This window comes from Planococcus citri, chromosome 5, assembly GCF_950023065.1.
Source record: "Planococcus citri chromosome 5, ihPlaCitr1.1, whole genome shotgun sequence".
Classification (NCBI taxonomy): domain Eukaryota; kingdom Metazoa; phylum Arthropoda; class Insecta; order Hemiptera; family Pseudococcidae; genus Planococcus; species Planococcus citri.
Window position 1 is genome coordinate 55,906,933 of NC_088681.1, and position 130,749 is coordinate 56,037,681.

At 33.5% G+C, this 130,749-nt stretch overlaps 3 protein-coding genes across 4 annotated transcripts; 1 reads left to right on the forward strand and 2 right to left on the reverse strand.

The window, feature by feature from the left end:
* Positions 1 to 7,319: 7,319 nt before the first annotated feature.
* LOC135849515 (extracellular sulfatase SULF-1 homolog) lies at positions 7,320 to 91,408 on the forward strand. 2 transcript variants are annotated; one of them, XM_065369991.1, is made up of 18 exons: positions 7,320 to 7,904; positions 56,942 to 57,459; positions 64,554 to 64,793; positions 69,912 to 70,063; positions 80,992 to 81,161; positions 81,249 to 81,399; positions 81,495 to 81,670; positions 85,355 to 85,525; positions 85,602 to 85,672; positions 85,774 to 85,902; positions 86,086 to 86,257; positions 86,413 to 86,547; positions 86,635 to 87,007; positions 89,710 to 90,035; positions 90,137 to 90,321; positions 90,426 to 90,557; positions 90,680 to 90,862; positions 90,973 to 91,408. In XM_065369991.1, exons 2-18 carry the CDS (start codon positions 56,997 to 56,999, stop codon positions 91,035 to 91,037), a joined length of 3,294 nt encoding a protein of 1,097 aa, XP_065226063.1. In that variant the 5' UTR covers positions 7,320 to 7,904; positions 56,942 to 56,996; the 3' UTR covers positions 91,038 to 91,408. The 2 variants fall into 2 exon arrangements, with proteins under 2 accessions (XP_065226063.1, XP_065226064.1); XM_065369992.1 differs by lacking the exon at positions 7,320 to 7,904 and adding an exon at positions 30,510 to 30,861.
* LOC135848395 (uncharacterized) lies at positions 42,726 to 45,877 on the reverse strand. Its single transcript, XM_065368296.1, has 4 exons — positions 45,770 to 45,877; positions 44,306 to 44,491; positions 43,746 to 43,979; positions 42,726 to 43,632 (listed from the first exon to the last, which is right to left on the reverse strand). Exons 1-4 carry the CDS (start codon positions 45,875 to 45,877, stop codon positions 42,964 to 42,966), a joined length of 1,197 nt encoding a protein of 398 aa, XP_065224368.1. The 3' UTR covers positions 42,726 to 42,963.
* Positions 91,409 to 91,513: 105 nt separating the features above from the next.
* On the reverse strand, positions 91,514 to 92,552 carry LOC135849516 (cysteine synthase A-like). The gene has a single exon (XM_065369993.1). It carries the CDS (start codon positions 92,542 to 92,544, stop codon positions 91,576 to 91,578), a length of 969 nt encoding a protein of 322 aa, XP_065226065.1. The 5' UTR covers positions 92,545 to 92,552; the 3' UTR covers positions 91,514 to 91,575.
* Positions 92,553 to 130,749: the final 38,197 nt, after the last annotated feature.

Below are 130,749 nucleotides of genomic sequence, written 5' to 3' on the forward strand. Positions count from 1 at the left end.
GACATAATTTTGAATAGTTTAGGTGTCCAGAACGACACGTATGGCGAGCTATTAAAATACATCGGAATGAAACCGAATAAAGCAGGGAAATATTTGTAATCTGTGGGCTTTGTAGTCTGTTCTCAATGACGGGTTTCTTCGCGTTTATCCCCTCTTTTATCTAGATAAACAATGAGAAAGAATAATGAATGAGTTGACTCCGCTGTAAGAAGCGTGTCCGTTTCATTTCCTCTCACTTCTCTGTGTTGGATGCTGCACGGTGAAGCTTTCGGTTTAGTCTCATTCAGTATTTTATTCGTTTTACTAGTCGAGTGGATATGTAATAAATAGGCAGGGTACATTTTTCATAAAGAGATCAACTCAATCGGCTTAAGGTTCCATAATAAAATTTCTAGGTACCTTTGTCGAAAAACATGATTTAACACAGGCGAAAAATCAAGAAAAATTTCAAAAAGCATTTTTTCAAACGAAAACAGGTTCCAAATTTTACAATTTTAAAATTGTAAAACTTAATCATCTGAATGTAATTAGTTATTTAGTTCATAGGATTGCACTCGCCTACAATTAGTAAATGTACCTACATGAATTGGTGCATAAAAAATGAATTAAAATATGAAATTCGGCCTTCTTGGCCCGCTGGATTTAAATTTAATTAGAATACCTATTCGCTTTATTCAAATTCACAATTGAATTCTAAGAACCTCGTAATTGTTTCTAATTATCTAGGTACTTATTCATTTAATTATCAGAAATATTACGACACACGAGATGTTCAGTATAGTGTAATTTAATAAAATTTGTTGTATTTTTCATAATTTACCTATTTAGACATCCGCCAACTCTTTTTCGACGCCGATCTCAAGGATTTTCGTACAGTATGAGTGTGAGCGAACTAAAAACTAGGTACTTGACTGTAGGGAATCTTTTGAACTGTCACTCTCCGATTTTAATGAAAGTGAAACCAAGCTAGATCAAAACAATAGTGAATTTTCAATGTTTTCAAACAATTTTAAATTGGGGTGATAGGGGTAAAAATGAATTTTGAATTCTCAACTGTCTTATGCAATTATTTTCTAATTACGTAATCTACTCAGCGATTTCTAATTATTAGAAATCGCTGAGTAGAATTTTATTTTATTTATTGAACTCGTTCCTGTGACCTTGACCGTTGTCATCTCAGGTTTTCATTTGAAAATAAAGTGAACAGTTGGGAAAACAATGAGTCGAATCCTAAAAATAAATATATTGAAACCCAGTGACTTCAAATTAATAAAATTCGACCCGTCACACTGTATTTTCAAAATTTTTCAATTTTTTATGCAAAGTTAAAATTCAATGGGAACTGAAGGGGGGGGGGGGGTACGTCGTATTTAGAGATGTGCACTTTTCAGAAAAGTAATTTTGGTGAAATAAAAAGTGAAAAGTTCATTGAAAAGTGTGAAAAGTTGTGAAAAGTGTGAAAAATAAATCGTATGAGTCTCATTTTAAGCTCTCTGTAAGAACTTCAGATTGATGTAAGTATTTTTTGCCTATCTAAAACACCCAAAAAAAAACAAAATCATATTTTTTTACCTACTTAATCAAATAGTGGTAGATTTTTAGCCTTTTTAGAGCCTCTACAATTTTTAGGGTTTTCAGTTTTGGAAAAAATGTTGTGAAAAATATCAAAATGCAATTCAGCGCCCACGTATGGATGCTAGGAGTCGAGAGAGCGAAACTTGATAGGTATTTGAGTTCATCAGTGAGGTCAGTGTTCTCTGATGAGTAAATTGATTGGTCACTCGCTTTTTTTTTAGTGAAAATTGAAAAGTAGGAACTTTTCTTTTCAACTTTTCATTGAAAGAAAAGTACTTTTCACTTTTCACTTTTCAAACTACACATCTCTAGTCGAATTCAAAAAATGAGAGCATATTCTAACCGAATGCTCCCAAAAATCTCGTCAAAGACCTTTAATATTTTGTTATTTTGATCATGTTTGAGGGTAGTGATTGTAGTGGGTGAGTTGGGATGAAACAGGGGATCTGATAGGAAAAAATAAGTCTAATAGTGATTTGAACTTAGCACTTTCAAATTGGCAACACAACTAATCTTACGTTACTTTTCAATGTTTTTTTTTTTTTAATTTTTACATTTTGAGCTTTTCAAAGTTGGATTTTTGTTTTCAAAAGTCTCAATTTTTCAGCAAAAATTGCCAGAAACTCTCATTTTTTCGGTAAAAATTGCGAAAAAATATAACTTTTTGTCAATTGCCAACAAGCAATGCTCTTTGTTAAAATTATCAGATAAAAATTTTGCTTTTTGTCAAAAATTTACAAAAATTTTCGCTTTTTATCAACTATTCCATTTTTTTATTTTTGTATAAAATTGACAAAATTTTTCTCTTTTTCACCAAAAACATAAATTGTTGTTTTTTTTGGCAAAAACTGCTAAAAAATTTCTCTTTTTTGCCCAAAATTTCGAAAAGTCCAGTCTTTTGCTAAAATTGTCAATTTTTTGCTTTTTGCCAAAAATTGACCAAAATTCTCGCTTTTATTTCAAAATTTCCAAACAGCTCCTTTTTATTCTTCAAAAATTGTCAACTTTTTTCACCTTTTTACTGAAAACAAAAACGTACAACTATGTATTTTTTTTCCCTAGAAACTCCTAAAAATTGTCGCTTTTTGTAAAAGTTGCTAAAAAGCTCTGTCTTCTGCTAAAATTGTCAATGTTTCACTTTCTGCCAAGTACGGCAAAGAATCTCGCTTTTTATCTAAAATGGACAAAAAGTCTTGTTTTATGGCAAAAATTGTTTAAAAATGTCGCTTTTTGCAAAAAGTTCCGAAAAAGTCGTATGTTTTTTGATAATTGTTCAAGTCTTTTTTTTTTTTACAGAAATCGCAAAAAAAAAGTAAAAACCGCTCTTTTTGCTCAAATAGTAAACATTCGAAGTCTCGTTTTTTTTTTTTTTTTTTTTTTTTGATAAAAACTGCTAAGTAGCATTTGCCTTTTGCTTGAAATTGTCGATTTGCACTTTCTTTCGATTTTTATCCAAATTGCCAAAAAGTCTCGTTGTACCAAAAATTGCAAAGCAAAAAGTTCCAATTCACAGTCTTACTTTTTTTCAAAAACTGCTATAATTATAGAGTTTAGCTTTTTCGTTAGAAATTGCTCAAAAGCCCTGCCTTTTGCATTTGCTAAAATTGTTAAAGTCTTGCTTTTTAGCTCTCGCCTTTCGTTTAAATGACCAGAAAGTTTCGTTCCAAAAATTGCTAAAAAAAAATCCAAAAAGGTTCATTTTTTTCAAAATTAGCCAAAAAACCCATTTTTTGCTAAAATTGTCCCAGTCTTGCTTCTTTTTTTTCAGAAATTGTCAAAAGGACCTGCTTTTTGGTTAAAATTGGTCAAGTTTCTGCCAAATTTCGTTATTATGGGATTTTCTGCGTTTTTTTTTCACATTGAAACTTTTTGCTCCGATTTTGTTAGTTTTTGGTTACAGAAGTTACTCTTCTTGTTTTGAAAAAAATGGAGTATGAGGTACGAGTTTTCGCTTAGTATTATTTCTTTGATTCATTTTTTCAAGTCTTAAAAACTTTAGGTTATTTTTCTTCAATCTTTTCATTTTTTTTAAAAGAATGGAAGAATGTTTCGATATTTTATAAAAACGAATATTTTGAAAATCTTGTGAAAAGTTCAGCTCTTTATTTCTTTGATTCTTTTCAACTTTTTTACGTCTTTATGTTGTTTTTTTTCCCAATATTTTCAGCCCTTTTGAAAACAGTGATAAAATGTTTCAAAATTTAAAAAAAAATAATCTTATAACTTAACAACTTGGTGAAAATTTGAGCTATTCGGATTCCTATTCAACCTCCTCTGGGGCCCACTGGAGTTCTGTACCGGGATAGAATCACCCCCCCCCCGGATTTTGCAGTATTTTATGCTTTCAGGACAACTTTTTTCAAAAAAGTAAATCTTTGCTCGACTTGAACAGTAATTTTTCTTTCATTTTAATAAAAATAATCGTATAAAGTGGAATATTTTTAAAAACTATCTCAAATTTTGACTTTTTTATGCCTAATAAAGAAAAAGATTTGATTTACAAATTCATAACTCATTCTCCACTCTGTTCCCTCCAAAAGGAAATCCTAGACCCTCTCTAAATCTATTTCATTGTTTCAGAATTTACAATTTTTTTTTAAATTAAAAAAAAAGGTTTTAACAAGTTTATTTAACATCAAAGTTTATTAATTTTTACTCATCTTTATGAAAAGTTGAGTGTTCATCTTGAAGGCTCGATGTTGATTTTCAACTTCTTCCTCGTTATGTTTTAAAATGTCGCCAATGGAATTGCTCTCATTGTCAGTTGGGAAGCCAAAAATACGTAAAAACTGCAAGGCCTACCTCCTTCCTCACAATTCCTGGAACTCTGAAACACTGGGATGCAAATTATGATGGGAATTTAATCAAACTACCCTCATAGAAAATCACTACTAGTGACTTCAAAAAATTACTAGCGTTTCTGAAAAAGTTACTAGTGATACCGAAAACGTTACTAGCGCTTGTACTGACGCTACTAGCGACCAACTTGACACTACTAGCGACCAACTCGTCACTACTAGCGACCAACTCGTCACTACTAGCGACCAGCTCGACGCTACTAGCGACTGACTTGACGCTACTAGCGATCAGCTCAACGCTACTAGCGATCAGTTTGGCGATACTAGCGACTGTCTCAACGTTACTAGTGAATGATTTAACGCTACTAATGACCGAGCCGACACTAGTAACGAGTGAAAATTAAAGAATTACCAAAAACCATAATTTTGAAAATTTTCCGCTTGGGCCAGATCATTTTCCTTTTTCTTTCTCCGACCAAAATTAGATAGTAGCAAAATTGACTTCTCACATTACAAATAATGCGATGTTTTTACTTGGATTTTTTCAAAAAAAAGATCCTCCGCTGCATTTCAGTCAAACTACCAGAAATCCTCAATCTAAAACTCCCTTTTTTTCGCCGAATATCTGGAAATAATCATTTAACATTTCAATTTTTTGCCAAATTGGTTATTTGTGAAAATATAGAAATTATATCCTGAAAAAAAATGAAGAATTGTCAATTGTCAAGAACTTTTGTTGTGGCTTGCTCAGTTGCTCTGGCCCCATTTATATTTTTAATATTCGGAGGGGGAGGGGAGGGGAGAGGAACGGAAAAAAGTTCATGATTTTTGCGAATAAAGCCTGAATTCCAGTCGAAAAATGAAAAAAAAAATTTTGAGGTACCAGCCCCCTCGGAGGGGGATTGAGGGTAAGGGGATAAGGAAGGGTCCATTTTCGCAAAGAAATATCGAATACGAGTGTATGATACCCATTTAATTTTTATCTAGAAACAAAAACTCAGTTTTAATTTTGTAAAAAATCATCTAACTTGAAATTTTTTAAAGTCCAGAGTGCTAAAAAGTGCATATAAATGTTTCAAACACCTCAACTTTCAACTTCCTCAGTGGCCTAGTTGGTTAGGCAGGTGACCAGAGAGTGAAGAGTTGCAGGTTCGAACCCCACCCCCGGCATGAATTTTTTTTTGATTTTCAAAATTTTTTTGGGGAGAATTCGTTGTTCTTGGAGGGTCTACGAGTAAATAGCTGCCATTAACATGTTTTTTTCATGATTTTCAGTGCAAAATGCGCAAATTTGCGCGTGTCACTACTATTGACAAACGTTACTAGTCATTAGTAACGTCTGTCAGTAGTAGTGACGCTACTTGCCGAAAAAGTTACTAGTGTTTTTTTTTAGTAATGACGCTAGTAGTGATTTTCTATGAGGGTAGTGAAAGAAACCCCCCTATTTCAACAAATTTCCCTTATGTCAATCTCAATTTTTGGACTTTCTTTTTAGGAAAGAATGACTCTCACATCGTAAAATGGAATACGTTTTAGGCAGCTGGGAAGATGATAATTTAACTTCGCTCAATTTCAACAAAAGAGTCACTCTATCTACTACCAGGGATGAGGTCCCGAACGATTTTTTTTCGGTTTCCGAGTTCCGGGGCTTGGGCTTTCAATCAAAAAATAATTAGGTCTTGGGCTTAGATTGGGGCCCAGGAAACTTTGGGTTTGGGTTTCAGGGCTCAGTGTCCAGGGCTTGAATGAAGCGTTCAGGGTCAGGGCTTTCCGGGGCTTTTTGGGGCTTGAAATTGCAATTTTAATGAAGAATGAAGTAAAATCTTAAGCTTATTTGATTTTCTGTTGAAAAAAAAAAACATTTTCAGGGCAGATTCCGATTGATTTTTTTTCAAAATTATTTGAATGGAACTGGTTTTTTTTCAATCAAAATTAAGTAGGTAATTTTTTTTGGAATTTCTAATTACTTATTGTCCAAATTTTTCATATTTTGAAGTATCATTTTTCAAAGAACAATGAATTACCTATAGAGTATAAATACTGTACCAAAAATCCCTTGAAATAAGTATTAAACTTATTGCTGAAGTTCTGAATTTTTTTTTTTTTTTTGAAAATCATCTTTTTTGACTATTGAGATGCACTGAATGGTAATCACTAATTACAATAGAAATTTACAAAATTCACACAAGCCCTGAAAAGTCCTGATCACAGTTTGGGTTTCGGGGCTCACGTTCTGGGCTAGGGAATATAAATAATGTACCAAAAACCCCTTGAAATATTAAACTTTTTGCTTAAGTTGTAAATTTTTTTTTTGAAAATCATCTTTTTTGACTTTTGAGATGCCCAGAAACGGTAATTTCAATAGAAATTTTCAAAATTTACAAGCCCCGAAAAGCCCTGATCACAGTTTAGGTTTCGGGGCTTACGTTCCGAGCTTGGTTTTCAGAGGAAAAGGTTTCGGGCTTTGTAGGTTACAGTTTTTAAGGTTTTGGGGCTTGGCCATTCTGGCTTCAAGGAAATAATCGAGGCTTTTTCGGGTTTCGGATCCTGGTCCTGGACCGGGCCTCATCCCTGTCTACTACTCTTACCAGACCCTTGCCCTATGTCCAAAATTCAAAATATAAAACTTCATTTAGCTACTGTGCTCGAAATCCGGAAACTCCTGAAGTCCTCCTGATAGATAATTTCAACTACGAGATAGTTTTTCCAAACCTAAATTCTAACCTTAGAAGTTAGAATTCCTTTCGAAACACATCATTCATCTCATCATCTCCAATCTTCATTCTCCAGATCAAAAACGCCCAAAGAGACGAGACCAAGAGCCAAGAATGCCAAGATTCGAGCTCACCCAAACCACACGAGTCATCTTGCGCACCCTAATCCGTCGGCTCGTTCGCAACTCGTACGTTCACTCGTATTCATCACACACTGAAATCTTGACATAAGGTATTCGACCAACGACGTTAGTTTATTGTACCTCTCGCATTCGCTTTCTTGTTAGTTGAACTACCGCCTGCTATTGTTATCGGCGGTATTTTCGTGTCGAAAAAAAAAACACCGAGTGTGAATTTCGAATACTTTTCGAACCTTTTTCTTCAGTCTTCACCAAAGAAAGATTGATTTACAATCCGCGAAAAAAGCCTCGTTGTAAATAGTTACTTTTATTTTAACGGCTCTTACCGTTCCTTTTTTCTCTCTTTTTTTCGTACCATTGTTGTTTTATCACCGTGTTCTTCTCGACTTGTCCGAAGAAGGAAAAAAAAATCATTCTCTTATTATGGTATATTTTATTATTACGTAAACAATACGAGGACTGGACTCGTTCAAAGTGTTTTGTGTGTTTGAAATTCCATTGGAAACTTTTCAAAGTGGTAAGGGTTGCTACGAGTCGAGTGTTTTTTTCGTGTGTTTTACGATGCCCATTTCCATGTCCAGTTGAAGAGAAGAAAATAGTATTCAGCTGCTTCACACGAGTCAATGCCTTTGGATTGGATTTTGGACACCTTTTCAAACTCAATCTGTGATCGTAAAGTAAGTTAAAAATGTATATATAATTTCGTATTATTCGTACTTATACTTTGAGCGTCCGGTCTCGAAAAATAATACTTTATTCGATATTATCTGCGGTATAATTCGGTGCTGTGCTGCTCGAAGCCCATCTGAATCGTAATTCCGGAGACGAGACGAAAGAGACAGACGTAATTTATCAACAGTGATAAAAAATATATTACGTAGTAAGTCTCGTCGTCGTCGTCGTCGTAATCGTCGTTGACAGTTTGTCGAGAATTCGAGATGGGTTTTTTGTTTGTTTTTTCAATTTTTACCGCCAGCCTGTGTGCGATTTCGAATTGATAATTCGATTGCTCACATGTGTCAACGAATCACTTATAAATTCGCTTATCAGTTATCAAATTGTCTATGGTTTTCAGCTCCAAGCTCTCCCCCTTCGTCGAAAGTCAAATTTCCACCGGATTTCGGATCCAAAAAAAAAATCCCACGAGTAAACCGGGTGGAAATTATTCTTCACCGTTGGGGTATTTTGATTCTAGGAAGTGGATCGTCGTCCCTACGTTGGTATTTTTCGATATCGGTGATTCTCTATTCATAGTCAGAGCTCTGAAACCTTATACCGGAGACCGAAGTTTATAGGTACCCTTACCTATCCTACAGGGTGCCCAGAAATATCGAGCACCCCTAAAAAAGTTTTCTACTAAAATACTTTGGTTGGTCACAGTGAATGATAATATTGATAGCACATGATTGGTTGTTGGACTGAAGAGATAACATTCCACCAATCATAATGCATCTATTTCACGTTGCCAACCTATATTTTTAATGAAAAACTTTCTCTGGGGTGCTCGATATTTCTGGGCACCCTGTATACTTCTGAAAATGATTTTTAACCACCGAATAGTATTCGTATTTACGCGCCTAATCACGTTAGGTATTGAAAAGAACGTGCTCTTTAGTACCTTACCTGTTGAATTTTTACGTCTGTACACTTCCTAACACCTGTGTCTGCTCTGCTCTGCTATGTGTAGTTAAATTCCAGCTAGAAAAATTGGTCTTCTTCTACGAACCACCTCATTGCTCTGTGCATTCTCAAGTTGTTGTATTCGGTATTCGGCGATCTCGATGGATGCAGGCGGCGTGTGTATGTGTATTGTTGAAGAATAGAAAACCTCTCCAAACTGATCGAATGGTTTCTCTAGTAAACCGACGACGAGCTAATTTATGAGTTGAAAATATTCGTGTGTGTGTGAGCGAGCCCGAGCCCGAGCCGATTCTTTGAGCTACAATATAATTCCGGCCAAAAGCGTAGAATTGTTGACAATAGATTATAATATGTATTATTGTAAGCAAATGTTTGTTCGTTTGGGTGCACCTCCCTGGAGTATTATTGTTATTGGAATATTGTGTATGTGGTGTGTGTTTATAGTATATAGGAGATAGGGTGATAGGTGAGGTGGACAGGAGTGAAGACTTGAGGTCGTTTAGGGGCTTAATCGTCATTTTTTTCATCGAAGGGTCGGTGTTATGGATATGAATGTGGACCATATAGTTGGAAATAAATGGATTTTGGAACGGATTGTGTGTTTTCTTTACTGAAAATGGGGTGATCGTATAGGAGAGCGAGAGAGAGACGATTTGTGAGAGAAAAGTGGTTCGAAAATGATCATTGATGGTTGTGTTTTTTGTTGGAAAAAAAAATTGGAACATTATGATCATTTTAGGGTGGATCCTGAAAAAAAAAATTGGTCGGATTTTGGTTAAATTCAGCGCAGACTTTCATTTTGAGTTGGAAATAACACACAAAAATTTTTTAGGTGCCTGGAGGGGCAATATGAGGTTTTAAAGTGGAGGTATTTCCGAAAAAAATCGTCATTTTTTCGCTCCTGTCGCTACTCAACCTGTTTTCTCAAATACTATCGTTTGAAATTGGGCCATATTCCCCCAAAACAGGTTAAGTAGCTGCTAAAGCGAAAAAAACACGATTTTTTCACAAATTCTCTGTCTTTGAGGGCTCATATCTCTCCTCCAGGAGCACCTCCGGAGCTAAAATTTTATTTTGGTAATTATGAGTTCTCAAAGAGGAGGCATTTTTGAAAAAATCGTCATTTTTTCGCTCTTGTCGCTACTCAACCTGTTTTCTCAAATACTATCGTTTGAAATTAGGCCATATTCCTATTCCTCAAAAAACAGGTTAAGTAGCTGCTAAAGCGAAAAAAAACACGATTTTTTCACAAAATTCTCTCTCTTTGAGGGCTCATATCTCCCCTCCAGGAGCACCTTCGGAGCTACAATTTTATTTAGGTAATTTTCAACTCAAAAGAAAGGTTTCTGTTAAATTTTTGTAGGATCCAGTCTGGAAATTATGCTGTGATCCTCTAAAAAAAACTTTTAAGTCTCGCTTTTCTGCAGGGATTATTTGCTTGGGAATTTTTCAACGAAAAAAAAAGTTAAAAAGTGAGCTAATATTGTGCTTGAAAAATAATTTTGTTCAAACTTTTTGCTTCAATAAAATTTTAGCTCCGAAGGTGCTCCTGGAGGGGAGATATCAGCCCTCAAAGAGAGAGAATTTGTGAAAAAAGCGTGTTTTTTTCTCGCTTTAGCAGCTACTTAACCTGTATTTGGGGAATATGGCCCAATTGCCCAATTTCAAACGATAGTATTTGAGAAAACAGGTTGATTGCCCGAGCGAATCAGATAAACTGAATTCTTACATTAAAAATGCTACCTACCTATTGTTCTAAGTACTTTTCGAACTACAAATTTTTACAAATCGTTTGCCCTCGCTTCGCTTGGGCTAATTTGTTTTTTTTTTCTGCAGAGTTCTAATTTCAAAAAACCTACAATTAAATTTGAAAAATGTTGAAATCAGAAAAACAGAATATAATTATATTTTTCGACAAACTCTGTCTGGTTGGTGGGGGGGGGGGGGGGTGTGTAAGAACATTACGGAGAGTTGGAAAAAATAAGGGGGGATCTTGATACTGAAAATTATCTTGGTTGTGTAGCTCCAAAAATCAAAATAATCGCTGCAGTTTTCTGTCAGAAATTTCCAAAAGTTTGTTTGATAAAATCATCCATCTCACTTTTTGCTTTAAATTGCGAACAAGTCACACTTTTTTCCCAATAATTGCCAAAACGACCTGCTTTTTGTCCAAAAATAGCCAATCATTTTTACTTTTTATCAACAATTTTCAGTAAGCCTTACTTTTTGCTGAAAAATGGTAAAAAGGCCTGCCTTCTGCTGAAATAGACGGAAGGGTACACCCTGCCAAAAATAGCAAAACATCTAGCCTTTGATCAAAGTTGCCTTAAAATCTCGTTTTTTACCAACAAAGTGTGAAAAGGTCTCATTCTTCGACAAAATTTTTGAAAAAGTCTCACTTTTTGCTTGCTACAGTTTTTAAAATCCGAGATTTTTTCCTAAAGTAGCTAAAAAATCTTTTTTACCAAAAATTTCCAATAATGTGTCACTTTTTTGATATAAATTTTGAAAGTCTCATTTTTTGATATCTAGTTAAATTTTTCAAAATATAGCTTTTCTCCTAAAATGGCCAAAAATCTTTTATATAAAAATAACCATGGCACTTTTTGCTGTAAATTTTGAAAAAGTTTCACTTTTTGATTGCTAAATTTTTTGAAATCTGGCTTTGTACGTAAAATAGCCAAAAAGAACCTCTTTTTTACCAAAAATTTCGAATAATGCCTCACTTTTTTGCTAATAATTGTCAAAAGGTCTCACGTCTCACCTTTTCTCAAAAATCAGCAAGAAGACTTTCATTTGTTGGAAGTTGCCAAAAAGCCCTGCCTTTTGCTATAAAATTGTCAAACCCTTGCATTTTTTCAAAAACTTCTGAAAATCCTCACCCTTTTTTTCGATAAGTTTTGTTTTTTGCTAAATTGTCGAAGTCTTGCTTATTACCAAAATTACTTCAAGTTCTCACTTTTTTACCAAAAATTGCAAATGATCTCAATTTTTACTGGGAATTTTGAAAAAATGTCACATTTTTGGCAAAAATTGGTAAAATTCATGCCTTTTGCTAGAATTGTCAACTTCTTGCTTTCTGCCAAAAATAAAGAGATCTCGATCTAACAATAAGTTTTTAAAAATCAAAGAACTTGTAAATAACCTTTTTAGGTTAGGAACAGAAATAAATGTTTTAAAAAAATTTTTATAAATAAAAAAAAAAGTTTTTTCCAAAAGTTGCCAAAATTGTTTTAGGAATATGTACGTATATTTGAGCCATTAAAAATTTGTTGGAGGCTCCAGAACTTCTCAAAACGGTTCGAAAGCGTTTCCAATCGATTCAGGAGGGAGAGGGGGGTAAAAAATGGCGTATTTATCAACTTTCAGCTTTATAGGTCAATTTTGTTGAAATTTCGTTATTTATTGTTCAAGTAGCCACTTTTGTATTTCTATAACTTTAAAACGACCATTTTTGGGCAAAAATAGCAATTTAAGAAAATTAATTTTGTCCATAAATTTGATTTATTTTTCGAAAATCAGGTGTTCAAAAGATTAAAAATTTTTTGCTTTTCATTGATATGATTTTGAAGCCAAGTGTATCCTATTTGGCTTGCCATAGGTTGCATTTATCTATATAAAAAAACCTACGTTGACCACATTTGAACAATTACTATCTCGAGTGGTCATTTCATATATTTTTTTTCTTCAAACGTAAAAATGAAAAAGCAAACAAGATTCGAGTTATACAAAATCTTATGTAGGTATTGACTAATAAAGTGAAAAAATATCCGTAAATAGAATAAAATTACTTTTTCCTGTGACTCATGCTCACATTATGACATTATTTTTTTCCATAAAACGTACGTACGCGAGTACGTCGTTTACTCGTACTCGTATACGAGATATTAAACTAGCATGGCAGATTGATATACGAGCGTCTTCCCAGCTTCCTTTCCTTTCTGTCTTTTTTTTGTGTGTTTTAAAATTCATCGCTCATCGTCTCGTTGTTTGAAAAATTCTTTCTTTGATGTTGAATTCGATTTTTTTCCTGAAAAGAGTTCCGGTGTGAAGAATATAGATACTCGTAGGTTAGGTAGCGAATACAGAATCCAATATCGAATAATTGCCAAAGAAATTCTTAGAATTTTTTCGAACGTGGAAGAATGTATAGGTTTTGGTATTTCGAGATGAAAATAGGGTTGGAAAAAGGTAAAAAGGGTGTTTGGGAGTATCTACTTATAGGAATTTGGTGTTTTAAAAAATGTTTTGTTTACAGGGTGTCCTGAAAATCGTAGTTGAAAATCAAATTTTCAAAAGAGTCAAATTTTCGTTTAAAGGGGTTCGAAAATTTATCTCTCAAGACATCATGATCAGCTGAAAAACATGAAATTGGGGTTCGATAGGTCAGTAATTAGTTGAAGAACAATTTTTCATTAATTTTGGAAGAATACTGAATATTGATGTACTTACTTCGTTTCTTGAAATTACGAACTAGCTAACTTTTACAGGATGTCCATAAGTCTACCAGTCGAGAAATCAGAAGGCTAAATTGAGAATTAGTTGGTAAAGAAGTTGAGGAATTTGATCAAAAATCATAAGATGTTGAAAAATGTCCCAAAATGAGATTCAATAAAATGAAATGATTATTCTCATCATTGGATTTTAAAATGGAGATGTATTTTGGGGGGGGGGGGGAATAGAGAAAAAAGGGTTGATTTTCATGACTGGAATTTTGTTTGATCAGAGGGGGGGGGGGGGTTGAAAAATGCTTTTCCCAAAAATCCAATTCCAAATTCATATCGAAGCCTTATCAGAATTTTCAATTTTAAAAAACCGTCAAGGCCTATCTTCGATGCTTGAAAATTTCATTTTTTATAGGAAATGATTATTTTGAGAAGTTTCCATTTAATAAAACTTGAGAAAGTCACTTTTTGATCCTCGAAATTTTATTTTTGATGATTTAGGTTTTTAATGATACGACTTTCAATTTTGAAAAATGTCGAAAAGGTCAGTCTTTGATCCTCAAAATTGAATTTGTCATAATATTGTAAAAGTTTATTCTTTGTGATGCTTTTCAAATTTGGAAAACGTTTAGAAGAGCATTCTTTATTTGTCATGATTTGGATTCTTTGAGATGATTCCAATTTTGGAAAGTATTGGGAAGGTCACTTTTTTCAAATTAAAATTTTTATAAACGTTAGAAAGGTCCATTTTTGATCCTCATGATTGAATTTTTCATACTTGAGGTTCTTTGTGGTAATTTTCAATTTTAAAATCCATTGGGAAGATCAATTTTTGATTCTGAAAAGTTTACTTTCGGCAATTGAGGTTCTTTGTGAAAATTCTCCATTTCAAAAAATGTTAGAAGGGTCAATTTTTGGTTCTCAAACATTTTAGTTCCTCTGATTTGAGTTTTTTGTGATAATTTTCAATTTTTTCGATTTTGGAGGTCACTTTTTGATTTTGAATTTTTTTTTTCACAATTGTTTTTTTTTGGTCACAATTTTCCATTTCAAAATCATGATAGGGCCACTTTTTGATCCTCAAAACTTTCATTTGACTTGATTCCAGTTTTTTGTGAGAATTTTTCTATCATACAAAATGCTGGGAAAGTCAGTTTTTGGTCCTTAATGAAATAAAATTTTTCATAATTGAGATTCTTTGTGAAAATTTTAGATTTTTGAAAATGTTCAAGTCACTTTTTGATCCTCAAAAATTATATTTCTTCATGATTTGAGTTTTTTGTGTCAATTTTCAATTTTGGAAAACGTTGCTGATTGGAATTTTTTGGGTCAATTTTCAATTTTTAAAAACGTTGAAGTCACTTTTTGATCCTCAAAAATTATATTTTTTCTGATTTGAGTTGTTTGTGTCAATTTTCAATTTTGGAAAGCATCTGAGAAGGCACCTTTTTATTTTTGAAATGTTATTTTTCACGATTGGAGTACTGTGCGAAAATTTTCCCTTTTTGAAAAACGTCTGAAAGGTTACGTACTTTTTGATCCTGAAAATTTTCTTTTTTTATGATTTAGGTTCATTGTGATAATCTTCAATTTCGAGAAGTGTTGGGAAGATCATTTTCTGAATTTTAAAATATTATTTTTCGAAAATAGGGTTCTTTGTGAGAATTTTTGATTTTGAAAAACGACAGTGAGGTTGCTTTTTGATCCTCAATAATTTTACCGTTTCTCATTTGAGTTCTTTGTGGTGATTTTAAATTTTGGAAAACTTCAAAAATATGGTGATTATTTTACTAGACCATTAAGAAGAATCTATTTGAAAAATTTGAATGAAATCGGTAGATCTAACTTTATTATGAGCTTGAGTTAGTTGGGAAAGAGCCTTTTAAAAATATATCGAATATTTCAATCGATATATCGAATCAGTTTTCTGTTTTTAGCTGCAGTAATTTCTAAATCAGGTTCTTTTCAATTTCAACCAATAATAATAATTTCCATTTGACCATTTTATTCTTAATTTTTTAAAGATACATTCATACATTTTATAACCAAAGTAAATAAAACCCCCATTAACGTTCAAAATCGCTCACACCCAGTTGACCAAGTGCTAGCGTATTGCTAGCATTTTACTCACGTTTTGGGAAAGTGCTAGCATTTTTCTAGCTTTTTGTAGCTAGCATTAAATCTTTCGCAAAAAGCTAGCAATTTGCTAGTACTTTTTTTCTGGCAAATTATGTTCTAGCAATTCTTTAGCAATTCTCTCGCTTTTTTCAGCTAGCATTTGTATCACACTAATTGTGCTTGCTTAATGCTAGCGTTTTACTAACGGATAATTGCTTGCTTTTCTACACTAGCAATACGCTTGCATTTATCTGCTTACGTTTATCTAGCAATCTAATGCTAGCAAAATGCGAGCAGATCTCTAGTCTCTCTCGTCTAGCTTTTACTTTGCAATCTAGCAATAGAAAAACGCTAGCTGATTGCCCTCACTTTTCAGCTAGCTTTCTATATGGAATTAGATTCTAGCAAAATGCGAGCAAGTATGTGGCATTTTTTTTCTAGCATGTTTTTCACTGGCATTTCCTTCATAGCCTACTCATGCAAGTACAGAAAAACTTCAGTGAATCTCTTTCACCCATTTTTCAGAAAAATACTTCCATATCTTCATTTTTTAAATGGAATTTTTAAATATTTTTAACAGATACCTAAACACGTAATTTTTCGTTTCTCAATGATTTTTTTATTTTCATTTTTAAAAAAATTTCAAATTTGTTAATGCTTTTCATTTTAACAGGTAGGTATTTTTCCTTTCCATTTTGGCTACTTTTCAACTTTGAACAATAATTTTGAAGAATATTTAGTGATGTTATGAGCATATGCTCGCTGAGCAAATGCGCGCAATTGCGGGCATATGCGCGAATTTGCGCCCAAAAATTTTGAGCAAATGCGCGAAATATGCGCGATGAAAAAATCATGCGACATATCAAAATACAGGCCAGAGGTCGCTATTGATGAATAAACTAATAAAAACGCTATAAACTCAACTCACCTCCCCCAAAGTCAGAAAATGAAATTATTTGAGCCATTTTTTCTGTATTTCATAACAATTTCTCGGTAAAGAGTGATGAATTTTAGTTTTATTTGATTCCCAACTTTTAAAATATTTGAAAAAGGTGTCCTTCATAAAGTTCTGCTGTTTTCCCCTTTTTTTTCATGATGTCCTGCTTGTTTGACACTTTGTAGCCTACTAGATCACTTTCACTTCTATTTTTGAATCATGAAACAAAATTTGAGACTCTCCCTTCTGAAAAATATTCAAGTATTTTTGGAAGAAAATGGTAAACCTCAAATGAGGATTCCAGGTGATTTTAGTAGGGTTCCCCTATCAGTGGAGAAACCCTACAAATCTTTATACTTCCCATATTTTATTCTTTCTTATTAGTTATTTTATTATTATCTATTATTTTTTTTTTTGAAAATATGAATTTCTAAAAATTTTCTGCCAAGTGATGATAAATTTGAGGGAAGGAGGAGAACATCTAAACATCTGAAAACTTTGAATTGAAAAAAAATCAAAATGCTTTCTGAAGTAGTGAAAAAATAATATCGAACCCCTCCTCTCCCCCTTTCATTCAAAATATAAAATTTGAGAAATTGTCTTGCTATTGTCTTTTTTACCATTTCTTAACTATGGAACAAAAATTTGAGGGCTCCCCTTTCTGAAAATATTGAGGTAGGTACGAGTATTTTTGGAAAAATTGCTTGTTTTTTCATATTTTGAATCAAAAATTTTTCAATTTCCATTTTACTCTTCCCTTATTTTGAATATATTTTTAATTTCTAAAAATTTTCACTCAAATGTTAATAAATTTGGAAGAAAAGGTCCAAACATTTGAAAATTTCAAATTCAAAAAGAAATCAAAATATTTCCTAAAGCAGTGAAAAAAATCGATTGCAATATTATTGAACCCCTCTCCCTTCCTTTTAAATAAAATATGAGAAATTGTCCTGCTTTTGCCCTCTTGTTGAAAATCACAAATAGAAGCAAATGACATCCATTTGTGGAATTTGCGCGCAAATGCGCGCATATGCGCGCAAATGCTCACCTTGCGCGCAGGCAAATGAATATGCGCGCATTTTAACATCACTAGAATATTCCATTATTGAAAAATCATTCTTGTAATTATTTCATTTTTTATAATGTATAATTTGTTCATTAAAAATGTTGTTCAAATGTTTTTGAAATTTCTCATTTTTAGTTTGTTTGATATTTCAATTTTAAATTTTGGCAATTTTTTAATTTAAAAAAAAACTTTATTTTTTAACAAAGAGACTTCTAACTCAAGCGCTAGCTTAATGCTAGCAAATTGCTAGCGTTGTTCTCTCTCATGGTATACTTTGCTACTCTTAGATAAAGTATGTAGTCAATCTGAATATAAGCTCAAGGTAGTATTTTGTATGATAGTAAGAAGAGTGCTACCACTCTACTTACTCTGGCACACCTCACTAGCGCTATGCTAGCGGTGAGCTAGCGTAGGAGGTCAGTTGCCTATTTTTGGATATTGGAGAACTACCAGCTACATTGACCTGATTGAAAACACCTCCTAGTATTTTTAAAAGATAATTAGTAAAAATAATTTTCCTGATAATCAAACTTTTCCTGCGCTAGCAAAATGCTAGCCTCATGCTAGCAAATTTTACGCTAGCACGAATGGTGCCGGAATTTGAGACACTTTTTTAAAAATGCTAGCAAATCAGTCGCAATTTAGTCGCATTTACGTAGTAGAATTGCAAGCAAAGTGCTAACAAAATGCTAGCTTTTCGCTAGCTTTATGCTAGCTATACACTAGCTGTTTGTGCTCAATACTGCTACGCTAATGCGACCTAATCACTACTGATTTGCTAGCATTTTTAAAAAAAGTGTCTCAAATTCCGGCACCATTCGTGCTAGCGTAAAATTTGCTAGCATTTGGTCAACTGGGCAAATACATTATAAAGTCCTGGTAATTGTACATGAAAAAACAGCCAAAAGGTGTCAACTGACAAATTCATTCAACACTTCATTTCTTTCATGCCACTTTTACAATGGTCTTTGTTTCGTTAATCTTTTCTTCAAAAGCGACATTGTAAAACGACAGTAACAAAACGTTACATTTTTATTGTTTTCCTTTTTTGTATTTTTTTCTTTTCTTTCTTTTATTGTATCATTTTACTCACTCTCGAATCATTCAAAGAGCACCTTCCAAGATTTTTTTCCTTTCTCCGGAATTCTCTTTTTTTTCCCTCGGTGAAATGGAATTTTTTCGGTGTTTTAAACATCAAAGGGAAGAAGTAAGGGAGGAAGCAAAACATCGTAGATCTTGTGATAAGATATTCCGATTCGAAAACCAGTTTTTTATTCGATGTTCGTAAATCGTATATACGTGATACGCCGGCGTCGTAGTCGTCGACTCGATAACAAATTTTCAATTAAAAAATTCACTCGAACGATTTTTTCAAAACCGATTTTTTTCTCAACTTGAGAAAAAAAAATTCATTAAATTAATCCGCACCAGTAGCTAACCAAACTTCTTTATTTTAGTAATTGTTTCCTCTTTTCGAATTGAAAAATAAAACACCGATCGATCGTACAGATAAGAAGGAAAAAGTAATCGATAAATTCCAAATTACTTTTTCAAATTGCTTATTATAGACCCCATTAAGGTTATTTTTACTGTATTAATGAACAAAAAGAAACGAAAAAAAAATGGTATTGAATTGAAAATTTATTAGATTTTCCCTCGTAGAATTTTCAATCGAAAGATCAAATAACCTCAGATAAAAAAAAATTGCTTCGAAAAGCCCTATCAAAACCGAACCAAATCGATACAATGGAACATCGAGTCTGGGCAAATGAGGAATGACGAGGACGACGTACAAATTGAAATTCCCTTCGCTGTATTCGATTGGTTGGTATTGTGTTTAATTTTTCAAAATTCGATATCGCGTGAGTATAAATTGCACCCAAAGTTAGGCCCATACATACAAATAGATTCGGTCGTAGATACGTATCTGTATGACGAAAACCTCGAAAACTGTATTAATTTCCTGTTTCGAACCCTTTGACAAGGCGGCGAAGTGAAGAGAAAAAGGGGATGAGAATAAAAGGAGCCAGACAGTACGACGCGGAAAGTCTGGTGAAATAATGAAAGGTCGACTTTTCAAAGTCCTTCTCATCGGTCTCACGTATACTACTACGTACCTTGGTAAACTAACTCTATAATGCTATTTGAGTTCGACACAAGGCACAAGGCACCTAGCCTTATTTCTGCGGGCTCGATTTAATTAATAATTATCGGAATGATCGAATGAGCTTACACACAGGGTAATAATTTCACCGTGAAATATCCCTGGCGGTATTAAACACGAATCACAGACGACCGCCGGATAGCGGATGGTCCGCGCCGCAGCATCTGTTCCTATCATAAATGGAACTTCTGTCTCGCTCGCTCTTTCGTTCGCGAGACCTTCCCAATATCTACTCTGGTATGATGGTATCTTTTGAGAAAATCGTACCAGGTTGAAGTTTTAATTACCGTCTATCGAAGTCTCGAACCAACAACCGAGCCTGATTTAACCATCTTTTAAAATGCGCGCGTATATACTCTCGGTGCCTTTCAAATCGAAACACCCCGACCCCGAGCACCAAGACGAACACGTGTCTCGATACCGTCTACGGTGTATCTCCAAGCGTGTGTGTGGAATTAGATGTACATATTTTATTATAAGCTATAGTAAGAACAGTAAGTCAATCTGTGAACACTGAACCTATGTAATCGTATAATGAAATCGATCCGCGATTCCAATTCGAAGAATGGTAATAGTGCACTTTTCGTAGAATTTTGTCTTGTGGGAAGAAGGCGCCGCCGACGATGGTAGGCCATCGTATGGGAAGCGATTTTTCTATTCATTGTGGACAGAGCTGAACTGTTGATTTAATTGAATTCTAAAGGGAAAAAATCTCCATAAGGACATTATTTTAGACCCAGACTGTAACAAATGATTCGAAAATAATGAATTTGATGTGACGATAGCGACGATTTCTCTGATTTTGAAGCCCATTGGTCACATTTGTGAGAAAAACTGCTTACGAAAGACGAAAATCGGTTTCTTTTTTACGTTTTACTGAGAAATTCAGATGATACGGACGAATGATGAAAAGTGTCTCTGTATATGGAAGTTGATGCTCGATCGATTAATATTCTTTTTCATCGTTATCATTCTTTTTTTTTTTTTTTTTTTGATCGAGGTGGAAAATTATTTTAAATTTTAGCCTCTGATACGTAATCTGTTGCACAATAATCTTGATATTTGGATATGTTTTTTTGCGAAAGAGGGAGGAGGATCTGTCCAAAATCTTCAAGATTTAAATTTTATTCATTCATCTTGAGTAAAAAAAAAGTTAATTATCATGAAAGTATGCGTTACGATTATAAAGCCCTGCCTTTTGCTGAAATTGTCAAAATCTCACTATCTGCCAAAAATTGCAAAAATTTTGCCCTTTGTCAAAATTTCTAAAAAATTTGTTTTTTTTTTTTTTTTTTTTTTTTTTACATTTTTTTATACTGGGCGTGTATAATTGCCAGGATTTTTACGCCCAGTTTCGAGGGGTTAGTCTAGATTTGGTTTGAAAGATTGATTTCTTTGATGTATTTAAGAATGTTTTCCATCTGTTTGATGTTGTCAGGAATTGTAGGGTTGAGGTCTGAAATGTTTAAGGATTGGCGTTTTGTTTTGAGGGAGGGACAGTAGAATAGAAGGTGTTGAGTGGAGATTATTTCAGAATTACAGAATTGACAGGTGGGTTTAGGAGCTTTGGTGTACAAATGGCTGTGGGTTAATTTGGTATGACCAATTCGGAGGCGGGTGATTATAATTTCTTCTGATCTGTTTAGGTGACTAAGGTGCTTCCAAGGGAGGATTGATTTTTTGTGGGTAAATAGTTTGTGATTTGTTTTTGAGTTCCATAGGTTTTGCCAATTGGAGTTTTGGATGATTTTTAGAATGTTAATAACATCATCATGGGTCATAGAGAAAATTTTAGAGGGGGTAACAGCTGATTTAGCTGATTCATCTACTGCTTGATTTCCTTCAATGCCTACATGACTTGGGACAAACATAAATTTGATAATTTTGTCAGTAGTCTGAAGTTTATAGATGATTTGATGGATCTTATGGACTAGTTGATGTTCAGAAAATTTGTTTTGAATTGATAAAAGAGCAGAGAGTGAGTCTGACTGAATCAGGAATTTTTTGTTAAGGCTTTTTGAAGTAGAGATCTTTTGTAGGCAATGGAGTATAGCAGAAACTTCTAAATTGAAAATTGAAGAATATTTATGAGCTGTGAAGTTGGTAATCTTACCATCAATAGAAAAAGCATAGCCTGCATATTCAAACTCATTTTTAGAACCATCTGTGAAGCATAAAATAAATTCATGATATTCTGCTATGATCTCAGTATATTTTTCTTTGATGAAACCAGATGGGTACTCATTTTTTTTGTATTGGGATAAGGATAGATTGAATTCTGGTAAAATTAATTCCCAGGGAGGAAATTTATTGTACTCGGAAGTGAGGTCTAATAGGTTTACATGGTAATTTCCTAAAGAATTTTGGAGAATACAGGAGTGATTTTCAGAATGGTTTGAAATATTTTGAATTTGTTTTTTGATTAAAGTTCTAACTGGGTTTGTTGGATTTGTTGTTGCTGATACAATGAATTTATTAGTAATATAGAAATTCCTGAAGTTTGGAGGGGGTTCACTAGCTTCACAGTAGATGCTGTCTATAGGAGAGGATGGTAATGCTCCAATACATAGGCGTAAGGCAGCATTTTGTATTACTTTAAGGATTGATAGGTTTTTATCTGATGCACTGATATAGGCTGGACAGCCATATTCTATTTTGCTTCTAATCAGAGATCTATATAACTGAAGTAAAAGGGATCTTGAAGGGTTATATTTAGGATTTTTAATCACTTTCAATAGATTTAGGGTTTTCATTAAGTTCTGTTTAATGGATAAAAAGTGAGGTGTCCATTTGAGCTTGCAATCGAAAATCAATCCAAGGAATTTTGTATTTGATTTGAATTCAAGTTTTTTACCTTTGAGGGTTAGGGAAGGAAGTTCAATTTTGTTTTATCTAGAAAAAAGAATGCAATGGGTTTTAGACTGTGAGAATGAGAGACCATTTGAATCTGCCCATTCTTGAATTTTATCAAGGGTTTCTTGGATAAAGAGCTGTGCTATTTGTAAGTCTTTGAAACATAGGGAGATGTTCATATCATCTGCAAATAATCTTAGTGACATTGGGGGAGGGATAATGCTATGAATACTATCAATAAGGAGAATAAAAAGAGTTGTACTCAATACAGAGCCTTGTGGAACACCATTTTGAATTTCATATACTTGTGATAAGGTATTATTTATTCTAACTTGAAATTTACGATCAGAAAGAAAATTTGCAATAAAGAGAGCAAGATGTCCTCGAATTCCAATTGAGTGGATTTTTTCAAGAATTTTGTACCTCCATGCTCTATCATAAGCCTTCTCTAAGTCAAAGAAAATTGAAATAACACTTTCCTTATTTTCAAAGGCAGTGGAAACCTCTTGTTGAAGAGAAAAAAGATGATCAGTGGTGGATCTTTTCTTACGAAAACCACTCTGGCTATTATTGAGAGAGTTTGTAGATTCAATGAACCATACAAGTCGTTTACTCACCATTTTTTCTAAAATTTTGCAAGGTACAGAAGTAAGAGAAATTGGTCTATAACTAGAAGGGGACGAATTTTCTTTATTTGGTTTTAGGATTGGAATTATTACAGCATTTTTCCATGAGTTAGGGAAGGAGTCTGAAAGCCAGATTCTATTAAAGAGATTTAAAAGCTGTAACTTTGCCTGCTCTGGAAGGTATTTTAGCATAAAAGGATGAATATTGTCAGGACCAGGGGAGGAATTTTTAATGTTGTGATTCAGAACATAATCAAGTTCATCCATATTAAAAGGTAGGTTGTAGGTTTCAAAGTTATCTGAGTTGAAATTTAAAGTTGATTTTTCAGTTTCTACTTTAAAGTTTTGGAAATTAAGGTCATATGATTCATCTGCTGAAACATTGGCAAAGCATGTAGCAAAAATATTAGCAATATCTTCATCTGAGGTGATCACTGTGTCATTGTGTAGAAGGAATGGGATATGAGAAGGAGTATAAGAACCTTTCAAAATTTTAATACTCTGCCACATTTTTTGAATGGATGTATTTTGGGTAATAGATAGCATAAATTTATTCCAGCTTTCTCTCTGTTTTGACAGATTGATCTGGCGTGCAATAGCTCTCTTCTTTTTGAAGTTTATCAGGTTTTCTAAAGTAGAATTATTCTTATATTTTCTGAGTGCTTTTTTCCTATCTTGAATGGCAACTTTTAGATCATCACACCACCATGGTACTACTTTTTTAAATGGTTTTTTGGATGTTTTAGGAATGCTTAAAGTAGCTGCTTGAATTATAGATTCAGTGAAAAGTTGGACAAAGGAATCCAAGTCATGATTTTCATCATCAACTAATGAAATTAAATGATTAAATAGAGACCAGTTAGCTTTCCCTACTATCCATTTTGGGAACCTTTCTGGGGGTGATTTAGATAGTGGTGTGGAGATTTCAATATCTATGGGGAAGTGATCACTAAAATAAAGGTCATTTTGGGGTTTCCATGAAATAAGATGAGCAATGTTTGGAGAGCAAAATGAGAGATCAATTGATGAAAAGGTTCCACTTGAGAGGTTGAAATGAGTATGAGAACCATTATTTAAAAGAAAAATGTCACTTTTTGAAAGGAATTTATCTATAACATTTCCACGATTATTTGATTTTAGGGATCCCCAAGTAGGGGAATGGGCATTGAAATCTCCTAGTATAATGTAGGGGGTAGGTAGTTGGCTGATTAAGTCATAAATTTCATCAACAGATATATTCTGATGGGGAGGAATGTACATATTACAGATAGTTAGTTTTTTAGAGGGCAGTAGTGGGTTAGAAATTGAAACAGCAATGGCTTGAAGATTGCCTACTGATAAATTAAATAGGGAAGAAGCTATTTGTTTATTCACCAGAGTAATGACACCACCACATGCTTTGTCTCCACCAAGGTAATCAAATCGATAAGATAGGTAGTTTCTTAGATTAAATGAGTTTTTTGGACGAAGATGAGATTCTTGAATGGAAATTACAGATGGGCTACATTTTGTAATCAAAGATTTCAATTCTGCATAATGGCTATTAACACCATTTATGTTCCATTGGATAATTTTCATACTATTTTAGATAGGTATCAAATTTTATAAATTTGATTGGGCAGATGAAAGTTTCAATTTTTTTTTTTTTTTTTTTTTAACTGATTGTTTAGTGGAATTTTGAATTTCTGTATGATTTGTAACTAAGTAGGGAGGGCATATTACAATATACAAGATAATATATGGCATATGTACAACATACATTAGGTACCTACTAAATAATAATCTAAATATAACAACACAGACTATGAAGAATAAAAATGAAGATAAGGTCACTACAAAATGAAACTACATGGGAAGCATATTTGGGTATAGATAACAGGCCTATTTACACATGAAAAATAGATACATGCATGATTACAACAATAAGGTGAGCTATCAGTACAAAAATACTATGTGGTAAATATAAACTACTCTGAATGATGACCATCGGAAACTGATTCACTGCTGTCTGTTTCACCATCTGTTTTTTCATCTTGTTGATCATCCATATCCATTTGATCATCATTGGGTGGGTTGAGATAGTTTTCAATTTTTTTCTTCAATTTTGTAAATCTAGTCTTCATTGTTCTTGAGAGAAATGGGTAGTTTTCATTTAAAATTTTTACAATTCCTTCAAGATTATCAGTCACTTCATTTATTTTGTCAATTGGGTCTGGATTTCCCTTTATCATATCAATAAGAAGGCGGAAGTTTGTGAAGGAGATTGGATAATTTTTTGCATTTGCCTTGAAATTTTCTTCCATTGGCTTAAGTTGCTCAATAATAGACAGAGGTTCATTCTCAATTTTAAGTTTTTTCCGAGGTTTTGACTTTTTCTTCTTAATTGGAGATTCCTCTTCTTCAATTTCTGGTTGTTGAATTTCATCTGATTGGATTTCTGTTACTGACTCAGTTTCTACAATTTTTTCTGAGCTGGATGTTGTGTCAGATAATGGTCTCTTATTAGACTGATTTACAATATTTTCAGAAACGTTTTGGTCAACAGGATTTTCATGATGCAAGTTGGGAGCAGATTCTTCCTTATTTTTTTCTTGTTTGGAAAATTCACATGATTGAGATGTGTGTCCTGTTCTATGACAGATGAAACATTTCAGTAGAGCATCATTATAAAAGGCCCTAAAGTCCTCTTCGTCAAATTTGATAATTTCAGAGGGTGGTAATTTCTCAACTTGATCTTCAGGAATGTATACAAACCTTCTCTCGGATAATATTTCTGTGAGGCCCTCTTCTTGGGAAAATCTAAGAAACTTCATCGGAGATGATGGTATGACTCCATAGGTTGCCATAGCTTTAGTTATTTCACTGTGAGGAACATGAGGAGGGACATTTGAAATTATGATCTTCTTATCATTTCGTTCCTGTTTATACCATCTGGCTTTAACAGGCTGTTGATTAATAATAATTTCACCACCAGATTCAAGAAAACTTTCAGCTACTTGCCTAGTCTTGATATACATTCTGATTCTATTGTTTGAGATTTTGGCACAGTGAAGTACATTATTTCCAATTACCTGAATCATTTTTTTGGCATAATAAGGTGCGTTATTAAAAATGCCATAAATTGTCACTTTTTCGTGAAAAATTCCAATATTTTTCCAAAAAGTACTCAAAAGTATCTGTTTTACCAAAAATTTCCAAAAAGACTCGTTTTTTTACCAAAAAGTTGAAAAAATTATTGCTTTTTCGCGAATAATTGTAAAAAAGAATCCATTTGCTATGCAAAAAATTGCCAAAAACTCCTTTTTTTTTGTTGCTAAAATTGCCAAAGCCTTACTTTTTGCCAAAAATTGTAAAATTCTCGTATTTTGTCAAAATTTTCGAATAGGTTCGTTTCTTGATAGAAAAATTTAAAAATTGTAGTTTTTTCGCAAAAAATTCCTATATATTTCAAAAGGTACCCAAAAGTATCTGTTTTCCAGAAATCTCCAAAAAGACTCTTTTTTTTTTTACCAAAAAATCGCTTTTTCGCGAATATTTAACTGTGAAAAACAATCTCTTGTTCTGTCAACAAGTGCCAAACATTCATTTTTATTTTGCTAAAATCGTCAAATTCTCTACTTTCTACCAAAAATTGAAAAAGGATCGTCTTTCGTCAAAATTTCCAAAAAGTTTCGTTTCATGATAAAAATGCTAAAAATTGTAACTTTTTCGTTGAAAATTCCAAGAAATCTCAACAAATAAAATACGGAAAAAGGTCTCGCTTTTTCGGCTATAACTACGAAAAAGAATCATTTTTTGGCAACAATTTCCAAAAATTCCTGCTTTTAATTTTGTCAAAATTGTCATCATGCTTTTTTCCAAATAAATTAACAAAAATTCTACATTTATTTTTTTTCTAAAAAAATTACTCAAAAATCTCGTTTTTTCTTACCAAAACAAAAAGTTGCTACAATCTTGCCTTTTCAACAAGCTTACGAAAAAATATAATTTTTTGCCATTATAATAATATGTAAGTAAGTATGTGTAATTTATTAGGTACCTACAAAGAAATCGTACATTTTTGCTGAAATCGTAAACATCTTGTTGTTTAGATAAAAATTTTCGATTTTTAGCAAAATCACTAAAAAGTCTCACTTTTTTAAAGAAATACCTAAAAGTTTCCCATTTTCTTTGGCAGAAAGTATCCAAAACTATCGCTTTCTTGTCAAAAATTCCCAAAAAGTCGACCTTTTCGTTAAAATTGTCAAGGACTTGCTTTTTGCCAAAAATTGTTGAAATTTCTCGATTTTTCAAAAATTGACAATAGTGTTCCCTTTTTTTAGGAAACTGGCTACATTTTTTTTTTCAAAAAATCTTACTTTTTTAAAAAAAAAACTGCCCAAAATTTGTTTTTTTGCTAATAGTTGTCAAAACTGTTAAAAATGTTAAAGTCTTACGTTTTTTCCAAAGATTGCCAAAATTCTCATTAGGTATAGGTATGCTCAAAAATCTCCAAAAAATTCGCCTTTTTGCCAGAAATTGTTGAATTTTCTCGATTTTTCAAAAATTGACAATAATGTTCTCGTTTTTTAAAAAACTGGCTACAATTTTTTTTTTGCAAAAAATCTTATTAAAAAAAATTTGCCCAAAATTTGTTTTTTTGCCAATAGTTGCCAAAACCCCTTCCTTTTGTTAAAAATGTCAAAGTCTCACGTTTTTTCCAAAGATTGCCAAAATTCTCATTGTATGCCCAAAAATCTCCAAAAATCTCGCTTTTTGCCAGAAATTGCCAAAAAATCCCTCTTGTTGCTGAAATTGATTGAAAAATTTGAGAGAATCTTTGCAAAAATACATATCTAAAATAGCAAAAATTATTGAAAATTATGACAAACCAATCAAACGTTACCAAAATTAAACGTAATTTTACTAGAATTAAATCAGTATAAAAAAAAACAATGAAATTGGTCTTAAATTAAAATTCATCATAAAATTGATAAAAATGGCAAAAATGAACAAAACTTTGTAAATTTGCTTCACAATTATTCATCTAAATGTTATGAAAACAGTCACAAATTAATGAAAATTGATGAAATATCACATGAAATCCAGGAAAATTCCCCTTAAAATGCTTCAAAATGTCAGAAGAACTGTTGGGAAATTATTACGAATAATAATAAGTAATCAGATATTATCAACACTGTTTGAAAATTCAGAAAATTTTGAAAAACAACGTTAGCTAGACATAGAATAATCATCCATAAAGCGCTTTTTCTAATGCATGTTTTCATTTGCAATTATTTTTGAAAAACAACGTTAAACAGAGGGAGCGACATTATTCGTATGCTGGTTTTTCAAATGTAAATAATAGATAATGTTTATTCGGAGTATTTTTTGGAAAACAACGTTAGCTAGATGTAGAATAATCATTCATAAGGTTGTTTTTAAAATTTTTTGTTTTTATTACCAAAATTTTTTCTGAAAACAACGTTATGCAGACGTAGAATAATAACTCATAAGGTGGGTTTTCAAACTGTATACCTAAGTGTGTGTTCATTTTTTACTATAATTCTTCGAAAACAACGTTGTTTAGATGAAAAATTACTACTCATAAGGTGGTTTTTTCAAATTTTCGGCCATTTTATGAAAAACAACGCTACTTTAAACGGAGAATTTCAACTAGTAAAGTGGTCTGTGTTTTCGTTATTTTTCTTCCAGATTACTTGATACATATTTGATCGATTTTCAACAGTTTTTAATCAATATTGTTTTCCTCACATTTATAATAAGTTTTTGATTTAAGCAATGTTTTTTTTCAAATTTTTTGAACTTTTTGCTCAATTTTCCTGAAATTTCATCACGTTTTTGGTGGTTTTCGGTGATTTTTCAATCGATTTTTAGGTGTTATAAATGCTCTTATGCAACTTGTGCCAGATTACATTCAATGTTGAATTGTTGTTGATGACAATAATTTGATGAATTTTTCATTTTCAATTGCTTTTCCGCGTCATTTGAGGTGTTTTTCTTGATTTTTGCAATGTTTTAATAATTTATATTCGTGTTCAACTGTTTTTGTTGCTCATTTAACGGATTTATGAGCAATTTTCGCAAATCATTACGAAATTTTAGTACTTACTTCCCATCAATTTTTATGATTTTCAGGGATTTTTACTACATATCAAATTTTGATGGGTTGTTTCAATTTGAACACCATTTCAACGGGAAGAGGGGGGGGGTGAGTAGATTAAATCGAAATTTGGTTAGTTTTTAGGTTTTTTTTTGATTTTTTGTTTGCTACGATGATCGAAAAATTGGCACCAAAACGTATTTCAAAATATTTCCCCAGTTTCTTTACTTAATGATATCTTTCGATATTTTTGCAGATTAATGTGAAATATTTCGGGAAAAAATTTTCAAACAGGTTGATAAGGTGCTAAAGCGAAAAACTCAGGTTTTTTCTTCGAAAATGCTCCTCTTTGAGGGCCCATATTTCCTCTCCAGGAGCACCTTCGTAGCCAAAAAAATTTCCAAGTGATTTCCATTCAAAATGAAGGTCTTCACTGAATTTGGTCAACATCTTCATCATTTTTTTTTCACGGTCCAGCCTATTCTATGTACATATTTTATTTGAAGTAGACCCTCGGTTTGTGAATGAAGTGAATAGGGTAGAATATGTGAGGCGGATTATACAGTTAGGAATTCTATTGATTACCTATTCCCATGAATGGTGTTCGGTTTTGAAAATATGTTCGCTGATCCTTTATTATTTGAATTCGATTTAAGAAAAAGAATGACAAGAGGTTCAAAAAGGAAGTACCTTTTTATCATCACCGATGTTTTTACTGAGGAAAATATCAAACTTTGCTATCCACCAAAGGTGTGTCTGTTAATTCGTAAAAAATTACATTATTTTTAAAAAATGCATAAATTGTATCGATAGAGGCGCCACTACTTCAATCATGCATTAAACATGATCCGATCGATTTCGTAGCCCGGGGAGGGACATTCGCTATTCAGTACCTATCGATGATTAATTAGGTATTTTTTTGCATTCTTTTTGAATAATGTCAGCAAAAATAACTAAGACTTGTAATTAATACCTATCTTGGATCATATTATTAATATAAGTCGGTTCGTACGATAAAATACTTGCATAAAATATTAATATGGAGGTTCCTACGAAGAGTACTTACTATGTAAGTATAAAAATGTACCAAGACCTACATATTATACTTAAGTAGGTATACTCATCTACATATTTTCGCGAGCTGTCACAAGACACTGGTGAGCTAATTCACATTCGAGTACATAATTTATCGCTTAATCAAAAACAACGAAAATAATAATACCTAAATTACGTTCGTTTTGATTCTCTTTCTCTGCTACATACGAGTACATAATCGAACGACGAATGAGCAAAGCGGAGGTATGTACTCGATGTATGTACGAGTCGGCGTGTTAGTAGAGGTTTCGCTGTGACCGGTTTCGGTTTATCGACCATAGCGTTAATTTTATTGGAAAATTTAACTCGTAAGTCGTAAATTTTGCGCAGTTGATTAAAATAATTGGTTATATCGAATTCGAATTTAAACTAAATTGTGACCGTCGCGCGTTCATCGCACTGCGACTGCATCATCGTCTCGATAAAGATCTTTACCGAAAGTTGATTTTCCTCCTTTAATTGGATACGGATTCTGCGGAGGTTGTGCTTGAGCAGACCGCCGAGCCGAGACCAAGAGTGGACAAAAACCATGGTGACCATGTCAAAATTATTGTGGAGTAATTGATGACGATGAGAATGTAATAAGGTATCGTATCAGAAACTTGCTGTATAGGGTGCCAATCCCCCCCCCCCTCCCTCATCTCACCCTTCAATGTTTTTCATTGAGAAAAACCGAATCCAACTGGTCATTTTTTTCAGCCACACAGAGATTTTTATGATTCTGAGAGAAGGAGGTAAATCATTGCTATAAATAAGTCGAGTGCACATTTGCGGAAGATTGATCAATGATCATCATTCGCATCAGTATAATCGTGAGTACTATAGTAGCAATCATTGTGTATAAGTATATTGTGAACCAACCAACTGAACCAACAGACGTTTTACATGTAATAATTACACGAAGATGAATTTCAATACTGCGGTTTTGTAAACACGATAATTGATTCGAGTTGGTTTATTAGCTTAATTGCATAATTAGCAGCGTACATTTTAGAGACGGTTGATTGGTTTGATGGTGATGTGTGTGCTTGGCCGCAATGCACTCCACCGGCCGGCCGGCCTGACCGCATTCGTGTCGTTCCGAAAAGGCCAAAGATCGGATGCGCGAATTGTTTAATCACCAGAATGAATTAAAGCTTGATGGATAATTAAAATTCATCGATTAATTCGTTATAAAAGCTAGCTGGGCGGTGTTTTTACTCGTATTTTCGCATCTTTTAAATTAGCAGCGGCGTTCTAGTTTTGTGTGTTTATGGTGTGGGTCGAGTTTCTATATTACTTATCAGGACTGGTGGAGGGTTACCTAGTTTTTCGATGGGTTGTTTGTTTATTTATATTGTTTTTTGTTTCGTTGTTGTTTTTTTTGCGAAGAAAGGAGAGACAGGGGAATGATGAATGGAGTGGTGAAAATCGAAATGTTATGAAAACAAACGGTTTATTATAGAGGAATTAGGTTGGCAATTCAATATCCTGGTGGATCCGAACGAAAGATTTATATTTTTTTGATCAGTCGGTGTTTTTATGGGGGAAATTATTTTAAATAGGTCACTAAATGGAGTAAATTTCGAATTTTATAATGTTTGAATTTTAAATATGATCAATTGCAAACATTCTCTGATCTGGATTAATCAATTTTTTGACTAATTTTGAGCTGAGAGTGAATTCGAATGAACGTGATTTTGGTTTGGTAATCTTAAAATTGTGTGCAAGATCTCTTCGAAAAATTCCAAAATTTGACCTAACAAGTGAGGTACTTATTTTAACCAATTCAAAATTTTATTGAGCCGGGCAGAAAATGAAAACTAGGAAAATCTCCCAAAAATACACTATCAGACGTAATTTTAGACGCTGAATTTCATTTTAAAGATTTTGTGCCAATTTTTTTTGTTTTGTATGAGATGATGAAAGTCTGATAAAGTTGAAATAAAATGCTAAAATTAGTGGAATTTGATTTTTACTCCATTTCTAACCTCCTGTATCTATTAATGGTGATTTCTTATCATTCTGGAGTCTTTCAACAGATTTTCAGACGAGAAATCTCAAAAATTAACGTTAAAATATTTCGAATCGTCAAGTTTTTTTTTTCAATGCAGAAACAATCACTTATTATGAAAATTTTATTGAAATGAAGTCTCAGTTTTTACAGCTGATTTATTGTTTCTCGGAAATCAATCAAAAATATTATTTTTATCGATGAATTGAAACAGCAGGGTGTCCATAAATTGAGAGGATTCATGAAAAAAGGGCCTTGGTCAATTTTTTTCACTGACTTTTATAAATTCAAATGGACTTAGAAAACGTTTCTATAAGCAAACATTTTCCAATTCGTTTTTTTTTATGGAAGAAAATTTTTAATATCACTGAATATGGTGGAATTAATGAAAAAAAAATTAATACGTTCAGAATTGTAAAAGTTAAAAAAGAATTTCACCCTTCTGTAAAATTCATGGAAATGTTTAGAGAAATTTAAAATTTTCAATCCAAAATCAGGGAATCTTATGAAATTATCTACATGCATTTAATTAATAATCATGTAAAGCCTCGGATTTTACTACATTTTTTGCAACAAAATTTCCCTTTGTTACGAGATTTTTGTTGGAGTTTTTTTAATAACGAATATTTTAATGCAAAATTTATTGAAATGACATGCGCCTGGTTAAAAAGATGAAGCAATTTTTAATACGAAAATTGCTGCATATAATAGAACTTACATTATTTGTTTTCAAATTGTTACTTTTTGTTTCTTTCATCTTTATCTTGCTTTTATCGACGCGTTTATTGTTTTTTTGACTCTCGTCGATAACAGTTAAAAATATTTATAGAGTTCAACGAACTCAAGTTAATCAAAAGTTATACGATTTTTCGTTTTTTTTTTTTTTTTTTTTTTTTTTGGGGTGTTTATAATTACAAGATTATTACACCCGTAAGAGGGGGGGGGCTAGATTTGGTTTGTGAGGCCGATGTTTTCTACTAGGGAGATGAATTTTTGTATTTCTGAGGGTTCGTCAGGGATAGTAGGTGGGTTTTCTTTTATCTGTAGTGTAAGTTTGTTTTGTTTTAGTTGAGGACAGTTGAAAAGTATGTGTTGGATGGATATGGGTTCGTTTCTGCAAAATTGGCATGAGGGTTTTGGTTCTTTTTGGTATAAGTGGTTATGAGTAATTTTTGTGTGACCTATTCTTAGTCTAGTAATCAGGATTTCTTCTTTTCTGTTCAGGTGGCCTAGATTTTTCCAGGGGAGAGTAGTTTTTTTATGTTGGAAGAGTTTGTTTGAAGTTTGTTGTGACCAAAAGTTCTGCCAGTTAGTAAATGTGTTGTGAGTGATTAGAGATTTAATGTCATCAGGAGTGAGAGTCGTAAGAGGGGAGGGGGTAGCGGCTGTTTTTGCTAATCTATCAACAGTTTCGTTTCCAGTGATACCTATGTGGCTGGGAACATACATGAAGCTAATTGAGTAATCATAATATTGGAGGTTAAAAAGGGACTTATGTATGTCTTGGACTATGGGATGGTCAGAAAAAATGTTTTGAATGGATAGCAGTGAACTTAGTGAGTCGCTTTGGATTAAGAATTTTTTATTTTCTGATTGAATGGAAATTATATCTATTAGGCAATGTTTTATGGCAGTGAGTTCAGCAGTAAAAATTGAGGCACAGTTGTGAATTTTGAAACTGAGAACTTTGTCATTAATTGAGTAAGCATAACCAGTATGAATATTAGAAATTTTTGAACCATCTGTGAAGCATAAGTTATATTCAGTATAGTTTGATGACAGTTCTAAGTAATGACTCTTGATTAATAATGGGGAGTGATCATGTTTTGGGTAGTTTCTTAAGTAAAATTCCATCTGTATAGGTTTGAGAGACCAAGGGGGATAAGATATTGGTTGATGTATTAGGTTTTTTAGGTCAATTTGTAGGTTGTTCATATTTTTGATAAATTCTGGGATTGGACTTGAAGTATGGAGGAAATGCTGAGAGCTGTAGACATTGAGTGACCTTTGAAGAGGGTGAGATGGATTATTTGCAACAGTTGTTAAGAATTTGTTTGTCATGAGAATTTTCCTAAAATCAGGAGGAAGCTCTGCAGCTTCACAATAAATACTATCAATTGGAGACGAATAGAGAGCACCTATGCAGATGCGCAAGGAGGAATTTTGAACAGTTTTGAGAATGTTAGTAGTTTTATTTGACAGGTTTGTAAAGCATGGACTTCCATATTCAATTTTACTACGTATCAGATCTTTGTACAAGTGAAGTAATAGTTGGCGTGATGGGTTATACTTTGTATTTTTAACAATTTTTAGTAAATTTAGACGTTTGTTAAGTTGAGCTTTTATGTTGAGAAAATGAGGCATCCAAGTAAGTTTTTTATCAAAAGTAAGTCCAAGGAATTTAGTGGTTGGTTTAAAAACTAAAGAATGTCCTTTGAATTCAAGGATAGGTTCTGGGTAGGTTTTATTTCTCTTGGTAAAAAGTATACAGTGAGTTTTAGATTCAGAAAATGTTAGTCCATTTGTTTCAGCCCATTTTTCAATACAATTTAGAGTTTTTTGGATCATTTCTGAGGCTAGTTTGATGTTATTTGAACGTATTGAAATGTTTATATCATCTGCAAAAATTCTTAAGGAAAGAGGTTGAGGAATAATACTACAGATATCATCAATTAGGAGTATAAATAGTATGGTGCTAAGCACAGAACCTTGAGGGACTCCATTTTCAATATCAAAAAGTTCAGAGTATGTATTTTCAATTCTGACTCTAAAGGTACGATTTGATAAAAAGTTTTGAATAAAGTAAGCTAAATGCCCTCGAATCCCTATAGAATGTATTTTTTGAAGTATTTTGTATCTCCATGCTTTGTCAAAAGCTTTTTCAAGATCAAAGAAGACTGAGAGTACAAATTCTTTATTTTGAAAGGCAGTATTGATTTCCTGTGTAAGACTAAAAAGATGGTCCAGAGTAGATCTTTTTTTCCGAACGCCACTTTGAAAAGAACTGAGGGAATTTGTAGAGTCAATATACCAAGTAAGACGTTTCATAACCATTTTCTCTAGAATTTTACATGGGACAGAAGTTAAAGAAATAGGCCTGTAACTGGAGGTTAAATTGTAAATAAATTCAACTTTTATTTTCTAATTTAATGCTCTGGACCGATCTATGTACGATATCCACGATTTTCCTAACACGCTTTCTGATTTTTTTCTCAATTGAGATAAAAAAATCTCGTTTTTTTGTTTAAAAATGGCCAAGAAATTCCTGTTTTTTGTTGAAATTGTCAGAAAGTGCCAATTTTGCCAATGATCAAATCAAATCGAATAATTGTTGAAAATTCCTAATTTTTGTCGAAATTGCTGAGAAAATTCTGATTGTTTTTTGGGTTTAACATCCAAAAAGAACAAATTTTTAGCTTGGAGCAAATTTGTTTAGAAACATTTATTAAAATAATTTATATTCAATCAAGATAGAATAATTAATATTTAATGAATTATAATACCTAAATAAAATTGAAGTAAATTTATGTAATTAAATAAATTGAATACATTTTTTATTGCGTACAAATTGCCAGTCACTTTTGATTATATAAAAAATAAGTCGTACTTGGAGCTGTCTATAAAGTCCTGTTTTTTTTCAAAAAATTTTTTTGCTGAATAAAATTTTTGTTTTTTGGCAAAAATACCAAAAATCCTTTTTTTTTTTGCTTGTCTGTACATTAAATAAATCAAATATTTAAAAAAGTCTCGGTTTCTTGCCAAAGTCGTTAGAAAGTCTCACTTTTGGTAGAGATCGTGAAAAAAATCTTAATTTCTGTCAAAATTGTCGAAAGTTCTGTTTTTTCCCAAAATTGCCTCACGGAAGTTTTGGTTTTTTCCAAAATTGTAAAAGAAGTCCTATTTTTGTCTGAAAAGTTCTGTTTTAAAAAATATTTCTAATCCTGTTTTTTCTTTCAAGTAATTTTTTCAAGAATTGCCAAATTAAAGTCCTGTTTTATATCCCCTTGAAAAAGTCTTGTCTTTTGCCAAAAATTACCTATTTTGATTTTTTTAATTTTTTGAATCAGTCCCTGTAATTTACATTTTTGCTTTTTTGCTTTTTTTTTTCTAGCTGTCTTTTAAAATGGAAACATTTCGAATCCGAAAAATTTTTGCTTGAATATATTTCAAGCCTCCTCTCCACCAACTTGAACCCCCTCCCCTTCCTTTACTTAATTTTAATCGAGCTACTGAAAATTTGAAAAAATAGGTCTGGAAAATCCGGAAAAGTATAGAAACAAGATTTCTTCAAAAGAACAAACACCCTGCACAGTTTAATTTTAAGGGAACATAATATTCAACTTAAATTTTAATTTTACTTATAATAAAATGTAATCTCTATTGCCTTAAATACCTATGTATTTAAAAAAATTATATCGAGAGAAGAATATTAATTGGTTCATTATTCTACCTTCTGCGATTTCTTTTCTGTATCCTGAGAATTGATATTATACTTGTCAAAATATAAGGCTGGCCGCTCTATAATCTCACTATCACTTAATTTTAATTTCTCCCCAGATTCAGATAATCTATCCAACTCTAGGGAAATTTCTTTTTTTAGATCTTTCCAGGAAGATCGATTCTGCTCATCAAAATACGGAAAATGCGATAGGGATAAATCTTGAACGGGTACATCGGTTTTAAAACTGAGTCCTATTTTCAAAAATGTCTCCTTCGAAATCGAGCAAACGGAAATGAATTTCGATTCAACTCCATCAATAGACTTGATATCGTCCCAGCCCAGCTCTTTACTTTTATCTTGTTCGCAAATTGGATTTTTTTTCCACGGCATAAGGCCCGTTTTGGATTACTATCACGATGCCATGCCAACAGGACTTTAAACCTCCTTCGCATTGGTTTGATTGGTATCTGACCATTTTATAGATGATATTTGACACTCGTAGTTGGTTTTTCGTGTTCAAATATACGTAGCTATATTCCCATGGTCGTAACCAGGATTTCTTCATACTTTTCAACTGAAGTGCTCCTGTTGTTCCGGCTGTTACACGTAATGGTTTATTTGACACCTGTGTGAAATGCATCAGCAGTTTTACTGTTGATTTAATTTTTTGAGGGTCTGGTTATTATTTGATCAAGAGTTTTGACGAATATGAATTTTAGATCTCGTTTGCAGGTGTTTTTATTTACCACGTTATCATAAAAAAAATTCGTGAAATTTTAGTAATTTATGAGACAATTCTAGGGCTCGTTTAATTGGAATTTTTCAACAGGCTGTCTATCAGGTCGCATAAAAAAATCACCAAAAAGTCGCTAAAAATTGTCCCGACTTTAAATTGAAAGTTGGCCGAAAATTCTCTAAACAAAAGTGTGAATTTTATTGGAAACTCAGGTTTTTTTCGTTAAAGAGTGGTATTGAAAAGATCGCGAAAAGTCTGAGATTTTTGAATATCAAATTTTGGGAGACACCTTGTTGAAAATTGTCACATCTGACCAGAAACTCCCTAAAAAAGTTTGAATTTTATTGGAAACCCAGTTTTTTTTACAGTGAAAGGGGGCCGGGGGGTATTTGAAGAAATGTCGCGAAGAAAGGTCGGGAAAAGTCGAGATTTTTGAATATCAAATTTTGATAGATTTCCTATTCAAAATGGTTACATTTCATTTGAAATTTATGTACGTATGTATCCCCAGGCACTTATATTAAATTATGAAATATGAATTATGAGCCTTACCCGAGAGAAGGTGTACAAATAGAGATCCAATTTCTTCATTATACCTTCGATTGTGCTCTTCCATATCGGTATAGTTGTCAAATTAGAACACGAAAGATGTTTCGAGTATCCAAATTGAAATTGATCCGTTGGAATCAGTTGCCATTTCATTAGACATTCGTATTCTGGTTCACATGCGCCTTCAGTTTTTTCTGGTGGCAGTTCCACTCCTCCAAATGCTATCATTTGATTTTCCTGCATTTAAAATTGAAAGACTGGATGAGTTGTGTTGAAAGATGTGCGTTTCAAAAGTTACGAATATTTAGGGGTAGAGTAAAATCAAAATTTTGTATTTACTTTCATGTAGCCGTGGGGGGGGGGGGCTTCCCTAATAATAATGGTAGAGCGGGGGGTGGTCGAAATTATAATCATTCACACGCAACTTCATTATTTTGAAGAAATATGCGTTCCTTATTCACGCTAAGTACTAAAAAAAAAATTGTGATTTTTTTCTTTCCCCGAATAGTCCGGCACATGACAATAGGAGTAATTGCACCCCCCCACCCCCCGCCGATCTTCCGGGACAACATTTTTCTTAAAGGGGACATCCTAAGGAATATTTTAATGCAAAGTTGCCAAAAAAAAAGTTGGCCTTACTTACAAAATGGCGGCCATTTTGATTTTCAGGTCAGCCGAAATCGCAGATTTTGCGTTTTAACATAGGACTTGCACAAACTTTTTCAAACTTTACAAAAGTAGATCGAAAGATCATGCAAAAATTTATCACCTGTCCAAATTTCAAGTGCTAAAGTGCGTTTTTCGATTTTTGGTGAATTTTTGAAAATCGAATTTAGGCCAAAAATGAGGGAAAAATCAAAACTTTACCAAATTGACCAAGAAAGCTGAAATTTGGGATATACCCTATTTTCGACATGCCAAATCGATTGGAAACGGTTTCAATCCGTTTTGAGCAGTTCTGGAGCCTCCAGCAGATTTTTGAAACTCGAAATTCCCACAAAATTCCATCAAATTGGAGTTGTAAAGCTAAAATTCATTCTAAAAACTAATTTCAATACGCTACGAAGTACTGCAGGTGACTTTCAAGTCGTTTTGGAGGCTCCAGCGACTTTTTGAAAATTCCTGAAACCTCCATCAGATTTTTGAATCTTTTAAATTTTCACAAAATTTCATCAAATGGAGATGGAAAGCTGAAATTTACTCTACACTCCAATTTTAACACCCTGAGAAGACGACTTTAGGTGGGTTCAAGTAATTTTAGGGCCTCCAGCGATTTTTTTTGAAAATTACTCGAGCCTCTAGCTGATTTTTGGAGCTTTAAATTTTCACAAAATTTCATCAAATGGAGATGGAAAGCTGAAATTTACTCCACACTCCAATTTTAACACCCTCTGAAGACGACTTCAGGTGGGTTCAAGTCATTTTAGGGCCTCCAGCGACTTTTTTGAAAATTACTGGAGCCTCCAGTAGATTTTTGAAAGTTGAAATTTCCGCAACATTAATTTATCAAATGGAGTTGGAAAGCGGAAATTTACTTCGCAGACTACATGGTGGTTTCAAATGGTTTTGAAGCTTTCAGCAACTTTTAGGAAATTTCAATTTTCCAAAAAAACGTCATACAACCTTTCAAAAAGTTGCTGGAGGCTCCAAAAAGACTTGAAATTCACCAGCAGTCAACTTCGTACCGTATTGAAATTAGTGTGCAGAACGAATTTCGACTATCCATCTTGGTTTGATAACATTTTAGGGAAATTTCAAGTTTCAAAAATCTACTGGAGGCTCCAGTAATTTTCAAAAAAGGTCGTTGAAGGCTCTAAAATGACTTGAAATCCACCAGAAGTCGTTTTCAGAGGGTGTTAAAATTGGAGTGTAGAGTAAATGTCAGCTTTCCATCTCTATTTGATGTTTCAAAAATCTGCTGGAGGCTTTAGGAATTTTCAAAAAGTCGCTGGAGGCTCCAAAACGACTTGAAAGTCACCTGCAGTACTTCGTAGCGTATTGAAATTAGTTTTTAGAATGAATTTTAGCTTTACAACTACAATTTGATGGAATTTTGTGGGAATTTCGAGTTTCAAAAATCTGCTGGAGGCTCCAGAACTGCTCAAAACGGGTTGAAACCGTTTCCAATCGATTAGGCATGTCGAAAACAGGGTATATCCCAAATTTCAGCTTTCTTGGTCAATTTGGTAACATTTTGATTTTTCCCCTCATTTTTGGCCTAAATTCGATTTTCAAAAATTCACCAAAAATCGAAAAACGCACTTTAGCACTTGAAATTTGGACATGTGATAAATTTTTGCATGATCTTTCGATCTACCTTTGTAAAGTTTGAAAAAGTTCGTGCAAGTCCTATGATAAAACGCAAAATCTGCGATTTTGGCTGACCTGTCAATCAAAATGGCCGCCATTTTGTAAGTAAGGCCAACTTTTTTTTTTGGCAACTTTGCATTAAAATGTTCCTTAGGATGTCCCCTTTAAGAAAAATGTTGTCCCGGAGGATCGGCGGGGGGGTGCAATTACTCCTATTGTCATATGCCGGACTAGAAATTTTAGCCCTCCAATTGAAAATTAAGTCACGCAGGAGCTCGTCGCGTCCCCTTCTCATCCTCAAGTGGGGAAAAACCAGAAGAATGTGTCATTAAAAAAATGTCTACTAAAATTTCTGAATTTGCACTTACCTTTGAGTACATTGAATGCCCTGTACTTGTCTCCTCAAAAAAATCATACAGTTCTTGTCCTACATTGTAATCATCGCATGGTAACCACGGATCTATATTATTTCTATGAATTTCATAAACTATTTTTCGAAACTGATGATCACTATTCATCGGGTACGATACTTTGAACAAGGGTATCCACAAGAATTTCTGAAACAAGTTGATCGCAAAGAATAAACTCAAAACTTTTTTCCCGAGTTGAAGAAACCCGCAATTTTTGTAGGTAGGCTATTTTAATTCAATAAGGTATCCAATGGCTTGTGCTCGAGTGCCAAATTTTCTACTACATATTTACCTTACTTTTGATTTGCCTATCTACAGTATTTAGGTAGTATTCTACTTACCATTTGCTCTTCGTTATCCAGCATTAGTTTACCAACATTATTAACGGCGAAACAACTCGTCACTATTGCACACAGGTCTTTATTCCTCCATGCAGCTTTATTTTTCAACAAGGGTTTCAAAGGCATATAGAAATTGTAAACTGTGTCTTGGATAGTAGAGTCTGTAGAACTTTTATAATAGATCTGTAAAAAAAAAAGTAAGAAGAAACCCAGTTGTAGGTTTTTCTGAAAAACCCGTCTAAATGACTGTACTTCTGACATAATTCTACTGTTCTTAGTACTGACTGATCGAAAATGTTTCACTATTATACATACTAATATTATACTCGAAATAACTTGATGAAAAAAACTCACCTCATAACCAAACTCCAACGATAATCCAAAGTCGGCAATTAATATCGAGAGTTTGAAAGCTTCATCACATACAGTAGTATCATCGTAAGAACTACCCAGATTCTCGTAAAATGTTTTTTCGTAATAATTTTTTTTCATAAATAAAGCTCTTTCATTGTAAAAAGAATATTTTTCGGCGAATTTGCGTTCTCGGTCGTTACTAGCTGGACAAGCCAAGTCCCAATCTGACCAATTTGCGTTCGAGTTTTTCGATTTATAAATAAGGGAGTGCTTCTGTCCATTGAAAATCAAACCTGTAAAAATACAATAGGTAAATTTATAAAATTATGCGCAGAAATTGCCTTTTGATGTTGATGAAAGTTTCGAAAGTATTCGTTTGTTTTTACCTTCGTACTTTTCAGCGTCCACGTTATAACTGATGAAACACCAAATTATAAAACCCATGTACCAGGTAGTCATTTTTTCAAATGCAGAAGTAAGCTTATAGTTTTAAAGCGACCGTGAAGAATGGTAAAATAATTCTAATGAAAAATGAAAACGGTGTCTTGCGATGTGGACGCAGATTTCTTGTGAAATTTCATTTGTTTAAATCAGGGTGTGGAAAAACGTATGATCTAGATATTTGCCACCTTCGAAAACTGAAGAATTATTTACCTTGTTACCCATGATTTTGATAACTCGTGCGATGAAAAAATGATAAATATGATTAGGATTTCAGCTGCTTCGAATCAAGCTTTTCTTATACAAGTACAGATGTGCAAGTGCAGAACATCGCATAATTTTTTTTCCGAAACTAAAAAACAGAAATTTCAATTTCGAATTCGTAGAAGACTTCTTTGGTATCTGTCTATTGAAAAAATTTTAGAGAAAATCACCCGGATTTGGGTGTAATTTTTTCAACCAAGTATTTTATCGTAGCCCAGTCGAAAGCGATTTTCGATAATTAAAAAAATGAAGATTCTGAATTTGGAATTTGATGCTGAAAAGATAAGATTTCTTGAATAAAAGTTGTTGTTCTGATTTTTCAAAATAATTTCAGATGATGATGAAATCTTAGCATCAAATGCTTTTTGATTCTTGATTTAAAACGTCTTTATTTTTTTGGAAAATTCTTTTTGGGTACCATAATCTGATGTTTCACTCGACTCTTCTTCCTTCATGAAATTTTTTCAAATTCACTCGACAAAATAATCGACGATGTTGAAATTTTAGAAAAAAATTTGCGGTACATACTTATTTAGTTTTCTCATCAAAAAAATATTTTTTCATTTAAATTGTTTTATTGGTTTGCTTATTTTTCAAATGTTTAAATTATGCTACATTAAAATACATAGGTGGATGGGTTTTTTGATTCATTGATTTTAGATTTGTTTGGTCACCTCATAAATGATCATATCTGATCAGATTCGGACATTCTTCGGATGAATTTAATCTAATCAGATCAGAGTTTTAATCGGATGACATCTGTTCAGTCCTGACCAGATCAAAACTTTTCCCCCGAGAATTTAGTTACCTACTTAAATAAAAATATACCTTTAAAAAAATATTTAAAAATTATTCCGTCTTTTGCCTGTCATTTTCTATATCTCCTCCATTATCGTTGCTAATGCTATTCGTATTTGTGGATTTTTCCTGCGACTTGACATACTTATCAGAATCAATGGACGGTCTTTCAATAATTTCATTATCATCTAATCGTAATTTTTCATCAGTTTTAGATAAACGATCCAATTCTCGAAACACTTCTTTTTTCATATTTTTCCACGAAGGCTGGTTATTCTCATCCAAATACGGAAATCGTAACAGTGATAAATCTTGAACAGGTACATCTTTTTTAAACGTGAGTCCTAGCTTTGAAAATATCCCCGCTGAAATCGAGCAAACGTAAATGAATTTCGATTGAGGTCCTTCGTAAGACCACGTTTCGTATCTGATCTCCTCCCAGCCCAGTTCTCCACTCTTATCTTGTTCACAAATTCGACTTTTCTCGACAAAATATGGTCCATTGTGAATGACGATCACGATACCGTACCAACAAGATTTTGCATCTCCTTTGCATTGGTTTGATTCAAATTTCACCACTTTATAGATTATTTTTGGCACTCGAAGTTTGGTGTCTTCGTTTAAATATATGTCACGATTACTTCCCCATATCCACGAATCATTTTGTAACTGAAGTACTCCTGCCATTCCAGCGGTTATACGTAATGGTTTACCTGACACCTGTGCGAAATGAATCATTAGATTAATTTTTTGAAGCCATATGTAGGTCATAGGTGATTGATTTTTTTTTGTGAATTATTTTCAATTGAAAAATTCCAATAGGCAGATCTTACTCGAGAGAGCGTGTATAAATAGTGATCCAATTTTTTCATTATTCCTTCAAGCGTGCTTCTCCATAAAGGTACAGTCGTCAAATTAGAACACGAAAGGGATTCGGAGTATCCAAATTGGAATTGGTCTGCCGGAATGAGTTGCCATTTCATTAGACATTCGTATTCCGGTTCACATGCACCTTCTGCCTCTGGTGGAGGTAATTTTACTCCTCCTAGTACCACCATTTGATGATCCTATATGTTTAAAATTCAGTATAGTTTAGTTGAATTTTGTTTTTGTTGGATTTTCATCAAAAAAGGGGTGTGGGGGTAAGTCGATGAAAATTTCAAATTGTTATTGCTCTGAACAAAAAAAAAGTTTTTAATAATTTTTTCATCGAGCTTGTATGTTTCTTGCGGAAAATGATGGCAGATGTAAAAATACATGCTGAAGAACTCAAAATAAAAACACCCCCCCCCCCCAAATAAATGATAATTCATTTTCTTATCTACTCGTGTACTTGAAAAAGTACTTCAATGCTGAACCAAAATTGATTGTTGTGTTCGTTCTTACCACTTACTTTTGAATAAAGCGGATGTCCTGTTTTTGTGTGTTGGTGAAATTCAAACAACTCTTGTCCTAAGCTGTAATCTTCACATTGCAGCGTCGCATCTATATTATTTCTATGAATTTCGTAAACTATTTTTCGAAACTCGTAATGCCCTACCGGGTACCATACTTTGAACAAAGGAATCCATAGAAATTTCTGGAATTACAAGGTCAATATTAGCAACGCAGATCAAATTAAATTTGGAACTTCATACATCGCGTCGTTGGTGGCGAACAAAAAAAATCAGGACTTTGCTTCTCAAAAAATTTTGTTTTGGTTTTAAAATTTTTAAAGTCATTCCACCTCAATTCGATCAACGTTTTTGAAACATGTCCTTCGATTTCGCTCAATTTTTTTCACAATGTCTACCCACCCAATAAGTAAGAAATCCACAATATTCTCAGGGGGCTGGGTCTCGAGGTACTCAACTTCAGCAGCGCATTCCTAACTGATTTCACTGTTCGAAAGGGCATTGAATTTTGAACTTTTTAAGTACTTTGAAATTTTCAAAAGTTGAAAGTTGAACTTTAAAATTGAAAGTTAAAATTTCGAAATGACGCTATAAGTGGGAGCTACTATTTAAAATTCTGAAAAAATTGTCGTAGGTGTTCCTGTTGATGCTTTTTTGAAATATTTAATTTTCGAGATGGGATCTTTCAATGGAGGGGAGCACCCCCTCCCCCAAATTTGGGCAACATTTTCAAAAAAAAATCCGGGGCATGTGATATATCGAATTGTATGTTTTTGGTGACGATGAACACGAATCTGACGCCAGATTTTTCATTGGACCCCATGCACGGCCCCCAGCACCTCCCCAAAGGGGGTAAAAGTCAAAAAAATGGTTTCATTCGTGTGACACATGAAATAGTATGTTTTCGATATTGCTGAACACGAATATAGTCCTAGTTTTTCAAATTGACCTCACCCATGGCCCCCAGAACCTCCTCCAATGGGTAAAAGTCCAAAAAATTTGTTTCATACCCTATTTGGGGAGGTGCTGGGGGGCGTGCGTGGGGTCCAATCAAAAATCTGACGTCATATTCGTGTTCAGCGTCACAAAAACATACAATTCGATATATCACATGCCCTAGATTTTTTTAAAAAGTTGTGCCCAAATTTGGGGGGAGGGTGCACCGCTCCATTAAAAGATCCTATCTCGAAAATTGAATATTTCGAAAAAGCATCAAAAGAAACATCTATGGAAATTTTTTCAGAATTTTGAGTGGTAGCTCCCACTTACAGCGAGCACCATTTTGAAATTTGAACTTTCAATTTGAAAGTTGAGCGAAATCGAAAAACATGAATTTCAAAATTGTATTTTTTTTTTGGTCGAATTAACAAGGAATGTGACCCTTTAATCATAGATAGTATGAAGAGTCCTGATTTTTTTTTTTTTTTTTTTTACCTTTCGTGTATAATTCTGCATTTACGTACCATATGTTCGGTGTTATCCAGCAGTAAATCGACATCTTTAACTGTGAAACAATTTGTTAATACTGAACACAAGTCTTTATTTTTCCACGCGGTTAATGATCCCGTCATAAAGCTCAATGGCAGATATTCGTTGTAAAGATTTTCTCGAATTGCAGAGTGTCCAAAACTTTTATAATAGATCTGTATAGTGTATAATCAGGTGGATATGGCGGTATTAGATTAAAAAGCGAACTCGTTGCAGTATTCGGTCTGAATTTTAATGAGATACGCTGCACAGTCTCGAATTACCTAAAGTTTTAGAGAAAAACTCACCTCGTAACCAAACTCCAACGTCATTCCATTTTCACCAATTAGCATCGAAAGTTTGAAAGCTTCATGATCACATATATCCGTTTTCGTGTCATCAACATTATCCGTATGAATTGTTTTTTCGATATAACTTTTTTGCATAAATAAAGCTCTTTCGCGATAAAAGGAATATTCTCCGGCGAATTTTCGTTCCGGATCGTTATTAGTTCTAGCTGGACAGGCCATGCCCCAAGTTGACCATTTTACCGTCGGGTTTGTCTTTGGTTTATAAATAAGGGAGTGTTTCTGCCCATCGAAAATTAAAGCTGTGAAATACGAGTTTATAGATTTAAATATAAGGTGTGAAAAAATTACCTTCTGATGAAAGAATTTTCATTATTATTACTCACCTTCGTACTTTGCAGCTTGCACATGGTAATTAAAACACCAAATTGTAAACCCCAAGTACCAGATAGGGGTCATTTTTTAAAATATGAAAATGAATCTATATCTTTGAAATAATTTGGATGTACCTAGCTCTACGTTAACTTGAAATGAATGAGATTTTTGCGATGTAGACGTCGCGTTGATTTCATTTGTTTACATCGAACTGCAAAAAAACAAAGCGAGCACCTACGTAGTACGTACCTTGCCACCTTCGAAATTCTGATGAATTATACGTTTTCAATTTTTCATAAATTATGATTTCGATATCTTGCTATGACGACAATGAATGGTGGATAAATATAAATGATTTCAACTGCATAGAATCGTGTTTTTTACGTGTCTACCAGACATTAGATGTATGGCGTGCAAAAATCGTGTGAATTTTAAAGAAATTGAAAAACAAAAATTACATATAATTTTGAAATTAGGCACGAAGGTATTTTTTAGTGAGAAAATTTTGATAAAAAAAATCATCTGTGTTTTATTCATTTTTTCCTCTGAAAGTAATTCAATCAAATTTTCATAAAAATTCTAATAAAAATTTGCATCTAATTCAAGTTTATTATTTTTTTTTTAATTCCAAAAAGGTATAATTATTGGATATTTTTGGTTTACCTTCAATCAACTCATGAAAACCCGGTTTTAAAGATGAAGAATGGTTTCAAATGTCCCAGAAGTGGCGAAAATGTCGTTTTAATTGTGAAAAATGATTCAAAAACTGCTTCCAGTATTACGAAAGCTGTCAATACGAGTAAAGTGAAATTATACAAGTTGAAATTTAATGATAATTTGTAAAATGAAAGAGAAAAAATGAATTGAAATAATTACAGCAAGCTGCTTGAGATATTTTTAACAAGTTTTTTAAAAATATTTTTAAGGATTTTTGAATTAATTTTATGTAATTTCCAAGATTTTCGATTTTTTTTAGACAATGTTGGCCAGGTTTGCTGCTAGATTTTATGTCCAAACAGACAGCAGCGTAGTCTAGAAGAACTAACATATTTTTCTCCTCACCCTCCTCCCCTCATCCATCTCGTCTCCAAGAATCCAACTCATCATTGCAAAATTATTTAATGATCAATTTTTCCAACAAAAAAAACCACACAAACAAAACTAAAACAATAAAAATAAAACCTAGATTAGTTATCATGGAAATTAAAATTTATCTCTCGTACAATCGATACAATTGCTGCACCAAAGTGAATCAATGAAATGATCATACGAGTAAAATTGCTTGATTTACGAGTATCTTGAAAAAACATCCAGTCTGCAGGATTATCATGAAGATTGCAAGGAAAAAATGTTAAAATCTATGTAAATACACACATAATTTTTAAAAAATCAACAGTGATAAAAACACTTAGGTATTGCAAAAATATGGTACATACGAGAAATAATTGACGAATAAAGCTCGAAATTTGTTGAAATTTGTGTTGTGAAAATTGAAAAAAGCGTCATCCCTTCTATTTCATTAAGATTTTATCGGATTTTTGGAGAAATTAAGTAACAAATCCGTGAGTTTTTTTCAAACTGGGAAAATTTTAAATAATTTTTACGTCATTTTTCAACTGATTGAAATTTGTTAAATGTTCCTTTTCGTGAGTAAGTTTTTTTTTTCATCGCTTAAAAATTGCTTATCGAATAATTTTTTTGTTTGACAATTTTTTCCATTTTTTGATATGTATTTTTGGCAGTAAAAATGTCGATTCTTACCGTGAAAAAGAATGAATGATTTGAGACCTATGAGCCCATATGGGGTGATATGTTAGTAAAATTCCAGGGTGTCCAATAGATCCTTCGGTGCAAGAGAAGACTTTTTTTTTGCCTGGTGGTTTTTTTTTCAACGAGGTTACTAAAAGGTCATTCTTTTTATCCAACGAGCCTTATCTTTTTTTCGAATTCTCAAATCATCTTTTTAAATCAAAATCGAGCAATGAAAAATCTCATATTTTTTCAACGTTATAGGTAAAAATATCAAAACTCGAAAATAAAAAATACCTACTTACTACTTTGAAAAATCGCTCTTGATGTGCTTTTAAAATATTTTTTGAATAATTTCTTTAAAATTATACATTTTTGAAATATTTATGTGGGGCGGGGGCTATTGGCCCATTTTAACAACTTTTCTGAGTACTGTATTTTGTTGCAATGGTGATGAGAGTTGGGCCGAGGAGTGAATTTTCTTTACGTTTGAAAAAAAAAAATCCTACGCTATATCAACTGAAAAATTGTGAGAGGAGGGAAGTCTAGTAAATTCTGGTGTTGAAATGTATAAGTTGTACCATATTCGTTTAGATCAAAAGACCATAACTGTACCAATTGTTCATAATTACCTAAGGACCAGGCAGTAATAATTCACCAAGTTATATTATTCCCAAACTCACGATAGTAGTAAATCACGACACGACGCGTAACGTGCATAAGATTTTAATTAGAAGAAAATAATCGCATTAACCGGGGATTAACAATTTATCCAAAGATCACTTGTCGCGAATCATGAGTATTCGCATCACGTAGCGAAAAAGTAATGATAGTAAAACATATGGACTCTGTACCAGTGCATCGTCCATTACCCAAGGGGGGAAAAGAGATATAACAGCTAGTTACACTAGCAGTGTGGCCATATTCCTGACTATAACATATGCCCCTTCTGCTCCTGTCACCAGCATCCCGAAGAGCACTGGAGACAAGAACAGAACAAAGACATAGCCATAAGCCGGAAATTGCCACACTACCCTATCACATCTGCCCCTTCTGTTTTTGGGTCTTTTGATCATAGGTATTAAAATTCTAGCAATTTTGCCCAAATGACATAAACGTTTTTCCCAAAGGCTGGCTTTTTGAATTCCCAATAATTCGAAATATTATCTTGAGAAGTTCGCGACATTTTTAGATCGTAGGATGATATGTCATCTCCGGCTAATTTGCACATGGTATGAATACAAATTATAACAAATAGAAAACTCACATGAAAAATAGGAACATGAATCATATATAACAAATTACATATCTTGCATAATTTTATCCAAATTCTTTTCATTAATTAGGGTTGCAATTTACATTATAAATCATGAATAATCGCCATAAATGCGTAGAAAAAGAAAAGAAAGATATATAATACATTAAATACAAGTCAAAATTGGTGTTTTTATGTTTTATCGTCGTGAAAACAAAAGGATATATTCGGCTACGTCGTTTTATCGTCGTCATATTTATCATCACACCAACCATTTAATCCATTTGTCGCTGGACCATTTTTATCATATCGCCGCATTAGTCGTTTACCATTGGACGATGTCAAACTATCGTTGCTGGATTCGATTTCATTTTTCTTGATGATAGAAAATATTACAATAGCCTTATGGGCACATATCATGTTGAATTTTGAGCAAAAGTTGGCAAAATTGTACACAATATACTTGTATATAACAAAATAAACGAATGAAAATGGATATTTTTTACAGAAATTTTCGAGATATGTAATTATGTGTGATATTCGAGGTTTGTAGACTAATTTTTATCAATTTGCCAAATTGAAGAGATTGATCAAATTTCTCTTCGATTTTATCGCATACTTTTGATAAATGTCCCTCAATGGATCAAGCTTTTGAGTAGGCAGCGATTTTTATAGTGAACATTCTTGTCCTATCTGTTTTTATTTTCATGGTTGTTTGTCATGAAGTTTGCTGATGAATTATGATGTAACTAAGACGATCTTTTATAATTGATTAAATGGTAATGACGATGAATTGTTGATGAAAAAAGAAAAACGAATATATAGGGAAATATAAGAAAATCGATTCTTTTTGCTTTTTGAAATTCGACATGAATAAATAAATAAATACGTAATAAATAGAGTATAACGCTGCATATCAATAAATAATAATAATCGCTTTGCAAAATAATAGAAAAAGAAATTGGTAAATTTGTTCATCTTGTCTAATTAGTCTCGGGTGATTAATCTATAAACGCATAGTTGGATGTTGTAAAGCAGAATTGTCCCTACGTCAGCTTATTCGATTTTTTTCAAATTTTGAGTTCACTATTATTTTTACCTGTTTTTCCCTATTTCATTGAGTTTTTTGGCAAAGTTTTTAGTTCTTGAATACTTTGCTGTAAAATTTTTCAGGTCATGAAGTTGAAAAATTAGACCTAGTTGTTTTCCACTGTTGTGCTTGTACTCATTTTTTGGCGATTAAAAGAATTTTATGTGATCGATATTTTTGATCGTCAATCTTTTTGGCTATTTTTGAAACACTCATGCAGAGAGTATGCCTTTTTACGATTTTTTTATTATTTTTGTATAGATGAGAGAAATTTTGAATTCGAATCATCTTATGTAATTACAATAATTTTTTCTTATTATTTTTTTAAATTTTTTTTATGATTCGTGATTTTTATTTTTTATTTTTTTCTATGGTACAAGCAAGAAGTACCGCTTTGGTAATGACTGAAATAGAAATGAGTTTTTCTTTTTTAATCGTTGAAAGTTCCGGATCCAGATTTTGCAAATTTGAGTCGAGAATTAAATTTTTACGATTCAAAAACGCGATTATTTTTGTGAAAGCGTCTCTCGTCAAATAAGTCGAAATTTAGACGACTATTTTGGTTAATAACCCGAGCATTATACAGGTGCGGGTTATAAACCAACTTGCGCAAGTAAATGAAAAATGATACGTATACCTAGAAAAAATTAACGATGTTGAAAGTGATCTAAAATTTCCTGAATTTCTTCCGAACGCAGTCGTGGTAACAGAATCCTCCCACTGGGCAATGCATCACATTCACAAAAACAGCTTTCACAGTTTCATCTTGGTATTCTCGATCAAATATAATATCCAATTTTTGATTTTTTTGCGAGCAGTAGAAACGATTTCCATTTTTCAACGAACTATAGGTGAGGAACAATTGACACGAAACTCGAAAATTTCAAAATGAACGTATCGCCCGAAAAGCCTCGAAAGTACTGCGAAGTTTTTATACATTTTGAGATGATTAGGCTTTCCACTGTTTTATGTAGCGTAGCTGATGGGAGTAAACATTTACAAATATTTTCAGAATGTTGATGAGAGTACAAATTACTAGTAGGTTTGAATTTTTAAATTATTTTACTTACCAGGATAATCAAAATTACTTTTTTAAAGCTATCTTTCAAAAGCTGTATTGATCCTCTGCTGAAATTATTCATGCACATAATACCTGGCTATCTACTTGTCAAATTATTCTTGATCGTTTTCAAAGGAAGTTGGTAGATATAATTTTTCGTTGATTATAAGTCCTCTACGATAGCAGCTGGAATATACGTACCTACCTATATATAATCATTAATTCTCTTCATTTTCAACATTGCGTGACTCCTTCAATTTCGGTTTTATGCAAATACTCATCGTTACAAAATTTATTTATGTAGGTATTCGGTTTTCAAAGTCTTACTTTATATCAGTAATTGTTTCTCCATTGTTCAATTTTCAGCCTCTTTGTATAATTTGATGTTGAACAGTAATCAATGAGTCGACAATTGTCAAGTACTTAATTTTTCCAATGCCATTTGGTTAGTTTGATCCTACAATTTGGTGGAATGATGCTGTACCTACAGGTCGAAAATGGTGTCCAACCCCTTCCCCAAATTTACCAAGTCAATCCTAGTTAATTTGCTGATGTGGTCGATTTTCCAATTTTTTTAAAATTTTCAAACTCACAAAATATTTGCTTTGTAAAAACAAATTTTCAGTTATTGATATCTTGTCAATCGTATCGAAACTTCAATGAAACTTGAATGACAAAATGCTTCTCATACATTTTTTCCTAAAATGCATTTTCATTTTGAAAAAGCAAAAGCTACAGGAATTGTGTGTTGAAAATTAAAATACATTTTAAGCTGATATCTTGTCAAACTGTTGATTGCATCAAAAATTCTATTTATCTACATGGACATAGGTACTCAACTACTCATCCTTGATTATATCCATGTTTCACTTCCATACAGGAGCATTGGTCTTGCCAGAGTATTGTAAAATTCTCATTCGAGTCTCGGCTCTGACTTTTCTCAGGGGAATGGCTTGGTTTATCGCCCTGCTTACTTTCAAGAATTTGTTGATCTTAAGTTGTGCGTCAACCCAGGGCCAGACCCAAGAACTAGCAGCCCACCGAGATATCCCATTTCAGCAGCCCTGATTTTAGGATCCTCAATTAATCGGCTAAATTTTTTTCTCCCATTTTTTAAAGTGCAGGATGCTGAGCATAAAAATTCATTCAGAAATTTTTTAAGAGTGGCCCAGTATTTACCTCATTGGCCCAAATATGTCCCAGTCCACCGAGATTTTCTCGGCAACTCGGTGGGTGGGTCTGGTCTCCTTCATAAGATAGGGTAGTAAGCTTCTGACTTGTTCAACTGGTAGTCCATTTACAACAATTTTACTGTGTATTGGCTCTTTCCCCTCAAAGGCCATCACCTTTGTTTTTGAAGATGAGATTTTCATTATGTATTTATCTGCTACTTTCTGAAGATTGTACATCGCTTTCTGCAAGTCATCTTTGTTGTCAGCAAAGACCACCTGATCATCAGCGGATAGCAGGGTACTGATGTGGGTGTCATTGATGTCCAGCCCTTTTGGCTTGCTTTTCAGCCATTCTCTAATCATGTCGTTGAAGTAGATGTTGAACAGGCTACATGACATTGGACATCCATATCTTACTCCTCTTCCTATCTTTGCTTCCAACATGATTCCGAATGTTATTCTTATTACGTTATTTGTGTAGATATATTTCTTCAATTAAGCGTACTATTTGTTCATTCACTTCGATTTTCCTCAGGATTTCAAACAACTTCTTCATTCAGACTTGATCATACACCTATACTCCAGATCAACAAAGCACATGTGGGTTTCTAGGTTATACTCTTGTCTCTTCTCCATCAGCAGCTTTATTGCATATACTCCATCTATGCACAATCTTCCCTTTCAAAATCCATTTTGGCATTCCAATATTATTGGCTCTGTATGGCTCTCAATTCTTCTCACTAGCATCTTTGCAAGTATTTTGTAGGCAGCATTTAGTAGACTTATTCCGAGTAGTTTCCTGGGTCGTTTTGGTCTTCTTTTTTGAAAATGGGGTTTATGATTGCTGTATGGAAGTCTTCAGGTATGATAGCACCTGTTAGTACGAGGGATGTTCATTAAGTCAGGTACAAAAAATTCTGTAAAATCAAGTGGTATGAGGGTCGGTAGAAAAGTAAAGATCTCTATTTTTTTTTCAATGAAGAAATCAGATAAAGTAAAAAACTAATATATTTTCAGAAACTACATTCTTTCAGCTATTTTTTGACAGGATTAACACATTTTGTCACATCTTGATGAGAGTTTTAAAATATCTCCTCCACCAAATTTGTGTCCAACCCCATAAGGCACACAATTTTTAATATTGCTATTTTTCCAGCTATGTGGCGAATAAGTGCGAATAACGCGTCTAATTCACCAGTAAATCACTCTCCAAATCAGATACAGTGATTTTGAAGTTCCTTCTGACCATTTTAGCACCAGTGCATCTGCCAGCCCAAACAGACAACCTGGGCACCTTTTTATCTTTCAACTTTATGGCCCTTTCATGGACCAAAGACCACCACTTACGTATATGTTGAACACTTGTACTCTTACATCCATACCTCTGGGCCAACTGTGGATGAATTCAGTTGGGGGTTTGCCGTCAAATTTCAAAAATTGGAGGGGTCCATAACTACCCATTCTCATTTTGTCTAACCAAACCTTTGTTTTTCTCACCATGTGAAAAGTCGCATCATCACAAAAAAAGACAAATTGATCGAGGTGGAAGGCATCTACAATGATTTTTACCAAATCAATTATTGTCCCTCGGCGTCTTTGACTTCTCAAAGGTACTCGTATTAATATTGTTTCTCTACATGGGAGAAATTTATTGAAAATGACACCCTGAATGTCCAAAAACACTCTGGTCATCCACCTTGCGGCATATCATCCACACACACCTTACAAATACCAAATTTTGAGCACTAAACCGACCTCTTGTCTTCTAAAAACCACACTCGAACCATATATCCTTCTAATCTTGTGATTAATCTCCAAAGGTGTCTTCTGTTTTGCGTGAAAAAAAAACTTATCATAGAGGGCACCTCTGCAGGCGTGTACACTGAAATCTGCGGCGACATAACCGAATGATAAATGGTTTGCGGCATCTGGAAGTAAAATCTCCACTCCAACACCACACCAAGTTTCAAGTCTCTAGCATTATTCCTTCCCTGTTAAAAAAATCGCGTACCTGACTTAACGGACATCCCTTGATTCTATTGTAGACAGCTAGCAGTCTCTTCTTAACAGTTATTGTGACGTTCTTGAATAAGTCTTTTGGTAACTTATCGCTGCCTGGGGCTATTCCATTTCTGGAGCTTTTATCTATTAAAAAAAAAAAATCGAGAGGGGAGGAAGTCTTTTAGTGGCCATATTCAAAAAATGTTTGGATAATTATTCGAACCTACAATAAATTATAGCTTCCTCAAAAAATTGACAAAACTATAATTTCATTTATTTGGGGTCTTAATCATGTTTAGTGAGGGGGGGGGCTAAGTGGTTGGATCGAATCCATGAGTTAATATTTGAACTCAGGACCTTCAAATTACATAGTAACAATCAATAATATGTCACTTGACTTTTGAAGTGTTTTTTTAGAAATATTAAAATTGTGGACCCTTGTACAACCCCCCTCCCCTCGCTTTTAATTTTTAAAAACTAGCCCTCTAATATGTACTTTTGTCGTCGTCGTCGTAGTCGCGCTCCTTTACAGGAGATAGCGTATATGTCCATCTATATTAGCCGGTATCTAGCGTATCTAATTGTTTCTTACGAAAAGTTGAGTTCAACATTGAGTTTTTCCAATTGCGATTATCAATTTGGAATCTTCAAATATCATCATCTTTAAAACCACGTAGATTCGCTGCAAATTCAAGGAGCCTTGAGATGTGAGCAGTCAATGTTTGGAACTTTTACAAAAAATTGCCAGCGTTAGCGTTCAAAAATACGGGGCTTGGCCCTCATTCCTTAAAGGGTTAGAGTGGAAATCACCATCGTTGCTTTGTATAGACCATAGAGGGAATCCTTTGAAAGAAAAACTTGAGTGAAATCGAAGGATTTGACTTCATTTTTGGCTCAATTTTGATGTTTGCATTTTAGCCTTAAAAAAGTGTTCATCTTGGGGATCCGGAGAAGTATCTTACGCGTACCGCCGTACCCCCTCGTCTTCTTCCTACATCCAATTTAGTAAACATGGATATCGTTTTAAAATTTATTTTAAAATTTTGAAGGTGTACTTGAGTTATTTTGAATCTCTTTCACACCCAATTTGAATGCAGAGTAATGGGTTATTATATCAATCGATCATATGAAAAAATGTTCACAAAAAATTACCAACGTGTGTCTGTAATAAAGATGTTATCACGTTTATTTTGAAACGAAAATTCAAAACAAAAAAAAAAAAAAAACTCTTTCACGATTAATTACGCCAAAGTATGAGAAATTTTAATCACGTAATTAATTTTTTTTGCTGTAACCAAACACAAAACACGTGTCTTATTCAAACAAGCATGCAGGTAAACCCTATACCAGCAAAATATGTTTCTTTCATATTTTAACATTTTTTTTCTCAAAAAAGTCAATTCATTTTCGTCAAAGTGGTAAAAAGAAACTTTGAAAAAAATATCTTAAAAATACAAAGACCTATGAAAAGATTTTAATCTCGATTTACATGAACGTACTCGTAACTATATAGCCTTGCCCTCATCACAGCTCGCTTTTCGTTCACCTTGACTTTGTCAAGAATGGGGAAAAGTCATCAAACCTACGCGTAATTGATTTTCAAAGCGCTCAGGCGCCGAAAATAATCGTCGAATTGTTGCTGTTCACTGAACAAGAACGATACGATCGATTGCCGGTGGATTGGTCCATCCACATCCAGCTAGTATAGCGCAGATGGCTCATGGAGCCGAGCCGGCTTCATCGAGAGTACCAGCACCATAAATACTTTGTATTGTACACACGTCGAGTCGTCGGCTCGATAGAGATGATTTAACCGCAAAAAAATTCCACCGAGGGAAAATAAAAACCTCATTACTGGAAAATACCAACGTAGGTACCTATAACTCTTGCACACGAGTGAGAGTTATGTACAGACCTTGGGCCAGCGACACTGCTAGCATCTTAAAAAAAAAAACCTCGGTAGTTTGGGCGATGAAGAAAGACTCGATTTATCAAAGTCTTGTTTTAACATGGCCCCAGCCAGACCCATGAGCCACTCAATTGAACCATTATAAATGTATTGGTAGATGAGGGGGGAAGAGAAGGGTGTGTTAATTTAAAACAGATTAAAAAATCATTAAATATAATAATGGCGATATTCGTTTATGTATTTGCGCAGATGTTGTCGGCGATGGTAATGGTGGAAGAAGGGCCATCATCCTTTAATATGATCGATGTGGACGATTCAGCGAGCCCAGCAGTATAGAGCTTTTTGCGAGCCGGAGAAATCGAAGAGTAAAAAAGATCTGCAAACGAAGCCGCAATTGTCGTCACACGTAGCGACGAGTACGCGCACAATGATGACAAGTACCAGTACCGTATTGAAAATGTGTCTGTTGTATGCGATGGCCATTGACCTGGTTACTTGTTCGAATCGAGATTCCTCCGATCGGTCTGCAGCCGCAGATCGTATCGCATCTGTAAGTCGACTTCAATGGAAATCTTCCCAGCAGCGTCATTCGACTCGCTCTCAGCAGCATTCGCATACGAAGAATACGAGATCGGATCATGCTCGTTATACGCAAAATGCATCTGAAATGCCTTCTGCATCTGCACCTTCATCGTCATCGACGTCGTCCAAAAATCGAAGACCTAATATCGTATTGATACTGACCGACGATCAAGACGTGGAACTTGGTATGTTTACTTTACTTACGTATTCGTAACTTGTTGTATGTATGTACTTGTTGTGCCGATGAAGCCTCACTCTCAGTCTCAGAGATGAAGCTGAAGCTGTCGTCAGCATCGTCAACGCCCCCGCACACCTCAGCTCTGCTTATGTATGAGTTGTCTCTATACGAGTATACCGATGCGTGGGTTTTTTCTTCTTTCTTTCATTCTTTTTCATTAATGATGACCGTATCAATGGATATACTAGTAGAAGTGTCCGCTTTTTTTTTTTTTTTTTGTCAGTAGAGATAGCTAGTTGAAAGACCATGTGGTTGTTACTATATAAGTACGTTTACGTACTCGACTCGTCGAATACGTTGGTATGCGTTTCGTTGTGTTTCTTAATGGTTTGTCGAACTGGAGTACGGGGAATTTTAAACAGGCGTAGGTTGCCGCAGATTCTGGAGAAGTTTTCTCAATGGAGTCTATACGATGGCTTTATTCTGATTGAATAATGTGCCAGGAAAGATACTCGTTTATCAGGTGTGTAGAGTGTGGATAAATGGCGCGTTGTAACGAGTCGAGTTCTCTCAGATGGTACCGTAAGAAATTTCTCCTAGTCTCTCTGGTTGCAGATTGAAAATTTTGAAATTTTTTAGAAATGGAATCATTTTTATCAATTTTTTTCTTTAGTCAAGATGTTCAGATTTTTATGGAAATTTTCATGATGGGAGACCATTTTTGAATGTTAGTGAAAAAATTATCCTTTACACGTTTGTACTGATTGTTTTGGGATAAGTATGAAACCAGAAAAAAAGACTGCGTTGATAAAAATCTACCCCTCACAATTTCCCAGTATTCAAATTTTCTCAATCATAAACAGACAGCTAACATTGAAACGTTGGTGTTCGATGTGAACGAAACCAAGCCAGATCGAAATATCGTGTCCTAAAACTCCCATAATCAAAATTTCAATAGCTGAAATTAATTTTTAGATATTTGACGAATTTTTGAAAATTTAAAAAAACTCTTTTGAATGATTTTTGAACGTTTTCATAAAACATGATTTGTTTTCAGCAAAGTGAACCAAAATGTGAATTATTTCTTCAGCTCAATAAGCTATTCTGGAGCCTCCAGCGATTTTCAAAATTTTCTTCAAAAATTTCAAATTGCTCTTGAGGGCTTGAAGGGCCAAAAATGAACTTTTGACAACTGTAACTTTGGGTGGTGCGTATTGGGCTTCCTCTCGACCATTTTTGGTGGTTTTTGCAAAATTCCATTTGTACCGGTTCAAATTTGAGTTTTTGAACAATTTTTGAAATTTTAGAAAAAGTGAAAAAAATCAAATTGTCAAAGGTAGTTTATAACGAGCGGCAAGATGTCGTATTATGTGTTTTCACGACCATCTGATTCGAAAAAATTTCAATTCAAATTTTTTTGGAGCCTCCAGCGAGTTTTCGAATTCCTCCAAAAATTTCAAATCGTCCTGGAAATGCCAAAAAAAAATTTCTCAAGTTTCATCTAAGAATAAACATTGATCAAAGTGAGATTTGAAGTTTCTGTATAAAATTGAAAAATTGCTGGAAGTTCCACAATGGCCGATTTAGTACCTTACTTAATTTTTTCACACTGGTTACTTGGCTAAAAAAATTTATATTTCACAAAAAATTTGGGAAAACTGCTCTTTTGAATTTTTATATGTATTTTCAGAAATTAGCCAACAACAGGGTATCTAACAGGTAGTGCAAGTATTGAAAGTAGTGAAAGTAGTGAAAAAGTAGTGATTTTTAAAATGGGTAGTGAAAGTAGTGAAAAAGTAGTGAATTTTGTTAAAAAGGTAGTGAAAAATGAAAAAAATTCAAATTCGTTCCTTTTTCTCGATCTTTATTCCGTAGAAAAGAGCTCATTTTTCGACTTTTTTAGAACTTGAATTACACATTTTTAAGAGCTTTTGCCCTCGCTGCGCTCGGGCTGTTTACTATTTTTACCCGTAAAAAACTATATTGTTCAAATTCAAGAAATGTTCAAAGTTTGAATCAAAAAAATAAACTCCTCCCTGCATGAAGAAATTTTTTTTCCCTTCTCGAAACATGAATTTTTGAAAGCTTCTGCCCTCGCTTCGCTCGGGCTCGTTTGCTTTTTTTTCAATTGTAAATTTTTCAACAAAAAAATCATTTGAATTTCAAAATTTGGAAGCAAAGTAATAAGCTTTTTATAATTAACCAATTCATCACACTAAAAATCATCGTTTTTTTACATACATGTGCGTCTCTCTCGAAATTGAAAATTTGGTTTGTTAAAAAAAAGTTTTTTATTCGCCCAATTTCATTACATGAGCAAGAACCTTCAACGTGAAAAAAAATCAAAAATTGAAATGATAAATTGATAAAATTATATTTTCGACATCCGCTTGCTTGAAAAAAATCTTGGGATGTATGAAGACATTGGAACACTAAAAGCGAAAAATTCTAATGTTAAATTTTGCCTCCCCCCGGCTCCTTTTTTTTATAAAATCTTCAGTGTTTGAAAAATGTCCTGCTAAAGTCCTGATTTTTTATTTTGAAATTTTGTATTGACACCTTGTCTTATAACGAATGTAATAAGCTCATTTATTTGTATTGTTTTTTTTCAATAATTTTGATTGAAATTACAAATTTTTTTCCAGTTTCAATTTTAAAAAAATTTTCATGTGAAGAAATTTGACTTTATTTTTTTGTGTGTAGGGAGGGGGGGTGGTCGAGTGGGTGACTTTCGGAAAATTTGGTTGAAAAAGGGTAGTGAAAAAGTAGTGATTTTTTCAAAAAAAAATCCGTTAGATACCCTGAACAATCAAATAATTTACTTTAGCTGTTGAAATTTTTGTTATGGAGGTTTTAGGACATGTGCTTTCGAGTTTCGAAAAGTTTGGATTTGTTCAAATCAGAGAGTGCCAGTTCAAAAGGTTCTCTTGTAAGGACCAAAGGATTGAATCTGTAAAACTCACGAAACCTCAAAAATTGTTGGAAACCGACATGTCACATTATATTTTCTCGAAAGAATTTACATTTGAAACACACTAGCAAGTGTTCGATAATTTTTCATTTGATTTTTCCTGTAACTTTCAAAATTGAGCTTTTTTGGGTCAATTTCTGAGACTCAACTCTTCGAAAAGACATTAAAATTCCGTTTTCACGATTTATTTTCAACGACGTGTAAATCTCCAAATTTGACCCAAAAAAGCTCAATTTTGAAAGTTACAGGAAAAATCAAATGAAAAATTATCGAACACTTGCTAGTGTGTTCCAAATGTAAATTCTTCAATTTTTTTGAAAAAAAATGCATAAACGCTTTTTTTGTGGTGCCTAAAGTTGGGGGCTCTAAAAAAGGGGTTCAAAATTACGAAAAGACAGGGAGCTTAATTCAAGTTTTTCACCTAAATTTTTGAACATATCCCTCAAAACGTTACGTTTGGCGCAAATCGCAGGTTTCTAGTTTTCTAGGGGTTCCCAAAATATCGAAATTACGAAAAATTGGAAAATAGGATTTTTGAATACCAGCGCAAAATTTTATTGAGCACAAAATTTGGTAAGATGAAGGTCTTTCGGATACAAATAAACTATAAAAAGTTTTTTAGCGGGGTTCAAAGGGGTAAGGTCGATATGGCGATTCCAAAATTTTCCAAAAATTGAACCCCCCTCCCCAATTTCTGCCACTGACGGTCGGAAATAGAAAAATCACCTCGCATAACGTTTATTGGGTTCAACAGATATTTTACGCTTAGAAAGTTTTTGAAAATAATACTCAGTGGTTCCTAAAATTATTTTTTTATTCAAAACTTTGGGAACCCCTGGAGCCCAAAAAATGGTCATTTTGGGTTAACTAACCATGGATTCGTATTTGGGATATTTATTACAACATTTTAAGAGTAGTCGAGTCGATAACTGTGCGGGGCCCAAAAAATGGCCTTATCGGGACTCCTCCTTTCACGTTTTTTTTAAAAATTATCCAAAAGTCCTGCTTTTTTTAGCCAAAAATTGTCAATAGGGAACACTTTTTGCCAATAATTTTCAAAAAGTCTTTCTTTTTCGCAGAAATATTCAAACTACTGCTTTTGCTAATTTATTGTCAAAAACTGTCATTTTTAGCAAAATTTCCAAGTTTTATTTTTTACCAAAAATTATGGTAGAAGTCTCGTTCTTTGCCAAACATTACAAAAATTTTGCCTTTTATCTGAATTGCCAAAAAGTTCTGGTCTTTAATTGTGGTTTTTTTGGGCGAAAAAGTCCAAAAAATTTCACTTTTTTCAAAGATTAACCAAATGCGTCACTTTTTTGACAGAAATTGCTGAAAAATTATCTTCTTTCTCGCTTTTTAAAGAAAAATTACATGTTTTTTAAATTTTTTTTTTCAAAAATTACCCAAAAGACTCATTTTTTTTAAGCTAAAAATTGCCAAAAGTATCACTTTTTGATAATAATTTTCAAAAAATTTTGTTTTTTTGCAGAAATTTGATAATTTCTGCATTTTATCTATTTATTGCCAAAAATTGCCGCTTGTCGCCAAGTTTTCCTTTTTTGCCACAAATCATGATCGAAGTTTCGTTTTATGCCAAATACATAGCTAAAAGTTTTGCCTTTTGAGTATCTAAATTGCCAAAAAGAATTTTTTTGAACAAAAATTACTAAAAATTGTGGTTTTTTGCAAGGAATTCCAAAAAATATCACCATTTTCCAAAGATTGACCTGATGTGTCACTTTTGTGCCAGAAATTGCTAGAAAACCATATCTCTTTCTGAAATTTGTCAAAAGACTCACTTTTTGCCAGAAATTGCAATCATTCTCTCTCCTTTGCTCAAAATTGCAAAAATTCTCGCTTTTGAAAAAATTACAATATAATAATTATATATTTTTTAAAAATTACCCAAAAGTCTGTTTTTTTTTTATTAGCCAAAACTCGCCAAAAAGGTATCATTTTTTGACAATAATTTTCAAAAAATATTTGTTTTTTGCATAGATTGTCAAATTATCGCTTATTGCCAAGTTTTGCCAAAAATCACGATTAAAGTCTCGTTCCCTGCCAAAAATATCAAAAAACTGCCTTTTATCCGAATTGCTAAAAAGTATTTTTTTTTTCAACAATAATCACTAAAAATTGTGATTTCTTGCAAAGAATTCCAAAAAATGTCACCATTTTCCAAAGATTGATCTGATGTGTCATTTTTCTGCCAGAAATTGCTTAAAAAAAGAAAAAAACATATCTTTGTCGAAAGACTCACTTTTTGCCAGAAATTACAAAAATTCTCTCTTCTTTGCCCAAAATTGCCAAAAAAAGCTCGCTTTTTTTTAATCAGAAAGATGCAAAATATGCCATGTTCAACTCTTTTGGCAATATTTGGCAAAAAAATTTGCTTCTTGCTAAAATTGTGTAAGTTTCTATCGAGTTCCACTTTTAAGATTTTAATCAAAAACAAAAGGTTCTGTTTTTTTCAGTGATTTCTTTTTCTGCATTTGAATCAGTCATTTCGAAAACCCCATTCTGAACCTTTTTAAAATTTTTCAGGAAATGAAAAAAACTGTTTGTGCGCTTTATTTTCATGGTATAACAGTAAACTTGTGCAGTAATCGATAGGTCTTATGATTACAAATATTACTGTACCTTTACCAGAACTTGAAGTTTTGTAGGCTGCGAGCAATTCCATTGTGAAATATGTGGAGTTATGGGGTTTTCGAAATGACTTTTTTTTTAAACCTGAAAAGTGACTCGTAATCCTAGAAAATCCAGTAACTACAATACCCAAAATGATTGAGTATGGATTTTCATTCATTTATTGAAGTTTTACCTGCAATCTACGACTCAATTAATATAATGTAATAAAGAAGCAACAAAAATGTTATCCATTTCACGGCATAAATTAAAAAATTGAATTACGTTGATGTTCATGAAATTATCTAATGTTCTTTGTTTGTCTTATAAAAAAATGATTTCAAAAACCCTGTAAATGCAGGAGTTATGGGGTTTTCGAAATGACAAACGCTGAAATATGCACTTTTGAGCTACCTTCCAACTTTATCCGATAGAGCTCGCAAAGCACCATCAGAATCAGTGAAAAACATAAAAACCCCTTAAATGGTGATTTATGGGGTTTTCGAAATGACTGATTCATTTTTTTTACGACTTCGGTTACATTTTGGTGACCTTTTCGAGCTTTTTTGCTTTTTTTTTTTGATAAAAGTACGAGCCCTGTCAATAAAAAGTGGCGTGTCAGTTTTGACTGATTTGACGCTGACTCCATAAAAATCAAAAATGACGTTTAGCCCGTCGTTTTTTGAGATTTTTAGAGTATAATGAGTTCGAATTTTCGTTTTATTCTTTGGATTCGATCGTTCAATATCCCTTTAGTCTTCCCCCTGCTATTTTTTAAAAAGTTTGAAATGATTTGAAAATTTGTCAAAATATAAGTAACAAAATGAAATTCATACTCTGAAATTTTGCTTTAATGGTATATTTTTGAATGCTCGTTCGATTCGATTGCCAAAAATCCTCCATAAAACCCTCATCGAGAGAAAAAATTCCGAAAATGACACTTTAATTTAGAATTCCCAACGTCTCTTCTTACCCTAATCCATTTCTGGTACCCCTTAATCCTCATCTGTATACCGTTATATCACCTACAAGTCTGAAAACCCACCTTTTTCGTAGAACTATCGTCGGAAAAATGCCTCGCTCGACGACGACAAACGGTGTGAAAATTAGTACTCCGTTGACATACCCTTAATAATATTGAAAAAGCGTCTCGATAATTTATTTCCGATTGGCATCACGTAGTTGTACGTGATCTCCTGTGAAGAGAGCCGACAAAAGGGAACGTATCTTGGACGTTTTTCCGAGTCTAAGTCTATATAATCCGAGTGCGGATTCGTTGATTCGGGACACGTTTCGCGTCCTGCTCCATTCGCAGAACTATGCAAATTATTCGAGTAGGTACCTATAACTATGGTATTCCTTTGCTTAATAATATTTGTTGTAGGAGTATGTGAGTGACTGAGTGACTGAGAAGAGTACCTACGTTAGACTTATACTAGAAAGCTATTTGAAAAGTTCATATCTTCGATAAAGCTTCTAATTTCCTTTTATGTTAATAGGTTCGTTGAATTTCATGGCGGAAACTACACGTTTATTGCGAAACGGAGGGGCTGAGCTGAAACACGCGTATACAACGACTCCGATGTGTTGCCCTTCGAGGAGCTCCATGCTTACTGGTTTATATGTTCATAATCACAACGTGTACACGAATAACGATAATTGTTCCAATATTCAATGGCAAATCGAACACGAAACTAGGTCATTCGGGGCATATTTACATAACTCCGGATATTATACCGGTGAGTTTCATTCATAAAATACTACATAAATATAAATTTCCTCTTTATACGAGTGTACACTGTACTGTACTAAAGCTGCACTCTAGGTTCTGATACATACATACCTATATACTTTTACTTTATACAGCTAAGTTACTCGAAGATTTACTTAAGGTAGGTATATGTATTATTGTGTAAGAAAGGAGTCATTTTGCATTTATTATGGGAGCTTGTCCATCGTCCATCGTCGTCTTTATGCACGCGCTCCTCACACCCTCTACTCCATAACCGGACGTGTAGAATTGCAGATCCTCAGGGGTACACCTTATAAGCTGTCCGTTTTATTGGACATCGCCAAAGCTGCGCGAATGTACCTTGGACTTCTCGAGATCTCGTGTAGTTGTATGTAGTTGTTCGAGAGAGAAACGTGCCAACGTTTTGCGTGAACTGGTTGGACTCGAGCTCGGGCTTAAAAGTAGTCGTGTTGAACCTCCTGTGGTGTACCTATTGTGCGGAGTATGGAAGCCTGCAAGGTGTCGTCCGCCAATGTACCCACTACATATATCACACCCGGTTTCGCCACAATATCAAAAGAAACTCGCCTTTATCACGCGTTGATGAATGAACCAATGTCCAAGTAGCGTGAGATCTCCAGCAGCAGCTCGTGGAGGTGTGAGCGGTACACACAGCGATGCATAGTTTGTATATTACTCGACTCGTTCGTTTACTTTCTTTCAAATTTACTGAATGGTAATGCGAGATTAGGTATGGTTAATTTTTGCAGATAATAGATCATTATAGCGTTATGAATGGAATGAATTGGTCAAGCAGGATGAAGGATTTGGGGGTTTTTCTTTCGCACACGTTTTGTTTGTTTTTATTTTGTTGCCAAAAAAAAAAAAAAGGCTGAAGGGTCGTCCGCATAGCTCAGCAGCACTAATCATGATTAATGGATGTTTTGACTTAGATAATTTGTATGTGGTCTTTAAATAATGTGGTGTTGGGTCTAAATGTTTTAATGTCAGATGTTCGTCTTTTAGTCTTTTCATTGTTTTTTCGAATTTTTGACTCATCGAATTGCTGGTTGGCTAACGACAGGACATCGAAAAGGTCCAGCAGGTTTCTACAAGCATTACAAAAACGTCCTGTAATTAGCAAATGGGTAGGTACTGAAAAAAGAAAAAAACTTCTTAAAAATCTTGCATTTGGTTCATGAAGTCTGGAATTTGTTTCAATGAAAATCGTAATTCAAGTAAAAATTTATTTTTCTTCGAATAATTAAATTGTCTGACGAGAGAACCTTTTGAATTCACTCTCTCCGGATGGAACGAAACCGAGCTAGATCAAAAGAATATGTCCTATTAAAACCTCAGTAGTCAAAATTTCAGATGTTGAAATTCATTTTTGGATTTTACTGTATTTAACATTTTTTGAAAGTTCGAAAATTTAAAAAAAATTCAAATTCGTTCATAGAATATACCTACATTTTTTGATCAAAGTGAACCATTGTGAATAATTCCTTCATTCAGGGCTCGTATTCAAACCCCTCTTCTCCTCCTTCTAAAGACAGTAACTTTTGTGACCAAAGGAGCAAAAATGCTTGAAAAAGTATACTTAATCAAGTAAGTGACAAAACGTGAGCAAAACAATTTAACGTAGAAAAAAAAATCACCAAAAAAAAAGTTTAATTATTTTGCAACGTTTTTTTTCTGGCGATTTTAGCAAATGAAAAGGATCTTTTGAAATTTCTGACAAGAAAGAGAAACTTTGGGCAATTTTTGGAAAAAAATGATATTTTTTGACGTTTGTACAAATTTGCCAAAAAGAGAGAATTTTTATTAATTTTTGAAAAAGTCAACATTTTTGAGGATTTTTGCCCATAAAAGTAAGATTGACAATTTCAGCAAAAAGCAGGGATTTTTGGCTATTTCTGGCAAAAGAAACTAAACTTATCTAGGGTGATTCTTTGGGCGAAAAAGTGAGACTAAGTACTGGAAATTTTGCTAAAAAGCAACCATTTTTTTTCAAAAAGCAAGACTTACAATTTTGGCAAGGAGCAGCACTTTTTTGGCAATTATTGCTAAAACAATCGGTTTTATTCGCAGTTTGTGTCGAAAAGGTGAGACTTTTGTGCAACATTTTGGTAATTTTTTGGGCAAATTTTTACGTAGTAAAAAGACCAAGAATTTTCAATTTTGCTGAAAATCGAGAATTTTTGTCAATTTTTGCCGAAATTAATACTTTTTTTTAAAAACAATTTCAGCATACTATTTTTATACAATTTTTGTCGAAAAACTAGACAATTTGGAAATTTTTGACAAAAAAAGTGAAACTTACAAGTATTTTTTTGCAAAAAACCGAATAGTCGGGGGGAGTCCGCATAAAGATCACCTGCACCCCCTGCCAATCCTTCGGGGCAACTTTTTTCTTAAAGGGGAGTCCTTAGGAACATTTCTAGCCCTTGTCTTCAAAAAAAAAAGTGGCCCTACTTACAAAATGGCGGCCATTTTGATTGACAGGTCAGCCGAAATCGCAGATTTTGCGTTCCAAAATAGGACTTGCACGAAATTTTTTAAACGGTAATAACGTAGATGCAAAAATTATCACCTGTCAAAATTTCAAGTGCTAAAGTGCCTTTTTCGATTTTTGGTGAATTTTTGAAAATCAAATTTAGGCCAAAAATGAGGGAAAAATCAAAATTTTACCAAATTGACCAAGAAAGCTGAAATTTGGGATATACCCTATTTTCGACATACCAAATCGATTGGAAACTGTTTCAACCCGTTTTGAGCAGTTCTGGAGTCTCTACTAGATTTTTGAAACTCAAAATCCCCACAAAATTTTATCAAACGGAGATGGTAAGCCGAAATTTACTCTACAAACTAATTTCAATACGCTACGAAGTCAACTGCAGGTGGATTTCAAGTCGTTTTGGAGCCTCCAGCGACTTTTTGAAAATTACTGGAGCCTCCAGTAGATTTTTAAAACTAGAAACTTTTCCAAAATTTAATAAAACTGAGATGGAAAGCCGAAATGTACTCCGCACTCCAAGTTTGACACCCTCTGAAGACGACTTCAGGTGGGTTTTAACCATTTCGGAGCCTCCAGCGACTTCTCGAAAATTACTGGAGTCTCCATCAAATTTTTGAAACTTGAAATTCCCACAACATTTTATGAAATGGAGTTGGGAAGCCGAAATTTAATCTGCAAACTTAATTTCAATACGCTACGAAGTCGACTGCTGTAAAAAAACCAGTGAAAATTATCTTTAAAAATAGCAAATTTTCAGTAAAATTGATCAAAATATAACAAAAATTGCTTTAAATGTCGTCACGAAGTTGTTAAAATGAAATTAGAATGAATAAAAATGATCAGAAGTTCATTAAAAGTCTCGAAATTTGAGCAAAATATTGCAAAAGTTGATTACCATAAAATATTTTCTCGATATTGAATTGAATTGTGTCAAATTTTGCAACAATTTTGTTAAAATGTAGTGAAAAAAAATTGAAAGGTTACTGAAAATTGATGTATTATTGCGAAATCAGAGCAAATTCTTTCAAAACATGCGTAAAATATCAGAAAAGTTGTCGACTCTTACGAAAAAAATTGATCAAATATTATCAAAATGGAATGAAAATTTGCAAAAATTACCTACCTACTTGAAATTTTGTTAAAATGTCGTGAAAATGGTTGAAATCGCAAAATTTGAGCCAATTGTCTCAAAAAGTGTCTGAAATATCAAAAAAAAAAGAAATTTTGAAAAATTGATCAGTCATCTGAAATTTTGGCAAAATTACTCAAAAGTGGAAATACTTTTAAAAAATGACTAACTAAGAATTGATGCAAGATCGCAACTTTTATGCAAATTTTCACAAAACATGTCTGAAATACCTTTTCAAACAAAATTTTAAAATTATAAAAAATTGATCATCTTATCTGAAATTTTTTAAAAATTACTTAAAATTGGTTGAAATTGATGCAAAATCTCAAAATTTGAGCAAATTCTCTCAAAGAATACCAGCAGCATAAAAAAATTTAAAAAATTGATCAAATACCTAAAATCTCGTAAAAATTGTCTGAAAATTAAAAAATTGATATAACATCGCAAAATTTGAGTAAATTTTTGCAAAAATCGTTCGAAATATTTTTGAAAATCACGAAAAAAAATTGGTCAAAAATATCAATTTTGTGCAGTTGAGCTACGATGAGTAAGAATTGCATAAAAAATCGTTGAATCTTAAATAATTGAAAACATCTTGAAAGTTAGCATTTATGTGGCTAATATCACTTTCAAAGGAAAAAGTATGATTTTTAAATTTCGAAAAATTCACTACAACTTGAAAAATTTATCAGGGCAGTTTTGGATTCTAGAGGACTTGTATTTCGAAATTTTGATTTAGAAAGAGAATTGTAGCAAGCAGTATTCAAAAATTTCAAGAATCTGTGCTCCTAAAATAATTCTAAATTCTAAAATCAACCACTTCGTCTCCCTCCTCTCTCCCCCTCCCATATTTGAATAAGTTCGCGTGATTTAAAATTGGCCATACTTTGTATAATATGCAATGTGCTAGAAATACGAGTGATTTTGCAAAAAAAAAAAAATCCTTCAAATAACTTGGGCTTGGCTTCTCTTGTACATTGAAAGAGAAATAAGTCTGATTCGAGCATCGATTCATGGCCCATTCTCAAATTCAACTTCACCTTCAAAAAATAGCTACAATAATAATAAAAAAAACGTAGCTAATTGAAAGGGCTCTGCCTCGATGATATCATCACACTATAGTAAAATTTTTTACACGCACGAAACATGTTTGAAATTTTGTAATCGCTGGCGTGTTTTTGGAATTTGATGATGACTGACTGTGAGGAGCGCGTGTTTATAGAATTATCTTCGCTTAGACGACGGGATGGTCTACTATAGACGATATAGATGGACATGCACAGCGCAAATATGTATGTATAGTAAGTACAGGACGATGGAAATCTTGACTCGAGGATTATATTGTGTACATGGGCGAGTCTCGAATCGAGTCCGCAGTATATACACACATTTGAATTCTCAAGGTTTAACTCGATTTTGACGGAATTCTCGGCAGTTTTGTTTTTCGTCGTCTTAATGAAGAATTTATTTGTTCGTAGGTTATTTCGGTAAATACCTAAACAAATACAATGGCTCCTACACACCACCCGGTTGGAAAGAGTGGGGTGGACTGATAATGAATTCCAAATATTACAATTATTCCATCAACCTGAATGGAAAACGAATAAGGCATGGCGATGATTATTATAAAGTATGATACGCGCTATAATTAAGTAATTTTTAATTTTTATTAAATTTTTTTTAAGGCATGTAATTTCCATGTAATGTGGTTGGTTACTTATATACCTATTGCGAGTCGTGTGGTCGTGATATTTTTTTTTTATGGCGAAACATCAGCTTATATAAGCGTTAAGAAACTTGACAACCGGATGCCTAAGTCGTGATCGAGTAAAACCGACACAATAGCGCGAAATTTTCCTTCTTGAGTCGTATGTATCTATGTACGAGTAGGTATGATCGTTCTGCAGCTCGTATTATTATAGAAAAAAAAGGTCAGTTCATCCGAACAGGGTATTTTTTTCCTCTTTAACTCTGTCAAGAAGTGTCGAAGACTAGTTTCTAAATTGTTTAGCTGAAATGTTGATGGTCGGTGGCGTCAATGTTTTATGCATTTTTATGTTAACTATGAGCAATATAAGACCTGTATAGGTAAAGTAGAGTATAGATGAAGTAGGTACACCTAGAGAACCGTGCGTATGCATTTCTAGGCGTTTTTCGACGTCTAAATGAGACACGATGGTTAATTTATTCGTAATACCGAACGTGTGTTGTTCCTGGAAACGGGCAATATTCGTTTTCCATTGTATAAGTAATTGCATTAGAGCTGGTGTAGTGTTTGAGGCCACAACACCGGACGAATTTGCAATTTCACTACTCTCTTGGGATTTGTGTTATGTTTCCAAAATGTGTGGTAAGGTAATTGGATTAGAGTACCTTCGGTGGCTTCGGTTCCGCTCCCTTTGATGATGTGGTCTTTTTTCGAGCCACGTGGGAAGTTGAGGGATGAAAATTAGTGGTTCAGGTTTGCGGTATAAGCCTACCCTAATCCATTTTTTAAATATTGTGGGAATTTATTGGCTTTTTGTGCTGGAGATGATTTCCACAGTGACAGAGAATGAAAAAAAGAGGATTGTACGTATAATTTTTCATTTTTTTAAACGATGAGATGAATGGAAAGAGTTTTCTTCATTTTGGGGGGGGGGGGAGGGAGGGATTTTCAAGTCGACATTTAGGATTTGATTTCATACAGCAATTTTTCGCATGGCAATTAATTTTATTGATAAGGAAAGTATTTCAAGTGGCACAAAAATCTGAGCTAAGACTGAAAATTGGCAGAGCATCAGAAAATATTCCAATGCAATATTCGGGTGTTGAATTCAATTTTCAAAATTTAGGTGAATTTTTTGAAAAATAAAAATTTGACTAATGGCAATAGTTACAATTTGATCCAGTGTTTGTTTTGAAAATTTGATCTCATCCAATGTCGACCTTTCAAATCGACCTAGAGAACTAAATTTTCGTATGCGTCCTATTTTGGACCAGCCGAATCGATTGGAAAATTTTTTGAACCGTTTTGAGCAGTTCTGGAGCCTCCAGTAGATTTTTGAAACTTCAAATTTCCATAGAAATTTTACAAAATGAAGTTGGTAAGTGAAAATTGACTCTGTTTTTCAATTTCAACATGCCCAGTTGACTGAAGGGGATTTTAAACTGGAGTTTTTTGTAAAATTGGAATTTCCAGAAAGTCTTTGGAGGCTCTAGAACCGCTTAAAACTCTCTCTAGTTGTCTCAGCATGTTGAAATTGAGATATTGGGTGAATTTTAGCTTTTCAACTTCATTTGGTAACATTTTGTGAAATTTCCAACTTTAAAAAAATTTGTGCTGGAGGCTCCAGAACTGCTCAAAAGAGTTCAAAACCGTTTCCATTCAATTCGGAGAGTCGAATATCGGGAGAACCCCAAATTTTAGCTTTCTAGGTCAACTTGGTAAAATTTTGATTTTTTCCCCATTTTTGGCCCAATTTTTTTTTTTTCAAAAATGTACCCAACCACTACAAAAATCTACAAAAATCAAATTCATTGAAATTCAGCGAAAAAAAATTGCTCAAAAAGATTCAAAAGTTGTGTTTAGAATGACGATTTAATCATCAAAATACCTAATCGAAAAATGTACAAAATTTTCAAAATATAAAATTTGTAAAAAAAAAAACAAAAATAAATGAAGATGAAATTACAAAAATTGATATTAAATTTTTAAAAAGTCAAAAATATAATACATATCAAAAGTGCATAAAAAATTGCGAAAATGTCATAAAAAATATGGAAAAAAATCCTCTAAAATTTTCAAATCACATGTATAATTTCAGAAATCTTTTTTTCAAATTTCAGTGAATTTCAGAAAATCCAAAATGTCAAAATTTGATCAAAAATTGAAGGAAGAAGTCAGTTGAATTGGGATTTCCACTCAATTGTGATTTTCCGAATCGATTGTTGATAATTTTGAGCTATTCTGTAGCATTCAATACATTTTCGTTCTGATGACTCTTAAAATTTGTTTGCTGCTGAAGACTTTTAGAGGGCTCAAAACGCCCATTATGCATCGATTTGTGGGAGGAAGGGGAAGCGGAGGGATGAAAACACGAGTTGAATCTTTCAGGTGGACCAAATCCACCATTTCTTCCTCGAGTAGTTCGCGAACTTTTGAGTCTATTTTTTGAACTATCGTCTGAGTGAAAATTTTTCTGAGAGAAGGAGCTCAAATTAGTTCCAAAGAATTCAACTTTGGGGTAGAAGGAAAAGTGAGTTGACGAAAAATTTGTTGATAAATTTTCAAAATTTTACTTTTTATTTATTTTTTTACAATTTTTTATCTTATAATGTATACCTATCATTGACTAGATTTCCCATTAAAGCTAGATTGAAAGAGCATGAAAAAATTTATCACCAGCCAAAATTTCAAGTGCCAATAAAGGGCATTTTTGAATTTTTTGGCGAGTTTTAAAAAATTAAATATTGACAAAAAATTAGGAAAAAATCAAACTTTTATCAAACTGACCTCGAAAGCTAAATTTTGGTATGCATCCTATTTTTGATCAATCGAATTGATTGGAAAAATTTTTGAATCGTTTTGAGCAGTTCAAGAGCCTCCCGTAGATTTTTTAAAGATCAAATTTGAAGTTGGCAAGCGAAAATTTACTCTGTTCTCGAATTCCAGCATGCCGAGTTGACTGTAGGTGGTTTTAAGCTGTTCTGGAGACGGAGTGGCGCCTCCGACGATATTCATGGAGTTTTTTTGTGAAACTGGAATTTCGAGGAAGTCTTTGGAGAATTCAGAACCGCTTGAAACCACCTCTAGTTGACTAAGCATGTTGAAATTGGGGTATGGAGTTAATTTCAGCTTTCTATAACTTCGTTTGGTAAAATTTTGTGAAAATTTTAATTTTCAAAAATATGCTGGAGGCTCCAAAACTGCTCAAAACGGTTCGAAATGGTTTCCATTCAATTTGGAGAGTCGAAAATAAAGTACAAACTAAATTTCAGTTTTCAAGATCGAGTGAGTAAAATTTTGATTTTTTTCAAATTTTGGCCCAAATTTGATTTTTAAAAAATTGCCAAAAATCGTAAAACGTAGGTACTCGGGTATTTAAAATTTTGGTAGGGAATATATTTTTGCATGCTTTTTGCTCTTCAGATTTAGTTTTGCCATTTATAGAGCTTTAATTTTGTTTCGGATTTTTCCGACCACTGGTTGATTCAAAAAATGATGAAAATCTTGAGAAAAATAATCTAAAAGTTATAAAAATTAAATTAATTAAAATTTAACAAAAAAAAACGCTCAAAAAATCAAAAATTGTGTTGAAAATGTTGATTTATCAAAATAATTGAAAAATGTACAAAATTTTCAAAATAAATACATATAAAATTTAAAAAAAAAAATCAAAATGAAGATCAAATTACAAAAATTGATATAAGTAAAATATGTTAAAAGTCAAAAGTATGATATTAAAAGTGCATACAAAATTGCGAAAATGCCATGAAAAATGTCGAAAAGAATTCTCTAAAATTTTCAAATCACCTGTGAAATTTCAGAAGTTTAATTTCTATTTCAAATGTCAGTGAATTTTAGAAAATCCAAAATGCCAAAATTTGATTAAAAATCGAAGGATTAAGTCTGTTGAATTGGGATTTCCACCCAGTTCTGATTTTCAGAATCGATTGTTGATAATTTTGAGCTATTTTGTAGCGTTCAGTACATTTTTGTTCAATATCGTTCTCATGAATCCTAAAATTTGTGTGTTGCTGAAGACTTTTGGAGGGTTCAAAACCACCATCAATCGATTTGTGGGAGGGAGGGGAAGAGGAGGGTTGAAAACACGAGTTGAATCAAATTTCAGGTGGACCAAATCATTATGAATCCATAATCCATCACTTCTTCCTCGAGTAGTTCGCGAACGTTTGAGTCTGTTTATTCAACCATCGTCTTTGTGAGAATTTTTTTGAGAGTAGGAGCTCAAATTAGTTCACACGAATTCAACATTGGGGGGGGGGGGTAGAAGGAAAGTGAGTTGATGACGAAAAATTTGTTGATACATTTTTAAAATTTTACTGTTCATTTTTTTCACAATTTTTTTTTTCTTGTAATACATTAGATATCATTGACTCGATTTTCCATCAAACTCGCAGAATTCTCAAATTCTTTGATTTGCAAGTTTTTTGAGACAATGAGGATGGGAATTTCAGAAAATGCTTAAAATTTCTCATTTTTTATGAAATTAGTTTCTGAATTTTTACTTTTAGTAATTTGACGACACGACGAAGTCTTGTTGATTTTTAAAAAGACCAGTGACGGGTGAGAGGGGAGTTAACCTTCCTTCACTCTTCCAAATCTGCTCACATAGCAATAATTTCTTTAAATCTGAATTGAATCGTTCGGGAACTCCCAAATTTATTTTCCAATCATTTCTGTAAGTGAATCGTTCGCGAACGACTAACGATTTTTTTCACAATTTACCCATCGTATGTGTGATGAGAGAATGAAGTTTTTTTGAACAACATTATAGCTGAAGTTTGAATCATTTTAGAGAGATTCGTTCATGAACGAATTCTTTCCAAGTGTAAAGAAATAATTCCATCTGAAATTGAGGGGGGGGGGTAAATCTCTAGGAGAAATTCGCAATCATACTGACGACGTTTAAAACTTTGATTTTTGTAGGTATCCAAAAATTGATGGATTTTTTTGTCACTTCTTGAGAATTTTTTTCGGAAAAATTATGCAAAACTTTAGAAATTTATCAACATTTTGAGAAATTCACTGATTGTTCAGTAATTTGAATATTTATTGATTTTTAAAGAGGAGGAGGGAATTGTCACCTTTCTACATAAATATTTGCCTGCTATGTATTAACAATTTTTCTCAATTTTATTTACCGTGATCAAAGATTGTTTTGAGAATCATTCGAGAAATTTTAGAGTCTTCTCTTTAAATTAGTTTCGTATGCACAATATTTGAAATGAAATTGAGGTCATTTCCAAAAAAAAAGTTACGAATTGCAAAAATTGAAGCACCAAGTTTACTCACTTACTAATACTTGAAAATGTGATTTTTCAGAGTAATTTAATTGTTTATATACGATAAAACCTTTTAAGGTAGTCGAATACTCGTATTTTCTTGGAAAATCAAACTACATACATACATAGTCAAGTATTTAATTCGATAAAACGATCAATTCAGCTTTTCATCGTGATCGATGTGCGTACATTTCCCAGAAAGAGCTACTAATAAAATTGAAATCGTAAAATATGAGCCAATAGGTTGATTTAACGGGGAAAAAAGCAATATTGCCAATTTTTTGAGCACATGGGTGATTTTTTTAAAAATAAGTACCTACTTCCATACTTAATGTGTCCAGTTTAGCAAAAAGTGCACACCAAGAAGAAGTTGACCCGCACCAGTCTGCGTACATTATTAACTTCTACTCGAGTAAAACGTGTATTAAAAAAAAATTCATATTTTTAGAGCGTATTTTTTTTCGCAACAATTTAATCGTATTTTACGTACATTGTTTACGATGCGACAGTACGCCAGCAGCACGAGCTGAGATTTTTTTCGCGAATAGCCATTATAGTATGTAGACGGCGAAAGCAATGGCGAAAATAGAATTATTTATATGGGATTTCTCGTAAATAGTGTATTTTTTAAAACGATTTTACTTCCGGTCGAAAGTAAAGTACCATATATACACGGTACAGATCTAAATATAAAATTCATCCACCTATTTTATTGGGTTCTTTAGCCGACCGAAATAGCCATAGTTTACGAAAACATCTTCTCGTATCGAACATTTTTATGGGAGACAACGAGGTCTTGAAAATATCTCGCAAAGTGCCTAACCTAACCAATCCCAATACTCGGATACGTTTTTATAGTGTCTTGGTCGATTGCGGATATAAATTCATTTTGCGTCGATATACGAGTGAAATGTGTAGGTGGAAGGTGTGAGTAGGTATCTTATCTATATACCTATATTTTGTTTATTGTGTGCAATTTTTTCTGAGTTGACCTATTTTTTTTTTACCCCGTTCGTTAAGAGTGCTTTTTATTGTGATAGTTCAAGCACCCTTAGCTTTGGAATCGTCTACCGTATCGAGGTAATTGAAGTACCACGAGGAAATGTGATTATATGAAAGAGCTAACTGTGGTAAATGCCAACTTTAGGAATGTAGGTGGTGATAAGGAGCAAAATGTATGTACGTATACCTGCTACGTAAAGGGTTATATTAAAATTTGGGAATCGGAAATACGATACTAGTTTCATGGAAAGGTTCGTTCTGTGAGTGAAGAATGAAATGAAAAATTCGGTCACGTGGAGAAAAAATTCAGCAAGAAGTTCATGAACGAATCGGTTCTTGAGAGTGAATCGTTCGCGAACGAAACAATTTACTCGAACTCTTTGTTTTTTTTTTTGTAAGTGAACAGACAACAGAATTCCAGATGAGTCATTCCAGAAAAATTTGCTAAAATTGCTCACTTTAGTTCCGAATCGTTCGAGAACGATTGAATCAGAATCATTCGAGAACGTCTATCGCAGGATTACTTTCCATTGGGGATTAAAAACATTTTTTCAGTATTGAAACAAATCATTTTCTCTGAACTAATTTTTCTTGCAATGAATCGTTCGCGAACGGTTGATCGGTTTAGAAATGAATCATTTATAAACGAAAAAATGATTTAAAAAAAATTTTGTTCGATCAATTTCTAAATTATTGGCCAATTTTTCATCTTGAATCGTATCTCGAACAAATTGAATCCTCATTATGAATCCTTTTTGAACGAAATGATTCAAAGAGTTTTTGCGAGCAGAAGTGAGTTACTCTCCTGAACTTGAAGTGGTAATGTGAAAATAATGGGTCAATGAACGATGAATCTATTTATTCAGTGAATCGTCCATGAACGAATTGATTCATATAGAAATGAATCATTCGTGAACGATACAATATATTCGATATCGCCATTTTTATGACGTTGGAGAAAGTTTTAGACGAGTCGTCCTAGACCATCCGGCTGTAATTGCTCATTTTTTGTCACGAATCGTTCGAGAACGATTGATTCAGTATCGTTCACGAACGATTAATTCAGAGTCGTTCACGAACGATTGATTCAGAATCGTTCACGAACGATTAATTCAGAGTCGTTCACGAACGATTGATTCAAGATCGTTTACGAACGATTGATTCAGAATCGTTCACGAACGATATTCAAGATTGTTTACGAACAATTGATTCAGAATCGTTCACGAACGATTAATTCAGAGTCGTTCACGAACGATATTCAAGATTGTTTACGAACGATTGATTCAGAATCGTTCACGAACGATTGAATCAAGATCGTTTACGAACGATTGATTCAGAATCGTTCACGAACGATTGATTCAAGATCGTTTACGAACGATTGATTCAGAATCGTTCACGAACGATTAATTCAGAGTCGTTCACGAACGATTGATTCAAGATCGTTTACGAACGATTGATTCAGAATCGTTCACGAACGATATTCAAGATTGTTTGCGAACGATTGATTCAGAATCGTTCACGAACGATTGAATCAAGATCGTTTACGAACGATTGATTCAGAATCGTTCACGAACGATTGATTCAGAATCGTTCACGAACGATTAATTCAGAGTCGTTCACGAACGATTGATTCAGAATCGCTCATGAACGATTGATTCAAGATCGTTTACGAACGATTGATTCAAGATCGTTTACGAACGATTGATTCAGAATCGTTCACGAACGGCTGATTCAGAATTGTTTGCGAACGTCGATCGCAGCATTGCTTCCCATATACCTATACATTTTTTCAGTAGGCAGCCAGCAGGCCTACTAGAGCAAACCATTTCCACTGAATTAGTTTTTCCTGCTATGAGTCGTTCGCGAACGATTAGATTTGTTTTGCAAAGAGTCGCCCTCAAACAAAGTGATTTTTGAAACAAATTTTGTTTGAATAATTTCTGAAGAATTTGATACTTACATTTTTTATGTTGATTCGCACTCTGAACAAAATGAACTGCCATTCTGAATCTTTTTTGAACGAAATGATTCAGAGAGCTTTTGCGAGCTGACGTACCTTCCTGTTTTGAACGTCACTATTTCTAAGAAAAAAAAATGTTCCATTGAGCCATAAGTTCATTTTTCCAGTGAATCGTTCGCGAACGAAATGATTCATAAAAGTGAATCATTCGTGAACGAGAAAATTCATTTTAAATCGTTGTTTTTTTTTTATAGAATTGGAGAGAATTTTAGAGCGAGTCATACCACAACATCGGACTGTAATTGCTCACTTTTCGTCACAAATCGTTCACGAACGATTGATTCAGAATCGTTCGCGAACGTCAATCGGAGTATTGGTCTCTTTTGTCGTAGAGAATTTTTTCTCCATATCAGAATTGATTACTTTCACTGAATCAGTTTTCTTCTTGCTATGAATCGTTCATTAACGATAATTTTGGACTGAATCGTTCACGAACGAAAAGATGTTTGTTGGAAATCTGCTTTGATTGATGTATTTTTTTTTTTTTTTTTTTGGGTGGATTGCTTCAAATTGAGTCGGACAAATTTTTTAAATCATTTGTCCTACGGACCCATTCATTTTCAATGAAACGAATCACTTCAACTGAATCAGTTTTTCTGAAAGTGAATCGTTCGCGAATCATTAGTTCATTTTTCTAATGAATCGTTCACGAAACGAGCTGTAACATTTTTCTCATCTTATGATTTGTTAATGTGATTACGTTCTGTTAACAATGGTTCTTACGAGTGATGAATTCATTTTTTGAACGAATCGTTCGCGAACGAATTGATTCTCACAAAGTAATCGTTCGCAAACGATAATTGTTACTTTTTTATGTTGTTTTTATGCAATTGAGTGGAACTTCAGATGAAATCATCTTAAAGCAACTGACCGTAATTGCTCATTTTTGATTACGAATCGTTCAGGAACGATCAAATCACCGTTCGTGAACGATATACATAATTAACTCGAGAATCCCTTTCTTAAACCAATTGATAAAACTTCATTTGAGTCATTCTGAAATAAATGGCTGTTTTTGCTCAATTTTTGTCACGAATCGTTCACGAACGACTGAATCAGAATCACTCGCGAACGTCGAAGTATTTTCTTCCATACATTTGGTATGTCATTAAAAATTGCTTTAGCATTGAAGGAATGGAGGAAATCGTAAGCGAAAGATTCAGTTCATTGAGGAATCAGAACTACCATCGTAAAAAACGAATGAATTGCTCCTTTATTAGATGGAAAATTTCGTTCATTATTCTTTAATCTTCATTTAAAACGGGAACAACGACTCCCACATCGCTTCGAACGATTTTTCGGCGGGAAATAAGGCGAATTAGGTGGCACGTAGGCATACCCAAGTTTCTATGTCCAATTTCGTCTGCTACATTTACATTAGTTACACGATGTCTGGACGATTTGCAAGTTAACTAGGTTCCCATCAGATATTCTAATTAACGACGTCGCTTCGGCTTATCTCGATGACCACTCCAAACACCCATGGAGTTGGTCAAACTAGGTACATAGCTACATACAACAGTTCCAAATTAAACTACCGCACGAAAACTTCTCAATTAAACCGAAATACCTGTGTACCTACCGATTTGGCAAAAGAGATACGCTGGGCTGCCGCAGCAGTCCGCAGATTATTCACCAATACGACGAGAAATTTTACACATCGCCATCGTCGTAGGCGTGTGTACGACGTGATCATTAAAATACTTCTATCGAACAGATGCAAATTAAGAAATAAAGATTAGTCGTCGATATTAATTATTATTAATGGTCGAAACAGAGAGAGACAGAGACAGAGAGAAAAAAAGATTGAAATGACTTTATCGAGTACAGTTGCTCGGTACCCACTATACGATTCCGTTAACCGAATGACAGAGATAGAAAAAGAAAAAAAAATGAGAGGCCACCGTGAAAGTACAAATATCTCAGACCAGAGTGGAATTTTTATTGCATTTTTGTGTCGGATCTAATCGGCTTTAATCGTACATTCAGAGAGAGCCAGTTTCATTAAAAAATTTTTATTGCTCGAAAATTTTCACCACCGACGAGTCGACCTGTAACTCGTTCCAGTTACCGAGAGTAGGTACGACGCAGGGACGACGACGGGACCGGTATAACAATGAAATTTTATTACCTTATAAATCAGAAAAGTCGATTCCAATGGTAGCCCCATGCCCTTAAACTAAGGTGCTAAACAGATCTTCGTCGTCGTCCTGACTATGCCTACTGAGCTGCGGTAAACTTCTCTCGAAATCCAAACGTTTTCATCCTTGAACCTTGATCGGATAATTAAGTGTGGGCTCGAGAGCCCGTTTACGATTTTTGCAATCGCGACGCACTATTTATTGCATGTGTGGAGATTGAGAGACTTCTTGAACAAAAAACAACGGCGAAATAAACCGAAACGCGACAGACGAGGGACACGAGCCATCGAGCACGATTCGCAATAACGATTAATCAATTCAATATGTTTTCTTTGTCGTGGTATGTGTGGTGAGAAAAGAGATAAGTAGCCTTGGTATGTCTTTCAGGATTATTACCCGGATTTGATCGCCAACGATTCGGTTAATTTCCTACGACAGTGGAAGGTATGGAACTCGAATAAACCATCTTTGCTAGTCATGAGCTTCCCAGCACCCCATGGACCTGAGGATTCGGCTCCTCAATACTCGGATATGTTTTTCAACGTTACCACTCATCAGTAAGATAAAATTTTGAATTTTGAACAGGGATTTTTGAAGAAGTTTCTGAAATTAATGAGTACACTGGCTTATGGTTATGTTTTCAGTACACCTTCTTATGATTACGCTCCTAATCCGGATAAACAATGGATACTTCAAGTTACCGGGCGAATGATGCCGATTCATAAACAGTTCACTAATTTATTGATGACTAAACGTCTGCAAACGCTGCAGAGTGTTGATAGCGCTGTGAAAAAAGTAAGTGATTTCTTGATACAGGATATAATAAGGAAGTTGATAGATCACTCGAGGGATGTGGTATTGATTGAAATTTTTGGTTTGTTCTGTTTTAGGTATATGATACCTTGAAAGAGATCGGAGAGTTGGATAATACGTACATAATTTATACTTCCGATCATGGATACCATCTGGGTCAATTTGGTCTGGTCAAGGGGAAGTCGTTCCCGTTTGAGTTCGACGTGAGGGTGCCTTTTCTAGTCAGAGGACCAGGCATTGAGCCAGGTAGTATGTAAGTACGTTTACTATGTTGAAAACATTCGAGGTTTTTTAAAAAAAAAAAAATACCGAAAAAGAAGAGAACGAGATTGAGAAAAGTAGATAAATTGAATTTTTTCGGACTTGCGTACTTTTGAGTGAATCATTGTGAACGATTTTCACCCTTCCCATCATCTTCTTTCTTGATTATTTTTCAACTTCGAAAATCAATTTGAAGATCATCTTCCCTCAAGTATCATTATTACGTGAATAGTTATTGATCGAATCGTTCGCGAACGACTGATTCATTTCCTCAAAAAAATTGATGTTAGGTGAAATCATTGATGATTGATGTGAAATATGTATTTACCTGCACCAATATCATTTTGTCGGAGAATATTTTTTCGAACCGTTCACGAACGATTTGAATTGAATTGGAATTCAGTGAATCGTTCTTCAACAATTTGGGATAGGATTCAGTGAATCGTTTGCGAACTTTTTAGGAGCACACTTAGTGACTCGTTCACGAATGATTTAAATTAGGGTTCAGTGACTCGTTCGTGAATGATTTGAATTAGTACTTATGTGTAGTGAATCGATTGCAAACGAATTTGAAACGATATGGAATATGGATTAAGATTCAGTGAATCGTTCGCCAACAATCTGGATTCAGATTCTGTGAATCTTTAGCGAATGTTTTTGAGATGAGATTCAGGCTCAGTGAGTCGTTCGCGAACGATTTGAATTGGGATTCAGTGAATCGTTCATCAACGATTTGGATGAAGATTCTGTGAATCGTTTTCAAACGTTTTGTTTTTTAGAGCGGATTTAGTGACTCGTTCGTGAACGATTTGAATTAAAATTCGGTAAATCGCTCACCAACGATTTGGATTCAGATTCTATGATCCGTGAATCGTTTGCGAACGTTTCTTATGATGATGTTTGGTGGTGAGTCGTTCGCGAACGATTTGAATAAAGGTTTAGTGAACCGTTCACCAACAATTTGGATTCAGATTCTGCGAATCGTTTCAAACGTTTTGAGAGCGGATTTAGTGACTCGTTCGCGAATGATTTGAATCAAGATTCAGTGAATCGCTCACCAGTGAATTGGATTCAGATTCCGTGAATCGTTTGCAAACGTTTTTGTTTTGATGATGATGTTTGATCGTTTGGTGAGTCGTTCGCGAACGATTTGAATTAAGGTGCAGTGAATCGCTTACCAGTGATTTGGATTCAGATTCTGTGAATCGTTTGCGAACGTTTTTTGTGATACTGTTTGGTGAGTCGTTCGCGAACGATTTGAATTGGGGTCGAGTGAGTCGTTCGCAAACGATTTGAATTAGGGTTCAGTGAGCCGTTCATCATTGATTTAGGTTCAGATTTTGTGAATCGTTTGCGAACGTTTTTTGTGATAATGTTTGGTGAGTCGTTCGCGAATGATTTGAATTGGAGTCGAGTGAGTCGTTCGCAAACGATTTGAATTAGGGTTCAGTGAACCGTTCGTCATCGATTTAGATTCAGATTCTGTGAATCGTTTGCGAACGTTTTTTGTGATAATGTTTGCTGAGTCGTTCCCAAACGATTTGAATTAGGGTTCAGTGAACCGTTCACCAATGATTTGGATTCAGATTCAGTGAATCGTTAGCAAACGTTTTTGAGATGAGATTTAGTGAGTCGTTCGCGAAGATTTGGATTGGGATTCGGTGAATCGTTCATCAACAATTTGGATTTTGGATGATGATTCTGCGAATCGTTTCAAACGATTTGAGAGCTGATTTAGTGACTCGTTCGCGAATGATTTGAATCAAGATTCAGTGAATCGCTTACCAGTGATTTGGATTCAGATTCCATGACTCGTTTGCAAACGTTTTTTGTGATAATCTTTGGTGAGTCGTTTGCGAACGATTTGAATTGGGGTCGAGTGAGTCGTTCGCAAACGATTTGACTGAATTAAGGTTCAGTGAACTAGTCATCATCAATTTGGATTCAGATTCTGTGAATCGTTTGCGAACGTTTTTTGTTGTGATAATGTTTGGTGAGTCGTTCGCGAACGATTTGAATTGGGGTCGAGTGAGTCGTTCGCAAACGATTCGAATTAAGGTTCAGTGAACCGTTCATCAACATTTTGCATGATGATTCTGCGAATCGTTTCAAACGTTTTGAGAGCGGATTTGGTGACTCGTTCGCGAGTGATTTGAATCAAGATTCAGTAAATCGTTCACCAACGATTTGAATTTGGATTCCGTGAATCGTTTGCAAACGTTTTTGAGATGAGGTTTGTGAGTCGTTCGCGAACGATTTGAATTAGAACTCAATGAATCGTTCGTCTACAATGCAGTTGACGATTCGTTTACGAACAAGTGATTCTTTTTTCATTGATTCGCTTAAGAATTGAACGAAACTTAGGAATGTTTCTCCGTTGAACTATTTTCTCGTTTTACCAATTCATCACGAATCATTGACGAATGTTTGATTCGTTTTTTTTTGAGTCGTTCTAAATTGAATTGACACGTGTCTGAAAAATTTCAAATGTTTTTTAAACTTTTTTTTCCTTCTGATTGAACGGACAAATTACCTTGGAAAAAATGATTATTGAATGGCCCACCTTTTCAAATGGAAAATTAGCATCTTTTATAAACGCCCGAAGAAAATAATTTTTTGACGAATCGTTCGCGAACGATTTGAATCACGACTGGATGATTCATTTGTGATGGTTGAATCTAAATTGAATTATTCATGAACGATTCGTTCTTCTTTTCCACTGCTTAGTGAATTTCACTGAATAAATAATCATTCTTGAAGAGTATATCTCTTTAGTCGTTCATGAACGATTTGAATCATGACTGGGTGAATCATTCGTGATCTTTAGGTATCAATTGATGAATCGTTCACGAACGACTGGTTCATTTCTCATTTCTCAGTAAATTGAACTGAATCATTTGTGAAGAGTATTTTTGTAGTCGTTCACGAATGATTCAAATCAGAATCTTGTGAATCATTCGTGAACGATGTAGCAATGGAATCGTTTACGAACAACTGGTTCTTGTGTTTTCACTTTTCAGTTTTTCAATAAACATCATGACTGAATAGTTTGTGAAGAGTTTTTCCGAGTCGTTCGCGAACGATTTGAATCACGATTCAGTGAATCATTCGTGAACAGTGTAGTAGCTGAAATGATTCACGTTAAAAATTATGATCTTTCACAAAAATGACTTGAAGAAAATAATTTTTTGGAGAATCGTTCACGTACGAATCATTCGCGAACGATCGATTCTTTTTTCCATTGGTCTGTTGTTTGATGAAATAAAGCAACCAATTCGTCAATTTGATTTGTGTTGAACTACTGATTCATTTTTTCATGAATCGTTTGCGAATGTTCGAGTCATTTTTTTCCTCGTCCTTTCAAAATTTGGTCAAGTTAATGAATGATTCAACTGCGTAATCTTCAAACTGTTCAAAATTTTGACAAAAATTCAAAATAGCAAAAAATTTCGTGTGACATATCGTTTGTTTGGTTTTTGGTGCGCTGAATTTGAATATGAACCTGGTTTTTCGATCAAAACCTTTCCAGCTCTAACAAAAGAACTAAAAAAATGGAAATAAATTTTGTAAAAATTCAAAATTAAATATTTAACTGTATAAATGTATTTTATTTTCATTTTTTAACTTCGTTATTTCATTTATTTAATTCTCGAATCGTCTGTTTTCTTTTTTTCAGTATTAATGAAATCGCATTGAACATCGATTTGGCTCCAACCATTTTGGACCTTGCCGGTATCCCAGTTCCTGGTCACATGGATGGCAGATCTTTGATGAAATTATTTCATCGACGAAAGAAAAGCAATCGTAAATATCTAAATAATTGGCCAGATACGTTCCTAATCGAAAGGTACCTAGCATTATTTAAAATCTATATTTTACGATCGTAAACAATATTTTAAATTGTCCATCTTTGAAATTTACAGCAGTGGCCGTCGAGAAATACCGATAACCTTAGCACCACATTCCGATTCTTCGAAAAATCTCACATTTTCAGGTACCTACAGACCTACACGTTTTAGCGATAATTCGTTATAATTTTACTTGAAAATTCACGAAACTAATCGATAATTCGCTGATTTCTGTTTCTTAATTTAGAATTATCCAACGTTACCGAGAATTCGATTCCATCAACGGAAGAGACAGTGGCAGCGTTAAAATCGTCTTCGACCACCGAAAAGTTATTAATGTTTCCGGAGGATTTGGCAGAGTCGTCGTTTTTACAAGGTTCGCGGCTCTTTCATTCATTGTTAATACTCTCACTGTATTCATATACCTTCTACTTACTGTACTATTTGTGCAGTGCACCTTTTTTGTGATGAGCTATAATGTAATTGACTCTCTCTGTAGTCAAAAGAGAAAAAATTCCATATAACGGTTTCGTATCTTTTGTTTTGTAATTCTTCGTAGAATTTTCTAACGAGAATTTATCTTCGAAAAGAGACAACGTCGATAATGTGCTGATGACGAATATGGCGTTGACGAATAAAGCCGAAAGATTATCAATGGAATGTCAACGACCGGAGTACTCGTCGCCTTGTAAAATTGGACAAAAGTGGCATTGTGTATTGCACGATAACCGGTACAGCGTTATTATTATTAGATTGAATTAAACTGGTCATTTCTAGTTTAGTCAAATTGTGTACTTCTACCTACCTTTGTAGATTTATCACATTTATTAATGGAGAAGGCGCGAATTAATCCGAGGATTTTTTTTCTTTTTTTTGGTCCATTTAGATGGCGGAAGCATAAATGTAGATATTACGAGAGCGATATACCAGCTTTGCCCAATTTACAAAAATGTACCTGTATAACTGAGGAGGGTATTGTGTACATGAAGTTCCAGACATCGGATGAAAATCAAAACCAAAGGTAAAAAATATATATCTAATCCATGTGTTGATAGTTGACTGTTCCATTCGAACGTTCTGACCTCAATTTTTGCTTTGTACTTTGCAGAACTGCTACAAATAATCAAATCCAACCGGTGGTCGTGCACTACGTTCAATCAAACAAAACATCGGACGAGCTAGTCGACGAATTAGCTAAAACGTGGAGGATCATGAAAAGGCATCGCAGACAAGCCGCCGAAACTGGCCTAGAATCGGCGTTAAATTCGCAAATGACCTTGGTCATGGATGTGCTCCACGGTCAGCTGATGGAGTTACAGACGTCGCGTAATAATCACACCAATACCGCTTGCGTTGTCGCTACCAATGGCTCGGTCAGCTGTTCCAGGGAGATTTACGATGATCCTACGCTATGGGAGACTAGCCAACAAAATATCGTGTCGCAGATTAACAAATTACAAGATCAGTTGGATAAATTAAAAGTAAGTTGAGGCAAAAATAATATTTCTAGATTGTGTTTTTTGAGAGATGGATTTTTTTTTTGAGACGATGCGACGTGATGATGATGGTTTCTGCCCCTTGCATCTTTCCAAATTTGAAAAAGCTCGAAAAAATTGAAAAATTGATGTACCTAGATATTTATTTTTTATTTAGATATGATTTGATTCATCAGGTCCCTTTTGACGCTCAAATTTTGAAAAGAAATGTTTATTTAAAATTTGCTCAAAATTGTGGTGATTTTTTGGCGATTTTTCAAAAATGAGAACTTTTTGACAATTTTGGCAAAATATGTACTTAATGTCAACACAGTTTTTGAAAAAATGGACACTTTTTGACAAATTTTTCAAAAACTGGGACTTTTTAACTATTTTGGAAAAAATTCTATTTCAATGTTCTCCATTGTCATTTCTAAAAAAAAAAAGAATGAAATAACAAAAGTAAAGAAAATTTTTAGTTTGTTTTTTTTTTTTTGTCAAAGTTCAACTATTTTTGAAATCTGTGTCTTGAAAAGGAAGTGACGAGTTTTAATGTTTAATTGGAGTAATACCCTGTTAGATTTTTCTCATGGTAAGTTTTTTTTTTTTTTGGGGGGGGGGGGGTTAAAGGGGTCAACTTTCAAAATGAAAATATGAAAATTTTTTGATTTATCAATTATTGAGTCTGAAATTTGTTTGATTTTTAAAATTGAGTGGATCCCAAAATGAGTTTCTGTCGCAGTCAAATGAATTTTCATTCTTTTTCAATTTTTTCAGCATATTCAAGTTTTATGATTTTTTTTGCCAAAGTATTTTGTTGAGGGGAGTAATTTTACTGGCGTGTGAAAATAATTCTAAAATCTTCCCAACAATTTGATTTCAAACTTTTGTTTCCCCTCAAAAATATCTCATTTCATTTCATTTCTATGATAGACTTTTATTTTGGCAAAAAAATTGTTGAGTTGAAATTTATCTGCGGTGACAATTTGGATTTGGACGTGAAGTCTTGGTCAGAAAAATTAAACAACAGAAATTTTATTCGTCAAACAATCCTCAAATCCCAAGATTTTTTCAAAAAAATAAAAAACAAAAAACAAAAACAGAAAAAACACAAAGAAATTAAAACAATGTTGAATAATAACAAATAAAGAGAGGGAGGCTGCTAAAAATATGCTAAAAATTTAAAATTCCATTGGAAAAAATGGTATTTATATTTTTACGATTTGTGCATCAGAAAAATATTTCCTTGCCTCAGAAAAGATAAGTTTGGAAGGGGAAAGGGGGATCTTCAAACAGAAGCCTGTGCGAATTTTAAATAAAAATACCTAATTTTTAATACAAAATTTTTTCATTCATTTTTTTTGAAGTTTTTGGAAATTGGAAAACAGAATGGTCAGCTTTTTAAATTTTTTGAATTTTTTTTTTATTTTTCAAGTTCAGAAATTTTTGAAGAATTACGTAAAAAATTCAACAAAATATCCGTCTCTTTCTTAAAATCTTACAAATTTGTGGTGAATAATTTTATCATCGAAAAAAAAATCATCGATGGTGATTTTTGAGGTTTGATTCTTTTTTACTAGAAAATTAAAAATTTATTATTGTTTTATTGTTTCCATAATTTGTTCAAAAAATGAAAAAAAACGTTGATTTTCGATCAAATTTCCATGTAGGAATTTTTTGAAGAAAAATTATTTCAATTTTCAACCATCCGGTCCTTGGTTGTAGAATTTTCACCCCCTCCCTCTCCCATCAATGTCATATGCTCATAAAAGTTTTACGTTTTTGTTTTGTTTTTTTTTTGTCAGAAAAATGATTTTGCTCTTGGTTTTTTGAAGAGCTTTTCAAAGTGATTAAACTTTTAAATAATAATTTTTGTACTTGTTGACGGTTTTTGTAAAAAAGTAGCTAATAATTTTTTTGAAAATTTGATCGAAAGCGATTTTTTTGTTTTTTGAGAAAAATAAAAATGAAAAACAAAAATCATGAAAGAATGACATTTTGATTTTTTCCCTCGCCCACCAGGAACAGGGCATGAGCCAAAAAATCCCCATGCCCGAATCATGCATTCGATTTAAAAAACTTTTACAAGAATTAGTTTTGGTAAAATTTTTGCAAATTTTGTTTTTGAAACATTTTTTTTGGAATTTTAAAACCATTTGGCTATTTTAAAAAATTTCATCGAGTCGTTTTGAAATCTAGATATAATTTCTGTGATAATACTCTGCACTACCCTCTCCATTCAATGTTCAAAAAATGGGCAAAATAATATTATCTCCAGTGCAGATTCATTTTATTGGCTTAATATTAAAGAATTATCTGAATTCAGATCTTATGTGGAAAAAAACTTGTGTGGAAACAATTTCAAGAGATCAAAACCACAAAATTAATAAAAATAAATAGGTAATTTCAAATTACTTTTCATACCAAAGAAACAAACGAGTATAACAAGTTGCCTATATTTTCAGTTTAGGCGCACAGAGGAATTATCAATAGTGGTACTGAAAAATATGTTTCGAGCTCGATGAGTCTTCCCTATCTCTTTCTATTCTGAGATTGAGTTTTTGTGTGAAAGAAATCCTCAATTTTTTTCTTCAATATCTTACTGAATTTAAGTAGCTGCGACATTTCGCACATTCCAATTAGAAACTAAACGTACTTATTCGTCTTAAAATTCACTTTGAAATAACAAATTTTAATTTCTATTTCAGGACATACAACGTCATCTAGATGCCAAACAACCTTCATTGAAAATCCTTCGAAACGAGATCAAATTAAAATCAAGTTCAACTGACAATCTCTCGCTGACTTTACTGACCGATTCAGTGCTCGAAAACGTTACCACCGAATCATCAAGAACTACTGCTGACTGGGATGGTACCACTAAACATCATAAACATCGCCATCAGCACAGTACTGAAATGTACAAAAACTTAAGCTCTAGTCGGACTAAACTTCATAGCGTGCCAGAGGAAGTAGATAAACATCTGGCTTTTAATTCGATTCCTGATACTTGTTATTGCGTTCCTCATTCCTCGTAAGTACGAGTAAATATTAAACATTTAAAAAATAAAAATGAAAATTCATAGAACTTGCTTATTGGTGCAAATAATTCAACTTGATGTGATTTCGTTCCAGGGATGATCCTTTATCTACGAAGGAGATAATTAAAGAACAAAAACGACGAATGAAGGAGCAAAGGATTAAGAAAAAAGAACGTAAGCTGAAACGTCGAGCAAAATTAGAAAAAGAATGTTATTTAGAAAAAATGAATTGTTTTAATCACGATAACGATCATTGGAGGACAGCTCCTTATTGGACAGGTAAACTTATTAAAATCCTTTTGGTTCATCTACTAGTACTTGATTATTTTGGATAATTTTCATTTTTTTTTTTTTTTTTTTTTTTTTTGTAAATCATTTTGCAGAAGGTCCATTTTGTTTCTGTATGAACGCAAATAATAATACGTATAGTTGTTTACGTACCATAAATAGTACTCATAATTTCCTATATTGCGAATTTGTTACCGGATTAGTTACTTTTTATAATCTCAGAATTGGTAAGCATCTTCTTCCTATTTTATTCTCTCTCTCAAAAAAAATATATATATGTATATTATTTCATGAGAATTGAGTTGATTTTTTTTTTGTTTTTCAACAATAATTTTTATTTGGTTTACAGATCCGTTCCAACAATATAACCGTATTAGTAGTTTAAATATCAAAGAGAAATCTTGGTTGAAAGATACTTTAGCTGAGATGATGAGATGTAAAGGATCTCAAGATTGTGCCAACGTTGGGGGGTACAAATTATCTTCCAATTTCGAAGAATTCGTTAGTTCTAGGAAGAAATATTCGTTCTCAGGTAACATTTTCAAAAAACAATTCTTTTTCGAAAATTTTTTCTATAATTAATACGTACTTATCTAATCATTAAATCATTATGTTTGTATTTTTTTTTTGTTGAAAATTTAGAACGAAAAGGTAGAAGAAAAAATACAACCGCAGTCGAAGTTACCGAACTAGACCGCGAAAGTTGAAAATGTTTCAACTGTGCTTACCATTTGAAGCTTTTTTCCTTTTTTAAGAAATGTGAATTAATAAATAATAATGTATCATAAATTTTCATGTTTACGTATTTATTGCTCTGTATTATTTCTCTCGTGTACATAAGTTGTATTGTATTATTTTATTATTGTATTTTTAAAACGTTCGTTGTAAATAAGTCCTATCTTGATTTCTTTATGTTTTCGTAGGTGTAATTATTATTTTGTGTATAATTTGGCAAAATTCCAGTTGTTTTTATTTTCTCAGATTTTAAATACGTGTTGAATTGTTTTTTCTTTTCTTTTTTACTGCTTTACGTGTAAAAGATGATTTCAAAATGATTAAAAATTGTGAATTAGTTTTATTTGATTGTTACCTAGGTACCTACCTTTTTTTTAAATGATTGTTTTGTCGTTGAATTTTTAATTCGATTCATCACACAAAATATAATCTCGAATACAAAAACGGTGGTTTCGACTTCAGAATAAATTCTTATCGGTAGATTTGAAGTACGTAGGTACTAAAAAAGAATCAATTTGATTTAAATTCGGGCTCGGTAAACATGCCATCGAACAACACAGTGCTAAGATAGCGTTCACCCGAAGATGGTAAAATGACCACAATCGTCTTATCAGCGAACTCTCGCTCTTGTTGAAGTCTCAACGCAGCAGCCACAGCAGCGCCGGATGAAAGGCCAGCCAGAATACCCTCTTGTTGCATAATTCGACGAGCTGTGTCGACGGCCTCATCATCGGTGACTTTTTCTACCCGATCGACCAATGATAAATCCAGATTATCGGGAATTTTTCCAATACCAATTCCGGGGATTTTATGTGCCCCTGGTCGCAGTTCTTCTCCAGCCAGTGTCTGGGAAATGACAGCAGACTCGAAAGGTTCGACCGCTACGCAAAGTATACTCTTATTCTTGGTTTTCAGATAACGACTGACACCGGTGAAAGTGCCACCTGTGCCTACGGCGGCGACGAACACGTCTATGGCTCCGTTTGTATCCTGCCAAATCTCGGGTCCGGTTGTTTTCTCGTGTATGGCTGGATTGGCTGGATTGCTGAACTGCTGCAGTAACACGAATCGTTCAGGATCACTTGAGGCGATTTCTTCGGCTTTGGAAATCGCGCCTTGTAGTCCGGCCGATCCTTCGGTAAGGACTAGATTGGCTCCTAGGGCCTTGAATAGTTTTCGTCTTTCTATGTTCATGGTCTCCGGCATGACCAATGTTGCTTTGTAGCCACGTGACGCTGCGATTGAAGCTAGAGCGATACCGGTGTTGCCACCGGTTGGTTCGACTAGTTGTTTTCCTGGTCTAAGTATGCCGCGTTTTTCAGCATCGCAAATCATGCTAGCGCCAACGCGGCATTTTCCACTGAAGCTGGGGTTACGTGATTCCAATTTTGCCAGAATGCGACCATTTCCGATACGGTTTAGACGAACTAGAGGTGTGTTGCCGAAGGTTTGGGAATTGTCTTCGTAAATTTTACTCATGGTCGGTCGTGTTGTGATTCGCTTGACCTGTTGGCAATTGAAAAACAATTGATTGGTGAAGTTGACCCATGTGACTCCTATTTTTACGTATTCGTTGAAAAATTTGAAAAAAAAACTTTCACTCGATGAAATAAACTTATCACAAAAAAATCAAAATTCAAAAACAAAAAATAAACGAATTTTAATTTTTCTGCTACGAGTGTAATTTTTATCTTTTCATGAAATGCGTCAAAAAAAGGTCAAAATAAGACAACTGAATAAAAAACTTTTTTTGATGTTTGGAATTGAAAATTGAATTTTTTTGATTTTTGATTGTTTTGTGATGAGTTTATTTTATCGAGTGAAAGGGGGTTTTCAACTTTTTCAACGAATACGTAAAAACAGGGGTCAAATGGGTCAAATTCACCAATCAAAACTTTTTTCATGTTTTAAATCAAAAAATCGAATTTTTTCGCAAACTTTCAATTTTTTAAAATCGATTTTATAGTCCGGCATATGACAATAGGAGTAATTGCACCCCCCCCCCGATCCTCCGGGACAACTTTTTTCTTAAAGGGGACATCCTAAGGAACATTTTAAAGCAAACTTGCCAAAAAAAGAGTTGGCCTTACTTACAAAATGGCGGCCATTTTGATTGACAGGTCAGCCGAATTCGCAGATTTTGCGTTTTAACACAGGACTTTCACGAACTTTTTCAAACTTCACAAACGTAAATCGAAAGATCATGCAAAAATTTATCACCTGTCAAAATTTCAAGTGCTAAAGTGCGTTTTTCGATTTTTGGTGAATTTTTGAAAATCGAATTTAGGCCAAAAAAAACACTCACGCATTTAGCGTGAGAAGACCGACTTTTCTTTGAATAAAAATTTATTACGAACGAATTGATTCACTAGTTTTGAAATATTTTTACAGCAATTTATCTGTTTCTGTTCTGTTTAGAATCGAATCGAATCATTTACGAACAATTGGCAATTTAGTAAACAAATTGAGTGATTTTTAGGTGAATCATTCGCGAACGAGTATATTAATAGTTACTAAATTATTCGCGAACGAATCGATTCGTGTAAGTGACTCGTTCGCGAACGAATCTATTCGTATAAATGACTCGTTCGCGAACAAATCGATTGGTATGAGTGACTCGTTCTTGAACGAATCGATTCATTTACTCAATTTTTGGTGAATCATTCACGAACGGATTGAAGTTTTTTTGGCGAATCATTCACGAATGGATTGAATTTTTTTTGTGAATCATTCGCGAATGAATCGATTCGTATAAGTGACATTCGCGAACGAATTGAACTTTTCATTCAATTATTTTTCGTGAATCATTCGCGAACGACTCGATTTATTCAATTTATTTTTAGTGATATTGAGTCCAAAATTGATCCGCGTTACATTCGAAATAAGAAAATCGATAAATTTCAACATTTTCTGTCAAAAATCCATTTAATTAATTTTTGGTTAATTATTCGCGAATATATCGAGTAATTATCGAGTCCAAAATTGATCCGCGTACATTCGAAATAAAAAAATCGATAAATTCCAACATTTTCTGTCAAAAATCGTTAAAAAATTTTTAAAAAAATTTGCTCCTGGGGTACGATTTGAACCGTGTACCACCCGCTCACCAAGCCAACTCCTTCGCCCCAGGTCCACCGTTGTACTTTTCCAAAATGCAATTTTAAAAGGTATACATGTTGACTACCTATTTGAAATAAGAAATTCGATAAATTTTCATTTCTATTTTCGTGAAATTGATCGATAAACGTATCGTTTAAACGTACATTGTATCAATAAAAATATCCTCGATTTTTTGTCGAACTCGAATTTCCAAAAATTCATCCGCGAATATTCGAATTTCGAAATAATACAAAAATCGATAATTTTATTTGGTAAAATGGCACATTGAAAAAATCATCAACTTTAAAAATTAATTACTCAAGAACAGCTTAACCGATTTTGATGAAATTTAAATTTTCACCCGTTGGATACTTGCCTAACATTTTGTCATCATCAGCATGTTTCAAAAGTTCGCAGCTTCAGCGTTTATCGAGCGACAAAATTTGCGGGGTGACTTTGCACAAAATTCATTAAAAATGAAATTTCTCAGGAACGGCTGAACTGATTTTGATCAAATTTATAATCTTATAACTAGATTACAAGCCCGATTTTTTGACATAACCATCATGCTCCAAAAGTTCAAAGTTTTTGAGGTTATTGAACTTTAAACTTTTTTTTCACAATTTTTCAAAATTCAATATCTAGAAAACGGCTGAACCAATTTTGATTAAACTTTGCATACAACTAGGCCTTTACCGTCCCTACAAACCAAAATTATCACCACGATCCAAAAGTTTACAGCTTTTGAGTTATATCGAAAAAACCAAAAAAAACTTATATATATATATATATTTGCTTGCGACCAGACATGTCAACTATGCTTGGCATATATGCAGAAAAGTGAACAAAATTTTAAAATTGGTATAATTTCTGTTCTAAATCACTTATTAAAATTTTATTTGCAGATTCAGTCTCATATCAAAAAAATCTATGCTTTGAAAAAAGTAATCAGCTTTTTAGGCTAAATTTTGAAGAAATTTTTTGAAAATGGAGTCAAAGTAATTTGAATTTTGAGAAAGTTAAGACACCAAAAGAAAGCTTGAACACCATAAAAATTTTTGATGTTTTTAAATTTTCCATAGGCCAATAAAATACTGAAAAATTTCAAGTCAAATTTGTTGTTGTGTACACTCAGGATCGATGTATTTGCATACATCTCCACCAGCACATCACATTCTACTCACTACAAATTGACTGTAGACCTTGCGTTCGTCCTCGCGCCTTGATTTCTAAGCCATGCGCCCTCTGGTGGAAGTTTCTGAAAACTCATAGTTGACTTATATAGTAAAATTAACCCATGACTTGTCAACTATAGTTGAGAAGTTGGTCAGTCCACTTGTATAGTAAAATTAACCCATTCAATAGTTGACATGTCTGGATACTAATACCTATATATATCTATATATAAACCTTATATAAGGAAACCTGAATTTTCGGGAATGGTCGTATCGTGATCCCAGACCCTCAAAACGTAAAGAAAAGTCACTCCCCGACCCAACTTCCACCATCGCAACAAATACAGTACTCCACTTTTCTTAAGAAAAGTCGGTAAAATGAGGGAAAAAATCAAAATTTTACCAAATTGACCGAGAAAGCTGAAATTTGGGATATACCCTATTTTCGACATGCCAAATCGATTGGAAACGGTTTCAACCCGTTTAGAGCAGTTCTGGAGCCTCCAGCAGATTTTTAAAACTAGAAATTCCCACAAAATTCCATTAAATTGGAGTTGTAAAGCTAAAATTTATTCTAAAAACTAATTTCAATACGCTACGAAGTACTTCAGGTGGATTTCAAGTCGTTTTGGAGCCTCCAGCGACTTTTTGAAAATTCCTGATGCCTCCAGCAGATTTTTGAAACTTTAAATTTTCACAAAATTTCATCAAATGGAAATGAAAAGTTGAAATTTACTCTATACTCCAATTTCAACACCCTCTGAAGACGACTTCAGGTGGGTTCAAGTAATTTTAGGGCCACCAGCGACATTTTTTGAAAATTACTGGAGCCTCCAGCAGATTTTTGAAACTTTAAATTTTCACAAAATTTCATCAAATGGAGATGGGAAGCTGAAATTTATTCTACACTCCAATTTTAACACCCTCTGAAGACGACTTCAGGTGGGTTCAAGTCATTTTAGAGCCTCCAGTTACTTTTTTGAAAATTACTGGAGCCTCCAGTAGATTTTCGAAACTTGAAATTTCCCCAACATTAATTTATCAAATGGAGTTGGCAAGCTGGAATTTACTTCGCAGACTACATGGTGGTTTCAAATGGTTTTGAAGCTTCCAGCTACTTCTAGGAAATTTCAATTTTAAAAAAAAACGTCATACAACATTTCAAAAAGTTGCTGGAGGCTCCAAAACGACTTGAAATTCACCAGCAGTCAACTTCGTAGCGTATTGAAATTAGTTTGCAGAATTAATTTCAACTCTCCATCTTGGTTTGATGAAATTTTGGGGAAATTTCAAGTTTCAAAAATGTACTGGAGGCTCCAGTAATTTTCAAAAAAAGTCGTTGGAAGCTCTAAAATGACTTGAAATCCACCAGAAGTCGTTTTCAGAGGGTGTTAAAATTGGAGTGTAGAGTAAATTTCAGCTTTCCATCTCCATTTTGAAAAACTAAGGCTACCAATATTCGTGTTCAGCGATATCGAAAACATACTATTTCATGTGGTACACTAATGAAACCATTTTTTTGACTCCTTTTCCCTTTGGGGAGGTGCAGGGGGCCGCGGATGAGGTTCAATCAAAAATCTGACGTCAAATTCGTGTTCAGCGTCACAAAAAACATTCTATTTCATGTGTCGCACGAACATGAACACTTCTTTGAACTTTTACCCCATTTGGGGAGGTGCTGGGGGCCGTAAATGGGGTCCAATCAAAAATCTGACATCATATTCGTATTCAAGGTCACCAAAAACATACAATTCGATGTATCATATGCCCCAGTTTTTTTTTAAAGTTTCGCCCAAATTGGGGGGGAGGGAGAGGGGGTGCTCATCCATCATCAACTGATCGCATCTCGAAAATTGAATATTTCAAAAAAACATCAAGACGGGCATCTTTCGACATTTTTTCAGAATCAACTTTTGATAATTTCAACGTACCTACTTGAAAAGTTTAAAATGCAATATCCTTTTGAACTGTGAAATCAGTTTTGATCAAAGTATCATAGCTTTGGAGGTATACGCTGCTGAAGTTGAGTACCTCGAGACAGTGTGAATATAATGGAAGCCCCCTCCCCCCACCCACCCATCACCGTGAGGGGGCTGGGATAAAACATGATTGGGCGGGATTTCTTGCTTATTGAGTGTGTAAACAATGTAAAAAAAAATTGCGCGAAATCGAAGGACATGACTCAAAAACGTGTTGGTCGAATTGAGGTGGAATGACTCGGTCCAAAAGTTTATTTCTGACCTTTCCCCATAGTCGCGTCGGGGAGCCCGCATAAGGATCTATTGCACCCCCTCGTCAATCCTCCGGGACAACTTTTTTCTCAAAGGGTAGTCCTAAGGAACATTTCTAGCCCTTGTCCTCAAAAAAAAATTGGCCCTACTTACAAAATGGCGGCCATTTTGATTGACAGGTCAGCCGAAATCGCAGATTTTCCGTCCCAACATGGGACTTGCACGAAATTTTTAAACCTTACAAAGGTAGATCGAAATATCACGCAAAAATTTACCACCTTCGATTTTTGGTGAATTTTTGAAAATCAAATTTAGGCCAAAAATGAGAAAAAAAAATCAAAATTTTACCAAATTGACCGAGAAATCTGAACTTTGGGATATACCCTATTTTCGACATGCCAAATCGATTGGAAACTGTTTCAAACCGTTTTGAGCAGTTCTGGAGCCTCCAGCAGATTTTTGAAACTCGAAATTCCCACAAAATTTCATCAAATGGAGTTGGAAAGCCGAAATTTACCCTGCGAACTAACTTCAATACACCACGAAGTCAACTGCAGGTGGATTTCAAGTCGTTTTGAAGCCTCCAGCGACTTTTTGAAAATTACTGGAGTCTCCAGTACATTTTTAAAACTTGAAATTTCCTCAAAAATTCATCAAACGGAGATCCCAAATTTCAGATTTCTTGAACAATTTGGTAAAATTTTGATTTTTTCCTTAAATTTGATTTTCAAAAATTCACCAAAAATCGAAAAAGGCACTTTAGCACTTGAAATTTTCACAGGTGATAACTTTTTGCCTGATCTTTCAATCTGCCTTTGTAAAGTTTAAAATCATTTCGTGCAAGTCCCATGTTGGAACGCAAAGTTAGCGATTTCGGCAGACCTGTCAATCAAAATGGCCGCTATTTTGTAAGTAGGGCCAATTTTTTTTTGAGGACAAGGGCTAGAAATATTCCTTAGGACTCCCCATTTGAGAAAAAAGTTGTCCCGGAGGTCCGGAGGATCGACTGGGGAAGGATGCAATAGTTCCTTATGCGGGCTGCCCGACTACCAATGATTTGCTGAAGAAAAAAAAAGGTACACAGTTGAGTTAAGGTACTTACTTGTTATCCTTGTAAGTTGACTTCTGTAGAGATAAATACAAATTCTTCCTTTAAAATAATTCCAATTTATAGTATTCTTATTTCTCATAAATGTTCATCAAATCTACCTACTCACGGATGAACATTTTGGTGGACAGGTTAACAGGTCCATGACTTAGGTATGAAACGAAATAAAATAAATAAAATAAATTCTCTAACTACAATCAACGAATGAAAATTAACAAGTACGCTACAACGCTCGAGTATAAAGTATTTATACAATAGGTACCATTGATCGTATAAGGTCGATGACGTAAAATTAAAAATTACTCACACATGATTACACTCGAAATAAAATAATCTATCTTCAAATACATTTGTAAAAAGATAAGATTAGAGAAAAAGACAAATTTTAGATTAAAAAAATTAAATTTGTTTTATAATTCAAGTACTTAATTTGTTCCTAATCACGTAGACAATGGTTTTTATTGTCTATCCATAATGATGATGTAAGTTTTATAATTATTGAGCCAGACTATGGAGCTTGTGGCATTTATTTTGAATTCATTAGGAGAACAGTCAAAATGCAATTTAACCCAAATCAAAAGTTTTTTTTGGTGAATATGTATATTGTTTTGTCTAGGGCGGTGTGCTGAACAGTGAACAACATACTAAAAGTCCCCACCCCCTACCACTGGAGCTACCCCCCTCCCCTCCCCTCCCACACAGTAGATCAAAGCCCCCCAAAATCAGTTTTTCGTCAAAAACTCCTAAAATATTGACTTTTAAGTAAAATGAGCTCAGTGATCATTTCATCTTCTCTCAAGTACCTATTAAATGAGTTATCGACCATCTCCCTAACCTCAAGGGGAGTGGCGCTACTTACATTTTATGATTTGGGACTTGGAACCTGTTCCAATGAATATATTTTTGAGGGGGGGGGGGCGTAATATGGTCTCAAATTGATGAAAAGGGTCTAAAATCATACCATTGGTTAGTGCCCCATTGTGACTTTCATAATCCAAATTCCAGCTTCCGAGGTCACCCCGCGGCATTTGAGGTGGAATTAAATTGAAAAGCCTTCGTTATTTTACCCCTATTTTTGTTTTTTCAGCCTTAAAAATAGTGGGGAGGATGACCTAGGAAGCTGAAGGATCAAAACTTCACCAGAGAGGTTTTAAACGCACTTTTAAGCAGATTTAACGAAAAGTAAGATTTTTTGACAGTTATTTTGGCAAAAAAAAAAACGAGTTTTTGATAACAATTTTAGCAAAGAACCCTTAGAACTTTCTATCAGTTATTAGCGATTTGGGCTAGTTTTTTTTTTGTAATTTTACAAAAAAAAAACATGAAAGGAGAATTTTTATTTTTTCAAAAAATAGAAAACTTATGGCAATTTTTGAAAAAAAAACAAGATTTTTGGCAGTTTTGTAAAATGCAAAATTTATTTTTTTTTGTAATTCTGGAAAAAAGAAATAGATTTTGACAATTTTTGGAAATTTTGACCAAAAAAAGAAAACTTATTCACAATTTTTAGCAATTTCTGCAAAAAACCAAATTTTTTTGGTAAGCAAAACTTTTTCGAATTCAACTCTATCCAACAAAGAATAAAAATTCAATAAAAATGAATTTGAAAAATGGAAAGATACATCAAAAAAAGAACGAAAGATAAAATTGAAAAAAAGGAAATGAAGAAAATATGGATAGTGAAAATTGAAAACAAACGAAAAAATGAAGTAATTTTTTATAGAAATGAATGTGTTAAATAGATACGTAGAGGCGTTGCGTACGATGGGAGGATAAGAATATTTCCCTAATAGGTCAGGATGAATCTAACTCCCTAAGAGATGTAATATATCACCTTTTAAAATAGTACTTACCCGCTGCTAGCTCAGCTCTTACAACACCAATATGTATAAATTTAAACAGATTTAGTCGAGTTTACCTTGTATTAATTCGAACCGCACGCGAAATAAGAACACACGATAAACACGAACAGTGTATTATAATTTAAGTAATAAATTACAACACGATACTTAAGTCTAAAATATATAAAAAACTCTACGCGTATAACCAATATATATTCCACCGAATAGTGGCGTAAGTAGGATCGCTTTTACCCACCTACGTGTAACTATCAAATTGCCCGCGTTGGGTAGCGAATTTAGAAGACTTAAGTTTAAACGCGAATACTCTCCCTTAAACACGAACGTTAAGGCAGAGGACCTGGGACTCAAGCACAACTCTTACGTAGGAGTGAGTGGCCTTATTACTTTTCCGCGGTCAGACCTACCAGACGAAGCGCGAATCGACAAGTGAAGATCAATTCCATCTCAACTTGGCTTCTAGCCTCGAGTCGAGAAGGAATCGAGCTTTACGAACTTGTGAGCTTTTCACATCTGCCCTTAATGGAACGATGTGAAAACACCTCTTGGGTGGTTCCCACGTACTTAACACCTTACCTAAGTGCATCGAGTATATGCTTTCATCTACGTAAAGTACTGTAGAATCGAACTATTGATTGGATTCTCCAGTACTTCCTTTAGATGAAAGATTTATAATCCCACTGAGAGAGATACGATGAATATCCCTGTCTAGCCAGTGAAGGCATATTGTCCCCTTACATTTGCCCCTAACGTGGGTTTACTTCTAAAGTATCCCCTGAGGAAATGTAGAGGAAAGCACGGAAATTTTGAAAAAAGGTGACATTGTGCTTCACTGGATGTGACCCTATTGCCCCCCGTACTTTGCTTGAGTGATGCGGGGAATAGTAATCCCAAAATAAATTTTGAAACTCTTTGGTTTTTATTATAATTCCAAAAGTGAGGTGAATTTTGAGTGTGCTGGTGAGTTGACTCCTACTGATAAAGAGTAACTACAATTGACCATCAATATTTGACCGAAGTCAAGATATCAATAAATCAATCCAGAAGCTACCTTTGATCTGGTCACTCCGCAGCAGGGTCATGGCCGAAATGGTAAGTATTTAAGTACGATTTAATTTTTGAGGGGGAGGGTTAATCTAAAAGGTACCCTTCCTCAATTTTATGATTTCAGGAGAAGATGAAAAAAGCTCAAGAAGTTCGTGGTTGTTTGGCTTTGTTGTCTTTGGATAGTCTGACCAAGAATTTTTGAAGAAAAAATTGTTGGTAAGGTTGGCTTGAGTATAGCTATTGTTTTTACTAAAAATTTTGAAAAATGGATGATTTTCTATTGGAAAGTCATTCATTGAATAATTTGAGTAGAGTTTTTATAGTTTAATAAAAAAAATTGAAAAAAGAAAAAGTTCAAAAAAAAATTTAAAAAAAAATTTTAAAGGAAAAATTTTATCAAAGTTTGATGTAATAATTGAGCATTTGAAATGTTCAAAACTGATCATTGATAAGAAAAAAAGAAAAAAAAATTAAAAAATTTGGAAAAACTTTGAAGAAAGTGAGTTATTTTTCTATTAGAAAAATTGTCATTTCTTCAAAATCCAAAAAAGAATTGTTTTTTAGGGAAGTTTGAGAAATGAAAAAAAAAAGGTTGAGGAAAAATGAATTGTTTTTCTATCAGAAAAAATGTTCATTTTTTCAAAAAAAAATTGAGATTCTGGAATTTTATTTTTATGATAGAGTGCTAAGTTTTTGGAAAAAATTGCGCTACCTTTCTGTTGTACGCGGAGTTCGGTTGAAGGCGAAACTACTTACCACCACTATTCGATGAAACATAAAACAAATTAAAAAAAAAATTTTTGAAAAAATTTAAAAAAGTTTAAGAGGAAAATAAATTTTTAAGAAAAATTATAAAAATAAATAGGAATGTACCTAAACAAACTTAATTCTAAGCAACGTTGTTTTTCTTCTTTTTTATTTGTTTAACGTTGTTTTATAGTTAATTAAGAGTAAATTAATTTCTAGTCAGTCTTATTTCTCATAATTAGTTTCAAGTTTTTTCTTCTTCTTTACAGGTGTATTTTGGTCAACGACGATGGCAAGAGAATTACTTTGTTTATCAAAAACTAAAGATAAGTACAAAAACATATTTACATTTTTATTAAATAATGTAAAATTTAAGAGCATTTTTGTTTCTTAGGATTAATCAGTCTAATTTAAACACATGATCGATTTAAAATATCTGTACATTTTTTATTTCTAAAAAAAATTTTAAAGTTATGAAATAAATTAAATAAAAAATGTTGTTTTTGTTTAGGACCAGTTCAGAGAAAGATGGGTGAAACTTAAAATAGGATTGAGCCAAAGTTGAACCAGTCTGTTGGGATATTTTTCGTATTTACAATAAGGTGAGTAAATCTAAAAATTTGGCTTATTTTTATAGCATTTTTACGATTACGTAGTTTAAATTAGTTATAAAAAAAAAATAAGTAGGAAAAATGATAATTAAAATGATAATTTTAATTTTAATTTTAAAATTAGAAAATTCTAACCTAATTCTTTTTGTTCCAGTAAGAAGACAAAGAAGATTTCCTTAACTAATAATGCACAGATCCTTTTTCTTGGCTCATGGACTTCTTTTCCAGGTTGTATTTTTTCATAGAAAATAATTTTAGATAAAAATTAAAAATAAAATTTGAGTAAACTTATGCCATTTTTGTTCCATAGGAAGACAACCATGGCTAAAAAATTTTTTGAAAGGAATGTTATCCGTCTACGGTCTGAGTCAACATGGCCTTCTGTGCCCTGAATGTTATATCTTTGTTAAAAAATAAAAAAAATTAAAGAAGAATTTTAAAAAGAATAAAATTAAAATTTTTGTAAATTTTTGGAAAAAACTTTTTGAATTTGAATTTTTTGATTCTGTAAACGTATTTTACGTTAATATAAGTTTGTAAAAAAAAAATAAAAAAAAATAATTGTAAACATTCAAAAAATAAATTGAATTTATTTTAAGTTTGTAAAAAAAAATTTTACATACATGTATTATTGTATCGTAGTTTTAGAGTACAAATTTTGTATGTTTGTAAAAAAAAATTTAAAAAAATATTTTGTGCTATTTTATAACCTAATTATACAAGTGTATAGATAAATTAATGCGTAGAGTTTTTTGTAATGAAAAAAAAATTATCAATAAATATTCAATAAATTACATCTTAACTTTATTTACATTTTTGGATGTTCATTTTTTCTGCTCTACGGGTCGTTTTAATGGTCGGATCGATGAATGGAAAATGGAATTTAGGTTGACACAGTTTTTTAGGTGGTTTTGGCGGTTACTAGGTTACTGGTGAAGGTCGTGAGCGTAACGGTACCGGTTGTGGGAAGGTGGATGTTATCTTCCAGCTGGGTGGTCTTTTTTACGACGATTTTTTTTTTTTTATTTTTTGAAGACTACCTAAGCACTTTTAAAGCCAAAATTGTGCTTTTTAAACTGAGTCAAGAGGTAGAAAATTCGCGAATATTTCGAGTTTTTATTTAATTTGATTCAAACCATTTTCCATTAAAAAATCGGTCTGATTTTTCTAAAAAAAAAATTTAGGGGGTAATTTTTGTAATCAATCACTTTTTGTACAATAAATAAAATTATTCAAAACTTCAGAAAATGTAAAAAACGAAAAATTATAAGTTTTGACTTTTTCCTTTCTATTTCAGAGAATTTTAGCTCAGAAGAAAAAAAAAAAAAATAAATAGATGAATAAAAGCTTTCGAAGCTGATTTGAAATTAAAAAATAACAAAATTGAAGGAAAAATAACGTGATTGATTTTTACATTTTTTGAGAGGGTCATTTTTTACTCATATCGACATTTTTAGGGTTTTTTCTGATGACTTTGATACTTTCGTTCGAGTTTTAATTTTGATTTTTGTTTTTTAGTCGTATTAGTATCTAGGTAATTTTTGGATGGTATTTCTTCCAAAATTTGAGTTTTTTTGAAAAAGTAGTTCAAGTATTTGGGTATTTTTTACGCGATATAAAAAATTCAAAAAACTCTGTGCAATTTACCTTGAGTCGATAGAGCGTTGAAATATGAGCCATTAGCCCTCTTTTTTCTCCTCGTCACTAGAAATGACGATGGGCTCTTCAGTGAGCGACACGTTCGGTGTTTTTGGAGCCTGTTCAGACTCGTTTGTCGTCGCGCTGGTTTGGTGCTCCATTTCCTGGGTCCAACTCTGCGCATGCTGGTCAAATAATGTTTGCCAGTTCATCCCAAAGGTGAGGGGTGGTATCACCTGTTGACCGTTAATAGCGGTAAGCGTCACTTCTGGCAGGTTAATAGCCTGAGTGGAGGTCGATGACATGTTCAGCGTGGCCGGATTTAAGTCGGTACGAGGGGTCAAAATTGGCATTTGCGGTGTCGTATTTTGCGCATCTTCGGGTGCCAATTCTGAGCTGGTCGAAGCTCCTACAGGGTGCTCATCGGATTTGCCTAGTTGGGCGTTTTCAGCTGTTTTCTGTTCGATTAATTTCTTTCTTATTTCGATCCGTTTTAATTCGGCCAACTGATCCGGAGTGTAGGGTTTATCGTCAGTTTCCATTTCTTCCTGTTTGATGGTTGGTGGGACTGACATGGTCGGCTTCGATTCGGTGTCTTTTGAAATTAGGCCCTTTCGGAGCATTTCAATGCGTCGTCGATCTTTACTCGGTGGCTGAAGTACTTTCCCTTTCTTGATTTTTTCTTGCAGAGAAATTGGAAGGGGGATGAATTTTTCGGCCAATTTGTCCAAAATTTCTTCGTAGCGTTTGATGTTGTGGTATGGACCAAATTCATCTCTGGGCGGTGGGATTTTATCCAGTTGTTCGAAAAATTCGTCTACTCGCGTCGTCTTCGCACCTGCTAACAATCCCCAGTCTGTTTCCAGTGCCAATTTGATGTGGTCAAAAGCGATGTTGTTAAGTTGGGGCGTGTGCACTAATGGTGCTAAAATCAGCTCCGTTACTTTTTTCTCTTTAAGGAGATTCGCGATCTTCGTCATTTCATCGGTGAAGTCATCGTAAGATGTATTGCAGACCACATCAAAATTACCGATCGAGATAAATAATTTTTTCGGTAATATTATCATTAAATCGAGTAATCGAAAGAGATCAGACGCTAAGAGGTCTCGCCGATAGATGGTATTATCGAGATATTGGCCATATTTTTCTTCATCAACCATGCAATGTACCATCGCATGAATATGTCCGTCCCCGATCATCATCGCTTGGTTCATAAAAAGTACCATGTGAATATTTTTAGCTTTGTCCTGTCTGCCCGCGGCGGTGAAATAAAACGGGTACGCGTTCATTGGATAATAGGGCTCGAGTTCGTTGGAAGATCTGCCAAAACGCGACAGGTATTTTTTGTGGTACCGGGGCTGTTCGGCGGATGGGTTTTTCTTTTCCTCAGGTACTTCGGGCTCATTTTCGCGCGGAGATAGCGCTCTCGGTGGCGGGCCTCGCTTCGTAGTACCTCGCGGCATTCTGAATACTCTTCGCTCATTGATTCCTCGTCTTCCTCGGTTCGCTGAAGGTAGGGATGAACTGCGATCTCTATAATACTCTTGCGTCGGGTACAACTGATTTAGCGGTGTTGAGTACTCAATTTTTTGAGGAATCGAAATTTGCGAGCTCATCGTATCCATAGGTTCAACACCCGGGGCGTCGAATCGGATCTGACGCTGGGGTTCGCCGGTGAGATCGTACTCTGGCGGTCCCACGTACGAAGTACCTAATTCCATTAAAGCTGGAATTTTCGAGTACGATCCTGATGTAATCGAAGAGGAGGGGGTCGATGGTCCAGCTTGAATGTACTGATTCAATTTTTGCTCCATTAGAAGATTGAATCGGCGCTCTAAATCGGTCAATGAGCTCGAAAGCACGGCGTTCGCATCGATTTTTTCTTTCAGTTCGGCTGCCTGTTTCTCATTTTTCGATTGTAAGTTTTTGATTAGTTCTTTTAGAACTTCCATTTCTTTTTGGAGCTGACCTATCGTCGATCTCATCTGCCTGATGTGCTCGTTGTTTGGGGGTTGGTTTACCACTTGTGTCCTTGTTGGACATTCTAACTGAACAAAGTCAAAGTTAGTCAGACTTCGATTGCACATAGGATGTCGGCAAATGATGCGAGAGGGGGTTGTAGTCGTTTTGAAAAGATAGTGGATACATCCCCAATGATACGCATGTTTACAAACCGTTACATACGGTGGATCCTCTTTCTTCACCCCATTCTCGTCCTTTGGAGCGTGCTCCCCTGGCTCGGCCAACGGTTCCGTACACTCGTCGCACAATAAGATCTTCATTTCCGTCTGAAAAAATAAAATTTTCAACAAATTTTTATGATTAGTTATTTATTGAAAAAATAATTATTTTTTCATCTTTTTCAAAAATGAATTCATTTTTCAACTAAAAGTTGTGTAAAACTTATAGTTTATTCGATTCAAATACCGCTTACTGGGTCTTGATTATTCCTTTTAGGAGTATTTGGAACTTTTAAAACGATTCAAAATCGGTCAAAGTTAGTGATTTTTTGGATTATTGGGCAGTAAAGGGTATTCATTTACATTTTGTTTCGAAAATTTAGCCAAAGATGAAATATTTTACGATTTGTTAAATCATTTTATTGTTTTGGTTTTTATTGGGTTGTGATTTATTTTGATAAATTTTTTCAATGTTTGTTAGTTTTAATTTTTACGAAACCAAAGATTTTTTATTTTTTATCGAAATACTCAGTTTTAATTTTTGATTGTTTTTGATTATTATTTAGTTACCAAAAATATTTTACTTTTTTCTGAAAATATAATTTTCAGCTTTTTATTATTTTTTCTAGTCATTTAATTGCCAAAGCTTTTCACTTTCGAGTTTTGGTTTTTTAGTAGCTGAGATTATTTCGTTGAGGTTTTGGAAAAGGTGTGAATTTTCAATTTTGATCTCATTTTAGTTTAGATAATATTTTCCAAATTTTGAAATAATCTGAATCTTAAATCATCGGTCATACTGAAATATTTTTAAAAAAAAATTCAAAATGTGTGATGGTTTAATTTTTTGCGGGTTTTATGGGACAAATTTGTTGATTACTAAAAAAAATTCAATTTTTTCCGCTTAGCCTGAATCTAATCATTTTTCAGTTGATTATCAGTTTTCCAATTTTTATGAATGATTTGATAGGTATTCAAGATTTTGACACTTGGTTTCAAATCTGCGCTAAAGTTTTCAATTATATCATTTTTAATTTACGAAGAAAGTTCCAAAAAGATTTTTACTTTGAGTATTTTATAGCGTTTTTTGGGTTGTAAACTCGAGTAGAATTTTTCAAACTTTTAGTTTGTTTTGTGAATTAAAAATTCTAGACATTAGCCCAAACTTGAGATGGATTTTTAAATTAATACCTTAGTCGGGGTACAATTTGAAAATTTATAAACATTTGAGGCAAAATGTGTGATTTTTGAGTAAATCAACTTTTTCTAAAGGAAAATTTTAACCTGATCAAGATTTGATTCGATTTTTCAGAATTTTCACTCTAATAATTTTAATTGTCAGTGAAATGTGGGTGAATTCGGAACAATACAGAATTTGCATTTTTAGACTTTTTCTGATAACACTGTTTTCGAATCATCAATCAATTTTCTACAAAAAAAAATCAACTTTTGATGATGGGGTTCGAAGGAAAAATAAATAAGCCAATTTGGTACCAATAATCGGAATTTTTTTAGTATTCAAATTTGAGTGGTAAATTCCAAAAAATAGGGTTTTCGATTATTTTACTATGATACCAAAAGTTTGCCACGAACTTAGTGTTCGAATTTCTAGTTTTTTCTGAAAAAAGATCAACTTTCTTGGTTTTTGAGCGTTTCAAGATTATTGGCTAGAATCCACAACTTTGTTTACAAATATCTGCTTGTGGTTTACTCCAAAATGCATTAGTTGGAATTCATCGTAATAGTTATGAAAAGATTTCGGTATTCAGAATTAGAGTTTGTTGCACTTTCCATTCTAAACATTTTAATGTGGGTTTGAGAATTTTGTGTGGTGTTTGAACTAACTCAACATTGAATAATTTTGATCCATATGGTATTTGGGATTTTTCTTGTTCGAACCGGGATACTTTATTAGTGAGCTAAGTGCACTTGTACTTACTTCGGTTCTGTAGAAATCTTCCAATAATTCGTACATCCAGTTTTTGGAATACTCCACTTTCTTCAATACTAGGTTTAGGCGTTTCAGGTATAACTTATAATTGTTTCGCTCAATTTTTGCAATCGAAAAACACAATGTTTTGCAAATAAAAAATACAACTGTTTTGATCGAAAATTGATAATAATTATCAATCGCGTTCAGCTCGATTCACTCAAAATTTACCGAACCGGTTGACGTTCGATTCACACCGTGGGTGGTGTACGAATAAATTTTATTTTAATTACCGCGTTGTAAATTTTTAATTATTTTTCGCGATCAATTAATTGTTCGAAAAATTTTATCGATGTAAACTGAATTAAATTCTTTTAGGAGTGATTGTATTTGACTTTTGAAGTTACTAAAACTGCACGATATTTTCTATTTGAATAAAAATTTAGAAGTTATCACCTTCGAAATAGAATACCAACTGAATTTAGTTTCGATTTTTAAGTACTTATCCCGAATGTGTTTTTTACTCCCTGAGATCCCTTCCCAAAAGAGCTAATTTTTATAAGGTCCAGACTCTCGTATTGGAAAGTCTGGTACCTATCGATTTTCAAAGTGTGAATATTCGATGTGTCGAAGGATTTATTCTTTGACAGTGTTTTACCTCGACAGATTTATGTACCTACCAGATATGGACGAATTCGTTGTCCATGTTCTCGTAGTTTGGAGTAATTTAGCCTATAGGCATTATTTTTCGCGCTGAGTGTATGTATAATATTGTAGGTAACCTTTTAAGTTGTATAGGTGAAAATGAAGTAGGCGACACGTTGTTCATACGTATTTTTTAGCTTTATTTTAACATAAACTTAGGAAAAGATACTGGGTATGAGTATACACAATATGGTGCGAGTCACCGAAAAAAAAAAAAAAAATAAAAAATAACAACTACAAAGAACACCAAAGTAACCCGAATAAATCATTCTTTTTTGTCCTCTTTTCTCGTAGTTATGTATGTCTTCCCCAAGTCATACAACCAATAGCCGGCTATCACGAGGCCCATGAATTTCGAGGTTGGGCGTCCCTTTACTGTGATCGGATTTTTGGTCGTAGGAGGTAAGTTCACTTTGACCTTCCACTCTTTCGGGTCGATCTGCTGTTTTTCACCTTTTTTCGGCATCTAAGAAAAAAGAAAAGAAAAGAGGGGGGGAATCGAAGGGTTTTAATTAATTTAGTCAGTTCAATACGACTTATAATTTTATTGACTTAAAGTTTTGTGGTCCCTTTTTATTCATTTCATGAATATTTAGTTTCGAGTTAGGAAATAGGTAGGTACGTATACCTATTCCTTTGATTTTGAAAAAAAAAATTCATTTTAATCTTTCGAATTTTATTAGAATTTGTTAATGTTTCATTTTAAATTCTACTTTCAGTAGTTTTAGAAAAAGAAGATCGTAAAAAGTTCAAAATTTTGTATTGAGTAGGTACCTACTTATTAGGTTTTTTCGGATTTTTGTTTGTTTGAATCATTTTGATTTTCAAAATTCATGTAGTTAAAAAATATTCCCCGAAGTTTTATCGTTTAGATCGGTGAGATAAACAGACGAATTTTGTGTGATGTAGATAGGTATACCTACCTAACTGAAATTTCATTTGGATTTAAACTTTTTAGTATTAAAATTTCCTCAAAATTGTCCATATTATTCATTTTGGTGAAAAGCTAATAATTTTGAGATAATGTGTTTCAGAATTTCTTTTAATAGGTACCTATTTGGTAAAAATAATTTTATTTCTGAACTATTGTGAAAAGTTGTCTTCGTGTGTATAGAATAAGGTATTTTAAACAAATTCTAATTTTTATTTCATTTGGAGAAAATAGACAGAAAATTTTGGGTAAGTTTGCCAAATGATTGAAGTAGGTACCTATTTTCCGTAAATTTTTTAGTTTCTCAATTCCAAACCTTACCTATCAGGTATTTTTTATCATGTTCGAGCCAAAAAAAAGGAGTAATTTTAATAAAACTTGAGAAAGAAAAAAAAAAATCTGTTTGGTAGGTACCTATTTGGATTTTTTGTTTTATCCAAAGGTTCTAGGTAGGATTATTTTTTGAGTAATTCAATACTAAAATTTCGAGGCAAAATTATTTTAAGACAATTTTCTACTTAGTAAGATAGTTTTGGTTTGGTAGGTAGTACCTACTTATTCAGGTTTAACTGATTTTTAGGTTATTTTCCTAAATTTTCAAATTTAGTTTTTGGCCAATCGCCTTTTAGATGATTTTTTTTTTTTTTAATTTTAATTATTTTCAAAAAATGAAGATTGAAATTTGGTTCTGATTTGAATTTGTTCGGAGTTTTTCAGGGACCACATTACTTTTGTGTCGTGAATACTAAAGTTTACGACTTTTCTGAATCAGTTTGTTTTGAATGATTGAATCTACTAGATTTTGTGTCATTTTATCGAAATCGTTTCAGAATTTTGTACTCTAGCAGAGTACTTGGGAAATGTTTTGATATGGTTGGGGGTAAACCAACCATGATTTCCCATTTTTGGGGTGTTTCTCAATTCCGTTTTTGAAACATTTTTTGAGGGTTCTGAATGGGTGTAAATTTTTCTGCTCGTATTAATGAACAGAAAAATTACCTCATGCCGAGAATGGTAAATCTCAATTTTGGCTTAGTAGGATGATCGAATACTTCCGGCTGGCTTGTGATTCGTTCATCCTACTACCCTATCTATACTATCACATACACGTATAGGTACATATAATGCAAAATAAATAGTACATAACAGGTATAGGTATGTATGAGTGATAATAATACTTACAGTAGATTATCAATCGAACAATTTTCAGCTAAATAGGACTGCTCTAACTGTAGCAGGATACCCACGATGAAAATTACGCTTAATAACTTCACGATTCACTTTTTATCTTTCGAAACACTTTCAAACTTTGCTTTTTCATGCACAAGATGCTTTTTAAACCACAGTCTTCGAATGTTTGTCAAGCAATCACTCAAATCTATATCCAATATTGCGTCAGTCGGGGGTATTATTATTTTATTTTATTGTGATTAGGTTTCAACCCATCCGGTTTTGGCTAAACTTTTTTTCTTATCTCCGATATCTTCTTTTAGAACTTGCAAAATTCGAGGAAATTATCGGCCTCGGCGACGTTGCAGATAACATTGTCGTCCGATGGCTGGTAGATAAATTGATAATTTTCAATCTACTTTTAATCTCCTCTTATTTTGCTCATATGCAGGTGTCTTTTTGCCATGTCAATATAATTGACTATTAGCATTAATTTCAGGGGAGATTTTTAGAGTAATTATTTTCCCATGAAAATTCAGTTTTTGATGGGTTAGAAAGCGAAAAGTGATTTTTGACCCCTTTAGAGTGCATTTTTGGTATGGGTAGAGGAAAGGAAATCGAAGAGAATTTATTTCTTCAACTTTATGATCGATCGTTTTTAATTTTTAGCCTATATCCGTCCATTTTAGCCCTTTTTTATAATTTTCATTTTTTGGAAAAATTTTCAATTTTTCAAATTTTCATTTTTTGAAGGCTTTTTATTTTCCTGACTGTTCACATTATGTTAGATCGTAATGAATTTCTACATTTCGATCAATTTTTGAATATTTTCATTTTCAAAAAAAAATTTTGATTTTTTGAAAAATGAGTTTTTGCAAAATTTTAGATTTTTTACAAGTATAGGGGTGTGTAGGGATTGGATATTTTCCATTCTTCCCTGGGTTTCGTGATTTCAACGTATACTTATTTTTGTCAAATTTTTTCAAATTCTTCAAATTTTTTGAGTTTTCAATTTTTTCAAAAAATTGCTTTAACTTCATCCATTTATGATCTGGAGGGTTGGGGGTTTGAGGTACGAAATTTTTTCCATGCCTATTCATATTTAATGTAATTTTTTAAATACAATAAATACTTGTAGATTTTTTCAACTCTTTTCAGGTTATGAGTTTTTGGTTTTTTCATCGAAGTGTCGAGAGGGTGGCCTTTTTACCAGAAAAAGCCACTCTCTGGACCCTTCGAGAAAAAATTTCCAAAAGTGAGAAAAAAGTGGTTTTTTGAATGAGTTTTTCAGCATTTTGGATGCAGTTTTCTTCATTCCTTATACAGAGGTTTTTATTTTTTGTTTCCTCCTGTTGTTTGGATTGTTTGGAAAAATTTTGAATTTTTCGAGCCATTCCAATGTATCCCATAGTTCTCCTTTTCAAAAAAAAATTATGAATTTGCCAAGAGAAAATCTCCGTTAACCTAGTATGAATTTTCAATTCAATTTTTTAATGATTATTTTTCATTAACTCTGCTTAACAATTTTTTCAAAATTTGGACGGTTTTTTCAAAAATTGACAATTTTAATTTTTGTGGAGCAAACGTAATATGGGGTGTTTTGACTTTTCAAAATTTCATTTCAAAATTTTCATTTTTGAAGTTTCTCTTTTTTCTGAAGTCGTCAGAGGGACAAACGTAGGCTAATTTTTTAAGGCAACTATTGGGGCGAATTGAGGGCGGATGTGGTGTCCCCCATTCAGAGAGGTTTCTCTTTATTTCCGAAATGAAGAAAAATGGGCAAAGATGATGAATTTTTTAGCAAATTCTTCTTTGCTTTCTGATTTTTGGTTTAAAAGTGAGGCAAGATTTTTGTTTTGACAACTTAGAGCAAATGTTTAGGTGAGCTCTTGTTGTCTCACAGGTCTGAGTTTTCATTAGGTAGACAACTCTGAATGCTTGTGCCAAATTTTTTGGCAAGTTCTTCAGTTTTTCGTCTGAAGAGTGAGGCAAATGTCTTGTTTTTATAACTTAGGACCAATCTGAAAAATTGAAAAAATATTTTGGGACGCTAATTTCGATCAGCTTTTTCTGAAAGTTTTCCCATTTTTGAATTCTCTCAAAAAAAATATTTTCTTTTAGAATGTATATTTGGGTATTTTTACGTCAATAACCAGCATTCTGTTGGGTTTTTCAAATTTTGTTTCGAGAAGCTGAATAAAATTTCAGTTTTTTGACTCTTCTAAATTTGAAAATCCAGAGACTTTTTCAAAATTTTCAATTTTGAGGTTCCATTCTTATGAATTTGAAAAATTTTTTAGTTTTTAGCCTCAGTATTCTTAAGAAGTTACTCTGAAATTTTTCTTTCTGAAAAATGATTTCAAAGTTGATCAAAAAAGTTTTGTCAAAATATTCTTCCCAAAAAAAAAAAATTTTTATCTTTATTTTTGAGAACAAGTTTTGATTTTCTCTTTTTGCCTTTTTGGTCAAAAAAGTGAAAACTTTAGAGTTTTTTGAGATATTCCTATTGGTGAATTTTGTCCAAAATTCTATAGGGAGTAAAAAACAAAAACACAACAAAAGGGTAATTTTATCATTTTTTGTTGTAATTTGCGAAGAATCGGAAATGGGCCATTTTTATATGGTTTTTATATTTCCAGGAAATAGTCGAAATCCTAATTGAATTTTGATTTTTCATTCGCCCCCCCTTTTTTTTATTTTCTGCTCCTCATTTCCTTCACTAATTTTTGTAAATTTTATTTCTAAAGTTCCAAAATATTACCGGAGAAAAGGTTTCAGAATTTTAATAATTTTTATAGAGCGAGTGGGTTTTTATTGTTTTTAACAAATTAGAATTTTTCCTTTTCATACCTGTTTCTTCTTTCCCCTTTTTCGTTTTTTCTACATTTCTGTCTTTTTCGAAAAGAGAGTGAGAATTGTGCTGAAAAAGTTGAAATAAGTAGACAAGTATATATTTTTATTCATCATAAGATTTTTTATTTAAAAATGCATGGAATACGCTAAATAAAATTACAATGAATATTGCCGAAGCAAAAATTGGTATCCACCTTTTAGTTGGTTGAAAGCTTATTCTAGCATCCTCCTGTGTTGTCTCTGTCTCAAAGAAAATGATTGTGCTTTGATCATTTTCTATGACAGTGACCACTGAGCTTTCAGAGCTCCTATCAGGTGAACTTTCTTCAGTCGCGTTTCTGACCAATTCTATGGTTTCATTTATCCTTTCATAAAATTCAGAGTCATTTGAACTTTCTGAATCTTCGTCATCCGTTGTCCTAAATGGATTTGCTACAACTTCTATGGCATTTTGGTCAGTATCCTGATTTTCCAAAACTGTCATAGAATTTAGGCTTTGATATCCTTCGTTGTAGGCTTCCATAACTGCCTCAAAGAATAGTGAGTAAGGATCTTCATCGTAGTCCGAGCCATAGTCTAGTTTTTTCAACTCCAATCTTGGTCTTTTAATGGCTTTGGGGTCCTCCCCTAGGCGCATTTTTCTTTCCAATATGCGTTTTGAACGCTTTGGGGTTGAAGTGACTTTGTCATTATTAGACTTTTTAAAATCAGATTTCGTGATAGCTTGATTGAATACTGATTTTTCTGAGGTTGAGTCGCTCAATTCCTCATCAGTTTCAAGACTTGGTAATTCTCCAAAGAGATTTTCATTTTCATCTTTTGGTTCCGAATCAGCCAAGTTTACAGTGATATTGGGCTCACTAGTGGGTTCACTAGTGGGCTCACGGGGAGTACACTTTTTGGGTCTTCCTCTAGGTCTTTTTATGAGTGAGGAATCCTCAAGTAGTGCCCCTGTACTTAAGTCTTTAGAATTTTCAAAATTTTGGACTTTCTTTGGGTCTGTTGGGCCCAATTTTTCCAAAATTTTGTCGTCCTGAGTGGGTTCTAGTTGAATAATTTCTTCTAGAATTTTATTGGTATCAATAGTACCTTTTTTATTTTCAATTATTTCAGGAGTTTTTTCGACTTTATCAAAGTCTATTTTCCTGGGTCTCCCCCTTCCTCTTTTTAGGGTTGGGGTTTCTTGGACTGCCCCAGCAATTTCTGGCTGTTCAGGGAGATCCAATTTTGGAGCTTTTTCAGTGTTTTCAGGAGTTGAAGTTTTCAGATTACCTTCAGCTTTCTTAGCCTCCCTTTCCGCTGCACGTTGTGCACGCGCATTGGCACTGAGCTCCTTCAAGACATTGTTTGAAGCGTTTTTAAGGTCGCTTTTTGAAATTGGCTCGAAATTTGGAGTTATAAACTCATCAAATTCTTCATCCATTCCGTTTTGAATTTCCTTCTCATATTCAGTCAAAAAATCTTTAATTTTCTGTTCTAAAGTTCGAGAGTCTAATTTTGATTTTAGACAGGTGTCGTTTTTCAGTTTTTCCAAATTTTCTTTGGAAATGAATGGGGTGAGTTGGCGTATGTTGGCCACCCTATTGACTGTACTTCCATCCTTAGGCTGTAATAAGTAACAATTATGCCCATTTCTCTGAATTATTACGAAAGGACCTGTCCTTTTTTCATACAATTTTGAAGCAGTTTTTCGTTCCGCATTCGATTGTTTATGATTTGTCATAAGGACCCAATCTCCTGGTTTTAATAGGATGGGGTCTAAGTGCGATTTATTGAAAGCATATTCTTCTTCAATTCTTTTTAATCGCCTTTTCTCTCTTATGAAGTTTTCAATCACTTGTCTTTCAGACATTTCACTTATACATTGCTGTTTTTGCTCAACTGTGTAGACAGCCTTTTTCGCAAGATTGTCAGCAATTATATTCGTGTATTCATGTTTTCTGGCATAAACATGAATAAATTCTACGCTTTCAAATTCCATTTTTAATTCTAGAATTTTCTTAAATAGCATTTCATGGTGAACTGGTTTATTTTTAGCATTTTTCCAGTTGTTCGTTTGCCATGTTGATATGCTATAATTTAGAGCTTTCACAGCATAATTGCTGTCACTCAGAAGTTTTACTTTTTTAATATTATTCGCTTTTAGTACTCTAAGTGCCACATGAATCGCCATTAATTCTGCCAAATTGTTAGAAGTGGCATAATGCTTATTGACAATTCTTTCAGAAATGTTCATTTTGGAGTCTGGAGCGAAACAGATTCCAATTCCAGCTATGGCATTTATATCGCCATTTTTGGAGCAAGCCCCGTCAGCTGTCACCCTGACGTAGCCATCGGTGTCATAAATTAAGTCCTTTTCTGGATCTAATTTATTTTCCATGCATTTTAAAAATGTCGTCGAGGGAATTTCTTTCTCAGACATCTTTTTCCTAATTTTTGTCAATTCAAATTTAAAATCAAATTTCATTGATTGTTGAGGTAGGGTTTCACAAATTTTATCTTTAATTCCCCATGCCTCATTAGGTTTAAAGCCAAAGGAGGTTGGAGTGTTATTCAACTCCAATTCAACCTCAGTGATGAGTAGGTGCCATCCCAGATGAGTTTTATAGGGATCGTGATTTTTATTTAATTTGACCCTAATTTTATCTCCAATTGACCTCATCGTCCTTTCCACAGACGATGATTGTGGGTTATACACATTTGTGTGCGCCACTTTTATGCCATGGTTTTCTAATAGATTATACCATGAGTCTGAGATAAATTGTGACCCATTATCTGTTATGACCTTTTTGATCTCAATATTTTTATTACTTATGTACTCTATGATTGTAGCCATTTGTTGACACACTTCTTTCTTTTTAATTTGAAATAGGGTGCGCAACCAGGTTTTATTTGAAAAAATATCTTTCACAACCAAGAGGTATTTTGGTTGATTTTTTAAAGCAGGTAGGGGTCCATAAATGTCCGCTGAGAGTACATCGCCAATAGCATATGCTTCAATTTGTGCATATTCTATTGTTTTGCTATTTGTATAGCTTTTATTAACTTTGCATACGATACATGTATTGCAAATTTCCTTTATATATGCCAACGAGCATTGATGGTAGTAAATTCTGCGAAAAATCATGTCCAATTTCGCAGCCCCTACATGACCATAGGAATCGTGTAAATAATCTATGGTATCATAAAAAAGTTCGTCTGGGAGACATGGAACTTTCAGTCCATTTTCCAAAATTCTGTATAGAACTTTTTCATTGTTCTTAGAATTTTGAATTTCAAATTTCATCATTTTCAGTTTCTGAATGTCACGCTGTTTCTTATTATTTAAAGGAACTTTTTCTTCTAAAATTCTCATAATTTTTTGACACGTAACATCAAAACTTTGAATTTTACCAATTTGCTCTAATTTTCTATGCAATTCTGAAATATGTTCTTGCATAAAATTTACTGAAATGGGTTCAAGATCAGAACCAAAATTTTCGATATCAGTATCTGAATTTCCCAAGTCAGTGTCCGAACTTTCGATATCAGCTTCATAACAGTCAAGCTCTAAGGCTTTAATTTCCAGCTCAGGCGCTTTAATTTTGTAAAGTGACTTATTTGAGTGGATCATGTCGTACACTAAGTCGAAACTGTTGAGCACTGTAATCCAGTGAGCTGCTTTCCTGTGAGTTTGAGAAATTTCTCTAAACCTATTGACTATTGGCAATAAATTTGATCTCACATGAACAGTTCTTCCATGTAACCACATTTGCAATTTTAAAATGCTTTTTACGAGACACATTATTTCTTTATCAAATAATGTAAATTCTTTCTGATGCTCTTTGAAAGCATTTGAGACAAACATGATGATTTGTTTTTCCTCATCACGTCTGAAAAATAATACTCCATTCATCGCATCGTGCGATATTTGGGTATCTAAATATAAATCTCCTTCTCGGGGGGGTTGCTGCAATTTGAAGTCCTTATTGTATAATTCCTTGAGCTTTTCAAAAGCTTTTTGTTGCTCTTCTCCCCACTCTACGTTTTGAGATTCACCTTTTGTGAGCTCATAAATGGGCTTCACAATTTGGGAATATTCAGGAATAAAATTCCTATATAATCCTGTCAGACCAACTAGGGCTAAAATATCATTTTTCTTTTTCAAAGAAAATTTACCCCTTTTGGTATTTTTCTTTTCGAACTCTTCCAATTTTTTCAGTTTTTCACTTTGTTTCTCAATGCCTTTGTCACTGAGCACAAATCCGAGATGATCAGCTCGATTTCTGAAAAATTGAGTTTTCGTTGGGTTGAGCTTTAAGCCACTCTCACGAATGAGTTCAAAAACTTCAATTAAGTTGTCCAAGCACTCTTCAAAAGTTTCTCCTGAAATTTTCAAATCATCTACATACTTGGTACGACCCTTTTTATTTGCAATTATTGCATTGATCATAAGTATGAAAAGTCCACTTGATACTTTTGTACCATAAGGTAGTCTTGTGAACTCGTAAACTTGCCCCTCTAATTGAAAAGCAGTAAATTGCCTGGATTTTTTATTCAATAATCTTTGTAAAAATCCAGCAGTAAAATCGAGAGTACAAAATAAGATATCCCCTGGGTTATCAAAAATCATACTTTCAATTGTATCCGGCTCTGTTAGTACATTTTCTAAATGTTTATTCAATTCATCTGCATCCAAGCAGAGCCGAATATCCCCGTTTTTTTTAACAACAGGTGCGAGCGTGTTAATATAGGTCGAGTGAGATGGTCGAATTATATCGAGCGCAAGCATTTTTTCTACAGCTTTCCTGATGCCAGGTAAAAGTTTTTTACTTGGTCTGAACTTTTCACCTCTCCAGGGTTTTAAATGTTCATTTCCAGATTTGAACTTAAAGTCCACTTCTTCCCCTTTATAGCATCCCGGATTCAAGCTGAAGATGTCTTTATATTGGCATAATTTTTCTTCTGCCAATTTAGCCTGTTCTGGTGTGATTAATTTATTTTTCACAGCATCACATAGGTCTTTATTCAAATTTTCAAGAAAAAGTTTTCGAGCTTTTTCTTCTTCTAATTTGATTTCTTTATGGATATCAGCCAATTTTGTGTGCTTGGCCATATCTATAACCATTCTATGACCCTGCCTGCTGGTTTGGGTCAGTGAGAATATGGTAAAAGCTTCATGAGCTTCGTCAGCATTCATAAAAGGAATTATGTACTCATTATTGGGGTCCATCTTACAGGTGGCTACTCTTTCTGGAATATCAATCAGAATTTTTATGTATTCTAATGATATTCTCCCCATAATGAATGTACTTCCTGACGATTCCAGTACATAAAACGGCACTCCAATGAGCTCAGTGCCGAATTCAAGTTGAATTACAGCTAAATGGCTCATTGACCTTATGACTGTATTGTCAGCCAACCTTAGTTGGACTGTACGTCGGAGGGGAATAAATCTGATGGATTCAGGTGACTCCCTTAACAAAGTTGTCAATAATTTTTTCGAAATTGCATTAGGTAGGGCCCCTGAGTCCAATTGTAGAGCAAAGGTCTTTTTGCCTATGTGTATTGGAATGACGCAAGTAGGGTCGTTCACAGTTTGGGTCACTAATTGTGGCCCCACATGTCTGCAAATTTGCTCTGGGTCAATTAATGCGTTATCAACCGCATCTAGTGCCCTCAGGGGTTCATCCTTTTCGAAACATTTTACCAAGTTGAGTTGCTTTGCCCAGGATACACGTTGCTTTTTTACCACGTTTACTGGTTTTTTCTCAAGTTTGCGTTTTAATACGCTTACAGGTTGAAGAAAAGTCATTGAGGAATTTTTCTCCTCGTGATTTAATTTTTTCATTTCTTCAGAAAGTTCATCCTCTTGATCTAACTCAGTTTCTTTATGACCTGGGTCAATAAATGGAGCTGTTTCAGGATCATAAATGTCCTTTAGGGGTCCAGTTATGCTCCTGTGTCCATCAGCTGCTGTTAGTTGTGCTCTAATTTCTTCAAATTTATAAATTTCTTCAGACATTAGCACAAATAGCTCGTGATACGTCGCTATTAATGGAAAATAGCGTTTTAGTGATTTTACATAATGGAATTTGTCCACATTTGGCATCACAAATCCAGATTCGCTCATTTTTGGTCTTGAGCGTTCTATACCGTGAGAGTTGAGATAAGTCTCCATTTCTAGGTATCTGTAAGCTGGTTTTTTCCAAATAAAGACCCTAGTATCATTACATACTCTCGAGTAAATTTCTCGAAAAGCGATATATCTAGCCATAGTGACTTCCTGTTCTGCTATGGCTCTAGGCTTTACTATAGGAAAAAGTAAAATTACGCACTCTGCTTCTTTTTCATTTATAAGCATTGCAATTATTTTTCGTAATAATTGTTCAAGTACGTTATATGGTTTTCTTGAGTAGTTAATTTCTACTTGACCTGAAGATAATATGAATCTCTTATTTTTCGGAAAATTCACATTTTTTAATCTATCGAATAAATCCTCATAGCACAATTGATCTCTTAAGTAGCCAGGTATTTGCTCTTGAAATTGTACTTGGCCCCTTTTTAAAAAATGCGCTATGCCATCTCCAGCCCATATGTAATCTTCAAACATATTACTGGGGGCCCAAAAGTCATTAGAAGATGCCCCGCTGTCCTCTAATGGCTCCCGTTTCCCGCCTGCGAATTGGCTTTAGCCAAATTCACAAGTGCCCCTGTTAGCATTTGCATATCCAGGGGGTCAGCATTGGGGTTACTTAAAATATCCGTTAAAATACCCAATGCCTGGACGTTCATGGGTGGAATTTCTTCCTCAGTGTCACTCAGCTCGTAATATTGATCAGTTGCTGGATCATATTCTAGGTGGTGCACTGGTATAGGTTGACCTGTCGAAGGACTCTTTGGTTTAAATTTTTTCTTTATAATTTCACCATTAGGCCCTTTTTGGACTCCAGATTCAGTTTTAATTTCAGCTGTTTTTGAGCTTTCTTCGCTCGTAGAAGTTGAAGGTTTTTCCGGAGTTTTCGCATATACAGGTACACGAATTTTATTTGTATTTGTTGGGCTTTGAGCACTTTGAGCTGCTGGGGTCCATGGTAGCTTCTGCTGTTGAACCGTTACCTGAGGTCTTTTTCCTATAATGTAGGGTACCTCATTTTTAGGATCTACGTCAATTTTTGATAAAACTCTAAGTTTTTCAATAAATTGATCGATAGTTTGACCTGGTTGAGTAATCATTGATCTGTATTCTAATGGGGCTTTATTCGTTAGAACACGAATGACCTCAGAATCATAATGATATGTGCGATAGCTCAAAGTTCTCGCCCATCTTATCATATGTACCGCCATGCTTTTTATGTCATCGACGTGTACATTATTGTACCTACATTCTATCATAGCGTCATTTTGCGCTTCAATATTCCAATAGAATGATAAAAATTGATCTCTGACTTCCTGATAGGTGCTCATATTTTTTATGGTCTCTTTGAACTGTGTTTTATTTTTAGTTAAAATCACAGCTCTGAAAGCCATAATTTTCTGAGCTTCAGAGCATCCCACTCCTTCAAAGAAATCCTCAAATTCCTTTAAGAATTCGTGAGGAAAATGTCTCATTTCATCAGAGAAATAAATTCCTGAATTTTTGACACAATTAGGGTCAATCATTTTATACTTTTGAGGTATAAATTGTAAATCGCCGCGAACAGGTGCAGGTGCTGTCATTCTTTGTTGAATAGTTTTAATTTCTTCCAACATCCTCTGGCATCCCTCATCTCTGACTCTCAAAGAATCCCTGATTTTAGTTTTCGTAGAACATAAATCTGCTGAAATTTCTTTGGCGATTTTCTCACTCTTTTTCAATTTATGGTCGATATTGTCGTACCATAAACTGACGTCTTGAATGACTTTATTTGTCTTGGTTGTGGCTGCCTCAGCTTTTTTTATAGCTGCTTCAGCTTGGCCTTTAGCCTCTCCTGCTAATCTTGCATTTCTTAAGATGCGTTTATCTTGAAGTTCATAATTTATTTTTATTTCCTTCTGCATATCATCCTGCCATTCCCAAGTTTTATAAAAACATTCGTAAGTCTTATCATCTAATGCTTCTTTATATTCACCAGGTTGAAAAGGTCGTTGAAGCCTTTCAGGTTCTTCTTCTATTATCTTTTCAAAACTTAAATTTAGTGGATCATTTTCTTTGTCAAATACTTCTTGAGTAGCCATTTGACAAGTACTTGCATTTTGATTGTCACTAACCTGGCTTTCAAAAAATGACTCGTTAGAAATGTGTGGCATATAATCTTCAATGTCCGACATTTTTCCTTGTTCTGGAGTACTTTCTGTACTTTTTTCGATTTTATTCGAAATTAAAGTCTTCGTAGGTGTTAAACTTTTAGCTTCCAGAATGCTACTTGCCTTCTTTTCTCCCTTTTTTCTTCTGGTATTAAAAGCAGGACCGTCCTGATTCATATAACTACACGTAAGGGTGAGAAAAAGGTTTCCAGACTCGTGTCTGTATTTAAATAAAAATAAAAATTAATGAGCAGACTTCGTGTGCTATCTTAGTATTGATTTGTTAACCTTTAAGGTTTTTCAAGAATCAATTAGTCTATCAACTCTGCAGGGTACTTCGCGACTGTCAACAAGCACTTAAGAAACACGTTCGTTTCACCCTTGTTCGAGAGGGTGGTTTGTTGTATGCAACGTCGCAGGTAGTTTGACAAAAACTACACGATTCTGGGTGGCGGTTGGGGCGCGTGGCGGTTAATGTGAATACGTAACTATATTTTAACAATAACCTATTTTTCGAATTTTTAATTTTAATGAAATTCAGAAAAAATGTCCACGATACAGCACACTAAAAAATTGTAAATCCCTTTTAGAAATTTTGAAATTTTGCAAATTTCTTTTAGAAATTTTGAATTGAGATTAAGTAATCAAATAGATTACGAATCAAATAACAAATTAAAACAAAAATAACAGTGTATAAAATTACGTTTTGACAAAAAGGGTGGAGGTTACCTATTTTGATGTAGGTAAAAAGCACAGGAAAGAAATAATTTAGATAGGTAGCTATCTGGTAGATTTTTCCGAAAAAATTTCCACTAGATAGAGAGGAGAGGATAAATTTATTGAATAATTGTACCCAGTTAGTTCAATTATACAATAGATTTTTATGACTAGATAAATTTAGTCACAATTTTTCTTCACAATGAGCTATTTTGAGAAGAAAAACTGGAAGCTCGCGAGTATTTTCTATGTGAGTATTATCGCTTTTGCTAGGTCGTCCGCACTTTTCGATTCTCGAGGAACTTTTCTACCTTTCTGTTCAACTAAGGGTTGACCAGAAGTTACTCACTTTGAGTTGAGCCTTGAGTAGGTAGAAAAAACGAGTAGCAAAAAACGTTAATGAAGCACTTTATAAAAAATACACTGAGTATTGGAATAATTATTTTCGTGAATATTTGTACTTTTCAGTTCAAATACACAGAAATTAATTGGGTTTTCGAAATTTCTTCGAGTCCAACAAATCTTCAAACTCTTAAATTATCAGACTTTTGGGTTTTCGAATTTTATTGAAAATTTCGAAGTACCTTTATTTTAAATAATAAAGTTACGATTCTTTGCTAAATGTGTGGCCTACGAGCCTTTAGCATAGAATTACGTCTCGCAAAGTACGTGCTACCCTTCAGGAAAGGTTTACTATGACGTTTTGAGTAAACTGTCACTTTAAACAAGCAGTCAATGTCGTAAATCTTTTCACAGAAAGGAACGTTTGGGCGCCAATGTTAAATAGATACGTAGAGGCGCCAATGTTAAATAGATACGTAGAGGCGTTGCGTACGATGGGAGGATAAGAATATTTCCCTAATAGGTCAGGATGAATCTAACTCCCTAAGAGATGTAATATATCACCTTTTAAAATAGTACTTACCCGCTGCTAGCTCAGCTCTTACAACACCAATATGTATAAATTTAAACAGATTTAGTCGAGTTTACCTTGTATTAATTCGAACCGCACGCGAAATAAGAACACACGATAAACACGAACAGTGTATTATAATTTAAGTAATAAATTACAACACGATACTTAAGTCTAAAATATATAAAAAACTCTACGCGTATAACCAATATATATTCCACCGAATAGTGGCGTAAGTAGGATCGCTTTTACCCACCTACGTGTAACTATCAAATTGCCCGCGTTGGGTAGCGAATTTAGAAGACTTAAGTTTAAACGCGAATACTCTCCCTTAAACACGAACGTTAAGGCAGAGGACCTGGGACTCAAGCACAACTCTTACGTAGGAGTGAGTGGCCTTATTACTTTTCCGCGGTCAGACCTACCAGACGAAGCGCGAATCGACAAGTGAAGATCAATTCCATCTCAACTTGGCTTCTAGCCTCGAGTCGAGAAGGAATCGAGCTTTACGAACTTGTGAGCTTTTCACATCTGCCCTTAATGGAACGATGTGAAAACACCTCTTGGGTGGTTCCCACGTACTTAACACCTTACCTAAGTGCATCGAGTATATGCTTTCATCTACGTAAAGTACTGTAGAATCGAACTATTGATTGGATTCTCCAGTACTTCCTTTAGATGAAAGATTTATAATCCCACTGAGAGAGATACGATGAATATCCCTGTCTAGCCAGTGAAGGCATATTGTCCCCTTACAAATGCAATCAAAATGAAAACGAAAACTAAAAACGAACACAGAAAAACTAAGAGAAAGCGAAAACTCATCCGCACAATCCGGATCAAAAAACGATAAAATAATGAAAATGAAAAAAATGAAAAACTTTTTGATTCGTTTTCTTAAAATTTAGTGACCTAAGGTACGATACCAAATTTTACAAAAATTTGGCAATCGAAAAAAAAAATTAAAAAAAGAATGAGATGAGGTTAAAAATAAAAATAATGGACCGAACGATCTTTTCTTTTTTAATTTTCTTTTGTGATCCAAATTTGTACTTCTAAACCGAGATTTTTATGGCCTCTAGTAAATATGTAGATCGTTTGGTACTTCATTTATAAAAATCTGTTCTTTATTGTTGTACCAAAATGAAAATTTTTTACCAAGTTTCTAATTGAAAAAAACAATCAAAAAAATGTATATTTTTTTTTTGTTTAAAACTTTGCTTGAACATTAAAAATAAAAAAATTCTAAAAATTTCAGATTTTTTTGAATTGAATTTTAATTTAACATCAAGTTTAAAAAATCTATCCAGTGTTTTTGAATTTGAAATGTTCTTGTAGAGAGCGCATAATGTTGTTGTTAACTTGTCAATGCGGTTGTATATCGAGATTTTTGCAGGAATTATATTTTTCAATTTGAAAATTCATTTACAACCTACTATTACTTATTTTGATTACTTTACTCGATGATAGAATGATTTTCGTTCGAAGTTTTCTGAACAAAAGAACGATATCTTTTAATTTTATTCAAATTATTCATTATTTTTCATGTCTCAGACTTGATTTTTATGATACCAAGTTCGTTTTGTCTTCGTGAAAAAAAAAAAAAACCGAACAAAATGAATTAAAATCAACTTTCGAACAAAACCAGAACAGAATATTTTACTACGAAAAGTTTCTGTTCATAGGCAGAATAGAACAAAACAATCGTTTCGTTCATCAGCCCTGGATCGCTGATTACGATTTTTATTTTGATGGTTCCTTTTTAATGAGGTTTTATACCAATCTGAAGTCTCCGATAACGAATTTAAGGTTGTGATTACAATTTAATGAGAGGGAGCTCATATATGTGTTGATAAACATCAACGTTTTTAAAATCCTTTTACGAATGTGTTTCTTATTTATCAAATTGTCAACATTTTGTGTATAGGTGCCTTATTTTTCACCACACATGATTAAACATAAATAATGAAGCAATCATGATAAAATTGGAAAACGGTTTAATAATATTGTTGCAATTTTTAACACAATCTTAAGTTAATGATTTATTTTTGTTATAATTATTTTACATTTTTTTGTATTGCAAATTTGTGTTATGTATTTTCCTGAAAACATATCGACATACTCGTAGGTGTGTAAAGGTTCACCTATCGTTCAATTACTAGGAGCAGAATTTATAATTGGGTTTTATTATTTAGGTACATATGTATTTTGAAACAATTTTTGAAAAAATGATTCCGACTATTTTACTAATTTAATTAATTAAAGTAATAATTTAATTTTTTAATAATAAATTCAATTTATTAAATTTATATAATTCAAGTCACCTCTTATAAAACTTTCAAGTTCTGTGATTTTTCAACCATTTAATTCCTGAAACAAGAAAGTGCTTCCAACTAGTAATAGACAAATATTCGACCTGAAAATTATTCCAGCTTGCGAATGTTTTAATTTGACTGTTTTCCAATAGATAGGTAAGTAAGTTTGTATAAAAAATGCTGATGTTTGAATATTTGAACTTCGATGTAGCGAATACTTAATGCATAGATATATTCTATTCGAATTTCATTGTCGAATACTCGTAATAGAGTTACTGAATATTTTCAAAATATTGAACAAGAAAATATTCGGAAATGCTCATCACTATGTTTCAGCTTCGAATTAGAGACCAATTTCTTGCTCGACGAAAATCGGTAAGTGGATACTTAAACTTTAATCACGTCTTTTCATGGTACTGTAATACAAGAATTTTTATACATTCTGAGTGGGGGGGGGGGTCATTCCATGCCAAATTGCTGAGCTTTTCGCATTCTAGGTTCAAGATTTAAAAAATATTTTTTATGAGGTTAGACCTTGATGAGAGATGACGAATGGCGCAAACAACAGTTCTCTAAGTGCATTTGCAGAGGATAGGGGTGCTCAAAGTTTTGAGTAAAGTAGGGATAATGTAAAGTTTAAGTGGAGTTGACTTGAAAACTACCTACAAATGGTACACTTTTGGGACTTTTGCCAGTTCGTAGAGCCATAGAAGAGCCTTTTGAAGATGTGGTAAAAATCAATGTTGCCACCTATTTGAGCACTAAATAAAAATTAGCTGCAAAAGTTGAAAAATGATATTTATTTATTCCATCCACACTCAAAAATTCTGAAAAAATTACTCGAGTACAATTTTTGATTTCGTTTTTTCGTATTCTTGATTTTAAAAATTCCAAAAATTTCCAGAAAGTACAATTTCTTTCCATAAACGGTCAAACTGGTTTTACCAATTTTTACCCTTAAATACAGAGTAAAATGAATGGAAATATGTCAATTTGCACATTTTCAACCTCTTAAGGAAAGAAATAGCATTTTCTGGTAATCTTTGGAATTTTCAAAATTGAGAATACGAAAAAACGTCAATCCAATTTTTTGTTACGTTAATCAGCATCAAAAATTGTACCTACTTGGGGGTAATTTTTCAGAATGTTTGATTGTGGATGGAGTGGAGGAATATGTATCATTTTCCAACTTATTCACCTTAATTTTTGACGCTCAAAAAGGTGGCAACACTGACTTTCATCACATCTTCAAAAATAAGTTCATCTATGGATTCACGAACTGGAAAAAGTCCCAAAAGTGTGTCGTTTAAGGTTTTCAAGTCAACACCACCTGAACTTTACAGTATCCCTATTTTCTCAAAACTTTGAGCACCCCCATTCACCCCTGCAAATGAACTTGAGAAATGTTGATTTGCTCCATTTGTCATCTCTCATCGAAGTCTAGCAACATAAAAAATATTTCAAAAATCGCCGACTCCTAACGCAGAAGGCTCGTCGATTTGGCATGGAATGACCCTTTACATTATTCAAAATGTTGAGCTGTAAAAACGCATTCTTTGATATTTATTTTTAAGTAGGTAAGATAGAAACGAGTATTTTTTGGTTATCTACAGTGGCGGATCTTATCGTAAGAGAAAATACCTATTCCACTCCTCTACCTCTGATACATAATTTATCAAAAATTGGAAAGTTTCGATTGATTAATACATTTATGTGAGCGAAGCTGGGAAAAAATATTTCGAAAATGCTTTAAGAAATACCGAATGCAACATTATTTTTAGAGTGAGAAATACATTTTCCAAGCCTTGACTCAAATTTGAAAATTTTAAATAGTAATTTTCTTGAAATTTCAACTTAAAACGAAAAACAAAAAAGTCAATTAGCAAACTTTAATAGGTAACTGATTTTGAAATTTTCGAAATTATAAAAAATCCGGGTTTGAAGTTTAGTATTTTCAACATTCAATATTTCAAAATATCACTTTGAAACTGTTTTTAAAATCAAATTTTTGAAAATTTTAAAATGTCTGGCTAATTTTTCTTCATTATTTTAGAAATTGGATTTCCAAAATGGAAATTTTTTTACGATTTGGAAAAAATAGGAGATGAAAGAAAAACGTTTAATTTGTTTCAAAGCTTCCTGCGCTGAATTTGATAATGTTAAAACTATGATTTTCAGATTTTCAGCGATGAAATCTATAAAATAAATCCCTTAATAAAATAGAACATGAATTTTTTTCAACTACGTGTACCTACTACCTACATATTTTAAAATCTAAAAAATAAAAAATAATACGTAATATTCACTTAATACCTATAAAATATAAAAATGATCAATTTAAATAAAGCAACGACTACTTAATTTGGGGTTTTAAAAAAGTCTTATACAGCCAATCATGATTCTGGGATTGGGAGAGGAGTTGGTGGGGGTGGGACCAATCATAAAATCCGGTTTGGGACCCCAAGGAGTCCAATTCCATCGATATTTTGCATGCCTCATACATTTTTCTACTTTAACAAAAAAAATCAATTTTTTTGTCATAACATTAAGTGGGCTCACAAAGGGAACGTCTTGAGGTGTCACACTCCGATTTGAACAGGACTGCGATTTTTGTAAAGAGCGTAGTCTAAAACCCCCAAAACCAAATTTTCAGCTGCCGTAGTTCATTTTTCGATTTTTGGTGAATTTTTGAAAATTCAAAATTGACTGTATTTGGTGATTTATGTTTGTTTTTTTTAAAAGGTACATACGTACTTGATCAATAAAAACGGTCAAAATAAGTCCCAAAACTGATATTATTTACCCCAATCCAAATTTCACCATTTTCAGCCATTCTGGAGCCTCCAGCGAGATTTTTAAATTTCTCCAGAATTTTGAATTTGCTCCAGAAGGCGTGAATATGAAGTTGGGCAGCTAAAAATCGAGTTCTATATTACACTCGACCTGTTTAACGAGTTTATCCACATTTGAGCCGATTTTGAGAGTGACACCTCAAAAGTGGTTTTTTGGGGTGTCACTCCCGCTCCAAAACGGCTGGAAATGGTAGAATTTGCGCTCCGGGGGTTAGTTCTTGAAGAAATACAGCGATTCGCACAAATTTCAAAAATTTTCTCACGAACGGTTATCTTTTGATTTTTTGGATTTTTCAATTTCGAAAAAAGCTGGTCAAAAAGCCACGTTTGAGGTGTCACTCCCAAAATCGGCTCAAATGTAGATAAACTCGTTAAACAAGTCGAGTATAATATACAACTCGATTTTTAGCTGCCCAACTGCATATTCACGCCTTCTGGAGCAAATTCAAAATTCTGGAGAAATTGAAAAATCGCGCCGGAGGCTCCAGAATGGCTGGAAATTGTGAAATTTGGATTTTGGGGGTTAGTTTTGGACAAAATACAGCGATTTGCGTGAATTTTGAAAATTTCCACACAAACGAGAAACTTTTGATTTTTTGGATTTTTTAATTTTGAAAAAAAGCTGGTCAAAAAGCCATTTTTGAGGTGTTACTCTCAAAATCGGCTCAAACGTGGATAAACTCTTTAAACAAGTCGAGTGTAATATACAACTCGATTTTTAGCTGCCCAACTTCATATTCACGCCTTCTGGAGCAAATTCAAAATCCTGGAGAAATTGAAAAATCGCGCCGGGGGCTCCAGAATGGCTGGAAATGGTCAAATTTGGATTTGGGACTTATTTTGACCATTTTTATTGATCAAGTACCTACGTACCATTTTTTTTATTTTTTAAAAGCATACATCGCCAAAAACATGTTCAATTTTGAATTTTCAAAAATTCGTTAAAAATCGAAAAATGAACTTGGGCAGCTGAAAATTTGGTTTTGGGGGTTTTAGACTTTGCTCTTTCCAAAAATCGCAGTCCCGTTCATTTCGGAGTGGGACACCTCAAGAGGTTCCCTTGTCAGCCGAGCCGTAGGGATTTCAACAAAATTCGATTTTCGGTGTATTTAGGCTCAGTTTGACATACGAATTAAGAGGTTTGAGTGTGGATGACCTTGGGTCACTAATTCACGGATGTTCAAAGTTTTGGAAGGCAGTAGAGAGGGGTAAAGAGGGCCAAAAAAGCAAAAACTATGAACCAATCGATAAAAAATCAAAAGTTGTATAATATATTCAAAAGTCAGCCTCCTAGAGCAATTTGGAGGGGATGAGAGAACCGTTTTTTTGTGTGTTCTTTGA

Bases quoted from the DNA above. Each gene is read 5' to 3' on its own strand.
- LOC135849515 (XM_065369991.1), top strand. From the start codon at position 56,997: ATGTGGACGATTCAGCGAGCCCAGCAGTATAGAGCTTTTTGCGAGCCG. The intron at 86,258-86,412 runs GTACAGCGTTAT...TGGTCCATTTAG, and splicing joins TGTGTATTGCACGATAACCG to ATGGCGGAAGCATAAATGTA. The intron at 90,036-90,136 runs GTAAGTACGAGT...ATTTCGTTCCAG, and splicing joins TATTGCGTTCCTCATTCCTC to GGATGATCCTTTATCTACGA.
- LOC135849516 (XM_065369993.1), bottom strand. From the start codon at position 92,544: ATGAGTAAAATTTACGAAGACAATTCCCAAACCTTCGGCAACACACCT.
- LOC135848395 (XM_065368296.1), bottom strand. From the start codon at position 45,877: ATGACGGGATCATTAACCGCGTGGAAAAATAAAGACTTGTGTTCAGTA. The intron at 44,492-45,769 runs GTACGTAAATGC...TTGTAATTCCAG, and splicing joins TGGATAACACCGAACATATG to AAATTTCTATGGATTCCTTT. The intron at 43,633-43,745 runs GTAAGATCTGCC...CATTTCGCACAG, and splicing joins ATTTATACACGCTCTCTCGA to GTGTCAGGTAAACCATTACG.